The sequence below is a fragment of the Abrus precatorius genome, unplaced genomic scaffold (assembly GCF_003935025.1).
Source record: "Abrus precatorius isolate BTA unplaced genomic scaffold, Abrus_2018 Scaffold2, whole genome shotgun sequence".
NCBI lineage: Eukaryota > Viridiplantae > Streptophyta > Magnoliopsida > Fabales > Fabaceae > Abrus > Abrus precatorius.
Window position 1 is genome coordinate 20,611,975 of NW_020874362.1, and position 144,179 is coordinate 20,756,153.

General features: G+C 32.1%; 7 protein-coding genes and 1 non-coding gene across 13 annotated transcripts in view; 5 read left to right on the forward strand and 3 right to left on the reverse strand.

The window, feature by feature from the left end:
- Positions 1-2,859, forward strand: part of LOC113858289 (1,4-dihydroxy-2-naphthoyl-CoA synthase, peroxisomal) — a 4,026-nt gene extending 1,167 nt beyond the window's left edge. Inside the window, exons 3-9 of one of the 2 annotated variants that reach the window (XM_027490852.1) lie at positions 77-178; positions 416-454; positions 1,400-1,498; positions 1,666-1,713; positions 1,846-1,941; positions 2,159-2,281; positions 2,632-2,859. In XM_027490852.1, coding sequence (XP_027346653.1) covers positions 77-178; positions 416-454; positions 1,400-1,498; positions 1,666-1,713; positions 1,846-1,941; positions 2,159-2,281; positions 2,632-2,748 — 624 coding nt within the window. In that variant the 3' untranslated portion in view covers positions 2,749-2,859. The remainder of the gene's footprint in view (positions 1-76; positions 179-415; positions 455-1,399; positions 1,499-1,665; positions 1,714-1,845; positions 1,942-2,158; positions 2,282-2,631) is intronic. The other variant, XM_027490853.1, reaches the window with a different exon arrangement.
- Positions 2,860-22,855: 19,996 nt separating this feature from the next.
- LOC113859597 lies at positions 22,856-23,813 on the reverse strand. Its single transcript, XM_027492327.1, has 3 exons — positions 23,608-23,813; positions 23,400-23,541; positions 22,856-23,023 (listed from the first exon to the last, which is right to left on the reverse strand). The coding sequence occupies exons 1-3, from the start codon at positions 23,811-23,813 to the stop codon at positions 22,856-22,858; spliced, it is 516 nt and encodes a 171-aa protein (XP_027348128.1).
- Positions 23,814-37,354: 13,541 nt separating this feature from the next.
- Positions 37,355-41,500, forward strand: LOC113860109 (ADP-ribosylation factor 2). 2 transcript variants are annotated; one of them, XM_027492760.1, is made up of 7 exons: positions 37,355-37,456; positions 38,017-38,186; positions 39,139-39,209; positions 39,299-39,418; positions 40,196-40,314; positions 40,400-40,481; positions 40,942-41,500. In XM_027492760.1, exons 2-7 carry the CDS (start codon positions 38,039-38,041, stop codon positions 40,945-40,947), a joined length of 546 nt encoding a protein of 181 aa, XP_027348561.1. In that variant the 5' UTR covers positions 37,355-37,456; positions 38,017-38,038; the 3' UTR covers positions 40,948-41,500. The 2 variants fall into 2 exon arrangements, with proteins under 2 accessions (XP_027348561.1, XP_027348562.1); XM_027492761.1 differs by lacking the exon at positions 37,355-37,456 and adding an exon at positions 37,547-37,739 and having other exon boundaries at positions 40,942-41,239.
- A 25,323-nt stretch (positions 41,501-66,823) lies between these two features.
- LOC113860485 lies at positions 66,824-66,930 on the forward strand. Its single transcript, XR_003503936.1, has one exon. It is a non-coding gene; the product is annotated as a small nucleolar RNA R71 (small nucleolar RNA).
- A 28,475-nt stretch (positions 66,931-95,405) lies between these two features.
- On the forward strand, positions 95,406-103,191 carry LOC113857367 (pantothenate kinase 1). 3 transcript variants are annotated; one of them, XM_027489158.1, is made up of 11 exons: positions 95,605-95,819; positions 97,704-97,913; positions 98,521-98,567; positions 98,953-99,069; positions 100,539-100,658; positions 100,759-100,853; positions 100,936-101,029; positions 101,187-101,318; positions 101,831-101,943; positions 102,299-102,567; positions 102,615-102,632. In XM_027489158.1, exons 1-10 carry the CDS (start codon positions 95,735-95,737, stop codon positions 102,522-102,524), a joined length of 1,239 nt encoding a protein of 412 aa, XP_027344959.1. In that variant the 5' UTR covers positions 95,605-95,734; the 3' UTR covers positions 102,525-102,567; positions 102,615-102,632. The 3 variants fall into 3 exon arrangements, with proteins under 3 accessions (XP_027344958.1, XP_027344959.1, XP_027344960.1); XM_027489157.1 differs by having other exon boundaries at positions 95,406-95,819; positions 102,299-103,191; XM_027489159.1 differs by having other exon boundaries at positions 97,704-97,757; positions 102,299-102,782.
- Positions 103,133-106,499, reverse strand: LOC113857368. 2 transcript variants are annotated; one of them, XM_027489161.1, is made up of 6 exons: positions 106,367-106,499; positions 105,744-105,883; positions 105,503-105,664; positions 104,945-105,067; positions 104,586-104,729; positions 103,133-103,717 (listed from the first exon to the last, which is right to left on the reverse strand). In XM_027489161.1, the coding sequence occupies exons 2-6, from the start codon at positions 105,867-105,869 to the stop codon at positions 103,268-103,270; spliced, it is 1,005 nt and encodes a 334-aa protein (XP_027344962.1). In that variant the 5' UTR covers positions 105,870-105,883; positions 106,367-106,499; the 3' UTR covers positions 103,133-103,267. The 2 variants fall into 2 exon arrangements, with proteins under 2 accessions (XP_027344962.1, XP_027344961.1); XM_027489160.1 differs by having other exon boundaries at positions 103,259-103,717; positions 105,744-105,875; positions 106,367-106,471.
- A 7,941-nt stretch (positions 106,500-114,440) lies between these two features.
- On the reverse strand, positions 114,441-117,284 carry LOC113857897 (probable nucleoredoxin 1). Its single transcript, XM_027490172.1, has 4 exons — positions 117,153-117,284; positions 116,091-116,570; positions 115,491-115,970; positions 114,441-115,339 (listed from the first exon to the last, which is right to left on the reverse strand). The coding sequence occupies exons 1-4, from the start codon at positions 117,240-117,242 to the stop codon at positions 114,683-114,685; spliced, it is 1,707 nt and encodes a 568-aa protein (XP_027345973.1). The 5' UTR covers positions 117,243-117,284; the 3' UTR covers positions 114,441-114,682.
- Positions 117,285-128,269: 10,985 nt separating this feature from the next.
- LOC113859598 (peroxidase 44-like) overlaps positions 128,270-144,179 on the forward strand; it is a 30,575-nt gene continuing 14,665 nt past the window's right edge. Inside the window, exons 1-4 of the mRNA XM_027492328.1 lie at positions 128,270-128,454; positions 129,349-129,371; positions 129,458-129,570; positions 129,631-129,750. Coding sequence (XP_027348129.1) covers positions 128,270-128,454; positions 129,349-129,371; positions 129,458-129,570; positions 129,631-129,750 — 441 coding nt within the window. The remainder of the gene's footprint in view (positions 128,455-129,348; positions 129,372-129,457; positions 129,571-129,630; positions 129,751-144,179) is intronic.

Sequence of the window (144,179 nt, forward strand, 5' to 3'; positions counted from 1 at the left end):
ACCTTTATTCAACTGAACCTGATGAGGACGTGAAAATCAGTGTGGAATTGATGTTGATTACATATTGTTGTCGTAGGGGACTAAGGCATTTTGTAGTGGTGGTGACCAGGCTTTGAGAAACGAAGATGGTTATTCAGATCATGGCAATAATAGTAACCTTAATGTGTTGGACTTGCAGGTATATTGATTGATTCCATGTTTTTCTTATTGGATGAATGGAATTGGTTCCCATTACTTGAATTAACCCTGGGTGTTTTGAGGCATTCATCTCAATGGAGCATAAATCTTTCAAGTTTTCCATTGATTGTGTTGTTTCCATGATTTGTAATGAGACAAATGTCATTGCTTTTTATGGAAAAAATACATTTGTCCCTTTCTTACTCTATCTTTTCTTCTTCCTTTTCTCCTATTGCAGGTGCAGATACGCCGCCTTCCTAAACCAGTGATTGCAATGGTAGTTGATGTACCTTTTGGAATCATTATTATTATGGTATTATTTACTAAAAATGAGGGACAAGACAGCATTAGAAAAATATTCTAGAATGGATGGAGCCATGGAGCCTAACTCATTCACAAAAGTTAACTTAAGGAGGAGTGCCCGAGTCCTATAAGGAGCATTCTAGTCATATCCTTAGTAAATGTGGAATATCTTAACACACTCTTGTGATCTTAGGGCTAGACATTTGGTAGATGAAGTTTGTAGGACTAAACATTTGTAAGTAATCTAACACTAAAGCTAGATAGATTTTGATACCATATTAGAAATGAATTGGACCTAACTTTCTCCAAGAATTTAGTTCAAAGGTGGAAGATTGTTCAAGTTTTATACGAACTATTTTGACCATATTCCTCAATGTAATATATCACAACAGAATGTATTTTGTTTGATTTTTGTAGTAGTTTACGTATTGGACAAAATATAACTCAAGGTAACTATTCGTTACCCATTAAACTGGCAAAATTTTGTCCACAACACAAAGAAAAAAGACCAATGACCCTTGCCCTTTCATTTTCCCAACTCAGATTGCAAGCAAAACAAATAATGCACAACACAAGCGGTATTACAGTATGTTTTTGAAAGTATTAACTGTTGGATAACGCAACTTTTAGTCCTGTGATTTGTCATATTAAAACAAATAACTCAATTCCTTCGTGCATAGTCTTTGATATTTTAAAGTTTAAACTCATGGTTAATATAACATGCATTTCAGTTTTCTGGTAAATTTGATCTTTACTAACACCCCTCCCCCCCCCCCCCCCCCCACCCCCACCCTCCGCTGATTCAACGTCTACAACTGTGGGCCTGAAAATTCCAGTTGATGAATAATGTTATCATTTGTTTTTTTAGGTCCTTTATTATTCTTGTTATATACAAACTATTTTTCTTACGTTAAAACAGGTAGCAGGTTATGCTGTTGGAGGAGGACATGTACTACATATGGTCTGTGATCTAACCATTGCAGCAGATAATGCCATTTTTGGCCAAACTGGTCCTAAGGTTCTTGAACTCTTTTCCTTTTCATGTAAGAGACATATATTAATCAAACATATAAAAAGATATTCTTAATATTATAAGTAGGTAAACTGGCAAAGTTATATAGCTTTCCCCTTTCACAATACCTCATCATGAATTTGTAATTTCTTCTGTCCTTGTACCTTTGGAAGGTAGGAAGCTTTGATGCTGGTTATGGAAGTTCGATCATGTCCCGTTTAGTAAGAATCAAATATGCATTATTTTGCTGATAATTCACCCTCACTAGTATGCTATTCTGCGTGGTGGATTTTGTTTGCTGCTCATTCTGATATTTTCAATCCCATAGATAAAAACTGCTTTTATATATACAGGTAGGTCCAAAAAAGGCACGTGAAATGTGGTTCCTCGCAAGGTTCTATGATGCTGTTGAAGCAGAGAAAATGGGCCTTGTCAACACTGTTGTACCAGTAAGTTCTTTCCCTAACTGAAGAATTCTTGGACACTAATTCTAATTTCCTTTTTTGTCAAAAAGTATGTGAAAATGTTACAAATGTAATTAAACTGTCGTGGATCTTCGACAAATCGTTTAAGAAATAGGGAGCTACTAAAAGCAATAGCAGACGGACACATGCTCCAACATCCACCTAGTACTTACAGTGAATGCTATGTTTTGGTTTGGTCTAGCTTGAAAATTTAGAGAAAGAAACAATCAAATGGTGTCGGGAGATACTGAGGAACAGTCCAACGGCAATTCGGGTGCTCAAATCAGCTCTTAATGCGGTGGATGACGGCCATTCTGGACTTCAGGTGTATATATCACGATTCTTGATTTCATCTCTCACTATCTCACTATTCTATGATTTTCTAATGTGTAGCCAAGACTATACAATAAGAAATAAATAGTAAATTTTTATTGAAAAGTATAACTTTTAATATTATCAATGCATTGGATCTTGTGATTTATAATAACTTATTATATATAGATATAAGAACACATTAAAAAAATTGTATATAATTTATAAACGAGAAAATTGATTATTCGAAGTGTTCCCAAGGTTTTGCAATGATCTATATTATCAAGCCTACTTGTTATATTTTGTCACCCGTATCTTGGTGCATATGCTTGCATACTTAACTTGCATTTATCTTAATTATAGGAAATTGGTGGAAATGCAACACTGATATTCTATGGTACAGAAGAAGCTAATGAGGGGAAGACTGCATATCTGCAGCATAGACGCCCAGATTTTTCTAAGTTCCAGCGGCGGCCTTAAATTCAAATGTACACGTCAATTGTTGTTATCATTTTGGGGCGTTGACCTCTGGTCTTTCCAATATAAAGAAAAATTGATTGGGCACATGTTCACCCTTAATTTATTCATTTTAAATGTATTTTAGTTGTTAGTAAACATGTATCTTATTTCTAAATTGATGATCCTCTTAAATAAATAAGACCATATATTTGTACTTATTTTTTTCAATACTTAATTTTTTTAATAATTCATCTTCTGATATTCAATTTTGTAAAAATTAAACTAAAATAATTGATGTAAAATTTAGCCTAAATATTATCACTCGTTCTTTCTTGGGGAGAGATTGAAAGAAAGACTAAAATTGAAGAACTTCTCCCTCCTGTAACCAGAAAGACTAAATATCGTGTTACTAATACGTTATCAGTTTTTAATATTTTATTATTTAAAAGTAATATTTAAAAAAATTCCTGAAAAATGTTTATATTATTTTAAAATTAATAATTAATATTTTTTCTACTGTTTAGCATGTGAGGTGATAAAGCCCTAAACCTAATTTATTCTTGTGAATAGCATCTAAGGGTGCACGGAAAAGATTTATAATTGTAAATGAATTGAATATGTTGAAGGATTGATAATAGGGTAGAGCATTAATTGCCTCCTTTTCCTTGTGTGAGATCATGCTCAGCAACCTAGCTGGAACTTTCCTCCTCTAAACCATCACCCAAGAAAAGAATGTTCTGATCTTATATTCGAATTCTAAAACCAGCCAAAGTCATTTCTACCCTTAGATTTGCTCCTTTTTCCAAATTGTGGAATTCTTGAAATGAAATGATACAGATGGAGGTACTATGTACTATTGGGCCAAGTGACACCAACAACTCAATTGGTGAGGGTGGACCAAGTAATGAACTAAAATTCATAAGGAAAAGCTCGAGACAAACCTCAAGGCCAGCTAGCTGGAATGAATTCATCCACTAGGAATATAGTTCCTTAATTATCTTCTCTGTTATTAGCAATTATGTTTTGCTTATGTTCATGAGAGGAGATTTGGAATCTTTTTATGTTAGGATATGTGTTGTTCTTTTTGTTTTTGTGGGTGTCTTTAGAGAGTGAGAATTGCTTATATCAATTATAAGAATTCATTTGAAAGGATATGAAAAATTTGGCCTATTATTAAACTTTTTCTCTGGAGGACTGGTACCTCGAATACCATATTTCTTTTCTTCATCTTCTATCATCTGATGCTTTCAATGACTTCTTAAGCCTCTGTGGATCTTTTGATTGAACAAGTGATTCGTCTCACCGAGCGCATCAATGGCCTTTCCAATGACGTCTCCGCACTCCAAACCAAACCATTTCCCACCGCACATTCCTCATTGTCCAGAGCCACTCCCAAGATTCACTTAGACTGCCCGCGATTTGATAGTTCTAACACTTTGGATTGGATTTTTGCAGTGACACGTTTCTTTGAGTACCATCAAATACCCGAAGTTGAACGGTTACAAATCCTTTCCTTCTACCTGGATGGCCCTGCCCTCAACTGGTTCTAGTGGATGGAACGCAATAACATGCTTCGTACTTGGTCAAAATTTCTCCATTCTCTCGAGGTGCGATTTGCCCCTTCTCGTTTTCAAAACATGAAAGGTCGTTTGTGCAAGCTCTTACAAACAAGTTCGGTCCTCCAATATCTCACTGAATTTGAGATCCTCGCCACTCGTATCACAGATGTCCCTCCTTCGTTCATGCTTAAGTGTTTTATTTCTGGGTTGTGCCCCTGACATTCAACAGGAGGTTCTCGCCTTTCAACCAGTCACCTTTTCGGAGGCGGCAGAATTGGCGAAACTTTATAAGGACAAATTTGGTTCTGCTGTGTTTCTTCATGACCCCACTACCCCTCGACTCTGCGTCCATCCTCGGCGACATTGCGCCCACCATTATTACCCACACCGTCCTCCCCAGCCATTCCCTATAAGCGTCTCTCCACCTCAGAAATGCAGGCCCGTCGTGACAAAGGACTTTACTATAATTGCGACAAGAAATATAGCCCTGACCATCGTTGTAAATCTCATTTTTTTCCTTCTGGTGCATGATGACGATGAACATCCACCCTTGGAGACGTCACTAGAGGATTCTCCTACGTTGGAAAACTCGAATTCTGCATGGTTAAGCCTAAATGCCCTTTCTGGTCATTTTAACTCGAAAATGTTCCGAGTCGCGGGACAAATCTTGGAGAAGCCGATCCATGTGCTCTTAGATAGTGGGAGCTCCCACAATTTTCTTCAATCTAAAAAGGCTGTTGAAATGGGCCTTCCTGCAAGCCCAACCAAACCCCTTTCAATAACCGTGGGCAATATGCATGCCCTGATGTGTTCTAAGGTATTCACTAAGGTCCCTCTTGTCATTAAGAGTAGACCCTTTTTGATAGATTTTTATCTGATTGATCTATGTGGGCCTGAGGCTGTTTTGAGGGTGCACTAGTTACAAAGTTTAGGCCAGTCCTAACAGATTATGAGAAGCTCACTATGCAATTTATGTGGGATGGTAAAATAGTGAAGCTTCTAGGGGATACATAACCTGAGCCCATGGCCATTTCGATCCACCAACTACGTCGTTTATCACACTGGGAACAGATCTCGAAGTGCTACCATCTTTCTCTGGTTCCTCTGCTTACCCTTACCCAACTCTTCTCCATCTCTGATTCTACCCACCCAAATGTGTCTGCCTTACTCCACCACTACCAAGCACTTTCCAAGGAACCCACTTTTTTGCTTCCACTAGAGCGCCCAACAGACCATACAATCCCTCTTTTCCCAAATTCAGCTTCGGTGAAGGTTTGTCCCCACAGCTATCCATATTCTCAAAAGAAGGAGATTGGACTCAGGTAGCCCGTATGCTCGCCACGGGGGAAATTCGTCCGAGCACCAGTGCCTTTTCTTCCCCTATTCTCTTGGTGAAGAAAAAGGACCACACATAGCGCTTTTGTGTCGATTATTGAGCGCTTAATGCGATAACGTCTCAGACAACTTTTCAATTCTGGCAATTGATGAATTGCTCGACAAATTGGGTGCTGCTGTTTGGTTCTCCAAGTTGGATCTTCTACAGGGCTATCATCAGATTCGCATGACCCCGAATGATATGCACAAGACTGCTTTTCGCACTCACGATGGCCATTATGAGTTTCGCGTGCTTCCTTTCAGACTGTCCAATGCCCCAACAACATTTCAAGCCACCATGAATGATTTATTCCAGTCCCATTTATGGAAATTTGTTATCGTCTACTTCGACGATATCCTTATCTATAGTACTTCCTGGCTGATCATTTATTCCACTTGGAAACCATTTTTAAATTGCTTCTGACTAACGACTTCTATTTCAAATTGCCCAAATGCTGTTATGCTATGCAATAGGTTGAATATTTGTGACACATAGTCAATGCAGGTTCAATCGGTCCCAACCGTTCCAAAATTAAAGCTATGACTTCTTGGCCATACTTCTGTCAAGGCCCTGAAGGGTTTTCTTGGCCTCACGAGGTTCTACCGCAAATTTATCAGTGGTTACGCTTCCTTGGCGTCTCCCCTCACAGATTTGTTGCGCAATGATGCATTTCAGTGGTCTCCACAGGCTCAAGAGGCATTTGATCAGCTTAAACATGCCATGTCTACTGCTCTGGTGTTGGCTTTACCGGATTTTACGAAACCATTTATGGTTCAATATGATGGCTCTAATACTCTCATGGGGGCGGTTTTATCCCAGGACCAAAAAAGCTTGTGGCATTTTCAGTAAGAAATTCTATCCCCGTATAATGCAAGCTTCCACCTATTTGCGAGAGCTCCATGCCGTTACAGCAACTATCAAAAAGTGGAGGCAATACCTCTTGGGCAATTACTTCATCATACAAATAGATCGTAAACCCCTAAAGGATCTCTTAACTCAAACTGTGCAGACTCCGGAACAACAGTTTTACATGAGTAAGCTCCTTGAGTACAATTATACGATCCAATATTGCCCTGGTCACACCAACACCGCGGCAGATGCCCTGTCACACCTTCCTGAGGAATAGAGTACCTCTCAGTTCTATGTCATTAGAGTTCCTCATTTCCAATTCTTGGAGGAATTACACACAGCTCTTCACTCTAATCATCATTTTGACTCCATGAAACAGGACATTGGTGTTGCGTCTGCAGGTGACTACAAATTGCAGGATGGCCTTATCTTCTTCAAGAGGAGAATTTGGTTGCCCTCATCTTCCCCTTTCTGCGAGATTTTGATAACAGAATTTCATTCAACTCCTTTGGGTGGTCATTTGGGATTGGTCAAGACCCTCAACTGATTGCAGGAAAAAATTTTCTAGACAGCGATGTTTAAGGATGTTAGGTTTTTTATCCGCAAATGTGTTGCATGTTAGCAGATTAAATGCATTCCTCAAAAACCTGCAAGGCTCCTCCAACCTATTTCCCTACCCACTCGTGTCTGGGAAGACTTGGCCATGGATTTCATCACCGACCTCCCTCCATCCCGCGGGTATAGAGCTATTTTGGTGGTCGTCGATCGTTTTTAAGGCTGCCCATTTTGGCCTCTGCCCATCAGTATTCTGCTTACCAGGTGGCCCTTTTGTTTATAATTTGGTGGCTAAACTCCATGGAATGCCTAAGAGTATTATCTCCGATCGTGATCCCCTATTTTTGAGCAAATTTTGGTAGGAATTGTTCAAGGCCTACAACCCTCAGCTGCTTATGTCTTTTGCTTATCATCCAGAAATAGATGGGCAATCTGAAGTGCTCAATCGCTCCCTCGAGCAATACTTACTGGCCTTTTGCCACCATTAAACTTCTCAATGGAGTCACTACATTCCACGGGCAGAATGGTATTACAATACTTCTGTCCATTTAGCTACAAGCTACACCCTTTTTGAGATTATGTACGGTCGTGCTTCTTCTTCATTACCGGGATATTTACTAGAGAAATCCCTGGTGGAGGCAGTCAAGGAAATGCTCAGTTCCCGCGATGCTCTGTTAGCTAAGCTACGCAGAAACTTACACAAGTCCCACGAGCGCATGAAGAAGTTGGCGGATGCCCATTGTCGTGACGTTTAGTTTGACGTAGGAACTTGGGTGTATGTCAAACTCCGCCCATATCACCAAACTTCTGTGGTTGGTTGCACTCCCCACAAGTTAGCCAAGCATTACTTTGGCCCTTCCCAGATTCTCCGTCACATTGAGGCGGTGACATATCAGTTGGCTTTACTAGCAACCTCCTGCATCCACCCTGTTTTCCACTGTACTATTTTGAAACCACATGTTGGGGTTCCACCTAAGGAGACAAGCACTCTTCCTACAGAAAATCATAACAATGGACCCTTGTTGGTACCATTAGTCATTTTGAATCATCGTGAAGATACTTCTATTGATATCACCGACAGTTCAAGTTTTGGTGCAGTTGATAGGGCATTCTCCTGAAGAGGCAACCTGGGAGTCCTGGACGGATATCAAACAGGCCATTAACCTTGAGGACAAGGTTTTTCTCCAAGGGACAAAGGATGATACAGATGGAGGCACTATTGGGCCAAGTGACACCAACCCAATTGGTGAGGGTGGGCCAAGTAATGAACCAAAACCCATAAGGAAGAGCTCGAGACAAACCTCAAGGCCAGCTGGCTGGAATGAATTCATCCACTAGGAATATAGTTCCTTAATTACCTTTTTCTGTTATTAGCAATTATGTTTTGATTATGTTCATGAGAGGAGATTTGGAATCTTTTTTTGGTAGGATATGTGTTGTTCTTTCCATTTTTGTGGGTGTCCGTTAGAGAATGAGAATTGCTTATATCAATTGTAAGAACCCATTTGAAAGGATATGAAAATTTTGGCCTATTACTAAACTTCTTTAGAGGACTGTACCTCGAATACCAGATTTCTTTTCTTCATCTTCTATCATGAAAGGAATTCAACATCTTCCTCCCACATTTGACCACCTATTTTCTCTACTTTTCTTTCTCTTTCACAAGGAATCGTTAGAATTTTCTCTGCCGTCATCACCAATCTCAGGGAGGACCCATTCCTTCTTGTTCCAAACACTGAAAATCAGCCACCTCCTCTCCCTTGTGCTCTTCTTTCCCTTTCTCTCTTTGTGATTCCATCTCTACCTCTGTTCAATCCTTCTAAAACCCAATTCTGCAAAGCTTGACTCCCCCGCATTCCTCCTTTAAGCACCTTCATCTCTTTTTCCACCCTTTCAACAGCCCCTCCCAACCCAAAATCGATCAGAAGCACCAAATTCGGTAGCGCTTCATTGGATGTTGATTAGTTTGGTCATATGAATAGGAAAACACTAGTATATTTGAAGTTAAATTAGGAAATTTTTAGATTAGTTATTAAATTTTTAAAATATTATAATTTTTTTAGGGACCTTTTTTATAAAAATTAATTTTAAATAATAAAAAAATATCATGCGGGATGTGCTAATTTTATTATACAACTCATCACTTAAACAATTAATAACGAGAATTAATTTTAAATATTTTTAAAATATTAGATACTAAATCTTAATAATATTTTAAAAATTAATTTTAAAAAATTTTATTTTTATAGAAACTAAAAATATAATTAAATTTTAATTAATTATAATTTTTAGAAAAACATAAGATACCAAATTAATTTGACAAAAAACTTATATTATAATTTAATTTAATTTTTAAATTATTTGATTATTAATTGATAAATAATTTTATTCATATTATACTTTTTATTTTTTCTTACTTTTAAGAAAATGAATAATGCATAACTATCTTGATTTACATTATACGTCCTATAGTTTCTCAATTTATACAAATTTTTTTTAGCAAAATTATAAAAAAATATTTATTTTATTTAAGATATAAAATTACACTTTTACTCAAAATTTTAGAGAATTCTAGAGAATTAACTTTATTATATCATGGATTTTATAATTTTTATTATCATATAATTATCTTGTTATATATATATATATATATTTTTTATTTTTTTTTTTATTAAATAATTTTTTTTACTCATGAATAATTTATTTAGGCATAGTCATTTTTTCAATCATAATAAAGAAGTCTTTGTAATGTGTGAATTATTCTTATTATTTTATTAATTATAGTTATATTTTTTTATCTATTAAATTTTATATTTATCAATATGTATGAATTTCTATTATAAATAATTTTTTTATTTAAATATATAAACTTGTAGTCTCTTAAAAATTTATGATTAATTTATCTAACTTATGTTCATATTGAAATTTCTTTTTTTAATAATTTTGAGTCTTTTGTTGTCTATATAATATATATTTTAAATTTTGTTAGAATTATGGTTAAATTATACATTTAAATTCTCTAATACATCAAATTATAAGAGCATACGTTGATGCTAACTAGGCTAGTTTCATAAGAAATAAAAAGTCAAGTTTTGGTTATTGTACTTTTGTACAAGAAAACTCAGCGAGTTGAAAAAGTAAAACAAAATATAATGGTTAAAAATATTTTAAACTTTTTAAAAATATTTATTAATTCATATTAACAAATATTAACTGATTATTGCTAATTATTACTAATATTAACAAATTTTATTAAAAATAATACAAATAAGATAATATTTTTACTTATTTTTATCTAATTAAAATTTGTTATATTAGAAAATTGTTGTTTGCAATCTAAACACTAGCAAGTGCACTAGAATTGCAGCAAGTAATGAGTAAATTTAAGATCCGAGTATCGTCTCCACAGAGAATTAGGAACTCAATTATCACTTCACAGAAAAATAACCATTTGAGCCATACGAATTTGGGAAGAGAGTTGTATCATATAAAAACAATAATCAGAGCAATCAAAAGTAAAGAACTTGCAAAAAAACAGAGTATAAGATTTGTGATGAAATGAAATAGTAATGAAGGATAGTTAGGAATTTACTTCACAAGAATATCAATATCAATCCAATTAAATCCTCTGAACATTCAAGCAATTGAATAATTGACAATCAGTTTCACATATACCTAGCCAAAGGTTAATTCCTTAACTCATTGATCTTAACAATCCACTAAACCTCCCTAATCCCTTAGGTGAGATTCAATTTCAGGTTGCATTAAGAATTAGAACTATAAGATTGCAGAATTAGGTCTCCTTATCCCTAAGAAATCCCTAAACTCTGGTTGCCAATTCAGATAGGATCAAACAATCCAATTCCCATTGGTAAAGATTCCTCTTGATTAATCAAATGAATTTCCATTCAAAGATTGCATGAAAAGCAGAATTAACAACTCAATTAATCCAAGAACTTAAAGTTCAGAAGATAAAGTCGAATCAATACATCAATTCGAGTTCCATAAACCCCTAACTATGGGAAATTAAGCACACATTGCAACAAAAACAGAGAAAGAAGAAGAAGAAGATGAAGAAGAATACAGAGCAGCCATGGCCACGAGCTCTAATTCGATCCCTCTTCTTGGACCTTCAAGCTTCGACCCCAATCTTCTCTCCACTCTCTCTCAACGAGAATCTAACTAACAAAACAGAAAATGAGCAAAAGACCCCTAGTTTCGCGCTTCAATCATGTATTTATAGAAACCCCAGTTCTGCGCGTTGTCACTTTTCTTCACAAGAGTAACCACGCAGAAGCTTTATGTAGTGCGCGTGTTCACTTTCAAGAGCAAGAGTAACCACGCGCAACTTGCAGAGTTGAAGGCTTCTCTGGAACATTCACTTTAATTCATAAGAGTGGCAACGCAGGAGGTCGAGGGCTGCGCGTGATCACTTTCGTGAGTAATAGTAACCACGCGCAAGCTGTCCTGATACAAGTGTCTCTGGAACGCTCACTTTCGTTGGCGAAAGTGACAACGCGCAGCTCATCAGGAATGAAGTCTCTCTGGAACGTTCACTTTCGTTGGCGAAAGTGATAACGCACACTGACAACGTTCACTCTTGTAAATAAAAGTGATTACGCACAGGCTCCTCTTCTCATTTAGGCTCTGGAATGATCACTTTCACTAACAATAGTGATCACGCCCAGCCTGCATCCCATAATTCTTGTATTTTGGAGTCCAACATTGCCATTCTTCCTCTTCCTTTCCATTGATAATCCATTTCCATGACTTTTGCTCAGATTATTCCTTCAAAAACAAGATAAATTCCTTAAGAACTAAGCATAAATTCTACAAATGCGAAAATAACTACAAATTGAAATAAAACTTTCAATCATTCTCTTTTTCTGAGTTTTTCTGCTTTCTTCATATATTTTCCTTATTAAATGAGCTAGAATTATGCTAAAATATCAGTAAAAATATGGATTCATCACCACCCCAAACTTGAATTTTTGCTTGTCCTCAAGCAAATCAAACTAAACCAAGGGTAAGTTCCTCAATTTTCAAATTCAGTTCATAAACTGCTTATTTCAGATTTTTCTAATTTCTAATTCTGTGTTTTCTACAAAATTTTCAATCAAGTTGTTCATCCAAATACTCATCATGATATTCCTACTGCATAATCATCATTAAGTAACAATTGCTACCTAAGTTCATATTTTTCATCAAAATTCATGTGAGTACAATTAATCAATATGATCACAGCTCACTTGGAAGTGTTTCTCTCATCACTCAACAGTGTTTAGGTGCTGTTTTCACTCTAAATCATCAATTTCACTGCACTCTACCATATGCTTGCCCAATTTCTCCATCTCCTCTGCTTAGTACAATTAATCACACATCTAGAGGACTTTTTCAGGTTATAACAAGGCTAAGGTTAAGGTAGGTATCAAAGAAAATGGAAAACAATACATGCAATTTCAAAAGATCAGAGGTGTTTTGAGTGATTTGTTTTAAAACTATCCTGGATCTGCATTATTCCTCCTTAATTCTCTCACTTATGCAGTAAACAAAATTTTTCTTGCAGCAGAATTTTCATCTTTTTTTTTTTTTTTAATAATCTTTTTCTGCAGCACTTTGCTGCACTTTTTTCTTTTGAACTCACATTTTTGTTCTTTTCACAGCTTTGCTTCATAAATTTTTCATTTTACTGCAGCACTTTTGTTCTTTCTTTCTGGCTTGTTGAACTCAAACTTAGATAGCATGCTATTTCCCACCCCAAACTTAGTTTTAAAACTCATTCTTGATTAAACTCATTATGCCTCTGATCTTTTGAATGGTAAAAATTGGTTTTTCAGCAAGGCTTATAATGAGGTAATTTCAAGAAAAGGGATATTAAGCTCAAAAGGGTGAACTAAGACATTCAATCATAAAGGAAGGCATTTAGGCTGACTAGGATATCAATCATGGCCTCTATCATGTGGGTGAAAACTGTAACATGCATATTCAATTTAAGAACAAGGGCAAGTTCTAGAGAATGCAGCCAAATATGATTAATCACACAAGAAAAAGAATTAGACAACTCAAATCTCACTAGGTATTTATAAGTGATCATGTGGATTAATGAAAACACAATGCACTTTTCAGAAATATATGCACCTAGTGGCAACTGCCTCATTTTTGAAAATACAAGTGTGATCTCATTTTGAGAATGGGAAAAATAACTTAAAAAGAACAATTTCAAACCGAATTCACAGAATTATCAATTAGCTTCATTTGATTCACAACCAGCAGTTTAATATCTTATTCTAATATTTTGGTGTTTTCCAGAAATAATTTCAGTGTAATGTGAAGCTAACACATGAACAAGAGGTAAGAATAAAACCCCCCTTTCATGGCAGCTTGTGCAAGTGTCATCATCCATTTTGTGTGAGTGCTGTGTGAAAGTGACAACTTCTGCATAAAACACCAAACATTTATCAATTAGTAAGTAAAAAGGCAATTAATTGGAAAGCTAGTAGATATTCAAAACAGAAATGTGAAAATTAAACCAAAATGTACCAAATTGTAATTACATCCCCAAAGGTCTGATATTTAATTACACCTATCTACACAAATTATAAATGACAGAAATTTAAAAGTTCTAAGCTATTCATCTGCTTCATCTTCATCTGAGGTGTCGTCTTCTTCTAATTCTTCATCTTCCTCTTCTTTTTCTGCCTCCTCCTCCACTTCAGCTAGTTGTGGGAAATGAGTTTTGTAAATTGGCAGGTCTTTGAAAACTGAAGAGCGTAAGTACTGAGTATTTTCTACCAAATCTGGTGTATGGTACATCTCATCCTTGGTCATTCCCATCTTCTGACCAAGGTTCAGAAAAACACACTCTAGCAGCATGATTCTAGCTTTAACATTGCTATGAAGTTCAGTCTGCCTCTTAGCCAGCTGATTTTGCTTTTCAACCATGAAGGATAATGTGTCCTTCATCTTCATTGGCTTGTCTTTCTTGAATTGAGAGAAGATGGGGGCTGCTGAGGTGCAGGAGGTGGTGGTATAGATCTCTTTCACCATGGATAAAGAGATAGGGGGAACAGATCTGATCCTCTCTTGATAGTCTCAAAACTCTATCCCTGCATCCTCACAAAGTAAAGTTATTAATAAAGGAAAGGCTAGTGAATCTCTCTTTGTTTTCAAAATATTTAGGATACATTCACTGATGACCTCTCCCACATCAATGTACATGTCATTGATAATGGCAAAAAGAAGTTCTGCCCTTTTCACAGCCAATGTTGAACTGTGTTTGACTGGCATAAAGGAGTTCAGAATGAAAGTGCTCCACACTTTGGCAAATGGCAGCAGCTATTTGGTAACAATGCATTTTTTAGCTCCCAAGAGGTGGGTATTTGCATAGAATTCCTAGGTTATTTCCCTCCATCCTTGGCCAGCTACTAAACAGAAGAATTCCTAGCTCCTCTTTTAAATTTCTTCTGTGAATTATGGATAATTGTCCCCAACTATCTGAAAGGCCCTGTCTGGGACAATTTTCCTTCTCAGGATATTGGCTCATCTGTTCTGGCCTTCTTTGTTGTTGGAATATTTCTAGTTGATCCAGCTTGGATGTTTCTGCTGGATCTCCTTCTTAGAGTGTTGCTAGCAGATCCAGCCTGGTTCTTCCTGGAGGAGCCAACTGGTGTATTCATAGAGGTTCTGGCCATTTTTCAGTTTCTGCAAAGATAATAAAAGAAATGTGCAAGTTTACTCCTAGCAGAATACAATTGCCTAAGTATAAAGTTTTGTATTGAAGAATTTTCAATCAAACAATTTACAGAAACTTCCTTCTTCTAAAAACATAACATGCATTCTGCTATCATGATGAGTTAACATATTATACACAAGCACATTTGCACATTATTAAGCATTGACAACCAGAACATGTTAACTACTAATATATAAGTTCCAAATGCACACTTTCAGAATATCTCATGTTAATGCAGAGGGATCATTTCAGGCTATCAATCACTTTTTAACAAAATTTGTAATTTAAGTAGAAAACTATTTTATCAGAACAGGACATATCAGTATGCAGACAGAACAACACAGATGCACAAAATTGAACAACCATATTCACAAAGTTTTAAATTGATATCCCTAATTTTGTAAGTTTTGAGTGCACACTTTTTCAGAAAAATAGGGTAATGGAGAGGGATATTTACAGATTGTTAATCAAAATTTAACACAGTTATATACTCCAATCATCAATTCAACCTTTTCAAAGAACTTGGTTTATGTCAACTCAGGTTCTGCAGAGATTTGGTTTATATAATGTGCAATGAAATTTCAACTATCCAAAAAAAAAAATACATGACATGAAACACTTATTCAGAGTATTGTTCATTTTATTGTTGAATCAATTAATATCAGATAGTTCCCCAAATACCCCATTCGACATTTTTTTATTGCATCCCTAAAAGGAAACTTCATTATGTATTTACTATCAAAGCATCTCAAAGTAACGCAGAGAGCTAGAGAAAATTCATCAATTAAATTCAAGCATTCACTTTCAACAATTATTATTTCAAACTTTTTCACTGAAGTCTTTTTAGGTCAAGGTAGTTTCTACAGCAAATTTATTCATGTAAATGGCACAATGCAGATTCGCATCCTCTAAAAAAAATAATATAGATTACAGTAAAAATCTAATCTCATTATTTTGCAGTTACAATGTTGAATAAAATAACTCAGAACATTCCCAGTTGCCCTCTTTGACATCTTCCCCACAACATTAAAACACATCCCAAAACCCAATCAGAGATTTCAGAAATAAAGATAAATGTACCTGGGATGGAGATGCAGAATATGTAAACTCGAGTAGGGTGAGAAGAATGTCTTTCTGGGTCGCAATGCAGATAGTGAGGGTTAGAAAGTGAGCAGAGAGAAAAAGGATTTTTAGGTTGAAGAGTGTGTGCGTGTTCACTTTCAACTATATTTATAGCCACGCATGAGCACGTGACTACTCTTAGTAAACAAAGTGAACGTTACAGCATTAAAGATGTTCAGCGTGGTCACTATTTTTAATTAGAGTGAACGTTCCAAAGAGTTGGATTTTTCAAGGGGGCGCGTTATCACTATTGCTGGGCAAAGTGATAACGCACAACTATGTTGCAACTTTTATTGATAAAAATAACGCACAGAGGTCCAGATTATACTTACCTGTGTGAGGCTGCTTTTTCCAGGGAAAGTGAGCACTCTTGTGATGATGTTCCCCCATCTGCCTCTACGTGATCACTCTCATCAGTGAAAGTGATAGTTCCAGAGGAGTATGTCACCATAATGCTTCTGCGTGATCACTTTTATCAGTAAAAGTGATCGCTCCAGAAGATTACTTCAAAATTCATTCTCTATGAAACTCATTCCCTACAACATAATGACTCTTTTCATTAGTCCATTTCCTCTAAAACCTTAATTAACTCAATTGTCACTCTCTAATCCATCAAATACACACTCTAAACATTGAATCTCAATTCAAGTATCTCAAATGTACCTCAGAAGACAGATTTAGCAGAATTTTATTGCAGAAATTACAGAAATTTAACTAACATGAACAATGAAAATTCTAAAACAAAATAGGAAGCTTAAAATGGGTTAGAAAGTGGATGTTCCAGCAATTATAATAGTCCTTGCAGACCCTTTTAGCTTATGCTTAACCACATTTTTAGGCTCAAAGTGGAAGTTCCAGCAAACTACCAGTTTCACTGTCAAAGCAATTGCAAAGCAACCAGAACTCAGATCATGAAGAAAAATAAAACTAAAAACCAAAAATTAACAAAATTTAAAGGGAAAGAAGTGTGAGTTGCCTCTCACAAAGCGCTCTTTTAACGTCACTAGCTTGACATTATTGATCTTTGATTCTAAGAGATGATTTTGCAGATAATGGCTCTTGCTCTATACTTACACATTTCCCCTTTTTCTTATCAACTTGCAGCTTTTCATTTAATTCAGAACATGGTTGAAATAATAGTGGAGAAACTTCTAGCAACTTGATATACTTATTAATTTTCTTTCCCTCCTTTTCATTGTCTTTATATGTTACTGCAGCAAGTATTTCTCTTGTAACAGAATCATCCTTCTGTTTTTCCTGCTTGAAATTCTGCACTCCTTGAAGAAATCAAAACTTCTTGTGTTTAGCTTCATCTATTAGCTCAGGTGCATCTTCAAACAACCGTTTTTTTGTTCCTTTCTCAGGTTGTGTCTTGCTGCTGTCCTTTGGTTCTTTTTTTTTCTCCTCTTCTTGATGTAATTCTTCTTGTAGTTGGTTCACTGCATTATTAACACAGGGAAGAGAGTCTAGTTGCAGAATGCATTCTTTCACTACCTCATCTTGCTCTTCATGAACACTACAATCTACTGCAATTATTGTGCTTTCCAAGACTGCAATTTCATCATTTTTCTCCAAGGGTGGTAGTATCACAGCATCTATTATATCAATCTTCATGCAGCTCATATCATCACTTGGATGTTTAATGGCTTCAAATACATTGAAAATGACTTTTTCCTCTTGTTGCTTATCTTGAATCTTATTTTCTTCATATTTTTCTAATGCTCTCTCTTTTTCAGCAGCCTTTGGACTTGAAATTTCTACCTCACTCCTTGTGAAAGCAGCTTGGCATTGCTCTATTGAGTCCATTATGGTATTGCTAGGTAATCTCTCATCATTCCTTTTTAACAATTGTTCTGAAATTTGTCCTATTTGTATCTCCATCTTCTCCATGGATGCTTCTTGATTCTTGAAACTTGACTGAGAAAATTTCATGAATTGGAATAAAGTTTCTTCAAGTTCATTCATTCTTTTTGAAGAAGTTTGTGAAGGTTGCAGTCCTCCTTGAGGTTGAGAATATGACACTTGAGAATAACGCTGTGAAGAATGAGGATTAAAGAATGGTGTTGTTGCAACTAACATTTATTGATTCCAATCATAATATGTCTGACTTATGTTAGCTTGATATTGATATTCATGAGGAAAGGTATATTCAGATCTTTGAGAATTTCCTCCAAAATTGATTTCTTCTTGAAATTCTGGTGCAGCCACATCATATGTTTCATTCAAATCATTTTCACTGTAAAAATCACACACCAAGGGGTTAGTTTGGGCAACTCTAGCTTGAAAATTATTAATCAAAGCATTAAGAGTATCTGGTTCATAAGCTTCTGTTCTTGCAACTTGGCTTTGATAAAAATTCTGATACATGATGGTTGCCATCAAACAATAGAGCAACTTATTTTTCTGGTTTTTCCTTGCATACAATAAGAAAGAAAACAAAAGTCTAATTAAATTTGTAACTAGGAAAAATGAAATATGAAATTATGCAAAAAATTAAAAAACATAACATGCAACAAATATAGAAATTTATGCAGAAAAATAAAAAAAAACAAGATTATGCAGAAAAATGCAAAAGAAAACAGAAAAGCTACAAAACAAAATATGTAAAAAACACAGAAATTTATGCAGAACAAAAATTAAAATTATGCAGAAGAATGAAAAATAAAATTATGCAGAAAATACAGTGTTAATTCTATCAGAATCAGAAATTCATGAATGCAGAAAACATAGAAATTATACAAAATGAAGTTTACAATTATGCAGAAACATGAAAAACGAGATTATGCAGAAAATGCAAAAACTTTATGCAAAAGACAGCAGAACTTATGCAGAAATCTGCACAAGATGCAGAGAAATTATGCAGAAAAACTTGAAAGCAGAACAACAACAAAAATAAATGCTCAATCTAGTTACTTTTCTACTACTAATGATATTGAAATTCAAAATTCCTCGGCAACGGCGCCAAAAACTTGTTGTTTGCAATCTAAACACTAGCAAGTGCACTAGGATTGCAGCAAGTAATGAGTAAATTTAAGATCCGAGTATCGTCTCCACAGGGAATTAGGAACTCAATTATCACTTCACAGAAAAATAACCATTTGAGCCATATGAATTTGGGAAGAGAGTTGTATCATATAAAAGCAATAATCAGAGCAATCAAAAGTAAAGAACTTGCAGAAAAACAGATTATAAGATTTGTGATGAAATGAAATAGCAATGAAGGATAGTTAGGAATTTACTTCACAAGAATATCAATATCAATCCAATTAAATCTTCTGAACATTCAAGCAATTGAATAATTGACAATCAGTTTCACATATACCTAGCCAAAGGTTAATTCCTTAACTCATTGACCCTAACAATCCACTAAACCTCCCTAATCCCTTAGGTGAGATTCAATTTCAGGTTGCATTAAGAATTAGAACTATAAGATTGCAGAATTAGGTCTCCTTATCCCTAAGAAATCCCTAAACTCTGGTTGCCAATTCAGATAGGAGCAAACAATCCAATTCCCATTGGTAAAGATTCCTCTTGATTAATCAAATGAATTTCCATTCAAAGATTGCATGAAAAGCAGAATTAACAACTCAATTAATCTAAGAACTTAAAGTTCAGAAGATAAAGTCGAATCAATACATCAATTCGAGTTCCATAAACCCCTAACTATGGGAAATTAAGCACACATTGCAACAAAAACAGAGAAAGAAGAAGAAGAAGATGAAGAAGAATGCAGAGCAGCCATGGCCACGAGCTCTAATTCGATCCCTCTTCTTGGAGCTTCAAGCTTCGACCCCAATCTTCTCTCCACTCTCTCTCAACGAGAATCTAACTAACAAAACAGAAAATGAGCAAAAGACCCCTAGTTTCGCGCTTCAATCATGTATTTATAGAAACCCCAGTTCTGCGCGTTGTCACTTTTCTTCACAAGAGTAACCACGCAGAAGCTTTATGTAGTGCGCGTGTTCACTTTCAAGAGCAAGAGTAACCACGCGCAACTTGCAGAGTTGAAGGCTTCTCTGGAACATTCACTTTAATTCATAAGAGTGGCAACGCAGGAGTTCGAGGGCTGCGCGTGATCACTTTCGTGAGTAATAGTAACCACACGCAAGCTGTCCTGATACAAGTGTCTCTGGAACGCTCACTTTCGTTGGCGAAAGTGACAACGCGCAGCTCATCAGGAATGAAGTCTCTCTGGAACGTTCACTTTCGTTGGCGAAAGTGATAACGCACACTGACAACGTTCATTCTTGTAAATAAAAGTGATTACGCACAGGCTCCTCTTCTCATTTAGGCTCTGGAATGATCACTTTCACTAACAATAGTGATCACGCCCAGCCTGCATCCCATAATTCTTGTATTTTGGAGTCCAACATTGCCATTCTTCCTCTTCCTTTCCATTGATAATCCATTTCCATGACTTTTGCTCAGATTATTCCTTCAAAAACAAGATAAATTCCTTAAGAACTAAGCATAAATTCTACAAATGCGAAAATAACTACAAATTGAAATAAAACTTTCAATCATTCTCTTTTTCTGAGTTTTTCTGCTTTCTTCATATATTTTCCTTATTAAATAAGCTAGAATTATGCTAAAATATCAGTAAAAATATGGATTCATCAAAAATATTATTTTAAAAAATTTAAATTAATTCATATTAAAATAGTGTTTATGTTAAATTGTATTTCAATAACAATAATCAGTTAATATTTAATTCATATCTTCATGTATTGTAATATTTTATCTTTTCTTTCCTATATGATTTTGTTATATTCTACTAATTATGTATAATTATCATAAGTATAAGATTAGATAAAATTTTGATTGATAGATATATGATAAAGGAGTTTGTGAATTTTTTAAATTCGTATTTAATGGTTTTAAGGAAGAAAAGTGACTTTGTTACTCTTGTAAAAAATGCAACAACAGTCTTTATTAGTCTCGACAAATTATATATAAGCATTTGACTATAATTAGGATAAACAAGGACTATGTTCTTCTAAAGCATCGTGAAGAAATGATCCGTGAATCCGATGAAGACAATGATAACGATGATAAGTAAGATTGCAATAAGAGAATTCATATGTTACACAATCTCAAAAATTTAATCAATATTGAAAGCATCATAGAAAATAAAGAAATAAGTTATACAACCAATCCAAATATCAGTTAAATGAATGAAGATCTGATAAGTTTTGTAAACTATTAGCAAATGTTGAAGAGATTTATATTATAGTTATGAAAACTTTTCTAAGATATCATTTATAGTTCAAACAGTTAAATATCAAGTGTATGTTTGGTAAGAGTAGAAAATTAATTTATGCTTTACCTTTTTTTTTTTTTTTACAAAAGCATTTTTGCAAGGTAATAAAAAGTTCTTGAAGTTTATTCTGAGGCTCAAAAAATTATCTGTGAGTTATTACTTGATTACATAAAAATATAAACTTGTCCTTGTAATTGCATATTCTTTTAGAGTGATTACTTGTAACACCTTAAATTTAATTTTAAAATAATAAATTTCATAAAATGGGAATAATAAATTTTTTATTTAAATAGACTTTACCAATACATAGTTTTGACAAAGTATTTCAAAATAATAAGAGTTTACACATTTTGAGCGAGTAACTACTACAGGACTAATCTAAATACATCATATTTTCAAAATAAAATCTAAGCCCTATAACAGTATCATTCATTTCTTTACTGAGCTCGATGCTGATCGTCTTGGTTACTTGAAAAATAAATGTAAGGGTGAGTATTCTACACTATCTAACGCACACAAACATAGAGACTCACCTCGCACACTTCATGTGTTTTCTAACATATTCTACTCAATTATAAACAATCACAAATTAACACTTTCAATAATTCCAAATCAATTCACAACTGGTGTGCTCACTGCACCAACATTTCACACATGCACGTGCGCTCACTGCATGTAGCCACGCTCGCTGTGACACTGTGATTATAGTTTCACACCATGGATGGTCGCTGGATACCCCCGCCTCATGGATACCACGTGTGCGGTCATGAGTCACTCGGCAAAGGTGTTGGTTAGAGGTCTAGTCAGGAGGAGAGTGCATGGCCTATGGTGCACTCACGTTCACTGTTGGTGTCACCACCACTTTCTCTTCCCTAAGGTATTTCTACCGTTTCCATCTTCCACACCTCTAGTGTATCGCTGAACCATTCATAGTATATTTACAACCGCATTTAACATGCCTTTTTCACATACATTTTCAGCCACAAATAGCATTCATATTCGCATATGGCACACAAAGCCACATTATCTCACACACACAGCACACAGACCCACATTCATTCACATTACATGGCACAGATGCCCATATTTATTCGCGTTACATTTAACGCACAACAATTCCATACACACAACATTTTCAACATTCATTGCACTATACTTTATTCAATCTTTCCACCACAATCTCATTACAATCAATCAATTCCATTAAACACTCACATTCAAAACCATCTACATTACAATACATAACCAAACAACATATTTAAAGACACGAGAGATAGGGTAGAGTCTCCCCTTACCTCGGATTGAAGACCCACACATGGAATCAACCAAGGAAGTGCTCCCCACACAAATTTCATCCTAAATAAATGTAAGAATCCCATGAGAACCAAGGGAAGCTGAGAAAACTGAGAATGAGAAACCAAAACCCTAACCATTAAAACGTACCTTCAAGCGTTCCTAACATGATTTCAATCTTCAATGCAACTCCCGGATGGTTTTAGAGGTGATTTAGTCAGTGAAATAATGTTTTGGGTTGAGAGAATCAAAGAGATTTTGAAGAGAGGAATGAGAAATAAATTTCCCTAACCCCTTCAAATACCTCTCTTGTCGCAACATTCTCGTTACAACGAGACGCTCTCGTTGCAGCGAAAGATGTCTCGCTACAACGACGCCTCTTGTCACAACAGCAAAAATCGCAGAGGAAACTGCACTTTGATTTCTGCAGAATCTCGATACAGCGAGACTGTATCCAGAAATGCACCTTCCACTGTCGCCTTTTCGCTACAGTGAGAATAGCATAGTTTCATGCTCTTCGCCCAGGGCCTTCTCACTACAGCGAAAACACCCTGCAACACCCATAATTAGCCAAATTTCCAATCAACCAGACCAACCACAGTCAAATATTCTCAACCTATATACTTTATACTCACATATTTATCCATGTGCATTTATACACATTGTCACCACATGATTCAAACACACATACATCCTCATCAAACTCATCACAAACACAAGTGCACATCCTAACATCCATTAATATATATATATATATATATATAATCAATATTACAAAATTCGATACATTAAAATGCTCCTCTCCTTTAGAGAATTTTATCCTTGAAATTCAACCAAACACACAAATTACGCAAACAATTCTAGACACAGTTCTCTCATTCTACTCTCCATTTCTCGTGTGACATCATCACTTGAGCTTCATATCACCTTCATCAATGAGATCTTTTTGCCTCTCAACTGTTTAACATAGTGATCCACAATTCTCACTGGATACACATCATAAGACAAATCTTTTCTTACTTGAACTGAGTCAAGATCAATCACATGGGAAAGATCTGGAACATACTTCCTGAGTTGTGACACATGGAACATCAAATGTATATTCGAGAGATTCGGAGGCAACGTTATCTAGTACACGACAGGACCAATTCTACTCAGCACTTCGAATGGCCCAATAAACTTTGGAGATAGCTTTCGAGATTTCAGAGCTCTCCCAACTCCAGTCACAAGTAAGACCTTAAAAAACACATGGTCACCCACCTGGAACTCCAAAGGCTTCCTCCTCCTATCATAGTAACTTTTCTGCCTATCTTGTGCAGCCTTCATCTTCTCCTTGATCATCTTAATTTGCTCATTCTGCCTCTAGATCATATCCGGTGCACATAGAGTAGCCTCTCCATTCTCATACCAGCACAAATGAGTCTTACACTTCCGTCCATAAAAGGCCTCAAATGGTGTCATCCCAATGCTAGCATGATAACTATTATTGTAAGTGAATTCTACAAATGACAGACACTCTTCCCAAGTCCCTTGCTGCTCAATCACACAGGCTCTCAAAAGATCCTCTAGGGATTGAATAATCTTTTTCGTCTGACCGTCGGTCTGTGGCTAATAAGCCAAACTAAGCCTCAACTTAGTTCCCAACGCCCTCTGCAGGCTCTCCCAAAACCTCGAGGTAAACCTCGGGTCTTTATTAGATACCATGCTAGTCGGCACCCCATGCAGCCTGACTATATCCCTCACATATAAATCCGCAAGTCTCTCCAACTTATACTTCATGTTGATCGGGAGAAAGTGTACAGCTTTAGTCAACCAATCTACTATCACCCAAATGGCATCATGGTTGTTCCTAGTCCTCGGCAACCCAGAAATAAAGTCCATGGAAATATTGTCTCATTTCCATTCAAGAAACTCCAACGGTTGCAACAACTCAGGTGGATGTTGGTGCTCTACCTTCGCTTTCTGGTAGGTTAGGCATCTAGCCACATATTCAGCCACGTCCCTCTTCATCTCATTTCACCAAAAACTCTTCTGGAGATTCTGATACATTTTGGTTGCACCGGGGTGAAAATTCATCTAACTTTTATGCGCTTCCTCAAGTATCATTTGCTTCAACTCATCCACTTAGGGAACATACACTCGATTCTGAAACTTAATCACCTTGTTCTCATCGCAGTGGAACTCCAAGTCTTTTCCCTCACCTTTCTGCCTCATCATGTCTTGCAGGAATGCATCTCCTTGCTGAACATCTCGGACGTACACCAAGAAGTCATTGTGAATCGTTGTCGCTTCGAGATATAAACTCTTTGGCCTTACCTCCATAGCCAAGTTCATGTCCCGAAATTCCTCAATTAGTTCCATCTCTTTCACCACCATTTCTACCACGTGCAATGACTTCCTGCTCAACGCATTAGCCACCACGTTTGCCTTGCCAGGGTGGTAAGACAATGTGAAGTTCTTATCTTTGAGAAATTCTATCCACCTTCTCTGCTGCATGTTCAGCTCCCTTTGATCAAATAAGTACTTCAAACTCTTGTGGTCGCTGAACACCTTAAACCTTGCTCCATATAAGTAGTTCCTCCACACCTTAAGAGAAAAACCACCACGGCTAACTCCAAATCATGCGGCGGATAGTTGACTTCATGCAGGCGTAATTGTCTTGAGACATAAGCAACCACTCGCCCATCTTGCATCAGAACACACCAAAGTCCATGCCCGGACGCATCACAGTACACATCAAACTTCTGCTCCGGGTCAGGCAAAATCAACACAGGTGCTAAAGTTAACTTTATTTTCAGCTCTAGGAAACTAGCTTCGCACCCTTTTGTCCATTTAAACTCCTTCCCCTTACAGGTCAACTTTGTCAAGGGTAAAGCTATCTTAGAAAATCCTTCAATGAACTTTCTACAATAGCCTGCTAGTGTCAGAAAACTGCGAACCTCTGTCACATTTGCAGGATCCACTATGATTCCTTCCTTTAACACCACATGCCCTAGAAACTGGATCTCTGATAGCCAGAACTCACACTTAGAGAATTTTGCATACAACTGCCTTTTTCTCAAAATTTGCGAAACAATCCTCAAGTGCTTGGCATTTTCTTCCTAAGTCTTTGAATAAATCAGGATATCGTCAATGAATACTACCACAAACTTATCCAAAAACTCATGGAAGATCCTGTTCATGTAGTCCATGAATATCGCAGGCGTATTAATCACCCCAGTCCCCAAATGGCATCACCAAATACTCATAGTGACCATACCACGTCCTGAACGCTGTCTTAGGTATATCCTTATCCTTCACCCTGATCTGGTGGTACCCCTACCTCAGGTCAATCTTAGAGAAAACTGCAGCTCCTCTCAACTGGTCCATCAAGTCGTTAATCCTTGGGAGCAAACACTTGTTCTTTATCATTATCTTGTTTAGCTGCCGGTAATCTATACACATCCTCATGCTCCCATCCTTCTTCTTCACCAAGAGCACTAGTGCTTCCCACAGTGACACACTCAGTCTTACAAACCGTTTTTGTAACAATTCTTCTACTTGCTTCTTGACCTCTATCAATTCCACTGATGACATCCTGTATAGCGCTACAGAAATCAGGCTTGCCTCTAGAATGAGGTCAATAGCAAACTCTATTTTCCTCTCAAGAAGTAACTCGGAAACATCTTTAGGGAAAACTTCTAAGAAATCTCTCACCATTGGGATGTACTCCAGCTCCACTACGCTTTCGGCCTCCATTGAAAACATCACCATAAAGGCCTTAGCGTTTATCATGTTCTCCCATGCACCTTGACTCATAAGCCTTGGAACCTCTGTCATTGTCGCACTGAAGATCAAGGTACATGATTGGCAACCAACTAATCCATCCCCAAAATCACATCTAGTGGGAAAGAGACAAACAGATTAAGTCCACCTCGAATTCCTTACTATGCACCATTATAGAGCATCCTAAACACACCCATGATGTCACAACTGGCTTACCCGTAAAGGTAGTCACCACAACGTTGCACGGTAGTTCTGTCACATACAGTCCAAGACTCTTCACACAGTCCACAAAAATAAGAGAGTGCGTAGCACCTGAGTCAAACAATACATCAAGTAACCTGCCCTTAATAACACATTTACCTCTTATCAGATCCTTAGACTCTGAAGCCTCTGCTCCACTCATGGCCCTCCCGAGAATGCTCAGCTTTGGCCTCGTGCTTCCTCTCGACTCAGGCTTCTAAGCTGTACTAGCACTGCCACTCCTCTTAGCAGCCCAACACATGTTGGCAGTGTGCCTTGACTTCCCACAGTTGCTACAAGTTATCTGGGGCTCTGGGCAGTCATTCACTATGTGTGGTCCTCCACACCTGAAACATTTCATCAGCCCTCTGAAAGAGTTTGATCCTGAGTCATTTTCATTGCTCTTCTCTTATGATGAAGTCCCTTTGGACTGTGAATTATTCGAGCCTGAACATGACCCCTTGGAGAATCTAGGAGGTCTTCTATCTTGCCTCACTGGACCGGTCCCATTAGTGTCCACTGTCTTGCCCTTGGAATTGGCTTCAAAGATTCTGCTCTTGCTCATTAGAGTGGGTAAGTCTGTCAGTTGGAACACGCTGATTGCAGCTCAAATATCTGGCCTCAGTTCGTACTCAAACTGAGCACACAAGTCCTCATCTCCGTCCTCATATTGGTAGTGAGGCCAGCACTTCATCAACTCTTGGAACTTAGCTACATACTCCCATATAGTTATATTCCCTTACTTCAGTTCAAGGAATTTTCTGGCCTTCTCTTTCTTTTGATCTTGAAGAAAGTAATTCCCTAAGAAAATTGCCTTAAAAGCCTCTCATTGGATATAACCACATTCTTGTGGTAAGGTCTGACTGGCAAACCTCCACCAGTCTTTTGTTTCTCTACATAACAAATATGTGGCATAGGCAACCTTCTCTACATCTGCCAACCACCTCTGAGCTCTCTCAGGGTTGAATCCGCCCTCAAACTTTGGAGGATCATGCCTAGTGAAGCCAGACAACCCTCGGTACTCAGTCGGCTCTCCACCTTGGTTGTGCACCAAGGCCTCTAGAATTTGAGTCATATGCTCCATGAGGTCATTGGTGCCTGTAACTCCTCTACCTCTACCAGCCATTCTAATATAAGCTAACAAGTAATTCAATAAACCACATTGAACGTTAAATCAATAACATTTATAAATCAGGTAATCAAAACATATCAACATATAGCTTGGACGCTTCAGCCTGATACCCGAGTCCAGTTTGGATAAACTGCTCTGATACCAAAATTGTAACACCTTAAATTTAATTTCAAAATAATAAATTTCATAAAATGGAAATAATAAAATTTTCATTTAAATAGACTTTCCCAACACATAGTTTTGACAAAGTATTTTAAAATAATAAGGGTTGACAAATTTTGAGTAAGTAACTGCTACAAGACTAACCTAAATACATCATATTTTCAAAATAAAATCTAAGCACTATAGCAATATTATCCATTCTTTCACTGAGCTCGGTGCTGATCATCTTGGTTACTTGAAAAATAAATGTAAGGGTGAGTACTCTACACTATCCAACGCACACAAACATAGAGACTCACCTTGCACACTTCATGTGTTTTCTAACATATTCTACTCAATTATAAACAATCACAAATTAACACTTTCAATAATTCCAAATCAATTCAACACTGGTGTGCTCACTGCACCAACAACATTTCACACACCACGTGCGTTCAATGCACATAGCCATGCTCGTTGTGCCACTGTGATCACAGTTTCACACCATAGATAGTCGCCGATTATCCCCGCCTTATGGATACCACATGTGCGGTCATGAGTCGCTTGACAAAGGTGTTGGTTAGAGGTCTAGTCAAGAGAAGAGTCATGGCTTGTGGTGCAACCACGCTCACTATTGGTGTCACCACCAGTCTCTCTTCGCTAAGGTATTTCTACCGTTTCCATCTTCCACACCTCTAGTGTATTGCTAAGCCATTCAGAGCATATTTACAACCGCATTTAACATGCCCCTTTCAAACATATTTTCAGCCACGAATAGCATTCATATTCGCATATGGCACACAGACCCACATTATCTCACACACACGGCACAAAAGCCCACATTCATTTACATTACACGACAGAGATGCCCACATTTATTTGCGATATATTTAAAGCACAATAATTCCATACACACAACATTTTCAACATTCATTACACTATATTCTATCCAATCTTTCCACCACAATCTCACTACAATCAATCAATTCTATTAAATACTCACATTCAAAACCATCCACACTACAATATATAGCCAAATAACATATTTAAAGACATGAGAGATAGGGTAGAGTCTCCCTTACCTTAGATTGAAGACCCACACATGGAATCAATCAAGGAAGTGCTCCCCACATGAATTTCGTCTTAAATAAATGTAAGAATTCCATGAGAACTAAGAAAAATCGAGAAAATAGAAAATGGGGATGAGAAACCAAAACCCTAACTATTAAAACTTACCTTCAAGAGTTCCTAGCACAATTTCAATCTTCAATCTAACTCCTGGACGGCTTTGGAGGCAATTTAGTCGGTGAAATAAATTTTTTGGTCAAGAGAATTGAAGAGATTTTAACGATAGGAATGGGAAATGAATTTCTAAAACCCTAACCCCCTTCAAATACCCCTCTGGTTATGCCACTCTCGCTACAGCTAGACGCTCTCGCTGTAACAATGCCCATTATTGCTTTAGTGAAAATCTCAAAGGAAACTGCACTCTGGTTTCTGCAGAATTTCGCTACAGCGAGACTATGTCCAAAATTGCACCCTCCACTGTCGCCTTCTCGCTACAGCGAGAACAACACTGTTTCATACTCTTCGTTCATGGCCTTCTTATTACAGTAAGAACACTTTGTAGCACCCATACTTAGCCAAATTTCCAATCAATCAAACTAGCCACAGTCAAATATTCCAACCTATATACTTTATACTTGCATATTTATGCATATGCATTTATACACATCGTCACCACATGATTCAAACACACACACATCCTCATCAAACTCATCATGCACTCAAGTGCGCATTCTAACATTCATTCACATACACACACACACACACACATATATATATATATATATATATATATATAATCAATATTACAAAATTGAGAGTGTTACATTACTCAAATATATGTCTTGTCTAACTTATGGTGACTCTTAATATGAAGATCGTAATAAAATGATGCCTTAAAAGGTCTTGTGCTATTTTCTTTTTGTACCAAGGTTACAATAGTTATATATGTCTTCAAATATAGCTAAAAAAATGAGGTGGCATAAGGAAAGACCATTTGACAATGGGCAGGCCTGGCCTTGAGGGTAGTTTAGAAATGGAACTGCCCAGGGCCGAGGCTTGAAAGGGGCCCAAAGTAAAAACTGTGTTTTGCATTCATGTGGAAACAAAATTTTAACTTTTAATTGCAGTTTGTAGTTAGAAAAAAAATAGAAAAATAAAAAAGACCCTTCAATTTATTGCATCTCAGTTGCCCATAAATGTAGTCAACTCCTTGACTTCTCTAAACTCAAAATTTCATTTAATTCCTAAATTCTACTCTTCTTAGCATTAAAGCTCATGGAAAATTTTAGTTTTCTTCAAATATTTTAATCGCTTATAGATTTTTTTTTACAGTCCCAAAGACTATAGCATTAGCTGAAAAATAATTTTTAAAGTTGAAGTTGATCAAAACCTACCTAAAGTCATAAATGTCACAAGAATGGTTCAATGATCTCGTAATTTTATCGATCAAGAAGGAATTTTTGAAAAACATTAATGTTAATGTTATCATTAATGATTTTACATCTCAAAATACTCAGAGAACCCATTTTTTATGAATTTTTTTTGTTTTTATAGTTAATTATAACATAGGAGTTTTTTTTTTTGTGTTTTTATAGTTAATTATAACATAGGAGTTGTTTGAATGAAAGAACATTTTTTTTGTAATTTTATTAGAAAAAATTGTATTCACTTAAAAAAGTCGTATTATTTTAATAGAATTATTGGCATATGCTTTTATTTTATTTTGTTACATTTTATAATTTTTTGAAATGGGCCTAATTTCCTATTTTTCCTAGGGCCCTAAAAAGGTCAAGAACGGGCCTGACAATAGGTAAATGAAACATCTAGTTGATTCCTTGGCTTTGAAGAGTTTTGACTTTTAGTATCATTTTATAGTATATCCACACAATATTAGGCAAGCAACAATTTTAACCCATATAAAAATATGAGCACCATATAGTATGTGGCTAGTTATTTTAATTCCTTGTAACTTACCACTTTGGCGCATATGAAATATCCTTATTTAATAATTTCATTACTTATTTCAGGTCCCAAAGCCTCGGGGAAATGATATTGACGTTATTTATTGTCATTAGTTGATGAATTAAAAATTATGGGAAAAAGATGTAGAGATATAAATGATGTATCAACAAAAAAAAAAATTATTTAGATTAAGTGCATCTATTTTGTAGACTATTAATAATTTTCTTGCATATGAAAAGCTCTCAAGATGTAGTACTAATAGGAAATTTACTTATCCAGGTTGCCACTTAGATACACGTTGCTTAAGACTAATAAATAGACTAAAACTCACTATGTATTACTTAGAGACATTAATTAGAGATGAGATTGATCATATTGAAGATATTTCAAATGTTGTTAAAGATGATAGAGTTTGTTCAAAGATGTTTACGAGATTGAAAAATGATACAGAAACACCATTGTATAGTGGATGCATAAAGTTCACTAGATTGAGTGTTGTGTTAAAGCTTTATTTATAACTTAAAAGCCTTCAATGGATGGAGTGACAAGAGTTTTATAGACTTGCTAAATTTATTAAATAAGATGCTACTAGAGAATAATGTGCTTCCTAAAAGAACATATGATGCTAAACAAATATTTGCTTCCATTGAATTGATCCATGAAAAGATACATACTTGTTTTAGCGAATGCATTTTGTTTTAAAATGAATATGCATCATTAAGAGAATATTCAAAGTAAAATGTGTCACACTACCTTAAGAAAGAATCTACACTAGTGAAGGTGGTATGATATTTTCCAGTAATATTGAGATTAATGCGCATGTTTTGCACTACAGAAAATGCAAAGTAGTTGACATGACATGCTAAAGGCAGGATTAAAGATGAAAAGCTTAGGCATTCACCAGATTTCCTTGCTGAAAAAAAATTTGATGATGGATATGAAGAATTTGAAATAAATACAAAAAATATATGTGTTGTTAATGAATCCTTATGGGGTGCAAAAAATAGCACCATAGTAGATGACTTGTAATTTTAATAATTTATAATTTATCTTCATGGTTTTGCATGAAGCAAAATATATGATATTCTTTTTGTTGATCTTTAGAAACAACCTAAAAATGACATTGATATGCACTTGTCTCCTTTAATTAAAGATTCAAAATTCTTGTGAAAAATTGACATATAAGTATATCATGGGTTCAAAGAAGAATTTTTCACATTAAAGGTAATGTTATATGGTACAATTAATTATTTTCTTGCATATGACAATTTATCTTGATATAGCATAAAAAGACAATGTCTATGTTCAATATGTTGTGAAAAAATAGATTATGTTACACTCAAACATTGTCATAAGAATGTTTTCATGAGATATCATAGGTGGTTACCACGTAGTCATTCTTTTAAAAATATGAAAAAGACTTTTAATGTGCATGTTCAATATGTTGTAAAAGAGTAGATTATGTTAGACTCAAACATTGTTACAATAATGTTTTCATGAAGCATTATAGGTGGTTTTCACATAGTCATCCTTTTAAAAATATGAAAAAGACTTTTAATAGAAGTTGTGATGAACAACAATGTCCTTATTTGAAAAAAGAAGTTCATATCTTTAAAGAGATTAAGCATATAAAGAGATTAAGCACATCACAACAAATTTTGGTAAATCATTTATCAAAGAACTTCCAACTGCAGGTTAGAAGATGTCAATTTTCTTTGAGTATTATACCGAACATCACTACACATCAAATATTTCATTGATATCATGCAAGTTAAGAAAAAAATGTTAGTAAAATATCGTTGGTACATTATTGAACATCACAGGAAAAAAAAGATGATATCAATGTAAGACTAGACTTGGCAAAAATGAGAATACAATTTGATTTAACACTAATGAAAAAGAAAAAAAATGCATATTTTTATCACTTACAATATGTACTCTTTCTGGTAGTGAGAAACGAGCTTTTTGTGAGGTGCTTTATTCAATTAAGGTTCCTAAGGGGTACTTATCAAACATAAAAAGTCTCATATCATTGAAGAACCTAAAATTAAAATGTTTGAAGTCTCATGATTGTCATATCTTAAAGGAGAATTTGATTCTAGTGACTATTCGTTCTATTCTACCAAAGAAAGTTTGTGTGGCAATCACTAAGCTTAGTTTTTTTTTCAAGGTAATTTGTAGCAAAGTGATTGATTTTGCAAGATTACAAGCTTTGTAAAACCAAATATTTGAAATCCTTTGTGAGCTTGAGATGCATTTTCTACCATTTTTCTCTAATATCGTGGTTCATTTAACCATTCACTTAGTTGATGAGACAAAATTGTGGGTCTACATATATGAGATAGATGTATCCTGTTGAACAATATATAAAGATTTTGAAAGGATATGTAAAGAATAGAAGCTGCCTAGAATGGTGTATTGCTGAAAGATATCTAGTCGAAAAAGTTGTTAAATTTTGCAATGAATATTTGTCAAATCTAAAATCAATAGGTCTCCCAAATTTGCATCACACAAGAAGGATATTAGGGGAAGGTAGCACTGGTTGTCCACTAATAGAGGTTCCCTTACTACAATAGAATCAAGCGCACTTGTATGTTTTATAAAATAATATTGAAATTGAGCCTTATATAATTATGAACAAAGACAAACTAAAGTATAAATATCGTAAAAGAGGTGAGAATTGATTTACAAAAGAACATAACTAAAGATTCATTTCATGGATACAAGAACATGTATCTGAAGAATTGATAGAAAATAAAAATTCAATTTCAGAAAGAGTTGATGGTTATCAAAATGTCTTTGTGTTAATGCATTTTCTTACACTTTTTACTTAATTAATAACTTCACCTTTTACACAAAACAGCACGCTAACCAAAGTACAATGTAAAATAGTGGAATGACTCTTCTTGCTCAATCATTGCATATCTCCAATGCAAAGGATAGAAACCTCATTTATGCAAATATGTCATACATTGAGGGTAATTGAACACATAAAAATTGTATTACACAAAGTTTTGAGTCGCTATGTTTGAATGCAAGTAGGTTAATAACAACAATGATGTTCGGATTAATGATTTAGGTTTTATTAGAGTTAATCTTAAGATAGTGGGTTATCAAAATGACTCATTTATCCTTGCATTATAGACTCAACAAGTTTTATATATCCCTAGCCCTATTGATAAGTTATGGTCAATTATCTTGCTATAAAAGAAAAATAATATTTTCACCGAAGGTGAAAGCATGTTAGAAGAAATTGATGTTGAGGATAATACTTTCATAGGCGTAGAACACATGTCAAATAGTAATTTACTACTTGATGATGAGACTTTTATGCAAGATGGATTATAAAAAAGTATTTGGTTAAACCCGTCCTTTCATATTATATAGAGTCATAGAAAAGATAGTAAAGTTTCTTAAAAAAAAAAAAGTATACTTAATTATTAATATTTTTTCAATTCAAAACAATCTTTAAGTGGAGGCAAAATTTTTCTTCTATATATTTTGTGGTGTAGTGATATTTTAAAATTTCAAAGAATTTTACAATTTAAAGAAATCAAATAAAGACATACCATTTTCTATCATATACACAAAAATAAATAAATAGATAATTACTTGAAATTAAAGTGATTTAAGAAAGCTTTCTTTAAATAATTAAGGTTAATCATTTAAATCACCATATCTAAATGCAAAGTCAATAAATAGCATAAAATAAAAAATCATAAACATTAAGAAAGAAAAATTAATAAAATAAAGAGAGATAAAATTAATAATGTGATATTGTAGAGACTTTTGAAAGTAATCGTCTTCACCTGTTATTTTAATTTTTTATTTAAAAGAATAACCTAATAAAATTGTTATAAAATTAAAAAAAATTGTATTAAATATTGAAATGAGATAATTTATTGTAAATAATTTTAATTTATTTTAAAATTACATTATTTGCTTAAGATTTCTTATTCAATCACATTATAATAAAAAAAATTTAGTGCATCATATACGTGAGAGATTAAAAAGTTACAAAATTAAATGACAATTATGCAAAAAAAAAATATTTTATTAAAAATTTTGATAGTCACTTGAGTATTATCTTTATCTTTATATATATATAAAAGTATATGAATTTTGATATATTTCTAATTTGCAGTTTTGATATTTTTGAAGGTGCAACGTTTAAGACAATTTTGAATTTTAATATTAATAGTTTATTATTCGTAAAATGTTTAAGGAAATTTTAAATTTTAATATTAACAATTTATTATTCTTGCAATGTTTAAGGTAGTTTTAAATTTTAATATTAATGTTTATTTTAAATTTTATTATTAAAAACTGATGACTGATGAAATTAATATGAGTTTATATATTTGAAAAGTCATGCATATTACATTTTAAATTGTAACATGAATAATTAAATAATTTTAATGTTGTACAGTTAAATGCATTCCGGTCGTTACTCCTCTTTCTATATATGTTTACAGAGAAAAAATTAGGCTTCCTTAATAAAAAACTCTAGGCGTTGGATTGTTTTTCTTTTCTGCTGGTGAGGAAATTTATTTAGGTTAGGGGCAATCGCAGAGGACTAGTTCCCTAGCCCGCTGATAAGAATAAAAAAGGGATCGGCGCAGTGGATAGGCCACTCTCACTGGAAGAGCTTAGCTTATTCCAAAGCATGGGCATACTGACCTAGCCATTCTGGGATTCATTGTGGAAGCTTTACTGTGTATGCATTTTGGAATGGTCTCTACCGCTTTTCGCTCCTTACAGTTTCTAGCGAAAGGTTTCCATTCCTCCGCCAATTCCTAGCTCAGTTCGAACCAGTTAAACATCTCCATTCGAGGGCGAATACCAACCAAATCCCTTTTTTGCTCCTGCGCCAGCCAGCTAATCATCATCTTTCTCTCCTAATAAAGTCAATCAGAGAAATTAGATTATCTCATGGAGGAGGAACTTCAAGCTTATAGATAGTGGCCTAGGCGCTAAGAAGTGGCCAATATGCTTTTCACATCGTAGTTGGACAGCTCATCGAAGGGAGGAGTGGAAGCTGCTCTACTAATGCTTTGGCCAAGAGATGACTTATATCTACATATAAACTCATTTAAAGTGAGAAAGAGATATATTTTATTTGGTATATATAACAGTAAATACAGTTTGTTTGTTTGAAATAATATTCTTTCAAAATGACACCTTTTATATCAATATTTTTTGAAATACGTATGAGAAAGTGGATTGGAGGATAATAGTTTGAATTATTTATTTGTGGTTTCTTCTGAATTTAAAAATAAAAATCAAGTCAATAACATAAACATAATTTTGTTCAATAAAAAGATGAAACTGTTAGATTTTTTTAGTTGAAGTGCATAAAAGTTTTTTATTATTTAATTTAATTCTTTCATCTTCTCTTATTATTTCAGAATTCAAGGATTCATTGTATTGTTAGAAAAGATGTTGTATCAGGTTATGAAAAAATTACTGCATGAAGACAATGTATATATCATAAATTTTTTTATGATAATTACTCTTAAAAAGAAGTTACGAATCACTAAACACAAACGGAAGTTAAATTTGATGGCAACCACCAAAGTTTCGGAAGTCAAATGTCATAAAATTTCTTTTAACTGTTTTGATTTTGTCCATTCTAAAAAATTTTAAGTGGACTAGATGAATTATATATAATTGGTGAGCTCTATTTTTTCTAATTTTGGAAAAAAATCTTCAGACAATTTTAAATTTTAATATTAATATTTATTTTAAATTTTATTATTAGAAACTGATAACTAATAGAATTAATATAAATTTATATTTTAAAAAGTCATACATATTACATCTTAAAATGGAACATGGATAATCAAATGATTTTAATGTTGTAAATATAGTTAAATTGTTATATTAGACAACTAATTTTATTAAATAAATAAATATTAAATACGATAAAAAATAAATATTTAAAAAAAATAAATTATAAAGTTTTATAACATCTACTTTTAAACTTATTTTAAGCAATTAAAAGTAATATTTTATGAAAAATAATTAAGTAAAAATATAATAATATTTTTAATATATATATATATATATTTTTGCTTTTGATTACTTAAAATGTATTCTACCGGCTAATATTAACAACATTAAAATTTATAATTATAAATTTAAATAATATTTTAAATAAAATTTAAAAATTCATTATAAAATATGAAAATAATATTTATTAAACATCAGTATTTTAATTAAAAGCTAATGTATCAATTAAATAATTAAAAATTATGTGAAATAACTTTCGTATATATTTAAAGACAACAAATACGTTAGGGTCTTGTTGACTAATATTTTGAGATATCAATTAAAATTAATAAATAATAAATTTATTTATAAATTATTATGTATTTAAAATTATAAAAAAATATATTTACTAAAATTTTAATTTTAATTTTTAAACCAGTGCATTTTGTTCTGAAAATGTACGGTATTTCGAATTTATTTAAAAGGGGCTATTGGTTTTGGAAGGTTCGGAACAAATGCAGTGGGTGGTGCAATGGTTATTTGATCCAAAACGCGCAAATAATTCGGGTACCCCCGCTGTTGTCGCTTCGATATAAAACCATTCCATTTCGCGTTTTTGTTAAAGCATTCTTTACCTCTTCTCTCTCTCTCTCTCTCTACGCTTTCTGATTCGAGATCCTTCAAGGTAATTTCAATTTCTCATTTCTCCTTTTCTCTTCTGTTCCATCAACTATACAAACCTGTTCCATCTCCTGTTATTTCATTTCCCTTTTCGATACCTTGCTTTCGATATTTTTTGTTGCATGCTAGTATTTAGAGTTTTTCGCAGTTGAATTTGGGGATTGTGTTCGTTTATTCCCGTAGATGCTTTGGGCTTGCTATTGCTGTTTGAATCGTTTGATCTGAGGGTTTCGAGATCCAGATTTTCAGATCGTTCCCCTTTTCGCAATCCGCGTCGTGTTAATTTGGTGATTTTCTTTTTGCGCGATCCGTTTTCGTTTTCGTTGGCTGATTGACGGATCAAAATTCGTGTCGCTGTTTTTGTCGCTTGGCATGAGATCTGGCTGCATAGTGTGACTTTGATTTGATTCTCCGTTGACGCATTAATTTAGATTGACTTGGTTTGCTCGAAGAAATTGAAATTCTTTTGATTAATTATTTTTGGCTGAATGAATTGATTTGTGGAGATTTTGCTAAGAAAACAAGTGCAGCTCTGTTGATATTCCGTGGAATTTGTGAATTCAGGGATCCACTAGCTGAAGGAGAAATGGGGTTGACATTCACCAAGCTTTTCAGTCGGCTTTTTGCCAAGAAGGAAATGCGAATTCTGATGGTTGGTCTTGATGCTGCTGGTAAGACCACCATCCTGTACAAGCTCAAACTTGGAGAGATTGTTACCACAATTCCTACAATTGGTAATTTTCTGGACTTTGATTTTTCTTATGTTTATAATATATTATGCGGATGCGTGTGTATTTCTTCACCTATAGAATGTTAATGTGCATACATTTTCACCATTGATCCTAGGAAACAGAATAAAGTTATAGAACTTTGTTAGTTAAATAACTGATTTCAGCGGTTGTTACACCAATGAGCTTTGAAGATGAATCATACATTATTGAATATGTAAAGAAATCTTGAAAAATTGAAGACAGAACTATCAGATGATAAAGGAGAGATGTTGTTACACTATGTAATGCTTGGTTGAATCCTGGTAATCTGTTATAACAATTATTCCTTACTACATTCATGTTACTCTGATATGAACCCAGAATACAAAATAGAGAAACAAGGAAAGGTATTTATTGATTGAAAATGAACAGAGCAAGGAAGATAGGTTTCTCCTCCAAGGGTCTCTCCTTCACAAAGGGTTTATTTTTTCTACAACAGAACTAATACTGGATTCACAATTGTTACAGAACATAATGCCACTCCCTTTGACCCTTCCTCCTGTTTAGTGGCAGATCCACTTACAGTTGAGGGGAGGCAAATGACCCCCCTCAACTTTCATAAATCTTTTTAATTTTAATAAATTATTATTAATAATATATATTTTTTATATTTTGCACCCCCTAATTTTATGTTTTTGCACCCTTTATATTTTTGCATCCCCTGACCTTAGGGTCTTGGATCCGCCATCTCCTGCCCTTCCATCCTCTCTAACTAATTGTTCAAACTAACTATTGATACTAATTTAAGTACTAGTAACTAAATGACATTCTAAAGACAAGCTTTTTTCTGCAAAAAACTGAGACAGATAGCAAGATTCATGTATTTCTTAAGTTTTGTTGTTTTATTGGTTGGAATCTGGATGCTGTTGCTGACAATTTTATGTTTTCTTATTTTTGTTTCTCTCAATTATTTTAGGGTTCAATGTGGAGACTGTGGAATACAAGAATATTAGCTTCACTGTTTGGGATGTTGGTGGTCAGGATAAGGTGTGAAATTTGATCCTTATGCATTCTTGATAAAAATTTCTAGAGTTATATGTCTTGGTGATCAGTGGGTTAATGTGTTTTCTTTGTAGATTCGTCCCTTGTGGAGGCACTACTTCCAGAACACACAGGGTCTTATCTTTGTTGTAGACAGCAATGACAGGGACAGAGTTGTTGAGGCCAGAGATGAGTTGCACAGGATGTTAAATGAGGTACTAGTCAATTTAGATTGGCTTGTAGGGTCATGATATCTGATATCTTTGTTTTCATGTCTGTCAATGCTAGACATTCATCTGACATTTGGAGGGAATTTCTTTCACTTTGTATAGGTGAGGTTTACCTGTACAAGTGAAAGAAATTCTCTCTAAATGGGATAAGTCTTGGTTATTGTTGTTGTTGTTGTATAGATTAAGTCTAGGATCAGAGATAGGACTGTAAACAAGTGAAGATATAGAGTTTAAATATCTTATTAAATCTAAAAAAGGATTTTCTATTTTATAAATACGTAGAATTGGCATTGGAATTTTGTAAGGAATGAACTGTTTGAACCGAGCAGTCAGCAAATTACTGTATTGGCTATTGATTTGACTATAATGCTGCTGCTCATACTATGCTGTTAATGATGATGCAATAGTCTTCCCAATGATGTTCAGCTGCCCATAATGGGGGTTTTCTATTGATGAAGAGGAATTCATAACAGAATTTCTGTTTATAGTTACTTAATCATTTGACCTACATTTGGTGGCATTGTAATGTCCGTATAACATTGTCTGTATAATTGTTTGGTGGTATATTGTGTAAGTTAAATGGTAATCGTTAGTTCATACTATGCAAGCTCCTTGCAATAAAACTTATTTGTCGGCCTTTTTTCTTCTCGTTAACGCTACTGATAATGACATCATGACCTGAATAATAGAGGCCTGTACTGTTGCTTTGTTACTTATATGAAATGGCAATTTTTTAAATGGTATGTTTAATTATCTTTTCAGGATGAGCTGAGAGATGCAGTATTGCTTGTATTTGCTAACAAACAAGATCTTCCCAATGCAATGAATGCTGCCGAAATTACTGACAAACTGGGTCTCCACTCTCTCAGACAGCGCCACTGGTAAATATTTTGATCATGCAACCTTCATGTCCAGGACTGATAGCTATCCTGTTGAGATTTAACATGTCTTTTGTGTTTCTATCAGGTACATTCAGAGCACTTGTGCAACCTCTGGGGAGGGTCTTTATGAGGGTTTGGACTGGCTTTCCAACAACATAGCCAACAAGGTAGCTATTGATTTCTTTCTTGCGTTCTTTTTTGGGCCATTTTTGGTGATATGCTGACATTTTAGTTCATCGGAGGTGGTATCAAAATTTTAGTATGCATTAATACAAGGTTCTTGGATTTATATATTTATCCTGGTTAATGTTAACTCTAGATCTGGTTTTCCTTTCTAATTCTATGCCATCATAATCTTATATTACCTATTCATTATCCTTCCTAGCTTTATCAATTAAGAAAAGAAAATGTGACACCAACCCTTACGGTTGATTTTAAACATTCATAAGTTGTAAAATTTTATTTAGAAAATAATTATATTGAAAATACTGAAGTGTTTAGTATATACTTGCCACTTTTGGGTACTTAAATTCAGCTCCAAGGATTGATGTTAACACAACCGATTAAGGTGAATGTTTTCTGAAATTGTACTAATTTTTCTTTTCTTATGGTTATGTATCATTTCAGGCTTAATCCTTTTTCGGAGTCTTCATATGGATTGGTAATTCTGGATGCAGGGGTGAATATTATCTAGTTTGTTTTTGGTCCTCTTTTGCGACAAATTGGATTTGTATTCCATGTTTTGTGGTTTAGGACAATCTTGATGGCTAAATTTATAGTAGGATTTTATTTCATGGGATGTCTAATACTTTTGAGCTTTTTATTTGGCTTTGGATTCAATGTTTATAACTCTAATGGATACCAATTCAATGCGCCATCATCCCATTGGGTTTTTATTGTTTTATTTTTATCTTATTATAAGTATTGTAGTGATTGATACAAAAAATAAAGAAAAAAAAACTAGAAAACTTTCTCTCTAAAATTAACATTTAAAAATTCGTAGTTTATTCTTGAACACGAGCTGGATGATGCTGCCATGTTTACATCTTTCATTGACATAGTGGTCCTTGCCAAGTATCATATTTTCAGACGACCCCGTACAGTACTTATCCCTTTGTAGTTCCACTAGCGGATATTGCATCCTTGTCTTAGAATAGAAACACAGTACTATTTTCCGATTATCACCCCAAGCAGAATTTCTAGCGTGGCGCAGGCCGTTTTTGAGATTTAATGGGTGTAATACCTATCTCACTCATTCGTTTTCTTAGTTTTTGTCTCTCAGTGTCAGTGTTGGTTCAGCAGAGTGCTTTTGTCGTTAGTGTTCTTTTCGATTTTTACGCATTTCACCGCTCCATTAGAAATTCTCTCTGTTTATATATATATAATTTAAAAATATAGTTATTAAAATATGTTTAAATAATAAAGTTATTTATTAATATATTTTTAATTTTTTTATATTAAATTAATATATTATGTTATAATTTTATTTATAATTATAAGAAATAAAAATTATATTTTATTAAAAATTAAAAATATTTATACACGATTATATTTTTTAAATAATAAATTTATTTAATAATAAATTATCATATTTGTTACATTTAAATAAGTTAAAAATTAAAAATAAAAATATTTATATACGATTATACTTTTTAAATAATAAATTTATTTAATAATAAATTATCATATTTATTATATTTAAATAAGTTAAAGAGTGGTTAAATCTTTGAACAGGAATAAAACACAATTAAAATTGAATAAAATAAAATTAAAAAATAAAATAATAATATTATATTAATATATTTTTTATATTCTTAATTTTATTATTATTACTATTTAATTATTATATTAATATATTATATTTAATTATTTTTATTTATAATAAATAAAAATTCTTTAAATATGAATTATATTTTATATGAAACTAAAATTTTATAAAAAAATAATAGAAAAATAAAATAAAAATTTTATATACAATATATATGTATAATAGGACTATATAATAAATATTATAAATAATATAATTTTAAATAAATTATATATAATAAAATATATTTTTTGTAACTTAATATGTATTTTATTTTTATTATTATAAATTTTTTGAGTAAAGTATTTATACAAAAATTTTACATATTAAATACACAGCAACATACCTAAATATAAATATGTCAAATTTTAAATAATTATTTTTCAAGAATTTGATATAGACGTAAATAAATTGTTTCTTAAAAAATATAGTTATTAATATACAATCAAAATTCAATAATTAATAAATATTTACAAAAAAAGTATAAATAAAAAAATAAATTATTAATTAATTTATCAATTTATAATATATATATATTAATATATTGTATCAGTAATATTTTTTATATTATATTAATTTTATAGTGTAGTTAATTTTATGTATATTTGTTAATTTAAAATAAAAATTTATAAAATTAAATATTTTATAATTATTTTTAATTTAATAGTTATTATTATTGTCAATATATATATATATATATATATATATATATATTAAGTTTTATTACATATTTTTTGATTAAGATAAAAGTTTAGAAATATAAGTTATTTTAATTTAAATATAAATTCTATTAATTCTTACTATGCTCATATGTTATTTTTCTGCATCCTTGAATTTTATATTATAAATATTTTTTATCTATAATTTTACAATACCTATTTATTTACTTTTTTAAATATAATAATTTTCTTTTAGCTGATTCAACAAATTATGTGAGTATTATTTTTTGTTATCAATTTTATATGTTTACTCTGATTTTATTTATTAAATATAAAATGTCTTTGCACAAACAAAATATAATTATCATTAAAAAATAATTAAAATCTTTAATATTTTAATTATAGTTATTAGCATACATTTGAAATTCAATAATTCATAAATATTTACATAAATAAAAAATTAAATTATTAGATAATTTATCAATTTAAATTTTATATATAAGTATATATTTTAATTTATTATATCAGTAATATTTTTTACATTATATTAATGCTATAGTGTTATTAATTTTACGTGTATTTGTTAATTTAAAATAACAAAATAATGAAATAAATAAAATTAAATATTTTATAATTATTTTATTTTTATTTTTATTTAATAATTATTATTAGTGTCATTATATATATATATATATATATATATATATATATATATATAGACACATATTACATTGAATTTAAATTTATTTATTTTTTAAAATATAATAATTTTCTTTCAGTTGATTCAACAAATTGTGTGAATGTTCTTTTTTGTAATCAATTTTATGTGTTTACTCTGATTTTATTTATTAAATATAAGATGTCTTTAAATAAAAAAAATATGATCTAAAAAAACTAAAATCTTTAATAATTTAATAATTTTTAAAAATAAATTAAAAAATATAAATAAAAATTTATTTAATATGAAACATTTATAATTAGTGCTCAAATAATATTTTAAAAATTATTACAATTATTTAATAATTATCAATAATACAGATGAAAAGTAAAAAAATATGTAAACTAATTTGATAATAAAATATTTATATTTTTATTAATATTAAGATTTTTTTTTGTAACAAGCTTTGTTAATAAGCTTCAGGCCAGACTGAAAATAAAGTCTTTAACATGTAATAGACTAGACTCAGACTTAATAATTATGTTACAGGCTAGACTTATTTAAAGTAAAGTCTAGTCTAACCTGTTTCCATCCCTAGGTGAGGCCTTAATAAGAACATCGACTGACATTGATCAAGTTGGTTTTCATATTACGTCTTAGTTTCCAACGGGCGTCCTTATTTCGTTAAGAAATTAGAACATTTTGGAAAACGAATTATTGCCTATGTAAATCAATAGGATTATTATGCGAGTTTTATTCTAAACTATACCTTGATAATGTGTGTGAATTTTGACGATCTAACTGTTAAATCATCTTTAAAATTGTCCACAATTCACTTAACATAATTTACTACACAACTTTAACTTTTTTAAATCCTATCTGTAGTTATTTGACTTTAAACCCTAATATGTAAAAAAAAAAGAGGAGAGTTTGATTTAGTGTTAGAGGTATGTTAGTTATTTTTTTAGAGAATAATTAATAAATATTATACTATTTTTTAGTAAAAAAAATATATATTTGTTTATTATTTTTATTAAATTATTTTATTTAATATTAATTAAAAATTATATTTTGAATATAATAAAATATTTTATCAAATTAGGATGAGTCAAAATTTAAATTTGTAAATATTCATAATTATTATTAAATTTACAATTTATTTTTTACATCTATGAATTTTGTAATACTAAGTATCATATTTCTGTGATTTTTATGATAACGGTATTGTATTTATTTTTTTAACACATTAAATCTTATTTGAATAAATAATTTTGAGCATTTATATAATAGATAACTTAACAAATTTAATTAACTTGCTTTTCATTATTAAATTTGTATTTCTATCTTGAATTTAGAATATTTATTGAACATATGATTTTTTATAATAATTTTATAAAAATAAATAAATAAACACCTTTTTTAGAATAATTAATAAATATTATATTATTTTTTATTAAAATATATGTATTTATTTATCATTTTTATTAAATTATTTTATTTAAAATTAATTAAAAATTATTTTTAAATATAAAATTGTATTTTTAAAAATAAAAAATTGTATCAATTCAAAATCAAATAAGGTTGTTTAACTTGAAAAATATATTTTATTAAATTAAGATGAGTCAAAATTTAAATTTATAAGTATTTATTAATTTTTGCTAAGTTTTGAAATTACTTTTTTGTATCCATTATTTTTATGATGATAGAGTTGTATTTATTTTTTTTAAATACACTAAAATTTATTTAAATAAATCATTTTTAACATTTTGATAACATATCACTTAACAAATTTAACTAACGCTTTTCATTATAACTTTATGTCTCTATTATTATTTTAAAAATATTTATTAAACATGTTATGTTCTTAAAATAAATTTATAAAAATAAAAATAATAATATAAAAATATGAAAAAATTTACAATTAATACTAAATTAAAATTATAAAATAATATGTTAAAAAATTATTAACAAAATTATATGAATAAAAAATATTACTATAATTTAATAATTATTAACAATACAAACAAAAAATCGATAAACATGTAACCTAATTTGATAATAAATTAATATATTTTATTTAATGTTATTTAATAACAATAATTTATTCTAATATTTAATATTATATAAATAATTTCATCTATTTTTAAGTAATTTTATTTATTTATAAGTTTATAATAAAAAATATGTTTTATAAAAATTTTATTAAATTATAATAAATTTTTCAACAGTAGTTAGCCCATAGATTAGTCCTAGATTTAATTTTATAAGCTTTTTTTTACTATAAACTTCTACATTACGAGCTTTTTAGTTTTATGAACTTTTTGACCTTAATCTACATTAATTAAAGCTAATTATCTTATATCGTTTTGATGAATATGTATATTAAATTTTATATAATTTTTTATATTTTAAAAATATGTTACTAATTAAAATAAAGTAATTTGATAAATTATTTATCAATTTTATTTTTATAAAATTTTATAATATTAATATCTTTTAGGCTTAATTATGTTTTTGGTCCCTATAAATATTGGATATTTTGTGATAAGTCATTATAAAATTTTTTGTTAAGATTTAATCATAAAATATTAAAAAGTTAGGATTTAGTCCATGCCGTCAATTCTCCTTTGTTAAATGCTGAGCTGATAGACGGAAAGACAATTCAACTGTGACACATTACATGTCATGTCATTGATTTTATAATATATTTTTTTTAAAATAAATATTTGTAAAAAAATTCTTAAACATATTTTATATATTTGCAAAAAAAAATTCTTCTTCTTTCCCAACCCCTCTCCTTAGTAGCAACAATAGCCCTACTTCTCTCCACTTCAACCCCCAACCTCAACCTCAACCTTAACCTTTTTCACTCCAACTCCAACCTCCATTCTTCCAACTCCACCCTTTTTCCCTCTCTCACTTTCACTTCCACTTCCACTTCCACTTCCACCCCCTCCCCTTCCCTTTTCCTACACCCCACCTTACCCACCCCTTTTCGGCACCTGTTTACGACTCCCACCCTTTTCCTACCTCCATCCCGCATCCCTTCCATCTCCCTCTTCACTATCCATCCCAACTCTAACTCTTATACCCTTCCCATCTTCCTTTGCACTATCTACCCCAACTCCAACCTCCACACCTTTCTCGCTACCCACACTCCTCCTATTACCAAGCCCCAACTTCTACCCATATATTAATTTAATCTCAACCCTGACTCCAACTTTCATACCTCTCCCATCTCCTTCTCTATTACTCACATCTCTCTTGCTGTAACACCTTATTTTTTCTTTTTTTCAAATACATGATATTTTCATAAAAAAATCAATAAAATAAAATGAATTCCTTTGAACATTCTTGTAAGTAAGAAAGAAGTGTAAAAATAATATAAACCATAGTGTAAAAATTTATTTGTTTCATAAGTACTATGGAAAACAAATATTCTAAACTTTCATCTGCAACAAAGAAAATATTAGTTTTACAACTGTTACAAAAGAATGTTATAGAAATGAAAATATTCAATACATAACTTAAAATAACTAAGTCTTATAGCAGTTTTCATCCATCTATGCATTGTGAGTTTGGTACTACTCGTCCTGGTTTCTTGAAAATATTGTATAAGAATGAGTCTCTATCCTGCCACTTATACATAACACATATTCATTGTAACACACATCTTATTACAATTAAAGAAACATCATGGTATTGCATATCACAATATCATATAAATCAAATTCTCATCTCAACACATAAACACATTATATTCCATAGATTCACAATTTCTCTTTTTTTTTATCCGCGCTTACCACACCTTATGGCCACAGTTATTCGATGTGTCTATCTCGAGGTCTTACATATATATATGTAAATAGTCGCCGGATGGTCCAATGCAATACAGATCCAACGCATGCAATAGACAGCCCCTTAGCAAAGGTAATGGTCATGAGTCAACTTAGAAAACTAGTATGCGACCATATGGTGCATTCGTATACAATATTCCGTGCACAACCCCAAATGTCACTCATCACCCTATATTTCTCCAAGATATCCTATATCATCTCCATCTTCCACCTCACAGTGTATCTTTGTAACTATTTATATCATATCTATTTTCGTCTCATTCTTTTTTTTGAGTATATTCACATGTTCACATATGTCATTTCTCATATTCACACATATTTTTCATTATATTTCCACATACCATTCATTATATATATATCAAACCATGACATATTCACAATACACATCATTTTTTACATAAACCACAATATATTCAAACATGAAACACCCATCTCTTTATATATTTCATATCACAAAATCATATCAACCATCCTCAATATACCTTGTCATGCACTATTTGAATATAATAACACATTTTCACCATATATTCATCATAGAATCACATAAACAACTAATTATTCTTACTTTTCACCAGTTATTTTTCACAAAACAAGGATTATTCTACATATAATCATATATATTACAAGATCTATGAGAATACCAGTAATAAACATAACAAAATGATAAAGTAAAACTCCTTACCTTAAGATAAGGATTTCTCAAAGATTTAACCGAAGATTTTGCTTTAAAATCAAAGTTTATCCTAAAAATATAAGATACCTATAAGAAATTTGAGATGAAGAGAAATGAGGGGTGAATCTAAATTCAAACTTAAAGAATTTTACTTTGAATCGCTTAGAATGAACATAAGATCCCAAATCTGAAGAGAAATCCAAGTTTATGAGATTTAGGATGAGAGAAAATAGTAGTATATGACTTCGGGTCTCTCTAGAACTTTTGAGAAGTGTGAAGAACAAAGATTTCATGCAAGGCCCCCTATTTATAGGCAAAATTTCAAAAAAATAAATAAATTAGGTACTATTCACACTATCTTACTGTTCATAGTTGGAATCACTGTTCATTACTAGAATTATTGTTCACACCATAATCATTGTTCATTGTTGGAATTACTGTTTATGATCGCCTTACTGTTCACTTCTTCTTTTTTTTTTTTTTCAAACTCCATCTAAATTCATTCTAATCACACTTAATATCACATAATTCTTTAATTAATACTTAAAAATACTGGGTGTTACAACTCTCCCCTCTTTTAAGAAATTTCATTCCTGAAATTTACTAAGTTACAAAAAGATCAGGATACAACTCTCTCATCTTACTTTCAGTCTCCCATGTAGAATCACCCTCATCACTTGCGTTCCACATTTCCTTTATTAATGAAATATCCTTACCTCTTAATTGCTTAATACGATAATCAACAATCTTCACTGGTTGTACATCATATGACAAATTTTCTCTTACTTGAACAGGGTCTAGTTCAATCACATGAGTAGAATCTAGAATATATTTTCTAAGCTGAGATACGTGAAATACAGGATGCAGGTTTGAGAGATTTAGAGGCAAAGCTATCTGATAAGTTACGGGACCAACTTTACTCAATACTTCAAATGACACAATAAACTTAAGAGATAACTTCTTAGATTTTATAGGTCTCCCAACTCCAGTGACAGATGAAACTTTCAAAAACACATGGTCACCTACTTGAAACTCTAAGGTTTCCTTCTTCTATCATAATAACTCTTTTGCCTATCCTTTACAATCTTCATCTTTTCTTTAATCATATTGATTTTCTCATGTTATTTCTGAATCATGTCTGGTGCATAAAGAATCGTCTCTCCAGTTTCATACCAACATAAAGACGTTCTACATCTCCTTCCATATAGAGCCTCATATGGTGTCATTCCAATACTTGCATGGTAACAATTATTGTATGTGAACTTTACTAAATATAAACATTCATCCCAGACTCCCCGTTGTTCAATCACACAAGCTCTTAGCAAATCTTTCAAGGATTGAATAGTCTTCTCAGTCTGACCATCAGTCTGCAGATGATAAGCTGAACTAAGTTTTAACTTACTTCCCAAAGCCTTTTGCAAACTCTCCCAAAATTTTGGGAATGAACCTTGGATCTTTATCTGACACAATACTTATTAGCACTCCATGAAGTCTAACTATTTCTTTTACATACATGTCTGCCAATTTCTCCAACTTATACTTCATATTGATCAGAAGAAAATAAGTAGCTTTAGTTAAACAATCAACTATCACCCATATTACATTATGATTACCTTTGGTTCTTGGAAAACTAGAGACAAAATTCATAGAAATGCTATCCCACTTTCATTCAGGGATTTCCAATGGTTGCAACATTCCAGTTGAACGTTGGTATTCCACCTTTGCTTTCTAGCACATTAAGCACTTTGTCACATATTCAGCCACATCCTTCTTCATTCCATTCCACCAAAAATTCTTACTAAGATCTTGATACATTTTTGTTACACCTAGGTGGAAACTCATTTTACTCTTGTGTGTCTCCTCTAATATCATCTGCTTTAACTCATCATTTTGAGAAATACATACCCGATCTTTGAATTTAATTAACTCATTTGCATCACAATGGAATTCTAAATCTTTTCCTTCACCCTTCTGCCTCATCATTTATTGTAAACATAGATCTTCTTGTTGGGCGGCTTGGACTTGGATCAAGAAGTCATTATTGATTATCAAGGTTCCAAGATATAAACTTCTAGGTCGTATCTCTGTTGCTAAGTTCATATCTCGAAATTTCTTAATCAACTTCATTTCTTTCACCATCAATTTTCCATATGCAAAGACTTTCTACTCAAAGCATCTGCGACTACATTTGCCTTTCCAGGATGGTAAGACAATGTAAAATCATAATCTTTGAGGAATTTCATCCACCACCTTTGCCGCATATTTAGCTCTTTCTGATCAAACAAGTACTTCAAACTCTTGTGATCACTAAACACTTCAAACCTCATCCCAAAGAGATAATATCTCCATATCTTAAGAGCAAAGACCATTGCGGCTAACTCCATATCATAAGTAGGATAATTAACTTCATGAGGACGCAACTGCCTCGGAGCATAAGCAACTAGTCTTCCATCTTATATCAAGACACAACTAAGCCCTTGCGCAGACGCATCACAATACACATCAAACTTCTGTTCTGTGTTAGGCAAACCTAAGATAGGGGCAGATGTTAACTTTTCTTTCAGCTTTTGGAAACTAGTTTCACACTCTTCACTCCACACAAACTCCTTTCCTTTTCTTGTTAACTTCGTCAAAAGAAAAGCTATTTTAGAAAATCTTTTAATGAGTTTCCTATAATAACCAGCTAGTCTCAGAAAATTGTGAATTTCTATTGGATTAGTAGGCCTTGGCCATTAAGCCATTGCCTCCACCTTTACTGGATCTACCATAGTGCCATCTTTCAATACCACATGCCCCAAAAATTGAATTTGTGTTAGCCAGAATTCACACTTAGAGAATTTTGCATACAACTGTCTTTCTCTTAGTATCTGCAAAACAATTCTCAAGTGTTTTGCATGTTCTTCATGAGTCTTGGAATAAATCAAAATATTATCTATAAATACTACAACAAATTTATCCAAAAACTCATGAAAAATTTTATTCATGTAGTCCATGAATACTGCAAGAGCATTAGTCACACCAAATGACATACTAGATACTCATAGTGGCCATAACAGGTTCTAAATGTTGTCTTGGGGATATCCTCATTCTTAACTCTGATCTGATGATAACCAGATTGCAAATCAATCTTCGAAAATACGGAAGCTCCTCGTAACTGATCCATTAAGTCGTCAATTCGAGGAAGAGCATACTTGTTCTTTATTGTTACCTTATTCAATTGCCTATAATCGACATACATCATCATGCTCTAATCTTTCTTTTTCAACAAAAGAACAGGTGCTCCCCAAGGTGACACACTTGGCCTTACAAACCCACACCCCTCCTGTTACCAAGCCCTAACCCCTACACACATCTTAGTCCCAATCCCAACTCCAACTCTCTTACCCTTCTCATCTCCTTCTCCATGACCCACCCCAACTCTAACCTCCATACCTCTCTCGTTACCCATACCCCTCTCGTTACTAAGCCCCAACTCCTACCCACGTCTTAATCTCAAACTCAACTCCAACTCTTATACTCTTCCCATCTCCCTCACCACTACCCACCCCAACTCTAACTTCTACACCCATCCCGCTACTCACACTCCTCTAGTCACCCAACCTTAACCCCAACTCCAACTTGAACTCTCACACCCCTCTCGCTACCCAACCCCTCCCCACATCCTAATCCTAACCTTAGAGAAAAAAACATATACTTTTTTTGTATGCAAAATTTTAAAACTCTAATTTTTCTATTTTTCTCAAGTAAATAATCTCAGATCTGGATAAAATCTTAATCTTGTACACATGCAGAGGCTCTGAATAAATATAAAAGTGCAATATATTGATAATAAGTATTGTGAGAGGGTGGGAATTGGAGTTGGAGTTTGGTGGGGTGATGGGGTGAGATAGCAATTTAGGGGAGGGGAAAGATTATGGTTTAAGGGAAAGAATGGTGGGAATGGAAATGTGCGGAAGGAGAAGGGAAAAGGGAGAGAGTGGAGGTGGGAACGGAGGTGTGGGGAGGGGGAGTGAGAAGAGGAGGGGTAGACAATGGAAAGGAGAAAGGAAGAAGATGGGTTTATTTGCAATTTATGTAAAATGTGTTCAGGGATTAATTTATAAATATTAATTTTAATTAATAAAAAAATTTAAAATGACATGACAAGCCACGTGGTAGTACTGAGTTGACTTTTCGTTTGTCAGCTTAGCATTTAATAGAAAAGAATTAACGATAAAGACTAAATCATAACTTCTTAACATATCAGAGACTAAATTCTAAAAAAAATATTATAAAAACTTATCACAAAATACTCAATATTTATAGAGATAAAAAATATAATTAAGTCTATATTTTATAAAAATCTTCAAAATAACAGTTGAGTTAATTAATATCATATTTATATAGAATTATTAATTAATGATAGTGTCTTAGTTTTACATATGATGACAATAAATCTTGACTCTCTCTCCATATGAAACTAATTTCAATTTTAATAAGTTATTTTTAATTTATTTGAATAGATATTTTTGCTATAATTTATTAAAATAAACTTTATTAAGCTGATTTTAACTTTTAGTCATTTAAATTTTTTTATGTCTTAAATGTTTTTCTCTTAATTTAAATAACCATAAAAGACTATATCTCCGCTCCCCATGAAATATCAGCATGCATGACGACCTTTTACCTCCCACGATCACGTTTCCATCTTCAAATCACCCATTGAAATGCAAGTCCTTCACCTTCATGTCATACCAACAACACCTTCAAGTTATTTGCTATATCATTTAATAACGAAGACAATCCTCTCACATTGCATTGCCCCGTCTAAATTTTAGGCTGTCCTTGGATGAATTAATTAAAAATTTTAAGAAATTTTGATATTTTAAAATTTTGTTTAAATAGAATAATTATTATTTTTATTTCAAATATTTTTGTTTGAATAGAGTAAATGAATTACTTATATTCTTTTTTTAAAAAAATTATCACTATATTTAACAAATTTTTAATTAAAAATATGAAATTTAAATTATTAAATCAACCATAACTAAATAAAAACATGGATGGAACACAATAAATACAGAAAAATTCTAAATTATCACTCCTTTGTTAGGATATAAAATTCTAAAATTTTAATTTATTAAAAATCTTTACTAAAATTTTTAGAATTCTAAATTCTTTAAAAATATACAATCTATTAATAAAAAACTAACTTCAAAATCCTAATAAACATTTTTATATTAATGGATTTAGCTTTCTGATTAAACTGAAAAGCTGTAAAAAGAAAAATGTACAGGTATACACTTCATTAGAAATACAATACTTTATAAACCAAACGGTCCAAACCTATTTTAAATTATTTTCCTATTTTATAGTGGACGCACCCTATTAGTTTGAAGGCGGAAAATCCTTATTTTAAAGTATTTGCATTGATCAATAAAAGCACTTCAATCCTCTAGTTAACAGCACGTTTGAATTCACGTCATATTTATTCAAACATAAATTCATTTCAATGCTATAACCACTTTTCCTCCAAATTGTTTGCTCAAACTATCATGGTTTGAGAATCTTGAGATGTCTCTAAACATTATATCAACAATCTCAAAACAATGCTTATGAACCATTGGAGTTTCATCCGTTATTACCAATTTAGCTCTAATTATCAGTTCAGCTAAAGTGCTGTCTTGCCCATATATTGCAAGTTGAATCTTCATTAATATTGATGGAAATAGCAAATTTATAATGACTAGTCCTCTTCTCCTGGAATCAATAAAGCAACTATTTCACTGTTAATATCCTAATTTTGTAAAAATTTCAAACATACACTAGTTAATTTCACATATTCTTAACTGTTCATTTTGATTATAATGCTAGCATATATTGAATTGGCTTAAATATTTTATGATTGTTTTTGCAAGGTTTTTATTTTTACCTTTTAATTATTTTTGTTTTAGTTCTATTTTTTTTAAATTCAACAATTATAGCCCCTAATAATGATGCGATTGATTAACAAGTCACTATCAATTTTTTGTTATATCAAGTCAGTGAAGAGGATCAGAACTTAAAAAATTCAAAGATTAAAAAAAAACACTAAAGAACTAAAATTAAAATTTTGAAAAAAAATGTAGAAAATAAACATATTTAAGTTTATTGAAATAATAACCTTAGTATTAATTTTACTTTCTTCATTCTGTACCTGAATTCTTTATAAGATTAAAATACATATTCTGTTTGTTTTCGCGAATAATATTTTTCTAGGAATAATATTTCTAAATTCTATCATGCCCATGCTTGATATCTTATCAAGGTCGGCTCTTGCATAAAATGGATGAAATCCTCGCTTTAGATAAAAAAATTATAGATATTGATAATATTTTAAAAAATATATTTAAAAGGTTAGAAATTACTTGATAAATTGGTTTAAATAACTTATTGTTTTTTCTTTGAAAAAAAAAGTCAAAATAGGATGATGGGCCATATTAGACCAAAGTCTCTCCACCAATTCTTAAAACATTTATCACATTCAAAAGTTAAGAAAATGCTATTCCTTGAAAAATTCCTTATTTATTGGTGTCTCATTTTAGTATTTAATTATTTCTTAAATATACCTTTCAATAAGGGTATTATTTTAACATACCAAAGCATGGAATTATGAGAAGCATGTTCTGGGTCGGCCCAAGAAAGACTCATATCAAAAGCCTGCAAAAAAGGTTAGTAGACGATGATTAAAATCTAAAAGTTTATTTATACATCTTTTCTTACAATAATAAGGTTCAATGTAGAATTACTTGATGTGCCAAAAGGTTAATTAATTAATCTGTGCAACGTGACCACGACACTTGATGCATAGAAAAATGTTCATAGTAATAAAGAACATTATTTCTAGTGAATAGAAAATAAAACAATGCTTATTCTTCAGCCCGATTTGATCATCATGGTATCAGAGCCTGGTTAACCATGTGCTTGGGATAAGATTTGAACTCAAGACCACTTGATGAAGCAGGACCTGATACCACGAACGACACCACTAGACCGAAGAATTTAGCTTAGCCGTTACACGATTCATTTGCATTTTATAGTAAACACTGCACACTATTCAGAACTGTGTATACAAAAAAAATAAAATAATAAATTTGAACTTCAAGAGTCAAAGAATAGCATATATTATGACTATTCAATACTAATTTAACATTTTCAGGACATCGATTAATGAAATTAAAATTAACTTTTTTATTAAAATGTGTTTACTTTAGGACATCAATTTTGATAAAAAAAAATTATAATTTAGTTAACAAAGTCTTCCTATTTTTAAAATGATACAAAATTGATATCTTTTCCCGTTGGTTTGATATGTTTACATCAACAAAAGCATGGATATGGTTTTGGCATGTGAGAGGACCTATAATGTAGTGAGTTTTGTCCGTTAGTGCATGTGTCATGTAATGAATATAAAGACTCAGGTTGGAATTGTGTAGAGCAGAATTTTGGAGATCATAGGCAGATCTCAAAGGAAATGGACTCAAACTTTGGCTCCTTGGGGATATTGTCTCCTTTAGACATGCTCTAACCCAGGAATGAGGGATAATCTTCACACTTGGGTTACAAATTTCTCATAAAGGGAATTGGCCTTTTTCTTGGGCTTGTTGTGTTGCTGCTCCTTTACCCAATTTTGGATTCTTTTACTGCACCGAGTCGTGAGCAAGGGTGGATTCAATAAAATTTAGAAAAAAGAGTTGTCTTTTATGTGATAGAAAGTGTCAAAGAAAACAATAATTTTCTTCCTTGCTTTCTAATATAATGGATATTCTGGGTTGGACATGTTCAAAGGATTCAACACATTAAAAAATGTCCTTCCCTGTTTGCAGTTAGAAATAAAATTTAGAAAATAATAAGCATATAAAAGAGACAGCAAATTAGGCTCTAATTTGGTCTCTCTAATGCTTAGAATTTTGACAAGTCTTAGACTGAGAATAATGGGCATGCTTAGGCTGTTGGAGTATCAATTAAGATAATTGATATACAAAAACTATTTTTTTTTTCAAAATTCTCTTATTTTAAAAACTTAGAATATATTTGTTTTCATTTTTAAAAAGAGATTTTTTAAAAATAAAAAATACACACATAATTTTTTATTTCAAAAAAGAAAAAATTATTTTTAAAAATAAAAATAAGCATACTCGTAATATTTTTAACAACTTGTTAATATTCTCATAATACTTTAAAATAGGAATAAAAATTTTATAAAACATCAAAATATCATATTTTATTTTAAAATAACATGTAAAAACATTATAGTCTATGTATGGTAAATAACTTAATTGATTAATTATCTGTATTGTAAAGCATATGTGTGTATGCACACATGAGTAAAAGTTATGATATTACAATTTTTAACAATGATTTGAGACCATTACCATTTGTATTACCAATTTTTTGAGTTTGGTTGATCAGTTTTTTTTTATTACATGATTTTAAGATTACTTGTGATACAATAAAAAAAAAAATCACACAACTACCTCCTTAACTTGTTTAATGAAGCAAAATTACAAGCTATAGTGATGCACCTACTTGCAATTGTTTATGGACTAAGAGATCCGCAACCATATCAATTGATTTGGACTCTGCCCCTGTTACATAAAACATGAAAGGGATACTAACTAGCAAGTGCACTAGGTAGTTGTAGCAAGTAATAAATTTTGAAAATCAATATGAGCCCCAAGTATCGTCCATAAGGATCTGATTTTCAATTATCACTTCACAATTTAACAATTAGTTGAACAAAACATTTCAATTGAAAGGTTTGTAACATGTAAAAGTAAGAAATAAGAATAATAAAAGGTAATAAACTTACTGTAAAAAAAGAGTACGAATTTTGTATTAAGAATGCTATATGAAAAATAGTTAGGAATCACTTCACCAGAATTTCAATTGCAATGTAATCATGTTCTAAACTCTTGAGAATTTTAATTTATTGATAATCAATTTTACTTCTTTAACCAAAGGATAATTTCTTGCCTCATTGATCCTAATACCTAATTAAACCTCCCTAATCCCTTAGGTGAAATTTAATCAAATACTGCATTAAGCTCTGAAAATTATAGGATTACTAAATCATGATACTTATTCCTAAGATCTCAATAACCTAGGCATATGGTTCAGATTTGATAAATAAACTCAATTTTCATTGATGAAAATTCTTCTAAATTCAATTGAATGAAGAATTAGTTCACAACTGCATTAAGAACATAATCATATACTCAATTCAATTAAAAGCAAGATCCAATCCACAATTACATCACAACATCAAATCTGGATCCATAGATCCCTAACAAAAAAGGTTTAGAACAACACTACAATGAAAGAAGGAGAAATAAGAGAAGAAGAAGACAAAAAGCAGAAGAACATCTTCAAAGACCCAATCTTCACACTGATTCCTCTAGCAATGAAGCTTAAAAGTCGCTCTCAATCTCTCTCTCTGACTTCCCTTGGAAGTTAAAACAGTTACAAAGTGAAAAATAACAAAAATGAACCAAAATCCCATTTTCTGAACCTCTAACTTCTATTTATAATTTTTTCCCGCCTTTTTCCTTTCCACATATTAATCTCTGAGAATTCTAACATAAAAGGTCTTCTAGAAGCTTCTATAACTAAATTAGGAACTCAAATCGTCCAAAGTTGACACTTAGAAATGGTATTTAAAATTTTGTTACTTCTGCGTAGACACTTTAATTGGTTGAAGTGTCTACACGCAAGTGTTCTACATGGGAAGATTCTCACGCGTAGCTACTTTTAGCGCTTGAAGTGGCTACGTGCTAACTGCGTAGCTACTCTGAACACTTGAAGTGGCTACGTGCACTGTGCATAAGTGAATTGGCCTTAGAGGCGTAGCTACTCTAAACGCTTGAAGTGGCTACGCACTAACTGCGTAGCTACTCTGAACACTTGAAGTTGCTACTCTCTTGGTCTTCATGAATTTTCTTCTTCAAAGTGTTAACTCTATATATTCAAAGTTTCTGCACAAGGATTAAGTCATTTTAAGTCAAATTGTTCAGAATTGGACTAAAAATTTAAAAATCAAAACTATTTACACAATTATGAATATTGATGCAATTTTTATGATATTTCCAAGTTTACTTAACACTTTACTACTTATTTATTAATAAAACTATACTAAAAATTATGGTAAAATGTGGATTTATCACTACTCCAAACTTAGAATTTTGCTTGTCTTCAAGCAAATCAAATCACATAAAGGGAAAAGATTCATCCACTAATTGAAATCAATCAACAAAACTGACTTTTTTCAAAAATTTTCTATTTTCCAGTTCTGTGTTTTCTGATTTCTCATTCTCAATCAAGTTATTAATCCATTCAATCATCATGACAATCACATTGCATTAGTTACATAACCAACAAAAACTTGTCATCTGAGTTCAAAATAATTCAGCAAAGTTTCATGTGAGCAAAATTGAAAAACATGATTCATAGCTCACAATTAGTGTTTCCCTCATCACTCAGCAATATTTAGGCTTAATATTTGCTATCAAAATCATCATTTTTACCACAATCTACCATAGGCTTGCAAATACTCTCAATCTCCTCTGCAAATATACAGCAAGTCACATATCAAGAGGACTTTTTTTAAGTGAAAATGAGGTTAAAGGACAGGTAGGTGTTCAATCAATTTGGGGAAACAATGTGATTACTTCCAAACAGAAAAGATACAATTCAAGTAGATGAATGTTCAAAACTTAAATTGAGGTTACCTCATCTTTCTCATTCATCCAATTTTTGCACAGAATTTTCAACTTTATACAGCATTTAAAGAATTATCATTGCATCAATTATGCGGAGAATTTTTTTTCAATTCTTTTCTATTTTTCACATTTGTTATTTCTTCTTTTCAACACTTTGTTTTTCATTTTTCTTCTTCAAATACTCAGAGCTTTGTTGTTATCCACTCCAAACTTAGAACTTTACTTGTCCTCAAGCAATGCAAAACAAGATGTCACCCCAAACTTAGTTTTAAGAATTCATCTTTGATTAAACTCAAACTGCTTCTTTCTAATTTAGATAGGACTCATGATTTTTCAGCAACGCTTATATTGAGGTTTTTCAAAGAAAAAGCTAAAGGCACAATGGGGCGAACTAGGATTTTCTCAAACATAAAGGGAGGTTCATTTAGGCTTGCTAAGCATGATCAAAGAAGGGTTTCATACTAGATGTGAGATCTACAAATAACATATTCAGTCAAGAAATAAAACAAGTTCTAGAAGTGTAGCAACAAATGAGATTCATTTCACACAACAAGAATTGTCATTCATGAGGCTCAAATCTCACCAAGGGAGTTTAAAGTGAACATGTCAAACAATCAAGCTTACAATCAACTTTTTCAGAACTATATGCACAAAGTAGCAAGACTACCTCATTTTGAAAATTACAAGTGTGACAATCATGTGAGAATGGGAAAAACAACTTGAAAAAATAAAAATCAGAATTCATAAAATTGCAATCAAATACAGTGTATTCATAGAAGTCAGTTCATGATCTAATATAATATTTTTGTGTTTTTTTGGGAATTTTTCAGTGTATGTGAAGCTAAACTCATGAATAAGAGGTACAAAATTCACCCCCCTTTCATAGCAGCTTGTGCAACTGTAAAATCCAAGTGCTTTGGTGTTGTGTAATGGTGACATATTCTGCATAAAACACCAAAATTTCTACTAATAACGCAGAAAAATAGAATAGTTAAAATACAGAAATATAAAACTAAATGAAATTCGTACTCCATTACTACTGAAAAAGTACTTAAAATAAGTTCTAAACAACTGAAAATTAACTACTAATCTTGCAGAAATAAAAGTTCCTAAATGCTAAAAATTACATAATCTGAAAATTAAAAGAAAAATAGTGAAAACTAAATTCCTAATCTACGCTTCTGCATCCTCTTCTTCTTCATCTTCTTCTTCACTCTCATTATTTTCTTCCATTTCAACTTTTGGGGAAGTGTTGAAGAATGTGTTGAAGAGAGGTAGATTGTTGAATGTGGTGGCTCTAAGGCATTGGACATTTTCTACTTCTGACTCTAATAGTTGCTCTTTTGTCATGCCCATCTTTTTACCAATGTTCAACATTATATTTTCCATCAAAAGAATTCTAGCCTTGTTGCTCTCATGTAAGGCATTATGCCTCTTAGTCAAAGAATCTTGTCTGTCCAGAATTTTCTACAATTAAGCCTTGAGTTTGAGAGGAGAATCCTTCTTAAACATTGTAGGAATTGGTGAGGCAGCAGTGACTGGTGTGGTGGCATATATTTCCTTTATCATGGTTGCTGTAATAGGAGGATTGGCCTTACTCTTCTCATAATATTCCCTAAAATTTATTCTAGCATCTTCACAAAGTAGAGTAATCAGCCCTAGAAATCCCAATGAGTCCTTTTTTGTTTTCAAAATTATTTTCATGCAGCTGTTGATCACTTCTCTCACATTGATGTAGAAATCACTCACTATGACAAAAAATGAGTTCAGCTCTCTTGACAGCAATGGTAGAGCTATGGATCACTGACATAAATGAGCTGAGTATGAAAATACTCCATACTTTTGCAAAAGGTAGCAGATTTCTGGTCAAAATATTCTTTGGAGTAGAGATGTTTTTAGCTTCATCTCTTGCACTCAACTCCCATGTAGTTCCAAGTCTGCCAATTTTATGGAGGATTTCAGTGTAATCCTTATCCATAAATTTCCCAAAATCTGAAAAAATCTGCTGTCCTTCTTCTTTTCCAACAGTAATCTTCAGGACTTTGTTAATATTTTTAGTAGGAAAGTCCACTACAGTACCTCTAACAGTAGTGTGATTTGGAGGTAGATGGTTTCCGTTGGTCCTTAAGGCATTAGCATAGAATTCTTGTGTAATATCCTTGGACCATTTTCCAGCTAAGGTAGTAAAAATCTCCTATCCTCTTTTCTGAATTTGTTCAGAAAATTCAGGGCGCTCTCCTTCAGCTAGATCAAAATTCCTATCTTGAACTATATTCCTCCTCAAGATATTGGCCTTAAAGTAGTTCTCATGTGCAATGCTGTTGAATCTATAGTCATGATCAGGTATAGTCCTTGAAGAAGGACCAACTGAGAATCTTCCCCTCTTAGATCTTGGAGTTCCTCTAGGTGTGCTTGCCATGTCTTTTGCTGGAATTACAAATTAATATAAAAGATATGAATTTCAAAACTTGATAAAATTGTAACAAGTATTACAACAATCTCAATAATTTTTTTAATTTGAAACACAGAGAATATTGTGTCCAAGGGCTGTATACAATTTAAACAACTACAAATCATCAATAATTCATTACAATTGCAGCAATGTATAGGTGCAAAATGGATGTTCATGCTCAGCTCAACCCCTATTTTTCATGTGCAACATGTGCAGAATCAACATTTATTGATAAAAATATGGAATTCAGAATCAATCAGTGTAGTGCATTAGATGAAAAATTTTAGAACAATCAGCTCAGATTTTCACTGCTAAAAATCACATTAGTACTTATGAAATTCATTCTTAAAATCTTTTTTCTACACAATTGATTAATAAAAAATTATTTCAAAATATTCCAGCAATTTCAGATATTAAAATGCAGAAATTTCACAAGAATTTGCTTTAGAAATCATGTCTCATAGTCAAACACAAGTGCAACAACATGTTCACACGAAAATCCTTTATTCAACATTAATCTTCCATTAAAAATTACAATTTGAGCATGGAATCAACCCTATTAACTTTCAATTTCATATTCGAATCAATACTTTCACAGAAATTACCCCCAATTTCAAATTCCCAAATTTTTCCCAATTCACCCTCTGAAGAACCCTAATCAGAAATTTCAAAATTAGAGGAAGAATTACTTGGAATTGAAGTGCAGAAATGATGTAATCCTACTTGCAGATGATGAAGAAATAGATAATCAATAAAAACATAATTAATACTGAGTAGGGAAATCAAATTTTAGAGCTGGGTTTCAAGGTTAGGGTTTGGATGCCTCTGCGTTACAATTCAAGAGAAATCAACTTAACACAAGAGATGTTCTTTGTGAATGCCTCTCCATGATAAACTTTCAACCTTTGGCCATTGACCTTGAATTTTCTCCTTGTCTTCTAATCCTCAATTAAAATTGCTCCAAAGGGAGATGCTTCTTTGATTAGAAAAGGTCCAGACCACCTTGATTTAAGCTTCCCTAAAAATAATTTCATTCTTGAATTAAACAATAAAATTTGTTGTCCAGGTCTGAGTTCTCTTTTCAGAATGAATTTATCATGGATCCTCTTAGTTCTTTCTTTGTACAGTTTGGCATTTTCATAGGCCTGTTGCCTAGATTCTTCCAGCTCATGAAGTTGTAAAATTCTCTTCTCTCCAGCACTAGCCAAGTCAAAATTCAACCATTTAGTGGCCCAATATGTTTTATGTTCCAGCTCCAAAGGTAAATGACATACCTTTCCAAAGACTAATTGGTAAGGTGACATACCAATTGGAGTCTTAAAGGCAGTTCTATATGCCCATAAAGAGTCATCTAATTTCTTTGACCAATCATTTCTTGAATTATTCACCACTTTTTCCAGAATTTGTTTAATTTCTCTATTTGACACTTTAACCTGTCCACTTGTTTGTGGATGATATGGAGTAGCAACCTTGAGTTTTACATTATACTTTGCCAAAACTGATTCAAGATGCTTGTTGCAAAAATGAGCACCTCCATCACTTATTAAAAATTTGGGCACTCCAAATCTAGCAAAGATATTCCTTTTTATAAAAGAAATTACCACCTTGGCTTCATTTGTCCTTGTTAGAATGGCTTCCACCCACTTAGAAACATAATTAACTACTACAAGAATATATTCTTGAGAGAAAGATGTGGGAAAAGGTCCCATGAAATCAATCCCTCATATATCAAATAACTTCATTTCCAAAATATTTGTCAATGGTAGCTCATGTTTCCTAGAGAAGTTGCCTGTCCTTTGGCACTTGTCACAGTTCTCAACATAATTTTTGGCATCTTTAAAGAGTGTAGGCCAGAAAAATCCTGCTTGCAAGACTTTTGCAGTAGTTCTTGAACTCCCATGGTGGCATATATAGTCTGAATTATGACAATGCCTTAATATCTCAGCTTGTTCATTTTGTGGGATACATCTTCTAAGTAGACCATCCACCCTAATTTTGAACAGATAAGGGTCTTCCCACACATAAAATTTGTTGTAATGTAAAAATTTCTTTCTTTTTTGCCAAGTAAATTTCTTTGGAATGAGTTAAGTGGCCTTAAAGTTTGCAATATCAGTAAACTAAGGTACATCTTTCACAGCAAGTAGTCTTTCATCTAAAAATTCTTCATTAATGTCCAAAGAATTAGAGGTTAAATTGTCCAATGGAAGTCTGGACAGATGATCAACTACCTCATTTTCCTTTCCTTTTTTATCTCTAATTTCCAATTCAAACTCCTGCAGCAGCAAAATCTATTTCAATAATCTTGGCTTGGTATCCTGTTTGGATAATAAATATTTAAGTGCAGAATGGTCTGTATAGACTATGACTTTGGATCCCATCAAATATGATCTAAATTTATCAAAAGCAAACATAATAGCAAGGAGTTCCTTTTCAGTAGTTGTGTAATTTACTTGTGCAGAATTTAAGACTTTGCTGGAATAATAAATGACATGCAATTTTCTATCCTTTTTCTGTCCTAGAACAGCACCTATTGTACTATCACTTGCATCACACATTAATTCAAAAGGTAAATTCTAATCAGGTTTTGCAAGAATAGGTGCAGAGATAAGTTTCTCTTTCAAAAAAAAAAATGCATCCAAACAAGAATCATCAAATACAAAGTCAATATCTTTAACAAGTAAATCACTAAAAGGTTTTGCAATTTTTAAAAAATCCTTAATAAACCTCTTATAAAAGTCTGCATGACCCAAGAAACTCCTAATTCCCTTAACATTAATTGGTGGAGGTAGTTTACTAATAACTTCTATTTTTGCTTGATCCACCTCCATTCCTTTTTCTGAAATTCTATGGCCAAGGACAATTTTCTCTTGGACCATGAAATGACACTTTTTCCAATTTAAAACAAGGTTAGTATCTTGCAATCTCTGCAAAACAATGGACAAATTAGCTAAACAATTATCAAAAGAATTGCCAAAAGTAGAGAAATCATTCATAAATACTTCAATAATTTTCTCTACTAAATCAGAAAAAATGGACAACATACACCTTTGAAAAGTAGCGGGAGTGTTGCATAATCCAAATGACATTCTTTTATATACAAAAACTCCAAATAGACATATAAATGCAGTCTTCTCTTGATCCATAGGGTCCACCACTATTTGATTGTAGCTGGAATATCCGGCAAAAAAATAATAAAATGCATGTCCAGCTAGCCTTTCCAACATTTGATCAGCAAATGACAATGGAAAGTGATCTTTTCTAGTTGTATCATTTAATTTTCTATAGTTGATACACATGCGCCAGCCTGTGACAGTCATAGTAGGAATTAATTCATTCTTTTCATTAGGCACAATAGTCATCCCTTCTTTTTGAGGGACAACTTGCACTGGACTAACCCATTGGCTGTCTAAAATTGGATAAATAATCTCTGCATCCAGCAGCTTCATTACTTCTTTTCTCGCTACTTCTTTCATGGCTGGATTTAGTCTTCTTTGTCGCTATACTACCGGTTTAAAATGCTCCTCAAATAGAATTCTATGCTTGCAAAAAGCTAGATAGATCCCCTGTAAATTTGAAATATGCCAACCAATTGCAGACTTATGGGTTTTTAAAATTCTCAACAATTTCTCTTCTTCTTCTCCCTTGAGATCATTGCTAATAATCACCGGATTTTCATGTTCTTGGTCTAAGAAAGAGTATCTTAAGTGAGAAGGTAACTGTTTCAGCTCTAGTTTCTCAGTCTTCTCTTCTTTCATTTTATTTTTCATTTCTTCCTTTGTTGGATTTTCCAAAAAAGGAACAATTGGCAAGGTGTCTAGCTGCTGCCATATTCTCTCAAGTGTTCTTTTTTTACAACAGCAGAATGATTCCCTGCAATTGTTGTTTCCTTTAATAATGAAATTTCATCAGCATTATCAATAAAATGAGGGAAAGTAATAGAATCTAGAATATCAACCCTCATACAAGTAACATCATCATTGGGATGTTTAAATGCCTCAAATACATTAAAAATAACCTTTTCATCTTGCACTCTCAACATAAGCTCTCCCTTTTGAACATCAATTAAAGCTCTCCCTGTAGCTAAGAATAGTCTGCCAAAATTAAAGGAATGTCAGCATCCACTTCCATGTCCAAAATTACAAAATCTGCAGGAAAAATAAATTTGTCAATCTTAACTAGCAAATCCTCTACAACACCATAAGGATATGTGTAAGATATATCCGCAAGTTGAAATTTATGCTAGTAGGCTTGGCTTCTTCTATTCCAAGTCTCTTCATGATAGCAAGAGGCATGAGATTAATGCTGGCTCCAAGATCACATAAAGCTTTCCCCACGGTACAATTTCCAATAAAACATGGAATGCTAAAAGAACTTGGATCTTTAATTTTTGAGGGATCTTCCTTTGTAAAATAGCACTGCATTCTTTAGTCAAAGGGACTATTTTATCATTCTCAAGCTTTCTTTTTTTAGATAACATCTCCTTCATGAATTTAGCATAGGAAGGCATTTGCTCAAGTGCTTCAGCAAAAGGAATATTTATTTGAAGTTTCTTGAAGACATCTAGAAACCTCTCATATTATTTTTCTTGTTTTGGATTGGGCATTCTTTGAGGGTAAGGAAGTCTCTTGTATTTCTCCTCATCAATAGGTTGATTAGCTTCCTCAAGTATTCACCTCTGTCTTCCTTATAACCCTTGGAGAACTCTTTTTTTTTTTTTAATTTTCTCTTTTCAGCAAGGTAAAATTTCCTTCATCCAGATCAATTTTTAATTTCTCCTCTGTAGTAGAATTATTTCCTCTTTTTTTGGCACGTTTGGGACTCCCCACAACAGCTCCACTCCTAGTCATTACAGCTTGACATTGCTCTTTTGGATTAACAACTGTATTACTAAGAAATCTCCCTTCTTCTTTGCTGGATAATTGTTTAGCTAGCTGTCCAATTTGAGTTTCAAGCTTTTTCATGAAAGATTCTTGATTCTTGAAGCTTGTTTAGGTCACTTTCATAAATTACAGCATGGTTTCCTCCATCTCATTCAACCTTTCAGTCATAGGCTTAGAGAATTTTTTATTCCTTTGAGGTTGAGTGGCTGAATTCCCTTGAAAATAGGATTATTGTGCTGCTGGACCTGCACCAGAAAAAGGTAAAGTAGAATTAGAATTCTTTGCAGTAGAATATTGAGTTTTTCAATTAGAGTACTGTTGATTTTTGCTATTAGGATACTGAAAACCATGTGGTAATGAAGGTTGTTGTCTCTGAAAATTTTCCATAAAATTAATTTGCTCTTGAGGTTCATTTGTAGATGCATCACATGCACCATTGGCATGATTTCCTCCACAAAAATCACAAGTAAGTTGAATGTTCTGGATTGGAGCAGCTTGTAAGTTACTTATTTGTTGAGTTAGTGCAGTAATTTGTTTTGAAAATATTTGACTTTGCAATTGGTTTTGTGCAAGAAAAGTCTCAGGAATTTTAGCTTCATATCTTCCACTCCTTGTAGAGTGTCTAGAATTAGATTTTTGATACATAGATGAAGCCATCATCTCTATAATCCATTGAGCTTCTTCCAATGATTTAGTATTCAATGATCCTTCTGCAACTGCCTCAATCATGGTTCTAGTGGCTGGACTTATTTCATTATAGAAAGTTTCTAGCTGCATCGATTCCGATATGCAATGGTGTAGACATTTCCTCAATAATTCTTTATACCTCTCCCAAGCTTCATATAAAGATTTCCCTTCTTGCTGCATAAATGACGTAATTTCTCCTCTTAGTTTGACAGCTTTAGATGGTGGAAAATACTTGGTAAGAAATTTATTGACAAGGTCTGCCCAAGTGGTGATGCTTCCTTGTGGTTGAGCTTGCAACTAGCATTTTGCTTTATCTCTTAATGAAAATGAAAACAATCTCAATCTAATTGCATCCTCGCTAACTCCATTCATCCTTATTGTGTCACAAAGCTGCAAAAGTTAGAGATATGTAAGTTAGGATTATCCAAAATTGAACTAGAAAATTGATCTTGCTGAACTAAATGAAGTAAAGCTGGTTTTATTTCAAAATGGTTGGCTTGTATCGTAGATTTGACTATAGAGGAGTTATATCCATACATGTTAGGCACTGCATAATCTCCTAAAGTTTTCATCATGTTCTGTTCAGCCATTATCTTCTCTTGAGGTGTTTGTGGTGTAGGAGAAGGAATTTGAAGTTATTCCGATTTAGGAGTAGAAAGTGTAGATTCCAATTCTTGCCCTTTGCTTGCTGAATTTCCTGCTCTTAATTCCTTTCTCAGCCTCCTCAATTTTATTTTTTACTGAAAAATCTTTCCAACCTAACTTGTTTCACCCAAAAGGGACATCAGATCATTGAGTTTCAAGAAAAACGACAACACTCCTTGTTTTTGCTTTTTCTGTGTTATAGCGACAAAAGAGACTAAGTTTCTTTTTTCTACTCTTTGAACCTTGCATATAATTATTTCTTTATGATCCTCAAAGAATTAGCTTTCAAACACAAATGGTTTCACTCAAAACGGACATCAGATTCACAAGTTATGGTGAAAATAGTGAGATCTCTTCCTTGCTCTGCGTTTCTGTGTTTCAGCAGCAAAGGATGCTACTTTTCTTGCTTCTTTGGTCTCCAAATTTGACATGCAAACATTCCTCTGTGTTACTTGCAAAAATACCTTTCCAATGGTATATTATAAGTCTTAATCCAATATTGTTTACCCCTTAATTGCCTAGAGTATGTGAGTACCTTCATTTTTACATTTTTCTGTAGAAACAATGTAAAAAACCAATTTTTATGCACTCTATACTGATATTTTTAATCTAAAATTTTGATTTTCATAAACTACATGAAGATAGCTTTCCAACACACTATCTCAAGCTTGATTCAGAGTCCGTTTCACCACTCAACACTTAATTTCATAAGTTTGATCCAAGCTAAATTTTGCTAGTCCAACAACCACGTCGTTGAATTTCTAGGGAAATTTCACGAAGAGAAACTGACATGTAAACCTTCCATCTTGTTCCTTATTATCTTAGCTTTCCAACACACTTTGTGGCTTATTGATCGAACTCTAATTGATGCGCAAAATGGTGAGACATATTCAAAGTTCAAAGCTTCATAGAGAAAGTCTACGTTTTTCACCTTGCATAGTTTTTTTTTTTTTTTTTTTTTTTTTGCATATTTTGCTTGCTAAACCTTGTTTCTAACTTGACCTTATTCCTGAATGAGAAATGAATCGGTACCCCACGTACTTCATTCAGATTCTAAATGCCTAAGTTACAGGCTTCATTGCAAAAATCACTTGGAAAGGATGATTGTCAACCCCATTGAGAAAAATGCGATTACAACCTAAACAAGGCTGGAAATGGAGTGTTTTTCCTCACCAAGCTGAGTTACTCTCTAAGGTGAGGGGGAAACTTTCATATGACTGGAGTTAGGAATTGAGGGAATGGATAAGAATACACTTGATGAAATTATCAATCTTGTGTGTGGTTGAAAGCTCTTGAGAATTCCTCACTTTTTTGAGTTTATAGACATGTATTTGATATTAAGATTGATATGTTTGCTTGTGTTACTATAGTGCACATATATGTGGAAAATTGTGTGATTGAATACTAAGTTAAGCAAAATTTTATGTAAGTTTTAGACTCCTAAACTTGATAAATACCAAGGAGAATGAAAATTGTACTTTACAGCATAACATTAAGTACACCAAAACTAGTTAAATGAACTAAGATATAAATTAACATATGTATTCTATCACCTAGAAAAATCAAACTACAATATGCTGGAGAGAAACACCTAAGCACTTGATTTTTGATAATTTAGAAAAGGATATAACCTTTTAATCAGATTCTTGCTTAGGCAATCTAATCAACCACCGAGTCTCATAACTTTAAGTCATGCTAAGCTTAATTACACTAATTTATAATTTTAGTTTAAACAGGAAAATCGATAATAAGCAAGAAATTGGATAAGTTTAACAGATGTTCCAATAATGGATGAAAAGGGAAAGAGAAAACAAAGCCTCGATTTAGGCATCAGCCTTTTAGAAAATTTAATTGAATGTGGTATAGAATAGGAACAAAATGACTTAGGTTATGTTTGATAAAATACTAGTCACTTTAACTATACTCATGGATTTAGAAAATATTAATAATAATAATAAAATCTAAAGTCCTTGTATATAGTAAAGTGTTTGATAAAAAAATTGAATGAACTGCCATAAGGGAACTTAGATAAACCTAATGTAGGACGCTTATGAGAATAAAATCCATCTTTACTGTAGATGTTTGAAGCATTGTAGTTTTGAATATGTTATTATTTGTATATGCATAAGTCTTACACACGTTGTGACATTTGAATATGAATGTGATGATTGCATGATTTTAAAGTCTAGTTTGGTACATGTGAATTGATGATCCATAGCTGATTGAAAGCATGTAGAAATGCATTGGTAGGTGGATCGAGGCCCCTATTGTGATTATGAGACCCTAAAGGGGTGTGTATACGTTAATGAGAACACTTCGAGAGAATTGACATGTAAGTATAACCACACTATTGAGTCTAGCCACTTGCTTGTCTTGGACCTAGAATTCGTAATGAAACCTTAATGATTGAATCAAGGAAAGCAAATGTTTGTGAAAATCTAACATATTTTCAATCATGAGTAGTAAACTAACTAGGTGGATAAAATTGAAAATTCAAAGAAATAGACAAGGCTAGTGAGCTAAGGATCCTTAGTGGATGTATTTGAAAGCATTGGTATAAATATATGTCAATCTTTTGTGGAAATTGTCTAAATAGTTGAACATGGAATGTTAATCCTGGATTTAAACCAATGCTTGAGTGCGTGATGTGCAATAATGAGATATTAGTCCTGATTTGAATTGGCACCTGTGTGCGTGATATGGAAATGAACTATTCAGATGGCAATGGGTATAGATACCTTTCCCCTGTGAAGGAATTCACGAGGTTATTTTATAACTACTGTTGGTGAAAGATAGGGAGGACCTCAACGTCTAGGAAATTTAATGGAGTTGGGTGACTTACCAATAGCCCTATGAGTGTCCTAGGCCCCAGGCCCCGGAACTCAGGTTGGGAGTCTCCACACAATGCTCCTTTATCATGACCTTCTCTTGAGGGTTATCATGTTGGTCAACCTAGATCAGTCGGTGGAGGTTCAAGTCCCCACCATACATGCGAAATGTTGGCTGGCTAGTGAATCTCCCAACAACTTCCGATGATAGGAATTCAAGAGTCATATGAGCATAACAAAGGATTTTAAACTAAACCAAAAGTTAACATATGCATAAGTCCCATGCATCATGGTCTGGCATTGAATTAGAAATGTATGAGGTGGCTGCTTATGAATGAATGAATGAATGAATGAAGTTATTTATATTATATTGGTTAAGTTGATTTTTGAAAATCAAGTTTTTATATAAGTTTATACTTTCTCTTAATTATTTCTTTCTTTCCTTTCTAACTGCTTTTACGAGTATTTGAAAAGTCTCACCCTTCTCTTTTAATCTTGTTTTAGAAATCTTCGATGTTATGTCTAACGACACAGGTATACTCAAGGATTATAAGAAGATTTTGTTAGCAAGATTGCTACATCCAAAAACACAGTTGTGTTAGTCGGATCATAGTTGCACAGGGAGATTCTTATGCATGTATGGAATTCTATAGGTTAACTAGGGTTATTAAAGTCAATTGGTGAGTAATTCATTGATGTTGGACTTTTACTAAATTGGTATGATACTAGTTAAGGATTTAACATTTACCTTGTGAATTAATATGGTATGGGATGTAACGCCCCAAATTTTGTAATATTAATTATTATTGATATATGTATATGTGTTTATATGCACGTGTAAATGTGAAAGATGTAATTTTCATTTGAATGCGTAATGATGATGTTTGTGGGTATAATTTATATGGATATGTGTGTGTATATATATAATTGGATTGGAATGATTGGGCTGAAAACAGGCTAAGTGTGGATGTTGTTGTAGGGCATTCTCGCTATAGCTAGAGGCCTTTAGACATGAGGCATGAAATTGTGCCTTTCTCGCTGTAGCGAGAAGGCACTGGGAGAGAAGGATGAAACTGTCGCCTTGTTGCTGTAGCAAAAGGGTCTCGCTATAGCGAGATTTTGTAGAAATTAGAGTGCAGTTTTGTCTGAGTTTTTTGCTGTAGCGAGGGAGGGAGTCGTTGTAGCGAGAGTGTCGCGACTAGAGAGCATTTAAAGGGGGTTATGGTTCAAGAAAGGTTATTTCTCACTTTCTCTTTGAAATATCTTCAATTCTCTCGACCCAAAACCTTATCCAACTGATTAAATTGCCTCCAAAGCTGTTCGGGAGCTTAATTGAAGGTTGGATTCGTGTTAGGAACGCTTAGAGGTGAGTTTTAATGGTTAGGGTTTTCATTTTTCATCCCCTTTCTCTGTTTCTCAGTTTCCTTGAATTCTCATGAAGTTCTTCCATGTATTTAGGTTGAAATTCATGTGAGGAGCACTTCCGTGGTCAAATTTGAGTGTGGGTCTTCAATCCAAGGTAAAGGGGGACTTTACCCTATCTCTTTGGATTTGGTTGTCATGTATTTTGATAAATATTGCAATGTGGTTGAGATAGAGGGTAGGAAATATGTATTTGATGGAATTTGTTGTGTGTTGTGAGGTGTGATAGCATGTGGAAACCCATGATGGGTGATTGTGTGGTGTGAGTATGCTAATACTTAATGAATGAGAAATGTAAATGTGAACTATGTTGAAAATATTGTGAGTAAGTAAGGCAATATGTGTGCCGTGCAATGTGAATAAGTGTAGGTCGAGAGCCTTGTACAATGGTGAATATTGTGTGTGTGGTTGAAATGAATTATGTTGTAAATGCATGTGGGCACGTGTGCCGTGTATTGAGAACAATTATTTCAAACAAATGTGGGCCTAAGAGCCGTGTAAAATAAATGATTGTGGGCTTTGTGTCATGAATTGTGACTAAATGCTGAAATGTGTGTGGATAGGGTGTGTTAACGCTGTTATATTGTGCTGTAAATGGTTCAGCAATACACTAGGGGTGTGGAAGATGGGGATAGTAGAAATATCTTAGGGAAGAGAGAGTGGTGGTGACACCAACAGTGAGTGTGGGTGTACCACGAGCCACACACTCTCTTCCTGACTAGACCTCTGACCACTACCTTTGCTGAGCGACATGTGATTGCTCACGTGGTATCCGTAAGGCGGGGGTAACCGGCGACTATCTATAGTGAAAATTTGTGATTACAATACAACAGTCACAGGTATATTGTTTGATAATTACGTGTATGTAAATTGTTTGGTGCCATGAGTGCATCGAAGTTAAATTAAAAATGAATTGAGTAGTAATGCTGTCTGTGAATATATTTATATGAATTGTATTAGATATGATGTAAAATATGCGCAAGGTGAGACTTTGTGTTTGTTTATGTAATGGTAGTGTAGAGTACTCACCCTTACATTTATTTTTTAGGTAATCAAGACAATCAGTACCGATCTCAGTGAAGGGGTGGATGAAACTGCTATAGGACTTAGGATATCATTTTGAAATTAATGTATTTGAATTAATCTTGTAGCAGTGATTTGATATGAATTTTGTAACCCCTTTCCTTAAATTTGAAACATTTTAATGAGAATTTTGTTTGAATGAAAAAGTTTATTCTCCCTACTTTTGTGAAATTCATTATTTTGGAAAGTAAAATTAAGGTGTTACATGGGATGCATTAGATCCTTGGAGTACAAGGTGTCAAGTAGTATGGGACACCTTATGTCTTGTCTGAATTTTAAGTCAATCTCTAGAACTAGCAAGGAGGAAAGTCTAAGAAGTTGCTTGTAATTAAAAGTTTGTTTGCTTGATTAGAATATATATGTGACAGACTGTATGAGAATGATTCACTAAGAATAAGAATCAATTTAAAAGAAAAAAAAATTGGCATTTTCGTCATTAAAAAAAGGTCGTTACAATAACAAAAATAAAAAAACAAAAAAAAGAAGAATTTTTTGTCATCAATATAATAAGATTATACTGCTAGATTTAGATTTATTTTCATAATAAATGTTTGAAAGTAACAATACGTTTTATAATTACGAGTTCCTATTTCATACTGTAACGTAATGTTATGTATCTGTTAAGATTGATTTAGATAAAGGAGCAAGAACTAGTGACTCAAATAGAAAACACATACTCAACTTTCAATTCCCATAGGAAGGAAAATGCAGCGAGTTGATTTCCATTCTTAATAATAGTTAAAGAGAAATCAAAATACAAGTACGTGATTTAAAGAAGGATAATGCTATGGGAAAACAATATGAAACATTTAGTGAAGATTGTACTTGAGGGAAATTGATTTTGAGTAGATCTATCTAAATAATGACGAGAAAAGACCAAATAGAAACGAAAGCTTGCTCTTTTTAAATTTTCTGTAATGATTCTTATGCTCTCAACTTCTTCCTACTCCCAAAATGTGTAGGGGTGTTTGTGAAAATGGTAGAATGTTGTGTTTGCCAAATTCTTTTTCATGACCTAATGCCTCCTCTCAACAAATGCCAAAAGCTAGTGGATACAGTCCAAAGAGAAATCTTGAGCCCAATTCAAGGCCCTCTCCTTGCAATATCTTTCCATCCCAATGCGTATATTTCCTATCAAAGAAAGGAAAAAAAAGTGTCTTTTTGTATAGATGTTTGAAAACCTAGAGTGTAAAATTTAAAATCACATAAAAATAAGTCCTCCTTTTTTATCCAAAGAAGATATGCCCAAATCAATAAAGTTAGAGCCAAAAAAATCAATTTCTTATGCACAGATCTATTCCCATCTCCCTTTTATACATTTTTCTTTTTCTTTACAATTAGTTAGAAAATATCAAACGTGTTAAAAGTTGTCAAAATTAAAATATAAAAACAAAAATTTGTTCTTAATTCCATACTTAATTGTTTATTGAATTATTAGAATATTTTTATAAAAAGAAAATATATTTCTAATATTTTAAGGTGTATTTTATTTTAGCCTATAAGAACTATTATTTATTATAACTTTACTTTTATGATATTTTGTATATTTTTTTAAGTCTTTTTTATACATAAAATAATACCTCTTATTTAAATTTAAGATGTATATATATATAATAATAAAAAATTTACTAAGATAACTAGATATTTGTTTGTATTTAAATTGGCTGAATTATTTATTTTAAAAGTGAAAAATAATAGGACAAAATTGAATGTTTACAAATATTAATAAAATAGTTGAACTTAAAACTATTATCGATGAAGTTTGAAGTATAGCGAAGTCTAGATATAGTTGATGTTGAAAGTTCTAAATAAAAAAAATTATCATTACATCAAATTTTTTATTTTGTTCATCCATTTCTAACTTTAAAACAAAAACTTAATTTTGTAATTCCTTATAAGAAGGAAGAGATGAAGACATTCCATTATATGAACGGGAAGGATATCCAAAGAGTTAAGATGGATAAGAACCCAATCCCAAACCCGAGACATGACCATAACACTATGTACTTCTTAAAACACGAGCTAATGAATCTTGAGTAGACATTTTTTAGAATAAAGATGTGCTTGATTCATATTCTTGATTTTATTTTCTACAAAGCACTATTATAATAGTTAAACTCAGAATATACAAACAATCAAATGTTAATGTTAACATGCTTTTATTATGTTTTAAAAGGTAAAAGCAACCTATCTCAATACCAAATTTAAAAGTGTTTTCAAGTAACACAAATAACTTATACATATATATCATGCATAAAGTATGATATAGTTGAGTAAAACATTACATTAGGGATGACAATGGGTAAAGTATCCGATGGGCACCCACAATAGGTAGGGTATTTATCCACTATATAAGTACGAATATGGATATGGGTAAACACCCACAAATATTAATAGGGATGGGTGAAAGTATAGGTATCTAAATACTCACCCCGCTCCATACCCGTATATATATATATATGCTTGAACTTTGTTCTACAACTATGTATTGAATTTTTGTATCATTATACTACTTATTTGAAGTTATATAAGATTAATATAAAAATATATTTAATAATAAATTAAACCAAAAAATTTATTTTTGTTTATATTTTTAATAGAAAAATTTATTTACCATTTTATATCATTTAATTAGGCTAACACAGTTTAATTATTACATAGTTGATATGAGATTGACTTTTTAAAAAAAAATATTATTTATATATGACACATATAAAATATTTTTCAAACAAATATTTTTGTTAATAAAATCATATTAATATTTAAATCATAAACTGAATGATAAATAATAAACATATGTAAATATTTAATAATTTTACAATTACCTACTATTACCGTAAGCTTATTATTTATTGATAATATTTAAATTTTCTTTACTATATTTTAATTTAAAATAATATTTTCTTATGCAACATATGCATTACAAGCACAACTATAATATATTGAATCTAAAAAATATAATTCTTACCATTTATTTACGTTCAAAGAAGATTTTGAAAAAATATAAAATATAAAAAATATTATTAATTCTTATTTGTTAATTTTTTTCGAATAAAAAAGTATAATTTTTTTTATATACACATATATTTCTTTATTATAAAATTTTATTGTGACCATTTATCTTTTATTCAAATTCTTTCTTTTAAAATTTTTATACATTATAAATATTTAATTTATTAAAATAATTTTTCAAAAATTTATATTTTTGACAAAATACTTTCGTACAGTACATGAGTTAAAAATATTAGTATTAAAATATATATATATATATATATTAATTATATTATATTTTAATTAAATCTATTTTTTCTTACAATTTTAAATTCAAAAGTTAAAAAAAATATTTTATGTATCCATTTGTCGTTGTAGTTTAGTACTTGAACTTCTCTACCCTAACTCTACTCTCATTCTCAATGTTTGTCTCATCAAAATCTAGCAACTATGAAAAGTTATTCATTAGAGTTAGTTGTCAATGCTGCCACAAGAGGTCACCAAATGATTCCACACAAAGGATCACTCATTCTGCAGATCTATTTCGTTGTTACTTTGATGTTGCCGATCAATCGAATCACATTTAGCACTTGTGATATTTTAATATTTGTTTTCTCAAATAAGGGCGGGTAATGGGTACTGTGACACCTTAAATTTAATTTCAATAAATAAGAAATTTCACAAATTTTTGAAATAATAAAATTTCCATTTTTTTAATTCAAGTTTCATCAACCATTTCAAATAGAAAAGGGGGTTACAAATTATATCAAATAGTTACTACAGGACTTATTCAAATAAAACAATTTTCTAAAATAATATCCTAAGTCTTATAGCAGATCCATCCACCCCTTCACTGAGTCTGGTGCTGATCATCTTAATTACCTGAAAAATGAATGTAAGGGTGAGTACCCTACACTACCGAACCACAATCAAGTATAGAGTCTCACCTCTAACTCATTTCCAATACATTCATACAGATGTAAGTACAAGCAGCATTATCACACCCACAAGCACAATATACAAACTCATGCATATGCACAATAGCCTTACTCACTATAGCACTGTGATCATAGATTTACACCATGAATGGTCGCCGGTTACCCCCAAGGTATTTCTACTGTCCTCATCTCCCACATCCTGAGTGTATCGTTGAACCATTCACAGCACATTACAATGGCGCTAATACGCCCAATAACACATATTTCATTCACACATGCAGTAATCATGCTTACACACGGCACACAGCCCACATTCCATTTCACAGCACACGGCACATAGCCTATAATTATTGTTTATATTACATAGCCCTTGGGCCCCTATTTCTACAATATTCATTCAAATACACAGCACAAGTGCCCATATCCATTCACAACACTCGGCGTACATGCCATCATTCTATCGCACAACATTTACATACAATCCATCAATTTTGGGTCAACACACATAATGTTCATACATCACGGCACATGATCCACATTACATTTCTCAACAATTTCTTACCCACTAACTCAGCCACAACACAATATTCAGAAAAACAACAACAATTCATGCACAAAAGAGTAGGATAGGGTCCCCCTTACCTTAGATTGAAGACACACACACTAAATCCACCAAGAAGTGCTTCCCCTCATGAATTTTGTCCTAAACACATGGAGAAACTCCATGAGAACCCAGGGGAAACACGAAAATAGAGAAAGAGAATGAAAAACTGAAACCCTAACCATTAAAACTCACCTCCAAGCGTTCCCCACACGGATTTAACCTTCAATCAAGCTCACAAACAGCTTTGGAGGCAATAAATCGGTGGAATGAGGCTTTGGAAACGAGAGGATCAAAGGGATTTCGAAGGGAGAGGGAGAAATAACTCTCCTCGAACCCTAACCCCTTTAAATCCCTTTCTGGTCGCGACACTCTTGTTACGGCGAGATATTCTCACTGCAGCGAGGTCCCCTCGCTGTAGCGACGCGCTCTCTCGCTACATTGAAACAACTAGAGTAAACTACACTCTAGTTTCTGCAGAATCTCGCTACAGAGAGACTGCACCCCAAACTGTCGCTCTATCACTACAGCGAGACGTCTCTAGTTACAGCGAGAAGGCGACAGTTCTGGTCCTTCCTCCCAGGGGCTTCTTGCTACAGCGAGAACAGCCCAGTATCACGCGCTGCACTTAGCCTATTTCAGCTTAACCAATCATGCATACACTCATCTTCATATATATATATATATATATATATATATATATATATACACATATTCACAACATATATCTAAAAATACACACATGAATATACATTTAGATTTATATAATTATCAATAATTATTACTACAAAATTTAGGGCATTACAACTCTCCCCTCCGTTAAGGAATTTTGTCCCCGAAATTCAACTAACCTGCACACACAAACTACAAAAACAACCGTAAATACAACTCTCTCATTCTACTCTCCGTCTCCCATGTGGCATCTCCCTCATCACTCGAGTTCCATATCACCTTCACCAATAATATCTCTTTACCCCTCAACTATTTAACACGGTGGTCAGCAATTCTCATCGGGTACACATCATACGACAAGTCTTCTCTTACTTGAATTGGGTCAAGATCAATCACATGGGAAGGATCCAACACATATTACCTAAGCTGTGACACATGAAACACCGGATGTAGATTCGAGAGATTCAGAGGCAACGCAATCCGGTATGCAGCAAGACCAATTCTACTCAGCATGTTGAACGACCCAATAAACTTAGGAGACAACTTTCGAGACTTCAGAGCTTTCCCCACTCTAGTTACAGGTGAGACCTTCAGAAATACGTGGTCACCCACCTGAAACTCCAACGACTTTCGCCTTTTATCATAATAGCTCTTTTGCTTGTCTTGCGCAGCTTTGATTTTCTCTTTGATCATCCTGATTTGCTCATTTTGTCTTTGGATCATATCCGATGCACACAGAGTCGTCTCTCCGGTTTCATACCAACATAACAGAGTTCTACACCTCTGCCCATACAAAGCCTCAAACGGTGTCATTCCAATACTAGCATGGTAACTGTTGTTGTACATGAATTTCACTAGCAGCAAGCACTCTTCCCAAGCTCCCTGCTGCTCGAGCACACAAGCCCACAACAAGTCCTCTAGGGATTGGATAGTCTGTTCAGTCTGACCATCAGTCTATGAGTGATAAGTCGAGATCAGTCTCAACTTAGTCCCTAACGCCCATTGTAGGCTCTTCCAAAACCTCAAGGTAAACCTCGGATCTCTATATGACACCACACTAGTCGGCACTCCATGCAGCCTGACTATCTTCTGCACATACAATTTTGCAAGTCGCTCAAATTTATACTTCATGTTGATCAGGAGAAAGTGTACAGCCTTGGTCAATCGATCCACTATCACCCAGATGGCGTCATGGTTGTTCTTTGTCTTAGGCAACCCAGAAATAAAATCTATGGATATACTATCCCATTTCCATTCAGGGATCTCTAGCGGCTGTAACAACCCAGGTGGACACTGGTGCTCTACCTTCGCCTTCTGGCAGGTTAGGCATTTAGCCACATATTTAGCCACGTCCCTCTTCATTCCATTCCACCAAAAACTCTTTCGAAGATTCTGATACATTTTTGTTCCACCGAGGTGAAAACTCATCCTGCTCTTATGCGCTTCCTCAACCACCATCTGTCTCAACTCATCCATTTGAGGAATACACACTCGGTTCTGGGACTTAATCACTCCATTCTCATCACGGTGGAATTCCAAGTCCTTCCCCTCACCTTTCTGTCTCATCATGTCTTGCAGAAAGGCATCTCCTTGCTGAGCATCTCAGACGTACACCAGAAAGTCGTTGTGAATCGTCGTCGCTCTGAGATATAAACTCCTCATCCTCACTTTCATGGCCAAATTCATATCTCGAAATTCCTCAATTAACTTCATCTCTTTCACCATCATTGCTACCACGTGCAATGATTTCCGGCTCTCAACGCATCGGCTACCACATTTTCCTTGCCAGGGTGGTAAGACAATGTGAAGTCGTAGTCCTTAAGGAATTCCATCCATCTCCTCTGCCGCATATTCAGCTCCTTCTGATCAAACAGATACTTCAAACACTTGTGGTTACTGAACACCTCAAACCTCGCTCCATACAGGTAGTGTCTCCATATCTTAAGAGCAAAAACCACCGCGACTAACTCCAGATCGTGTGTCAGATAGTTGACTTCATGCAAGCCTAACTGCCTAGAGACATAGGCTACCACTCGACCGTCTTGCATCAAAACACAACCAAGTCCTTGCCCGGATGCATCACAATACACATCAAACTTCCGCTTCGGGTCAGGTAGAGCCAACACACTGACTGCAGCCCGGATGTCTGGCCTCAATCCATGCTCAAACTGAGCACACAGATCCTCCTCTCCATCATTATGCTGATAGTGAGGCCATTATTTCATCAACTCTTGGAACTTAGCTGCATACTCCCCCATGGTCATGTTTTCTTGCTTCAGCTCAAGGAGATCCCTAGCTTTTTGCTTCCTTAGGTCCCGGGAAAAGTAGTTCCCTAGGAAGATGGTCTAGAATGTCTCCCACTGGATGTAGTCATCCTCCTGTGGCAGAGTCTAACCGGCAAACCTCTACCAGTCCTCAGCCTCCCCACACAGCAAATAGGTGGCATAAGCAACCTTGTTCTCCTCACGGCACCCCATTGCATTGAAGATCTTATCCACGTTAGCCACCCACCTTTGGGCTCCTTCGGGGTTGAATCCACCCTCAAATTTGGGAGGATCATGCCTAGTGAAGGCAGACAACTCTCGGTACTCAGCCGACTCTCCACCTTGATTGTGCACCATGGCTTCCAAAATCTAAGTCATGCGTTCCATGAGGTCATTGGTGCCTCTAACTCCTCTACCTCTACCAGACATATCTAAGCTACATAATTTAACAGTCACAGCCCAGCACATCAAATCAATAATACATTTGTAATTCAGGCAAACAACAATCAATACTTATCTTGGACACTTCAGCCCGATACCCCAGTCCGGTTTGGATGAACTGCTCTGATACCAAAATTGTAACACCTTAAATTTAAATTCAATAAATAAGAAATTTCACAAAGTTTTGAAATAATAAAATTTCCATTTTTTTAATTCAAGTTTCATCAACCATTTCAAATAGAAAAGGGGGTTACAAATTATATCAAATAGTTACTACAGGACTTATTCAAATAAAACAATTTTCTAAAATAATATCCTAAGTCTTATAGCAGATCCATCCACCCCTTCACTGAGTCTGGTGCTGATCGTCTTAATTACCTGAAAAATGAATGTAAGGGTGAGTACCCTACACTACCGAACCACAATCAAGTATAGAGTCTCACCTCTAACTCATTTCCAATACATTCATACAGATGTAAGTACAAGCAGCATTATCACACCCACAAGCACAATACACGTGATCATAGATTTACACCATGAATGGTCGCCAGTTACCCCCACCTCACGGATACCATGTGGGAAGTCACGGCTCGCTCAGCAAAGATAGTAGTCAAAGGCCTAGTCTGGAAGAGAGTGTGTGGCCCGTGGTGCACCTGTTCTGCAGTCGGTGTCACCACCACTCCCTCTTCCCCAAGGTATTTCTACCGTCCTTATCTCCCACATCCCCAATGTATCGCTGAACCATTCACAAGACATTACAATGGTGCTAATACGCCCAATCACACCTATTCCATTCACGATGTAGTAATCATGCTTACACACGGCACACAGCCCACATTCCATTTCATAGCACACGGCACATAGCCTATAATTATCGTTTATCTTACACGGCCCTTGGGCCTACATTTCCACAATATTCATTCAAATACACGACACAAGTGCCCATACCCATTCACAACACTCGGCATACATGCCATCATTCTATCACACAACATTTACATACAATCCATCAATTTCGGGTCAACACACATAATGTTCATACATCACGGCACTTGACCCACATTATATTTCTCAACAATTTCTTACCCATTAACTCAGCCACAACACAATATTCAGCAAAACAACAACAATTCATGCACAAAAGAGTAGGATAGGGTCCCTCTTTCCTTGGATTGAAAACCCACACGCTAAATCCACCAAGAAGTGCTTCCCCTCATGAATTTTGTCCATTTTGTCCTAAACACATGGAAAAACTCCATGAGAACCCAAGAGAAACACGAAAACAGAGAAAGGGAATGAAAAATCGAAACCCTAACCATCAAAACTCACCTCCAAGCGTTCCCCACACGGATTTAACCTTCAATCAAGCTCCCGAACAGCTTTGGAGGCAATAAATCGATGGAATGGGGCTTTGGAAATGAGAGGATCAAAGGAATTTTGAAGGAAGAGGGAGAAATAACTCTCCCCGAACCCTAACCCCTTTAAATCTTTTTCTGGTCGCGACACTCTCGTTACGGCGAGGTCCCCTCGCTGTAGCGACGCACCCTCTTGCTACAGTGAAAAAGTTAGAGAAAACTACACTTTGGTTTCTGCAGAATCTCGCTACAGCGAGACTGCACCTAGAAATGCACCCCAAACTGTCGCTCTGTCGCTATAGTGAGACGTCTCTCGTTACAGCGAGAAGGCGACAGTTCTGGTCCTTCCTCCCAGGGCCCTCGCGCTACAGCGAAAATCCTCTCGCTGCAGCGATAACAGCCCAGTATCACGCCCTGCACTTAGGAACTTAGCCTATTTCAGCTCAACCAGTCATACATACACCCATCTATATATATATATACATTTTCACAACATATATCTAAAAATACACACATGAATATACATTTAAATTTATATAATTATCAATAATTAATATTATAAAATTCGAGGCGTTACAGGTACAAAATAGGTATGCGGGTACCCAGAGAGTACGGGTATGGAGATTAATCTTCATACCCATGCGGGTATGGGGCTGGGTACAAGTATTTTTTTTTTAAATGCGGGTATGGGGATGGGTGCTATAGTACCGTACCCATTCCTTTCCCATTGTCATCCCTACATAACACATGCTAATTTAGTTGGCCTCTTCATTAACAAAATCTCCATTTGCGTATTTATGTGTGATAACCCATATTTCTCCCCTGTTAACTTTTTTTACCAAACTCTAATTCCTACAAAATTGAAGAAAAATATAAATCTTATGTCAAAAGCAAAAGTATACTTTCATTATTTATAATTTATGGTTACCATCTTTTCTTTTCTTTTTCATGCAATGCTCTTGGATCCATTAGTGAGAGGAATTGTCTATTTCTTTCTATTATCTCTATTACCTTTGTTTTTGAACTTAGATGTTAATCAACAAAAGAAGCTCAATAGTCTCTATTTACTAATTTTGGGTCTATCTCAATCAATTGATCTCTATTACTTGTACTATTACCCTTTTGTTACCATAATTCTTGCCTATACTTTCTCCACTTTGAGTTAAGTGATTTGAAGACATAACTCTTGTGAGGTTAGAGTCAACTCCAAACTAGAAGATAAAAATTAATTTATGTTCATATTATAATTGAAATTAAGGTGTAAAGAAAAGCATAATGTTTGGTTAAGAATGTGTGAGGTAAGTAATTTTAACCTGAATAGTGTTTTTGAATACATAATCTTTGCAATCTTTAGAAACTTTTTTCAACTAGTAGAATTGATTGGGAATAGCTTAATGTTCCTTGTAATAGGACCTAATAATCTATTAAACAATTTCGCACTATCTCCAATTGGTTGTCCTTCATCATTCCAATTTAATACAATTCTTTCAGTGGAAGGAAAAGACCAAATATCATTGATGGTGAGTTGTTTGGTTTTTCTTGTGCCATTTTTATTTGTGAATCAAAATTTAGCATATAGATTTAAAAATATTAAATTTAAGTACATTATAATAGTGTAACAATTTTACCAACTATGTCAACAAGTCAAGCTTTTTTACGCAATGTTGGTTGTGAAGGTCGTACTTGAGACTCTATTTCCCCTTCCACTTCATTGTCATACTATAACTCTATTGAATGTTGAATACTAGATTGTGGTGTATATATAGATGAAGACCGAGTATGCAATCGTGATATGGGTAAGGTTGAATATGTAAATCAAGTGCAAATGAAGGCTACATATGCAACTAAGGTGCAGTTAGAGGTTGAGTATGAAACTATTGTGCTAAATTACTCCTTTTGCTAGAAAATGGCTTCTTGTGGATTCTTATAAAGCAACAAAACTTGAAAGATTTATTGATGTAAATCCTAAGTCTTTAGTTATAATTCCCCGATGATTAGTTGTATTAGTCTACATATATTTGAATAAAGTAATTGAGAATAGACTATGATTGTTAATCTCAATAATTTCTACTAATTTTCCATAATAAGGCACACCACCAAATTGCATTTGATTATCACTACTACTTGCATAGCTTCTTGTCCCAAACGCTCCACTATTTTGTGTTTTAAGCCCTTGGTCTCGTTCTAAGATACGAAACTTTAATCCATTAATTGTTTGCACTAGCATTTTGCACAATTAATTTCAAAATAGGATTCATTTGATGCATATTTTATTTAGAAATGAAAAAAATGAAGAAAAATTAAAAATACAATCTGATCAAATGACAAGGATATAAATAAAATTATTGGGTGAGAAGATCATTTAATAAACTCCCTATGAACCCCCTATCTATCTTAAATGATGACTGTGTGCGACTTCTTAATTGTTATTGCAATATGTTTCTAAATTTCCTACATAAAACATATAGGTAATTGTATATTGGTACTTTAAAAGAATATGGTATATAACAAATAATTAAATAAGATTACTTATTGAAGAAATGAGTCATCTTCTCTACAATTAGTCAATACATGATGATGTGCTTGTAATTCTTTCTTTGAGAAAAAAGTGAAGTAATTAAAGCCACCAATTGAATCTTTTATCAATGGAAACAAAGTGTTTGCACTAGATGGTGCAACATTAAGCTGATCATCAACATGACCAATCAATTGAAGATAGTCTCAATTCCTTCTAAATACTCAGAGCAAAAAGTCAAAATATCTTCATCTATATATCCTTTAGCTATTGAGCCTTTGGATTGTATAAGACTTTAATCCTCCAATATTTCGTTGCTTGATATCAATACATTTACTAATATTACTTGAGTATAACCATCTGCAATAATAATTTTTTTTCAATATCTTTAAAAACAACTCCTTATTTGTATTTGTCAATGTGAATAAAGTAGGTAAATATTTGCCATCTTCATTAGACTAAAGATCATATCTAATGCCTCACTTTTGTGATTCTCTCTGTACATTCAAATGGTCTATTAGTTTTTTAGAATCATTAAACAAAGTAAATATCATCTCGTCAAAAAAAAATTTCTCAATGTACATGATATCAAGATTGTGATGCAAAAAATTATTCACTCAATAATGAAGTTAAAAAAAAATATTATTCTCTTACATAATTGTGAAGGTTCAACTTGTGTACCCAACTTTATGCACTTTTTCTTTCCTTTCTTTTAACTTTTGATTCTTTTTCAAATACAACTTTAATATTCTCAACTTGTTGCCATATAGTTGCATCGATTATTGTCACAAGAGGGTTTCTATTTTCTACATTTCCATCAAATCAACCTCAAGTTAATCTAAATGTGCCTTTCATTCAAAAATTAATGATGGCCTATGAAATACCACTTTTGATTATGAGGAAATCATCTAGGAATTTAGTCAAAATTGTAAGAAAGATATGCTAATCCAGTATATGTATTACATCCATATAAGGTTCCAAGACCAGGAAAATCACTAATAGTCCATAACATAGTTATGTGCATTTTAAGCACTTTATTGTTATATGAATCAAAAGTTATAACACCAATATTCTATAATTCTTTCAATTTTTCTATTAATTGTTGAAGATATATATCAATATCATTTCCCCGTGCTTACTTACCAAAAATGATCATTGAAAGAATAAATGAACTATGTTTCATGCACATCCAAGGAGGAAGGTTGTACGGTATGTGTATAACTGGCCAAATACTATATCTTTTGCTCAAATTGGCAAAAGGATTAAAGCCATTCATAGCCAACTCAAGGCATACATTTAGAGAGTATGAAGAAAATTGAGGATACATTAAGTCAAATTTCTTCCATACTTTAGAGTCTCTTGAATGTCTTAATATGCCCTCAATAGTACTTTCCAATCCATGCCATTGCATCTACTCATCATTTTCTGAAGACATAAACAACCTCTATAAACATGGCTGTAAAGGAAAATATCTCAAAAATTTGTAGACACCTTTTTTTGTTTATTAATAGTACTAATAGTTGCACCCTTAACTTTTGACTTTCATCTAAATTGTTTGCATGTCTTACAAGTATCTCTATTTGCATAATCTCTAAAGTATAACATACAATCCCTTGGACACGCATGAATTTTGGTGTAATTAAGGACAAGTTTAGTAATAGTTTTTTTTGCTTCATAGAATAAAGATGAAATATTACATTTTCAAAAACATCGGCCAACACTCTAGGATTATTAACATTGCTTTTCATTTACTTTATAAAGACATTTGATATGATACAACTTAACCAAGAATAGAAGTTTTAAATATGTATCACATCCTTCAAACAAAATTTGTTGTCCATCTCTAATTAATTCTAAAATTTTTGTATTGTTATTATGCAAGACTTATTTGATTCTGGACACATATCATTGTTTCCCTACGTATCATTGTCACTTAGATGATTTCTAAATGCATCATTGACCATGTCGCATATAGGATCACTTGCAATAACTCTATCTTCAATCTCTTAAGACATTAAAGGTGTTTCAATTGTAGTATATGTATAACTTATTTCTCAGTGTCTTAACTAAATTGTATACCCTTTTAGAAAAGTTTTACAATCAAATGATCATATACTTCTTCTCAAGCTTTCCATCTATTAAACTTACACATAGGACATGAGCATATGCAAAATTTTAAAAATTATTCATTCCTTCAACATATTGTGTTGTATTCTGAGGCATTTTAATCCATGACATCCATTATTTCTAAAAAAAATATATAATGACTAAATTGAGTTTCAATAATACTAACTATAAGCACCCATAAATAAGAGAATCAATTTATAAGAAAATATTCCTAAATAGATCAATTATGAATTTATCAATATATATATAGGTTAATGAGAATTATATGAGTTATTATTTTGTACATTATCAAACTTCATCAAGAACATAATATGTGAAATAAAGGTAATTATACAAAGGTTGTTGAGAATCTTTTTTAACTAAACACACATTGATTGTTAATTTGATCCAATATATTCCTAGTAGAGAAGTTGCATAAATGAGAGACATGATTTTTCATTTTTAACACAGGAAACTAAACCAAATCTTTGATATAAAGCCAAAAAGATATGAATTTAATGCATTAGAAGTAATGAAGAAATGAGGAATACATATGCAAGTTACTTTGTTTAATTAACTTAATCAATCTTCTCTATAATTAAAAAAAATGTAGTTATTTTTTTACAGGAAGGTGTTCAGGTGACAAAATTTATTGAGAATAAAGTATTTGTGAAGATGATTAATATCACAAGTCAACTTCAAAATAGATCTTGAAAAGTTTATAACTTTGTAATGTAGCTAGTGTAAACTCACTAAGATGAAAAAAAATTTAACTTTAAAATGAAGTTGTTGTAAATAAAAAGTTAACGTACAATTTTGATTCTCAAGGCACCAAAGAAGGGAAATTAGCCTGCAAAAAGTAAATTGTGACAATGAGTAAGCTTAGAAATACTTTCAAATCCTCTAAAACAAATTTGCAGTAGGTTATTATGCATCTTATTAGAACTTCTTATTTACAAACTTCAATAATTATCATAAAAAAAAAACTAGAAAGTAAATTGTGACACTTCTAAATAATTTTGTTCCTTATATATGTTTTATTCATTATTTAGTAAATGTAAATTTAACATAAAAACTAGAACACACATTCCTTAAATAATTACCATCAAAATAAAACAAAAGAAGCTACAATGAATTTTTAACACTATGATAACTAAGATGATGCAAATAAAATAAGTTTATATTTTAACTCATCCATTTTGTAAAAGACCACAACAGATATAAAATATAAAAAAATTTACTTCTTTCATGTTACAGATGCCCTCCTCTCATTAAGGTCACAACACCAATATTTTTCATATGTTCTCACAGTAATTTAATGAATTAGAACTAGTAGGTACCTCTTTCATAACTCACTCACACCTAATAACACCCAAATATTAATAAAAATCATGTGTGTATATATATACACAAAAAAAAAAAACATCAAATGCTTCTTAAAATCAAGTTTTCATCACCCGTTTTGGTTCTTATTCTCTCTCACTCTGCAATGAGGACTCCAAATGCTCAAACACCATTAACCTTAAACATAAAACACAAATCATACTCAGTTGGAAGATGTCGAGAGGATCAAATCAAAACTCCCCTTCTAGCTTTGCACGATAGAAAGGCCACAAAATTGATACAAAGAAGAGTTAAGACAAAGGATAATATTTTCTCAGATGATAGGGTTAAGGTATAGGGTTGGGAGAGAAAATAATGTTTGCGTATAAGGTAAATAAGAAAATAGAGAAAAAAATATTTTGATAAATTACCTGGGATTTTTCTGAAGTATCATTAATTAACCATAATTATTATAATAAACCATAGAGAATATTTAAATATAACTTCGGTAATATCAATTGCGAGTAATGTTAAAATTTAACAATTGTTATATAAGCCATGGGAAGAAAAGCATGAGAAAAAAATAATTTTTCTTATAGTAAATAAAGGGAAAAAACACACAAGGTATCATACATACATACATACATATATATATATATATATATATATATGTGTGTGTGTGTGTGTGTGTGTGTGTGTGTGTGTATGTAGATGAAAATAAACCTTAAAACAACTCCAAAATTGCTCATTTTTTATGTTTTAAGAACACTTATAAAAAATCTCTAAAGGAATTTTGTTCCAAGTTAAGAAACTACCAAAAAGAGATGAATACTCCCTTATACCTCTTAAGGTCTTGTACAAAAATGAGGGTGACAAGAAAAGAATAAAAGCTCTAAGAATGTTATTTTCTTTGTTCTAAAATGACATCCAACAAGCTTTAAAATGCCTCCCTTCTAACTCTTTAAGGATGTCTAAATAATCTTAAAGGAGTTTCTTCTCTCACTCAACACACACACACACACACAAAGCTTTCTTTAGGTAAAAAACTTGTGAAAAAGTTAAAATAAAGAAGAAAATGAAAGAAGAAAAACAAAAATAGTGAAGAAAAATAGGTGATTCTTTTTTACCAAAAAGAGAAGGAGAAGAAAAGAATATAAATGTTAGAAGAGTGATGTGCATTCATGGCCAAATAAAGAGAGAGAAAAAAAAAAGAATGAGGTTGTAGAGTTGCATGACCAATTAGAAAGGAAATAGAGGAATTTTGGATTTTTTGTAAGTTATGCAAAAATAGGATAAATCTAAGTGGGAGTTAAAGTACACTCATGTAAACTTATAAAATCTAATGACTTAAATTAAATCTTTATAAGAAAAATTAATATGCAAATTTAAAGAGAATCTAGTAAAATGTGATAGCCTGACATGGTGTCAAGGGTTGTGGCTAAAGATCACAAAAGTAACAACTACTTATATCAAAAATTCTCTACTAGTAGTCCCAATCTCAGCTTAGGTAGTGATAAATATCTATAAAATAATATTATTAAATATCTTTGGGGTCTTAAAACATAGTTACTTATGTTCTAGAGATACTTTTATTAATAGAATCTCATATCACATTAATATATGGAAGTGATGAAATAAATCTCAAAAAATAAAATTTTTGTTTAGATTTTATATAAACATTTTTGAATTCTAAAATTTTTTCAACTATTAAATAAATTAAACATACACTAATAGTTCATAATCTGTCAAATTGAATAATTTTGTAGCAAATATCAAGGAGACCTGTTTAACAATCCTAAAACAGACGAAACCCTTTCAAAATAATTTTAAATAGTCACTACACATTCCAATCTTCATCAATATGAACACTTTCCTTTCCTTTCTCAAAGTAATTGCTTAGGTACTACCAAGTTTATACTGATTAGGGGTCAACAGACAAGAGAAAGAGAAAGAAAAATGATGTTACACCTTTTGTGTTTCCTTTGATTAATGACACACCCTCTGGTCCTACATGTTTTATACAAGATACGATAATTAGCATTCATGCATTAAGGGGTTCACATAATCCTTAAACACTTAAGGTAAAAGGCACATATGGTCAACATGATGTTACCATCCTTATAAATAATGAAAGTACACATAATTTCATCAAGCAGTCTATTGTTAATTATTTGAAGATATCTATAATGCCAACCTCCCAGTTTAATGTGGTAGTGGATAATAGAACTTTCCTTTGTTGCACAAATAAATGCATAATCATACCCATTAGTACATAGGGTCTTCTTTTTATTATTGATTTTTTTTTTCATAAACATGGATGACGTTGAGATGATTTTAGGTGTATAGTGACTATAGAACTTGGGTCCTATTTTATTTGACTATAAGGCATGTAAATGGCATTCACATGGTAGCATCAATGTGTTCAATTGTGAGGACTAACACCTCTATTTGTGGAATCAAATTCCCATCCATACCTCCATTACATGATCTCATAAGACAATGTAACTTTTTTCACCATCCTTGTAGCTCCTACCCCAACAACACCTCTTCTGCACCTAAAAAAATTCTGTCATATCTTCTATAAACCAACCTCATTGTCGCCTCCTCACCATGTTTCTTGTCATATTTACCTATTACCAAACATGACACCCATTAATGTTAAATCATATTAATACCTTTATTTTTAAAAGTAGGAGATTGGATGATTAGTGTAATAAATGCTTCAAACAAGTCTTATATGTGACAACCAAAGTCCATTCTCATCGTTAGTAACACTCGCTAAAAAGAAAGATGACACCTAGCATCTTTGTGTCAACTATTATGCCCTAAACTCAATGACTATTAAATATTGTTTTCTAATACTTACCATTGATGAGATATTAGATGAGTTGCACGATGCTCGTATTCTCTCCAAGATGGACCTTCGTGTGAGCTACTATTAAGTTCTTGTGCACCCCGAAGACATCCATAAGATAGCTTTGCACATACCACATAAGCATTAAAATTTTATAGTTATGTTATCCAATCACTTTAATGCCTATGCCCCTACAATATTTTATGCATTGATGAACTCTATTTTTTAAGACTTTCTTAACCATTCTATCACTATATTTTTTGACAACATACTATAATACTCCTTTAGAAGGTCATCATTTGGCCACTTAACTCGCGTGTTCAACAAATTGTATGAGCACATTCTCTTTGCTAAGAGAAATAAGTGTGTTTTTGGCCAAACAATCTATAGAATATATAGCCACATTATGTATGCTTGAAGGGTTTCCGTTTATTCAATCAAGTTAGAAGTCATTTTAGATTGACATTAGCTCAGATTTTAAGCAATTGTGGGGATTTTTTGGTCTTACTAGTTATTATAGACATTTTGTACCTAATTGTACTACCATTGCTCAACCATTGTTTCAATCACTTACACAAAAGCACTTTAAGTGGACTCTTGCAATGTAATGTGCATTTAGACTCACTTAAATCCATAATGACAAACCCACCGGTGGTAGCACTTCACAAATTTCAAAATTGAGTAAACTCACAAAGTAGTTCCTTAAATAGTAATTGTCATGCATATTAGTTCCTTACCTTTCCAAATTGCTTTGTTAATCATTGGCATAACAAGTTGTTAGGTAATTAGGTTTTTCACGTAAACTAACGACTGAAAATCGTTAACTTTTGTTTTAGTGAAATGTAAGATATTAAATCGATGTTGTTCTACTCAAGGTTAGGGACTATTTTGACTTGTTTTTGTCACTATTGCTACTGCTTTCTTTGACCCCTCACTCACGACACTTTTAGCCACAATTGCCACTTCAAGGAAGCATAAGTCTTCTATGTACTTTAATAATGACTAATTTGTAAAATTTTAAATTATCTTTGCACATGAAAGATTAAAATTAGATTTTTCAATATAAATGATAAAAAAACAAAAATCACAATCTCACAAACATCTCAAGGCAATGAATATTCATATATTCTTTATAAAAAGTTGTAAAAGGCAATGCTAGTAGCTTCTTTATAATTCCAAACACATAAAGCTCTTTGCATCCTCCATCAACACCACAATGTCATTATTAGAAGCTAGAGAACTTATAGTTCATTCATTTATATTTTGATATCTTAGTCTCACATTGGATGAGTGATAAACTTTTTTGGTAAAATTTTAGATTGGATGCTTATCAAGAGGTATAGGCTTATGAGGGTGTCTAAATATTTGAATCCATATTATTGTTATATATTAGCATGCAATCACAAAAAAAAGAAATAGAAGTATTTTATCAAAAATATATTGGATATTATTTTTAAATAATTATTCCAAGAGTCTGATGATCTTTTAAGATTAAGGACTCTTACATGATAAACATAGATTCACAACCTTATAAATCTATCATAATTAATAACTTAATCATTTATGAAAAGAGGAAGAAGTTGATGAAAAAAGTAGGAAGAACATAATAGAGAAAAAGATAGAGTAAGAGAGAAAAGAGAGCTAATAATTTGTTACTTAATTATAAATCTTTACTAAATTAAAATATCTCTCAAAATATTATCTCAACAAATTTTAACAAAATAAAATAAAATAAAATAATTAAAATAAATTTAACCCTCATAAAAATTTTAAAATATATAAAAATATCTAACATTTTTTTACATTGTACTCATTATTCAACATGGACGTATAATTCTCTTTTCAAAATTATAGTCATGCTTGCCTAAAATGCATATGTTTACTAATAATATGTTACTCCACTTCTTTATTGTTACTTCTATGTACCACCTAAGAAATAATATGATGTGTTTGCTTTATGATCACACATGTTGACGTCGTGTGATTAATGTCATTAGTTTCACTTTTATCTAACACACTTAACTTCTTAATTTATTGTCTCCACAATTCTCTCTAATTGGTTATCAAATTTTCATTATTAGTTACACTTGCTAAGTCTCTAACTTTATATATTTTTTCTTATGCAAAACTATTTTTTTTTTCAATCTTTGTCATAATTACCTCAATATTTGAGCTTCTAGGGAGATTTAAATTATTACTTTCGAATATATTTTATCAATATTTAATTCACTATTATAGCCTTCCAAAACTAAAAGTGAGACCCCAAAATTGCCATTTTTATCTCTTTCTACTTTCTATTTTCTTAACCCTAGTTTCAGTCAATCACATCTTCTTGTGATTCATTTTGTGTGTTCAATTCTATTAAACTATAATCCTAAGGCTTACCACATGTGTTGAACAAGTTGCTTGATCAATATCTACCATGGAACCAGTAACATTACCATAATCCTTTGTTATATATTTTATTTTTTGATTATATAATAAGCTTCTTTGTTACTACATCTTTTCTTATAACGACCAAAATAATCATATGGTAAACATAATATATGCAACCTATCATAATCAATCTTGTAATATATCTCATATAATTTAAACATTTCTAGTAGTGACTTTGTTAGTCTACCTCAACATCAAGTCATAATATTTCCTCTATTTTGCTGTAAATGTTGTATAATCCAACATAACAATCTTTCTTATCTTATTATCAATAAAATGCAATACATCAAGGTTATAATACTCAACGAGAAGCCTAGAGAATCAAACTCACACTATAATTTTCTATATGATTTTTGGAGACTAGGTGAAAGTTAATGTTTCACTCTTGCATCATAAGATAATGATCATAGATGAGCCTCTTTGCTAAAAAATTTAGTAATGAAAAAGTCTTGGCATAACTTGCATGTGTTTTAACTTAACTTTCAAGGCTTTAAAACCTATTTCTTTACAACCCTCCTCCCTCCTTCCCCCAACAATTTGACATTGATACAATTTTTTATGGTCAACAAAATCCAATTCTCCCCTTTGTAGAGAGAATAATGGAAGGACATTCATAACCTCCTAATATGTTTGCAACTATATAGATTCTATTGCATTCTTTTTCCATTATTTTCTTTTTTCTCCTCTTCACTTTTCTTTTTCTCTTTTAATTTTAGCATTTAATTATCACTTCCAATTTCATTTTTATCAAATTCACTATGATTCTTTTTTCCTATAATAATATCTTTGTATATTTCGTCTCTCATCCTCCATTATTAAAGGTTCATCTAGAATATTGCTATATGCATAGAATCTTTAGCACTTCGATATTTTTATACTTTTATTTCTTTAATTATTTGACATCACATACATTCTTCTTACTCTTTAATATTATCTTTTGAAAGAAGCTTACTCTTATTATACTTTCATTGTATAAATAGAAATTTATTTAAATAGTATTAAGACCTTTGTTTACAAGTAGACGTGTAATGAGATTGAATTGACTAATTAAGACACAAATTTAAATTATACAAAAAATAATATTTAAGCTTGATTTATTTATTTAAACAAGTTAAATTTAAAATTTGAGTTTAATTTAATTAAAAAATTGAAATTTGAATTTGTTTAATTTTTTTACAAGTATTAAATAGTTTTTAATATAAATTTAATATTTAATAAATATTTTTATAATAAAAATAAAGTAAAATAGTAATAAAATATAATTTTATCAAAAGTTAAAAATATTTTTTATCATAAAAATAACATATTTTTAAAAAAATTATGATTACTTGTATAAAATATAATTTTTAAAAATTAAAATTAAATAAATAATACACATACAATGATAATAATAATAAAAATATACGTTTAAGTAAATATTACAATTAAAATAATAATTATTCATAAAGTATTAATGTCTAAGTTGGCGACATTTAAGTTTGACTTATTTAAATAATTATGTTTAATTTTAAGTTAGAATTTATTTGATTAAGTAAATATTTTATTTAATAAAATTCAAAATTAAAATTATAAATTAAGTTTGAATAATTTTTTACTAATTAATTTATGTATCTGATAGTACTTTTTTTTCTTATTTGTTAAAAAATATTATTTATCTCTTTACATTAAAATTAGAAAAGTGTGATAAATATAATTTTTAATAAAGAATATTATTTTTAAATTCTTAAACTCAATTCTAAAAATTAAAGTTATTATTTTTCAAATATAAATAAAAAATAATTTGTGATAAGTATTTAAATAAATGATAAATTTTTTATTAATTTTAATTTTTAGAATTAGTATTTAGCATGAGAATGATTTTTTTTTTAAATATTATTATATTTGAGTATAATAAATATTTATTATTGTAATTAATTGATTGAGACTGAAATTTAAAAATAAATTTTCTAACCTGTGTAACTTTACACAAAATAAACCACAATAAATGTATTACTTAATTAATAAAAGGAGTGTAAAAAATATTTTTTTAAAAAATTATAATAAAATAATTAATACAAATTAATTAAATAATATACTTATTATAGTTTATTATGTGAAAAGTTGGCACAGGTTAAAAACCCACTTAAAAAACTAGAAAAATAAGAAGATAAAAGTAATGAACAGAAACAGAAGGCTATATCTGTATGCGTTGGGAATTACAATTCTTCTACTTACCACGTAAATATTGAACCCCAAATCACGAATGTGGTTTGCGTGATAAATGCGAAAGTTGAAAACAGCGCATCTACCTAACCCATTTCAACCTTCGTCTCCCTCTGTAATAAATCGACTTTAATGGACCCTCGTTCTCACTCACTACCCCACTAATTGTCATTAATTACTTAATCAATTAATTACTTCGTTTCTCTTTCCAGACAAAGAACGATTGTGTAAATTGTTTATCTCGCATGGTTTCAGATGAAGGAGGAGTTTGGCTCAACGACGTATATTTATAGCAAATACGGCTTCGCACAATAGAGATTGAAATAACACAAACAATGGATCCCAGAGAGGTTCGAACTGAAGCAATTTCGGATGCTGATCAATCAACTCATGCATATCATCTGGCTTTGGATATTGGGGGTAAGTTTCCTATTTTTCACTTGTAGCTTGTGATTTTTTTTTTCACTTATGGTTTCCGGAATTTTCTTTTTACGTTTTTCATATAAATTTGATGTCTTTGGTTTGTTCAATTTTGTGGGGGTACTCGTTTTGGTGAAAATTCTCAATCTTGATTGAGAGTTCCTCTATTCTCATTTTGGGTAGCTGGTATTAGTGCTTGTAACATTTGTCTTGGTTTGGTATCTGTGTTTATGGTTGTTACTTGAACCCTCTTTTTGCGTTGGTTTCGTGTTTTCCTTTGCCAGTTCAGCTTAATGTCCAAATTCAATTGCATGAGTTAAGTTTCTGAAGCTTGAAATTAGGTTGGTTCTGAATTAGAACTTTCAACATTGGAAGTCGCTGAAATTCAGTTAGGGGTGAGAATATTTGTTCTTCTGACGGGGGTGTCACAAATACTCACATAAAATTCAAGTTACATGGGTGAATTAAAAAATAAAAAAAAAAGCTTCACTGCTTCAGGCTTAATTTATGATTCCAAATTGCCTAAAAACTCAAATGGAAAATCCTGTTGGATTATGGTGGTCTGGTGAATGTTTGAATGGAAATTACTAACATGAACAAAAATAAGTGTGACGAGATGAAGTTGTTGAATTGGATGAGTAGGGATATGAGAAAGGACAAGATTATGAATGAATTTAACTGGGAGGGGAAAATTGGAGTAGCAGCCATTTGATCTGAGAACATGACAGAAATATGCCTGTGTCATTTGAGAAGAAAACCAATTGAGGCTCTGCTGGACAACATGTATCGAATGAAAGATAGTTTGATCAAAAGGGTTAGAGAAGAGCTGTGAAAACATTAAGAGAAATCCGTTAAAGAATACCCTCTGCTAATTTTTATTCACTGAGAATTTGTAGGTTTTTGATAAAGCCCAGTGGTGATGATTAATCTATATGTAGCCAAAGGCTTGATTGTTGTGTATGTTCTATTGTAATTGCTTTGAAGTTTAATGTTTATTTTATTCATTTTCATAGTGTGTTCAACTTGCATGCCTGCTTCTCATTTTTCTGGACTATTATGATGTAAACACTGAAAATTTCAACTTGATTTGATATCTTTATCTCTCTCGCACACGCAAACCCTCATCTTTTTTTCATTACTATTAATTTATGGCAAATGCTAATCTTTCCTAAGGGAATTAGTTTTGGAAATAAAAATAAAACGTTTTTATTAATTAAGAAAGCATTTATTGTATTGAAAACACAGAAGGTCATTCAATGCTGGCATTCAATGACACACCCAAACCCTCATCTTGTTTTGTTACTATTATTTTTTTGCAAATGCTAATCTGTTCTAAAGGCATTGTTATGGAAATAAAAGTAAAAAGTTTATATTAAAAAAGAAAGCATTTATTATATTGAAAACACAGGAAGTCATTCAATGCTTGCATTTTTGGGTAATTTAAAGCATTTAATAAGATATATTTAATGTTTCTGAATTTATTAAGCATAATTATTATGCATTGAAAACTGTTTGCCTGCACTTTAATGAGTACGAGATTCTACGGTTTCTTGGTCGTTGGTATTTTGCTTGGGAGTTCTGCTCATCATTCCGATGTATGTGTGAATTTCTCAACTTGATTGATGTCATGTCATTGGCTATGGATTATCTTTTGATATTGTCATCATTTTTCTTGAGCTAACTTGCATATTGAAAATGTAAATGACACTGGTCTTGTTAACATCATTGCATTATTTAGAAAATTTGAAAGTATGATTATTACTTTGCTGTCCAACTATCATTAATTTTGTCAGACTTCTGCCCAATTTTGGTGAATTGTGAAGGGAAGTTCTGCTTCCACATCAACTATCTCTTGCCTAAAGTAATATTGTTCACTGTTGACAGGATCTCTTGCCAAGCTAGTTTACTTCACAAAAGATGATGATCATTTCATTGATGGTGAGGAGGGTATATCTCATAAAAAGGCTATCGAGAAATCCAATGGAAATAACCAATATCATGTTCTTAATGGGAGGCTCAATTTTAAGAAGTTTGAAACGAGCAAGATAAATGATTGTTTAGAATTCATCAAGACCATGAAACTTCATTTTGGAGGTGTGTACATAATTGTGTTCCTTTGTTTTTGCAACTCTTAATGCTTATAGTGTTTTTTTCAGTTTAACTGAATTTTCTGAGGCATGTAATTTTCTTCATGGTTAGCACAACATTTATTTCTTTATGAGACTGGATCAAGTTGCATTCTGAGCTGAACTTAACCAACCATTTTGCCTCTTTTAATCACTGTTGTATTGAATTGATCCCATATTGTATAGATTCCCAATCTGGCTGAACATAATTTCTTATCCCTGTTTTTGCTAAATTCTTTTATTCCTTCCTGATTTTTAAATTTTGCTGTACTTGCTCTGTATATGATTGGTCATGGAAGTCTCTAGTGTTTGTTAGTGACACTTGGTTATAAATAAGCTTAACTTGCAAATTTGTAGCCTTTGACCTTGAATTAAGCTTGATTTTAGTTTGCTAATTAGGTGATGAATTAACTTCATAGAATCCAAAGCGAAAGTAGCAGAATTTCAAACTGATGGATATCCTTAAGAACGTATATGCTTAAATAATTCTTACAAGACTTGTCATCATATATTTCATGATATCCATTCCATTTCTGAGGTCGTTCTGAAATTTTTGTTTCTAATAATGAATTCAGGCAATCAGTTGCACGAAAATCCTGGAAGTCTTCCGATAGCTGTTAAGGTAATCAAACTAAAAAGTTTGAGCTTGTCCTATTATGGAGAATTTGTTCTTATTGGTGTATTTGATTTTACAGACAAGTATTTTGAGAAAAATTTCTATAGATTCTATCTAAGCTAGTAACCAATTCAAGTTTTCCCCTGCTGTTATTTGAAGCAGTTTCTATTCCATACCTTCTGTTTTGCCACAGTTGATGGATATATAATTAATTCCTAGAAGCTGATTTAAAATTGAAAGATATTAATAGTTCCTGAAGGTAAACACATGCACAGGCACATGAACCTTACGGATATATTTCAAATGAAAAAGTATTTCACTTGATACAAGATAATATTTACTTAAAGGCACTTTATGTACTTCTTAAGAATGAAAAACTATTGGTGAGAAGGCCACAGGTGGTGGTGCATACAAATATGCAGACCTCTTCAAGGAAACACTAGGAGTCATTCTTGACAAGGAAGATGAAATGGATTGTCTTGTGGCCGGAGCAAATTTTCTTCTGGAGGTAGGATCCTAAAGCAGATACTAATTCTGCCATATTGTTGTTTCAAAGCAAACATTCTGTTATTTTTAAATCTCAAATAAAAATTATTGTGAGATTCAGATGCATTTTTCCTCCATGCATTCAATAAATAGTTTCTGATGTGCTAAAAGATTAGCATACGCATATGTGAAATTTTATAGTTCATACATTATGGTTAGGGACTTGGGGTGTTGTAAGTTTTAGCCATGATCTAATTTAGGCATGTGGTCAAAAGATGCTTTTTTTTATGTACATTAAGGTTTGCTAAATGATTTTTTGTCTTAAAAAGTTTCATTTCTTCTCTGTCACTTTTGGAACAATTGTGTTGGAAGATATTTTGTTTGAGAATTAATGAAAGTGGGCATGTAATGATCATTCAATTAATGCGTTCATGTGTTCAATCTGAAGGTATATGTTTGAGTCAGAAGACTTGCTTTTCATAAAGCAGCTCTAATGTTTACTCAATCTATTGAAAGCATATGCGTATTTTGATATTCAATGACTGTCTTAAATTGTAGTTTTTCCTTTTCATAAAATTACAAATATTTATCTTCAAGAAGTATGTGATCTGTATTATCAACGCTTATAGTTTGACTGACCTCATAACTCTGTAATTTCACAGCACTTAATGTTAAGTGTTTTATATTTAGCACTTATTGTCATTGGCTAAATGTGAAGCTAATTAGGCATATGGCTGTAGTTTGAAAAATGCTTTGTTTTGATTGTCATTTGGGTAGAATGTAGCACATCAAATCTAAGTAAATCACCTTTAGATTTTCAGCTATTCTGTCAGCTGTCTTTGTAAAGTGAGCTACACTGTCACTCATACATTTATTGAGATTTTGATTTTTTTTATTGGCTATGAGCTTACTGTCCATAGTGCTAATTGGATTGTTTTGTAAAATTTGGAGCCATTTGTACAAACAACAGGGATTATTTGTTATTGACACATAGAATCAGCCTTTGTTGTGTTTTAAAACTTTTTATTGTGGTGAAAAAAAAGTGTGGGTAAAATAACCGTTTGCTTTGAATGTCTATTCCCCTCCAAAATATTAAGCCAAAATTTTCAGTTGAGGACTGTTGTGTCATTTAAACTCATCTCGGCATCCTGCTTCCATTTAGTTTAATATTTATCAAAATTATATTTTAATATATAATTTTTTATCTAAAGTTAAATTTATCCTCTTCTTCTTGTTACTGCTGACATATGGGAAGCCTTAATTTGTTTAAAGTTTAGGCATGTGGCATTCCGCATTTCAATATACCTTTCACTATCATGTAAGAAAATACTACAAGAACTCCATTCTGTTGTTGTTTTGGTTTGTGGAGGGGCTTTTCTTATAAACTGTTCTTTCAGTTTGCTGTAAACTAGTTGTTGAGTCTTCATTTTCATGCACCTTGAGAATTTCTAAACAGAGGATTTCATCTATATCTTGATCTTCTTTCAATAGGTGGTCCACCAGGAAGCATTTACTTATATGGGGGATCAAAAGCAATTTGTGCAGATTGACCAGAATGATCTGTATCCCTATCTTCTTGTTAATATTGGGTCTGGCGTTGGCATGATCAAGGTAGTTATCATAAAAGTTGCTTTACTTGCAATATTTTTCCAATTTCACAATATCTAATCTTTGTTCAGCACCTCAAATAATCTTATATACTTTTATATAGGTGGAAGGAGAGGGAAAGTTTGAGCGAGTTAGTGGAACAAGTATAGGTGGAGGAACTTTCTGGGGTTTAGGAAAGCTTTTAACCAATTGCAAGAGGTTGGTTCTTTCTTTTTGGCAAATTCACTATTAATATCTATACAAACACATAGGATTACCATTAATGTACCTTCTGAATCAGTTTTGATGAGTTGCTGGAATTAAGTTATCGGGGAAACAACAGGGCAGTAGATATGCTTGTTGGAGATATTTATGGCGGAATGGACTATACAAAGGTATGACTGGTGAAGGTTTATGTCCATTTTCCTGTGAAAAATGATTCAATAATCATTCTTCTGTTATCATTCTGTGAAGTGATATTGTAAAAGTGGAGAATAATAGTATTATCTACCGGTTATTTGCTGGAATATACTTTTCTTTGATTGATAACAGATAGGTCTTTCATCCACTACAATAGCCTCTAGTTTTGGAAAGGCAATTTCTGATAATAAGGAGCGTGAAGATTACAAACCTGAAGATATTGCTCGATCACTGCTAAGAATGATCTCAAATAATATTGGGCAGGTCAGTTATGCACTGTCGGATTTTAGTTTGAAAAACATAATTTACTTTGATATACACGGAGAGCATGGTTAGATATTAGAATTAGGAGTCTTATTATATTAGGGAGTTTTATTGGACAGGCTTGTGTACTTGATCTGTATTAGTAATATACGTATGTGTCAGTTCTTGTATTATATTTTATAACAATTCAGGAATAATCCGTGTTCAAGTTGGTAGAAGAGCAGTTTATAGCCTGTCTCTTCCGACAATTAGCTACTATAATATCGGCATAATGCTAATTCTCAAAGCAACTGTGGATACAGTGGAATTTTCATTTATAAGTGTTGTTCATGGATGTCACATTGATAAAGTTTTCACCACCTCAACGGATCATAACCCATGCACTTCTGTGTGCTTTAATGCCTTTGTTTTGACGGCTCCCATCTCTAAACATAAGGTCATGTAGTATTTATCTCACGTTAATTAGTAAAACTGATTTGGCATAATTTGTTTCTTTTGTTGTTTGCTTTCAGATCTCTTACTTAAATGCCCTTCGCTTTGGGCTAAAGAGGATTTTTTTTGCTGGATTTTTTATTCGGAGGCACCCATTCACAATGGACACATTATCTGTTGCTGTTAATTTCTGGTGAGAGGGACATGGACCTGTTGTTACTTATCACAAAACTAATGAAATTGCTGCCATCTTAGTCTAAAATCCATCTCTTAAAATAATTGTATAAGTTTTGAGTGCTGCTGCCCCAAAGAAATACCATTCACAAACATTGTATTCAGAATGATCAAATGGAAGATCATTTCCAGCATTTCACCTAGGAACATAAGCATGTCAACAGAAGCAAGTATTTATCGGTGTTGGTTCAATTTTCTGCACATTCAGTGTGGGTTTGCATTTGCATGATGCTATAATTATGATAGGATTTCTTAGCTTGCTTCTAACATAACTATTAGAAAAACGGACGTATTTAATCCGTTTATTTTTTCAGGTCTAAAGGTGAGGCTAAGGCAATGTTTTTGAAGCATGAAGGGTTTCTTGGAGCTGTTGGTGCCTTCATGAGTTCGGATAAACATGGCCTAAAGGAATTATTGGTCAATCAAATGGTTCAAAGAAGTCCCGGCAAGTTATCCTTTGCTGAGGATAAAATACATGATACCCCAGATGGGGAGTTCAATGGAGATGAAAGTATAGAGTGCAGTGTCTATGCAGCGTAGATGAAGAAATTCTTCGTTGCATTCATGACTTGTAGTTGTAACTGTTATAATTTGGTTCTGTAAAATCGTCTAAAATATTAATTATAACAGATGATTGACCTAGAATTAAAGGAAAAGAGAAAATTAGAATGACAACTCAAGTAAGTTGCCGTTGTTTCGCACTTTCAGCAGATGCATTGTGTTGTATAACAGCAAATGATTTGTAGGAATACCTCAGCTGTAGCCTTGTTACTCATTTAGTGATAACCCTTTTTGTGTTTCTTGGATTTTTTTTTTTTTTTTTATTATTGTTATTTTGGATAATGTTATGATATCCTTAAATGAGGATATGATTCTTAGCATTCACTAATCCAGAGTATTTACAGTTAAAAGTATTTTTTCTTTTCTACTTTCTGGAATCTTATAGTCATGACTAGTCAATCATCCCATGACAACGGCCTCATATTTCAAATATACTGGACCATCTAACATCAAGAAGATTAATCCCCACCCCCTAAATAAAAAAGAAAAAGAAAAGAAAAGAACTGTAATGTCCTGTCCTGTTACGCTATTGGGTAAGTCAACGAAGGTTAACAAAAAGATCATCCAGTTGGAATCCAATGCAATGAGCTGAAATTGGTGACTCTTCTAACATTATGTAATAAAATGCATACATCAGAATCCTTTATAAAGTAAACTGAATTACTATGTAGCAATCTAGACAGATTGCTTAAAAATATAAAAATAAAACATAAGAAAATCCCTTAGCCAGTGAGTAATCTTTTTTGACTCAGCTTGGCATTTTTTCTACGTAAAAGCCATCTTTCTTTAATGTCACGTGTGTTAGCAAACAGGTCCACATTTCTACCAGGTTTTCCCTGAAGCTCCTCTCCCTTAGACATTTCAACCTCGTATCCTCCTCTTATTCTAGCAGTTTCTGCAAGCAGATCAGTGATAAGCATCTCAGTTGTTCGGGTGGTAATTCCCCTCAAATACCATGATATGGGAGGGGGCGGCACAATGGCTGGTTGAAGTATTTGTTGCAGGCTAACTTTAGATCCAATTCTTCCTTTGCCTCTTGTACATGCATTGTAATCCTCTTTTGTCATGGGTTTAAAAGGAAGGCACATTGCTTCATCAACAAATAAAGGCTCTACCTTCCAGCAGCCCTCAAATTTTTTCATGAATCCAGTCTTGGTTTGCTTGAACTTCATCTGACAAAATTATATAGCAGTATGTAAGACATACATCAACATTTGTTGGATGAAAAGCAGGAGCTTGTCAGTGTTCATTCACACTCTCTTAAGTCATTGTCTAGCAACCTTTTGTCCATAAAATTTGAGGCACATTTTCTTCAATTTTAGATAGTCGAACAAAATTCTAGTAACATTATGCTATTAGGATGGTACATTTTCAGAAACAGTGTGTCTGCTACCAAAAGTCAAATTTCAAGTGAATCAACCAAACACCAAAGCAAAATAAATAAATACCTAACTAAATAAATAAAAATTCCACTTAAATAAGGGAGACTTGGAGTAAAGATAATATTTAACAATGGTGAGCATGAAACACAAATACCTCTGATTTAAAGTGTCCCGATGTTAGACACGTTTTTTATATTGATACTTCCTCAATTCATTAAATGTATAATTTAAAAATTATATTTTGTCTTGTCGAACACTTTAGCGACACCACCATACAGCTTGAACACTTAAGTTGATACCTTCGTATGGATTAACACCCACCAATATTCAAGAATGAAGAAACCCAGTACTTGTAAAACGATGTCTCAATATTCTTGAGACTCACTATTATAGGAAAAGGAAAATATATAAGAATATCCAAATATTGATTATGAATTTTAATCTTTTCTTATGGTACTCATATCTCATTTGAGTATCTCTCTTTCTCTCTCTATAAACTGATAGATAGACAGACAGACAAATAGATAAGAAAGATTGATTCGTGGTGTTCCGGTATGTGTTGAAGTCTGTTTCATAGATGGCAAGTTTCGGTGTACTCATAATTATGCATAACAAACATGGAATCCACCAATTATCTATAAGAGGAATAGAGACTTACAGAGTGGTCATTTCTATTTTGATCTACCATAACATTAATTGAAATAGTCCCGGACCACCAAAGAAATTTCCAAATGGCTGCTTGCTCAAGATCAACCACTTGCCTATGACCCTCATCAACCAAAACGTTTCTGGATAGTACTTCCTGACCAAGAAAGACATCACCAAGTTGATATGCAGGCCTTTGGGAGGCTGCTAAAACAATGCAGCTGACAAATTATACAAGCTAGAAGTTCAATATATATATATATACTCAAGAAGAAACACAATGTTCAATCAATGTTTTTAAAGTATTTTTTTGAGGAAGGTTGTAACCAAACACACTTTAAGCATAATTATGAATGAATTTAAGTCACCTACTTTGATATTTTTGAAAACTCTCCTATTGTCAGGATCTGTCACTATATTATATACTGCATCAGGAGGCAGCCCAACATCAACTTCTACATTGAGGTTGCAAAGAGAGCCTTTGGGAACAGTCACCTGCCAAAAAGAACATTATATTACATAAATATACTGCAACAGACATAGCTATTTCCTTAATAATTTCAAATATTTAGATTCATTAAGTGTGACAAACTGGATTTTTACATCCTCTAGGACCCATCTGGCCTAAAAGTGCTACCCATTCCTTGTTTGGTCAAGCAGTTTTTCTGCCACTCATTAAGTATACTCTAGATTTCATCTGCATACAAAACATTCATCTTGAAGGCATATAAAAGTTAACTATATAGTATTCTAAAATCTTAATAGAATTGAATAAACCTCAATTTACAAAAACTTTAGAGGTATCTTAGTAAGTTTTAGATCCAGAAGTTAGAAACAGTCTCCAAGGCAAGCTAGTCTACCTACAATCTGAAGCAACTAAACCAACCTTTTCCAAAGAAAACCGAACGTTCCCATTTAACTGCTCCTCACCTTTATTACCGGCGGCTTGTCAACCCAAGAAGGATTTTCTCTCCATGCTTGCACTTGCTCGTTCAGTTCATCTTCAGAGGCATTAAAAGAGATTTTCCCGTTTCTCTGTACCGATCTGACCAAATTCATTCCATCCTGTTTTGCCAATCTACTAAGCCGTGACTGTAGTCAGAAAACAATTATGTTGTTAAGTTCAAAACAGGTTCCTAGTAAATTTTAAGCCACAAGATAGCTGATTAACCTTAACAACACTTTGGAGCTGCCCAAAAAATTTAGATATTGGAGGATCTAGTCTCCTTGGGAACCCATCTTTCTCATTCTTCCTGACATTTAAGCCGAACTTTGTCACCTCTAACTCATCCATCATAAGAACCTGGAATTCTTCTAAAACGGTTAGGCTAATTCATATTATAAATACAATACTATTTTCCCGAGTCCATTTGAAGTCAATTCTGAAACACAATGTTCTACCATAAAGTTCCCAAATTGATTGAGGTAATACTAATGACCTTCACAGAATCTAGCTTTCAATCAGCAATAAGTTGGCTCAGGAATTTTCAATATAAGAAAGACAGGACAAATGTTCAAGTAATAAAAGGAATCATAAATCAAATGTTATCAAAAGTATTAAAATTGATGAAGACAAATTGCCACAAGCAAACTAAGCACAAAATGCACCACGCATCAAATTCTACAGGAAATCAAAACATTGAACTCAACCCAAATTTAGAACAAGCATGACTCATCAGAAAAAACAAGGAAAAAGCAAAGTAATAGGGAGCAGAAGGGAATTCCAATAGCTCCAAAAACTGAATATTGAATGAATAAAGCTGATTTTGCAGAAGAGATTCAAAGTGAACTTACAGGGTAAAATATCTACAATCACCCCGCGGTATATTCCTATAAGCCAAACCCAGATCTTAGCATGAAACGGTGGAAATGGAAAAGATGATTTATTCAATTACATATCATTGTTTTTTATTATATATTTTTGAAAAGTATGAACGATGGAGAAAGAGGATAAGAAGAGGAACACGTGCAACTATTGTTCAAGTTCATTAGTTAGCCCGTCAAACAGGAGTTCAAACATTGACTTTTGGACGGTGGGTTTACATTCGACCCGCACTTTATTTCTTAATACATTTTTAAAACGTTTTTGGTATTCAATAATTTTAAATTTAATTAAAATATATTGACAGTTTGACTACGAATTAATATAATTATTAGTTTAAAAAGTATATTATATATTCTAATTAATACATAGTATATTTTTTTATTTAACAATGCTTTAAAATTAAGTTCATAAATTTTTAAAAGTTATTAAAAAATAAGTGTTATTCTTTTTTAATGGAGCATTAATTGAATTTTTTTATTTTTAATCTGTTATTTATTTTTATTTTTGAAATATATTTTCATTAAAAAAATTTCTTTATCGAGCAATATCCCTTTTATCTGCTGATTTTTTTCACACTCTTTTATAACAAGGATTTTTAATTTGATATTTTAATTATCAAAATTTTTTTATCCTTTTAAAGTAACAAACTCAATAAAAATTTATAATTTTAGAAGTTCTAAATACCAAAAGCTTGAAAAAACTAACATAAGATTCGTGAAAAGAACATTTGATAATCGATTTTTTTAAAAGGAAATTCATTTTAAAAAAATTACAGAACTTTTAATGATGAAGCATTTAATTAAGGCTAATAGTATATCAAGTGGTATATTTTATTTATATTAATTTTAAAAAATAATCAATTATTGAATGCTTTTTAAATAATTCACAAAAAACAAATAATAATTTAAAAAAACTAAACTATACTTAAGTTATAAAATGATCAGGATCTTTCTAACTCCAACAGAAAAATGAAGTAGATAATTTCATCATTAAAATTTATTAAAATATTTATATAATAAAGTTTTATATTAAAATAATTTAATTGTAATGGGTGAGATTTCATGGGATGAAAATATCACTCCTTTTAAAATATGTTGGTTTTGTAACTCTTGTCATCCACGAACTCAAAAGTAAATGAAAGGTTTGGTGTCGATACGATGCTGTGTTGATGCGTTGGAGGCTTTTATTCCTCACAATTCAGAGTAACCTTAGCGGGCTACACGGTTCTGTGCACAGGCCGGCCTGGCAAGCTGAATAAATTTATTTTTGCTGTTTTTCTTTATTATTATTATTTTTCTTAACAGACCATTTTTTTATTATTTTTATAACAACATATCATTTTTTTTTGTTATTTTTAGTGTTTATAATAGGTTATTTTAAGCTGTTAATAACAATTTAATAGGCCACTTATTTTTTTTTTGTTATTTTTGTAACAATCATTTTTTTATTTTATACATATAATAAGTTTAATATATATATATATATATATAAATGGTCAGAAGGATTTGGTCAGAAGGGAGAGCTACCTGAGCCCACAGATTAAACTAGTTAAAGTCTTATTTAGTATTGAGTTTATTTAAATCAAACTAATATGCTTCGAAGTAATTTTGAGCCTTATTTTTTAAAATCAAAACTTGTTTATTTAACAAATTTTTTGGACCAAGCCCTTCTGACCAACCTGTTTTGTCAGCTCTAATATGTTTACTAACTACTAAAATTTTGTTTGAAAATTTGGAGAGTAAGAAAAAATGTTTAAAAGGCGAAGAAGCAAGAGAAAAGAAAAAATAGTTTATACAAGACTCTCCAAAATTAAAAAAACTTAAAAATATAAAAAATTATAAAAGTTTTGGAACCTTTATAAATTTTCTCTCTCTCATCTTAAATCTTTCAAAAAAATATAATAATTACATAAGCTTTATTTGTCTTTTTTTCCTTCCAAAAACTAATTCTCAAAAAAAGTTTAAATGATGCAAACAATAATGGCTTACAATTAACACATAGAGACATATAATCTTGATGATATTTTTCTTCTTGATTATGTCAATACACTTCTTTCTCTAGTACTTAACGAACATAAAAATTTATACTTTGTCAATAGGTTGATTAATTCTCATAATAAGCTTCACGATATCAAAGCATGTAACATGTAAGACATGTGCAAACTGTGCAAGGTCTAAAATAAAAATAAATCATTAGTGAAGGTCTAAGTTTCTTGGTAGTTATGTTATAGCCTACAAGTTAACTAGGAGTTGTTTGTTTAAAAATTAGAACATTAATTTTTTTTTTAATGAACATGTTTGAGAATTTGGTGAGTCAAAGACATTTATAGTTTTATGAATATAATTTTCTTTTGGTTATTTCTAAGAAGGAAGATCTTTAATGGTCTCAAATGGAGTAACATAATAAAAAAAAAATAGAATTATGTCCACGTGATATTCACTAACATAACATATATTGTTTTATATCTACATTCCTAAGTTCACAAAGTTAAAATTTGTAAATTTTCAAAATAGCCAAACCCAAAATATAATTATAAAAAAATAATTCAAAAAAATAATGTGACTAACTTGAATCAACCCTATTTCGAACTAAATCGTTGTTCACTTAAATTGCAGGGACAACTCCCATTATTCACTTCGAAGAGTACTGAAAGAGAATACAGTAGCAGGAAACATTGAGAAAGATGAATGACAAAAAAGAAATTTATTTAGATAATGAGAATGAATAATGGTGAAAATGGTGGTAGTAAGTACATAGAACTGAGAAAGATTTGATGGATGCATGTAGACGAGGAAGAAAATTTTTTGTTGGGAATTTAATATTACAAATCAATTAACAAAATATTGATCTACAGATCAACTTGAAAAGTGATTATATGTATAATCACTTTTTAAGGATGTTGTCCACTTTATCATAAAGTGATTTCATGTGTTAACCACTCTTTAAAACAAAGATTATAGAAATTAGTTATATCTTAACTGTCTTACAAGTGAGTTTCAAAGAAGAGTTTTCTATTAAACGCTTCTCAAAAAGTATAATCTAGTATAGTGTATTTAACATTTTACTCTTAATATTTCTTAAACTATTTAATTGATCCTTATACCTAATAAGTATTTTTTTAACAAATATTCTTATCCATTACTAATATAATATTATAATGCATGCAACATTTAATTTTTATAATTTATTAAGAGTTTATTTCAAAATCAATAAATCCATGAAACTTAATGATTTGAGTTATAAAAAGAAGTGACAAATTAAATTTACATAACCTATAATAATCTATGGTATGCTGATAATTAGAACATTATCAATTAATGCTTTCTTAATTTACAATAAAACTTTTTATATCATCATTTAGTTATAAATTATTGTATTAATAATAATAATAATTTATTTATGAAATAATTAATATAAAAATTACATTTACAATATATTCTAAATTAGTTGAGAGTGTAGAATTTTTTACACTAACAGTAAATTAAAATTAAACTTTTAATATATTTGATACAAATATATAATAACCTTATAAGCATTTAATATATGAGACCATTTGTAACATCTTGTTTTGTATTTTTTTTTTCAAATCCAATATCTTTAACATAACTTCTATGTATAATACCAAATGATAATTAAATATATAATAATAAAAATCAGTAAAAAAATCAATGAAACTCTTGATTAAAATATGTATAATATTATTAATTATGTACAAATATAATAATAACATTTTGGTAACATCAATTACAATTTTTTTTTATCTCATTTACTTATTATTTTATTCTTCAAGAAAATATTACTAAATCACTTTTAAATATTTAAAAATCATACGAATATACAGGTTTACAATATTCGTGTTAAGTTAGTAAAAAGAATATTAATAGTCTACATTATTTTTCATTAAACTCTAGAAAAATCATGTTAAATATTTACTGTTGTTTGAATAATTTTATTATAAGTTAATAATAATTTAATTTAGTATATTTATTTGTGACATCTTCTTTATGTTTTTTCTTTAAATTTAGTACATTTAATTTGATATTTTCTAAATAATAATGGACATTATGCTAAAAAATTAATGAAATTCTTAACTAGATAAGAACCCATTGTTTTGTGCAGGAATAGTAATAATAAATTTATAATGATATTAATTATGATTTTTCTGTTTCAAATCAATCTCATTTGTTTATTATTTAATGCTTCAATAATATTTTATTAAATAAGTTTTTGCATGTTTAAAAATTATATGAATAAAACAATCAATGTTAAATAAAAATTTAGTAGTTTATTTGTTTAAAATACATTAGGTAATTTAGACTAATAACCTTCTTAATTATATACTCTTTAATTTATTACTAACCAATCAATATAAGACTTTATTATCTTAACAATCTAAGTTAAGTTCATCTAACATACTTGAATTTTAACTATTTTTTTAGTTGAGTACTTCAAGTTTGTACTTTTACTTTTGAGTTTTTTTTTTTCGGTTGTTTGAGCTTGTGCTCTTTTTTCATTAATTTTTTAATGTTAAGATTTTTTTTTGGGTTGACCCACCTTCTCTTAAAAAAGAAACAAAAATTTGAACTTTTTTTAGGTGAGCTCTAATATGTAATAGGATTTATTCAATTTAAGATTCGGGAAAGAGTGAATTTTTAAGCTTAAATGATTTATTTGTCCAAATATTTTATGTAATTTAAGCACATAATACTTTTTTACTTACCTTTTAATTAGTTGTTAATTTATTTTAAAATTTTTTATATCACAAGTCTAGGTGTTTTTGGGCTTGACTGTTTTGGACCTTGACTTTGATACGGTTTTAGGAATTTTAAATGTGGATCACATCTAAGATTAAGAAAGAGTGTGTTTTAAGATTAAGAGAGTTATTGTTTTTTTTTTAAATAGTTTTATGATTTAAAAAAATTCAATATAAATTTATATTATGTTTTATTTTTTAAAACAGCAATCAAACAACATACTATAAGTTTTTTGTTTTTTACACTGCCTTAAGTAATTTATACTCATGTCTTTCTTGCTTATATGTCTTTAATTTGTTGTGAACTCATTAATGTAGAACTTTATTATCTTAAAACTTCTCTCAAGTTCAGCTAGCTTTCAACCTGATTGTGACATTTTATTTTATTCTTTTAACTAGGGCTTATACCATAATATTGGATCTTTACCTCAACTCTTGTTTTCTTTTTTTGTATTGTCTATGCTTGTGCTTCTTCTTTTTTTTTTTTTTATTTTAATTCAACAGGTCGAATTAATTTATATATTTTTTAGCTTGGCCTTCTTTTTCCTTTTTATATTAGTTTTAGGCCTTTAATTATTTTTTTTGAATTGAGTACTAGTATCATATTTAAATTTAAATGTAAACCTAATCCAAGCTTATGGAAGAATGAACTTTAAGCTTGACCAATTTATTTATCTAAAATGCCTTAAGCAATTTAGACTCTTGACTTTCTTACTTGTATATTTTTTAATTTGTTGTTATCCTACTAAAGTGAAATTTTATTATGATTATATGATTTTATAATTTGTCAGAAGATTTTCATATAGTTAAAAGAATTAAATTAATTTTTTTAAAAATAAAATTGACTAGTTTAAACCAGCTTTCATCGTCAAATTTTTTGAACATTTTTCATGAACTTTTAAACTTGTTTAATTTGACTCTCCAAATGGTCTTTCAACGTTGATGTTTAAACTTGAAAATGAACACTAATAAAGACAAACTTGGCAAAATAGAAAAAAGTTGGAATTGATTATTTTAGAGATCTTTCACAAGTACTTCTCACTGTTGTGAAGCTACTACCATACTGAGCTACATATGTAACCCCTTGACAAAAGTTTCGGAGAAAAAGAAAATACCCTTTAAAAGGAATACAAAAGATTAGAATGGTGGAATATACCTTATAAGCAGAGTCGAAGTAGGAATTTTAATGGCTTTAGCACTGTTTGAGGAAGGACTAAATTATAGAAATGAAATGATTTGCTATTGAAATGCAAGATGGAAGATAGGGTAACAGAAGGCCCCCATAACTAATGCAAGAAGATCCATCAATGGGAGCATTTGTCATTAAGCAAAGTCATTTGTTGAGTTGTAAAAAATAAAATAAAATTCAACCGGCGAGTTCTAACTCTAGTCCACGTGAGACAGAACTAAAAAGTCTGACAAATCAAAATTTATATAGACTAAAACAGTCACAAAGTTAGGGTTTTATAGGTTCAACAAATTTATTTATTCTTACAAAATTTAAATACGAGAAAATTTGATATGATTGTGATAATTATTAGAGTATAAAAATATTTATTTCATATAATATTTTTTATTATAAACCTGTAGTAAACCAATAAAATTACTTAAAAAAATAAGGAAGGATAAAATTTGTAAATATTAAATATTTATAATAATTGTTGTCATTAAATAATATTAATGAAAATATAATTATTTATTATTAAATTACTTTACATATATATTTTTTAATTTTTATATGTATTATTGATAATTATTAAATAATTGTACCAATATTTTTATATAATTTTATAAATAATTTTAAAAATATTATTTAAATATTAGCTATAAAATTTATGTTATAAAATTTTTATATTATTATTTTCTTATATTAAAAATATTAAAAAATTTAGTTTTTTTTTGTAAAAATCATATTTTATTTTTGTTGAGATATCTTATGTTCAATAAATAAAATCACGATAAATACATAAAGTTGACAATAAAAAATAACACTGACCAAAAAAATAAATAAATATGATAAAACTATAGACATAGAACGGACATAGAAAATAAATACAATAAAAATTTATAAATTTAACTCTTGACTTATTTTTATATAATAAAATTTATTTTTAAATTAAAATAACTTGTGTTTTTAAATTTTTATCTTAACAAAAAATTTATGATAAAACTTAATATAAATTTTTTTCACTTAATATAAATTTTTAAACTCAATATAAAATATATAATATAGTGACAATAATAATAATAATAATTAAATTTTAAAAAATAGAATAATTATAAAATATTTAATTTTTTTGTTTCATTAATTTATTATTTTAAACAAATAAATATACATAAAATTATGTAATATAGAAAATATTACTTATACGATAAATTAAAATACATATAAATTGATAAATTAAATAATAATTTAATTTTTAATTTATATTTGTATTTATTGATTTATACAACTATATATTTTTTATACAATTTTTTTTAATAAACAATCTATTTATATCTATATATTTATGTAAAATTCATTAAAAATAATAATTTAGAATTTTATATATTTATATTTATATTAAAGATAATCATACCATGTATAAATCTAAACTATAATGAATTCATAATTATTAAAAGTCATTAAAAAATATCAAAACATACTAGAATTGATTAAATTTACTAATTGATTAAAAATTTCATTAAAAATACTATTTTATTAGTTAATTATTATATATTTAAAAATATTTATTAATTAAAATCATAAATTATTAACGTGTCATATTAAATTTAATTAAAAAATTAAACAAATGTAAAAATTAAATAATTATATTTGATATTATTTTTTATGATAAAATTTTAATATATTGAATAAATACTTTTTTATTTTTTAAATTTTTTTTATATTTAAAATATAATTTTTAATTTATTTAAATAAAATAATTTAATAAATATTATAAATAAATGATATAATAATCATTAATTATTTTCTAAAATAGGTGAACTAATCCATTCCTAATCTTGATCCTAGTCTACCATGTTTTTTATATTGGAGCTTAAAGTTAAAATAAAATCACTAATTATAAGAAAAAGAAAATGGAGATATACAGTGGGCTTTGAAAAAATAGAGCTACCCAGTGGACTAAGTCAAGTGAAATTTAAAACTTTAGTAGCCTGTTTTGACAGCTCTAGTCATCTATGGCATTGAAAAGTCTAGGATTATTTCTCCACATCAGGGAGGATCCCATATATGAACAATATCTCAATTTGGGCTAGTGTCTGCTATAAATCTGTACAAGCTTTGTAGTAAAGTCACCCGTTAATGCATTTATAAGATATGGTTGAAATATTAAAGCGGGATGGCAAAGAGTATAGCCACAATTTTTGGCCGAGTAATAAAGAAGGAACAAAGACTAAACCATATATTAAAGATTTATTCAAATTATTTTACATAACTCATAACCACAAGACATACTAGAAAAGGCCTTTAACTGCCATCACACGCAAGAAAACTACACACAATTAATCACCAAAATATAACAAGCAGATTTCAGGCTTTAGTGCAAACTTCTCCATCACAAACCCATCCATCTTTGGACTTGACTTCTTCCTTGTCATCATCTTTGCTACCTTTGTCCTCCAATGCACATTTTGGATGGAGATCAAAGTCACACTCTTCACAGTAGTAAGACCATAAACGTCCCTCTTCATCACAACCATCACAGTTATAAATCCTGCGGCGCGTCAACACAAGTTCATGCTTGTGTGTTTCATCCGTCAACTTCTCAGGCCACCCCTTCCTAGTCTCTTCATTTTCTGCCTCTATTTGTTTTAATCTCTCCGGAGTGAAAGGATAAGCATCAGCCCCATAAAGTGCAACGAGATGTCGCGCTTCTGTTGTGACAGTCTGGCCACTTGATCCAATGGCCACAAGCATGGGGATGCCAGATACCTTGAATTTGCGACTCAGGTTTTTCTTCCTTGAGTCACCAAAGGGAAGTGCCAACCATGGCATTCCTGCAAAGAATTCATCAAAGGAGGCTTGGTCTCTGTCACTTGAGATGAAAATGACTTCAAATGCATTGTCCTTTGCCTTAATCTTATGATATGCATCAATAAGTTTTGGAAGGAAGAGACGGCATGGAGGACACCAGTGGGCTGAGAAGTAGAGGAGGATGATCTTCCCCTCTAATTCAGTCACTGGAATCTGAAATGGGAATTAGTACAAACTTGTTAATATCACGATAAAGAGTGAGAAGGAAAGGAGAGAAAAATATATGATAGAATGCTGCTACAAATAAAGGTAAAAGGGAAAGAGAGAATGCACTTAACATAATTTCTGTTATACAAAGTTATACCTTCACCCCATCTTTCGCAATGACAAAATCTAGATCTCCAGATACCAAAATTGATTCAAGGGTTTGAGCTGCCTCCTTGGCCTTGATTATTTCATCGAGCTCGACAAACTTTTCAGGAGTGAATGGGTATGCAGCAACCCCATGATCCTCAATAGCCTCTGCAACATTAGAATGAAGGGTTTTCCCATCTGGTCCAATAATAACCAAAGTGGGGAGGGTTGAAAGCTCAAAGTACCGAATCAGCTTTTCACAGGTTTTATCCTTGAAAGGCAAGGATAACCAAGGCATACTTTTTAATCCTTCCTTGAATGAATTTTCATCATCATCAAGGGGTATCAACACAATCTCAAAGTTCTCCCCCTTGGCCTTCAGCTTATTACAAACCTCCACAAGTTGTGGAGTAAAGTCAATGCATGATCTGTGAGAAGACAAATAGAAATACAGACCAACTGTCTTGCCTTCAAGCTCAGCCACAGGTATCTGTGTGTACATGAAAGTAAAAGTCAAATTTGGAAATGAAAATGTTTCAAGGTAAAAAAACAAGACATTAACCAAAGGAAACTACTATCTCATACAAACAGAGTGAAGTCACTGGCTTACTTTGTTTCCATCAGATGATATAACAAAGTCACGGGATGCAGACACCAATACAGATCTCAAGGACTGATTCATCCTAGCTTTCTCCTCTTGATCTCTTAACTCTTGGATCCTTGCCGATGTAAAAGGGTATCCTTCAACTCCATACTCGCGGATAATGTCAAATCCATCTTCAGTAACAACTTTCCCAGTTTCATCAAGTAATGCAAGATGGGGAATCCCCCTCACTTGAAACAATTCATCAAGGCGACTACGAGTCTCTGAGTCAGAAAATGGGATTGCAAGCCATGGCATCTTGGAAAAGTAACCTTTAAAGGATTCATCATCCTCATCAGCTGTGACAAAAACAACCTCAAAATCACCTTTGGAAGCCACTCCATTGTACACCTCCACCAAAGTCGGTGTGAATCTTCGACACGGACCACACCATGATGCCGAAAAATATAAACCAAGTTTCTTTCCCTTCAAGCTGTCAATTTTAACCTGTGAATTCAAGATATAAGAAATGAAACCACAAGTTTCCACCAGTATGAGCAAAACAAGTCACCACTTCAAAAAAATGAAATTAGCTGCAACATTCAGAAGAACACTACATCATCCAACCATAGGCAAACTAGGGTCACACTTAGCTCATCCAATCATAGGCAAATAACAACAATCACCATTCCATTTATCATATTTCGAATGATCAAGAATGGAGCGACCAATTACAATTCCATTCAACAAAGTCCTCTCTTTTTCCCATTACTTCTGCATTAAAAACTTCCAAGGGCCAACGCCCAAATCATAAGAATTACAATTTTCGCATCCACAGAAACAGGAAATGCAGAGTTAACATCAGATACAAAATCTAGAAAAAGGAGTAAAAAATTGTTACATATGCGACTAAGTCACTAACCAAAAATCAAGTATCAAAACCATGAAAAACCCGTTCCCTCAAAATAGAAAAACATGGAAGAGCGGAAAAAAGAAAAGATTCTTTTGAACCTCTAAGAAATGGGTTCCCTATACCAAACCATAAATAAAAGCAGAAAAAAAATGAAAAAGAGAACGGGAAATTGGTACCTGATCGCCGTTGTTACGAAGAAGAAAGTCCCTCTCCGGAGAAGAGAGAAGGGAATGAACATCGTGTGTGACATCCACAGATTCTGCCATCTTAGTCACTAACAACTTGGCACTCACAACACAACACAAATAGCGTGGACTACAACCCCACTCGCAAAGACTATTTATAGACAAAAAACCCAAAACAGCAAGCTAGGAAAATTTGCTACCTTTCTCGATTTTTCTTGGTGCCTAAGAAAATCATATTGGTTTAACTTTTTCTTTTTTTCAACTTTCACGCAAAAGAATATATATATTTTTAACGTGTGTTATTTTTTACGGTCAATTTTTATTAAAAATAATAAAAATCACATAATTTAATATAAAAACTTAAATTTATCTTTAAATATACTATAAAATTTATCGATTTTGTTTTAAACATTATTTTTATAAATTTAAATTAAATTTTAATTTATTTTATCTAACTTGATAAAATTTGTCGTTTGATGAATCAAAATGAGTTAAATAATAATTGTCAACTTAAAAAATAAATAAAATTCCTACTGAGAATAAGTCTAAATAATTACTCAGATTAATTAATGAATTTTGCTATATGAATTTTTATAATTAATTTTGGAATTAAAATAATACTTTTTAATTTGTCAAAAAAAATTAAGAAAAACGTTTTAATAGAATAGTATATTTAATTTAATTAAAACATGAATAATAAATTCTAAGATACATATGTAGGTAGATATTCATAGATGCAGGTATAAATATTAAAGCTGTTACCTTCTTAATAAGAACACTGTTTTGAATGTGGGTATGAATGCATATACTTTAGTATTTCATTTAATCCCATTTATTACCAAGTCTACTAATAGCATATGTTTTAATACACTACAAAATCATATAAAATAAAAAACTATCAAATAATGTAAATTCCAACTCTGTAGATAATCTGCTACAGTCCAATTGCTAATCCATAGTAACGTCAAAAAGCTGTGTCAGGGACTCAGTGGGAAAGCAATGGTCGGCCGAGCAGCGAAGAAGCATTAATGGCAACAAAAAAGAACAAAAGAAGTAAGCATGACGTGTCATTGTTTCATTGGCAAAATGCCAGACTAATAAAAAATAAAAAATAAAACATATAAAAGGTAATAAATTATAAAACGACTTGCCATGACTTCACAAGGCAACTAATCTTTGGACCACTTGACAAGGAAAATAGCAAGACATTTCCCTTCTTCTTTTCGTGTCCGTGTTCTGAGTGAATAACTTGATCAACAAGGATAATGCTCGCTTTTAATCCATGTCTATTATGGCATGTACTAGAAGAAATCCAATGTGAAACACAACTACAAAGAGACTGTGAAATAGAAGTGATCAAATTATTATGGATTGAATGCAAAAATTCATAACCTTTGCGTGCTTCGCCCTTCCCAACGTTACGAAAGGTTCCTTGTCCTACCTAGATAAAGAACGATTTATTAGAGAATATAACATCGTAAGGATAAGCATTGAGTAAAGCACTTAGAGAAAGTAAGTTGAATATAAAAGAAGGAATAAAAAATAAATTATGAAGAATTAAATTTGGCAACAACTGAATAGAACCAATGCCGTTAGGTGCAGTAAGGTGCAAAAACACATGTTGAAAGAAACAAATATGATCAGTACATTTTGAATCAAGAATCTATGAGTAAGGAAAATACAAGAAGGGACTAAGTATTGGCTAACAGTGTTGTGACCTTGAATAAGACTTTTCTTACCAAGTTGAAAAATGTGAGGGTCATTCTGAATTTACCTTGAATAATTTTTTTATCTTAAAATTTTCTTTGTTAACGAGTAAAAGTATAATAGAATTGTGGTACATAATACATTTGTATAATTTTTTTTAAATCATATATTTATATAAAAATAACAATAATTTTATTATATCTCATACATTATATATATATATATATATATATATATATATATATATATTACTAATTTATACTAATTAATGATAAGCGACTCCTTTTATATCATTAATAATTTTTTGATAAAATTTTAACAAATTATAATTATAGACTAAATATGAATTACCTAGTTAAAAATGAAGTTTGATAGTCTCAAGGTCTCTCAAAGAAACTTCAAACTCCCTTCTTTTTTGCCAAGGGTTTCCTATTCTTGCAAGTTCTTATGGCTATGCTTGAGAAAGCCTATTTAGAGAAAAGGATCCAATGACAAGAGCCCTTTGATAACTTTTAAAACAAGTATTTATAAAAAATGAAAAATAAATAACTTTTTTTATAAGATAAAAATAACTTATACTTCTCAACTTTTAAAAGATAAATGATATATTTTTTTAAAAAATAAATAAACATAAGTTGATTTAACTTATATATATATTTTATTTTACAACTTACTTCTTGTCTTCTGTAGGTGCTTATTGATAAATTTATCCAAAATAAGTCTAAGAAAGTGAAAATGGATGAAAGGCTTAGGATTGACGAATCTAAAGATTGCATGGATTACAAGCATTTGGGTAAGAAATGTGTGAATCTATTAATATTTGAATCTTCTAAAAACTGTTTCTTTTTATTAGAATAAAGTAGTAGAATAAGAAAGTTAGAATTTTATTCTAAAAGACCAAAAGATTATCCATTCTGTTATGGAAGATCTCAAAACTTATCGAGATTTTGACGAAATTTCTAAGCATATTAACTCAAAATAATCTTGTATCTAAAGACAAAAATATCTTTGAAAGATTATGAAGGACAGTGCAATCCTTAAACATATGCTTTAATTATAAAATCACTAGGTAAAAGAGTGAGTTTTAAATATATGTTATACAAATAAAAAAGTTTATGGGTCAAAATAGGGAAATTAGAGTATTAAATCTTAATAATTTTTTTTTTGAGGAACTTTGATTAATTTTGAACCATTATCTTTTGATCGTACTTTAGAGGTCTTTATTTAGACTAGAGAATTAATCTATTAAAACAAATCATGGATTGAGTTAGAATACATTACCTCTCTTTAAGACCTTTATAATAATTTTCTTTGGCGGATAGGTTCTTGAGAAGTATAACGAGAATGAGATTAGGATAAAATTAAACTTATTTTTATCGAATTAGTTAGCTTCCTTTTTTGAATGGTATCTTTAATTTAAAATTTGATAATCATGTTGAGTTGTGAACTAATTCAGAAGAAATCATAAAGGTATCTTTGACACATGTTATCCTAGTTGTGATTTGGCCTTAAATCAATAATTCATATTATTAGATATTTTTTTTGGCAAATTTTCTTTGGTCTACTTTAATCAAACTAAATTGTTGGTCATTTTTCTTTAGTTTGAGTCTTAGTAAGTGGTTTAAAATAATTTAGAATAATTTGATTGACTTCAAACATATTATATATATATATATATATATGTATATATATATATATATATATATTTATTTATTGGTGTAGCCATTTATATGTTGTGAAATAACAAAAACTCTTAAATTTTTAAGAATAAATTTGAGGACTATAACTCCTTATCTACCCATATTATGAGTTATATGAACTATATTATTTTTAATTTTGTTTCTATAAAAATAGTATTTTGCTCATATCAGCATGGTCTAAAATATAATTACTTGGATTTCTCTTTGAAGGTGGATGGTTTTGTGTGTAACAAGGCAACATGTGAGAGGCTTGTTTTTAGATGCTTAGGGAAAGTTTAATTACTTTGTTGAAGGAGGATGCCTTGGCATTGAGATTCCCAGGATGATTCTATAATTCTTTGTTTTGTCTTGAGCCTTAGATAAGCACTTCCACTCTCTTATTCATTTTTTACATCGATTCACTTTAAAATCAAGGTAGAAAATGCATATTTTCTAAATTAGTTATTAATCATTTATTATATCGACTATATTTACATCGGTCAGAGAATAATGTAAAAAGATATTTTTAACGTTTTAAACCCCTTTTTTTCATTAGTGGCACTAACTAAAAAAGAAAATCCAATGTAATTCCCATGCTTATAGGTAAGAATATGAAAAAGTTTGGATTAACAAACAAAGCCAAAAGCCCAAAGGATTATTTTAACAATCATGCATATGTTAATTGTGTTGTTACAACTGCTCAAATTATTTTTTTAAAAAAATATTTTAAAAATTATGAAAACTATTAGCTATTTTCATAATTTTTTCTATAAACTATGAAAAATACACCTTGCATTGATATAAAGAAAATCATATATAATTTTTCAAGCGAACGCTCACAACTCACATAACGGTTAGTTCTATCTTCTTTATTTTATTTTTTTATTTTATTGATTGCAGTTAAATTAAAAATTTTCATGCACACTTTGAAAACCCCTAACACCATAACCAAGTTGCAGGAACACTTATGATCATTCTTGAATTTTAAATGTCAAGTATAAATAATATATTATTGACTAAAAATATGGTGAAAAAGTAGACATGTAAGCACAACTAAATGGTGTAAATTATATAGGAGAAGCAACTTTAGTTTATTGATATAAAAAGCATTAGGTTTACGTACTACACTATATACACACACACACGTAGCAATTGAGATTTGCTATTAAGCTATTCACTGTAACATCTATAAAATAGGCAACAACTTCTTAAATTAGTTAGTGACAAATAGCATACAATGAATGGTAGGGATGGGGACAGAGAAACCCAGCTCATGAAGGAGTTGTTGTAACCATAGAAGTTTAGTGATTGTGAATGCAATGGTGCAATATTTAGTCTTTGTTGAAGAACAAGCAATTGTAGATTGCTTTTTGTATGACCAAGAAATTGCATTTTGGCCAAGATAAACTATATAGGCTCCAGTGGACTTTCTATCACCAATCTTACCACCCCAGTCGACATTGCAAAACGTTGTGAGATCTAACTTGAAAAATTTGGTCAAATGCAACTTGTGGTCAATAAGACTTTAAATAATGCAAAACACGCTTGAGAGCTTGCATGTGTTGGGATAGTTTGTTGATAAAGAAGACGACATCTAGTCTTGTGAGGGAGAGATAATAGAGAGAACCTACTGAGCTGCAATACAATGAGGCATCATAAGTGGCGGAGAGAACCTACTAGGTTGTGATACATTGAGGCATCTTAGGTGGCAGAATCAAGTTGTTCCATGGTGGAGAATGAGGTGGAGATAGGAGTGGAGATTGATTTGGCATCTACCACATTGGCCAGATGGAGAAGGTTATGAATAAAATGATGTTGAATGAGGAACATACCAGAGTGTGTGGATAAGAGTTCCACGCCAATGAAGTGACTAAGAGCTCTAAGATCTTTGAGAGAGAATTTCTTAACAAGAGAGCATTTGAATTAGTTAAGGAAGGAGATGGAGTTCCTAGTTGGTTAACAAGTCATCAACATATATGAGAAAGTAAGTCATTGTAGCACCATCTTTGAAGATAAAAAGAGAGTTATTAGTTTTGGAGTGTTTGAGCAAGAAATCTTCAAGGGCATGAAACCATGCACGAGGGGCTTTTTTAAGCCCATGCAAAGCCTTATGAGGCTTGCAGACATCACTACTAGAAAAGTGCTTAATACAGACAGATTTTACAGATGGATTTTAATCCGTCTGTATTACAGACGGCTTTACAGACGGATTTGTGAAATTTTTTCTTTTTTCTGAAACATCCGTCTGTATTACAGACAGATTAAAATCCATCTGTAAAATCCATCTGTCATACAGACGGATTTTAATCCGTCTGTAAAATCCATCTGTATTTAGCCCGTCTTTTGGCGCCAAACGTTATAGACAGCAATTACAGACAGATTTTTCTGTCTATAATTTGAAAATAGGAGGAAATATTATAGCAGAAAATTACAGACAGATTTTCCCGTCTGTAAATATGGCGGTTTTAACCGACTTTTCAGGTGGCAAATTACAGACGGATTTTTCCGTCTGTAAATGGGATTGACGCATTTACAGACGGAAAAATCCGTCTGTAATTTGCCACCTGAAACGCACCGTTTCATTAAACCCATTACAGACAGATTTTCTCGTATGTAATGACTGAAACCCATAAAAACCGCGTCTCCTCTTCCCCTCCCCCATTATCAGAACCCTCTCTCTCTCGCTCCCCCCCTCTCTCTCTCTAGGAGCTCAATATTTTGGCCATTGCGAGTGATTGGAACAACCATTTGAAAGTTTTTTTGCATCATTATATTCCTGGTACGATACTCTAACTTTTAATCGGTTTAGTTTTTTAATTTTTTATGTTTTTTAGAGACTTAAAATTTCTAAGATGGAGTTGTAGGATTGGAGATTGTATGACTAGGGGGAAGGGTATAGAGGTCCTTCTCCGAACCTAATTATTGTGTGCTGTGGGATTGTTTGTGTTTGTGGAGTTTGTAGAATATGCATGTTGTGGAGTTACAAGGAGATGTGCTCTAGAACGGTTTAGGATTGTGATGTGTTTATGTTTGATGTATCGAATAATTTATTGTTATATAATTTATTAGTTCATTTTAGGTGAAATTTTCATTTTTGTAAAAAAATGGTAAACAAAAGTAAGGAAATTAACATGTATTAGGGGAGATTCTGCCAAAATTTATATTAAAAATTTCTGTAATGTATTTTAGAAGGTTGATACCACATTGTATACTTGTATTAGGTTTATATAGTTCTTGAGGAAGATGTATCTCAGAAATTTTCAGTGGATGTATGATAGGTTGCACCCAAGTCGGGGGGGAATAAAACCTGAATTCTTTGAGGGTATAGAGGAATTTATACGTGTCTGTTGTAATTCGCAGCAATTCATCACCAATCAGGTCGTTAGGTGTCCATGTTCTAAGTGCAAGTGTAGAAAATTTTTGGATATTGATTCAATTAGATATCATTTGTATAAGTTTGGATTTAAACATGATTATTGGATATGGACTGAGCATGGGGAAGAAGTTAATTTAGAAAATCAAGTAGGTAATTCAAATATATTACAATCAGGTGGTCATGTAGGTAATGTAAGTTGGGAAGAAAGCAATAGTCGCTATCAAGAAATGGTTTATGATGCTGTTGGTCCTCAATTTGGAATTTTTCATGATTTTGAAGCTGAACAAGAACCAAATAGAGAGGCTGCAAAGTTTTATAATGTTTTAGAAGCAGCAAACAAGCCTTTATGGGATGGGTGTGTGCATTCAGAGTTATATTTGTCTCTAAACATATATATGGTTTGATTCAGATATGGCAGGTAAAGGTAAGAAGGGTGTTACTCAGCAAACTGATCGTGGCAACACTTCTTCACCTACCGCTCTGACTTCGACATCCACACCAACAATAGTGCAGACCTCCCAGGTTAGGGGACAGGAGCAATTTATCATGGTGCCCAATCCTGGGTATATTGCTCCTCCCCCTCTAGTACAGCGAGTTTCACACTCTGCACCCCCTACTACACAGGCCACACAGTCTACACAGGGCACAGGAGATGGATCCACTGCTGTCCCATCTGTAAGCAGGCAGCAGTCATCACAGACCCAGACATCATCGAGATCGTTAGAAACTTTGAGATGAGATGGGTCCACTTGGTAAGTAATTCAATCAAATATGCCTAACATTGCGTATTTTATGTGAATGTTAGTAGTTATGTTTTATTTTAAAATCATATATCAGTTGGATACCACCACAGAAAGGTCTCCATTAGGTCACAGATACGATTAAGAAGATGTTTGATGCGCCTTATAGAAGTTTTGCAAAGGTGCCAAATGATAAAAAGATGGAATGGTTCAAAGATTGGAAGGTAATAATAGTGTATTAATTTTAACTAAGTGTAATTACATATGACTGTTTTTACCTCTTCTAATGAAATTGTGTTTTTGTAGAGCAACTTCTCCATTTCCCCCCAGGACGAAAAGATGATTTTCAAGGCCTGGAAGAGTCGCACTGCAAAGCGACTAAGACAGATGTACACTGAGGCTCGCTAGGACCCTTCTATTGCTGATTGGATAGCACCCAACTTTCTTCATGCCTTGCAGGAGTATTGGGGTACGGATGAGTTTAAAAATCTCTCTGTAAAGAATAAGACAAATAGGGCATCTAATAAAGGGGGGTCACTGCATACTGGTGGGTCTACGACTTTGGCTGGCACTAAGGCGAACTTGGTATGTGATTTTAAAATTCAATTTAATCTATCTATAATTTCATATTTGAGATTGTGATTTATTTCCAATTGCAAGAGAAGTCGTTGAAGAGGCCACCTACTAATGGAGAGTTGTTTAAGGAGACACACACTCGCAGGCAGGACAAAAACCTGTGGGTTGATACACGATCTCAGGCCACATATGTAAGTCATAGTTATTGATAATATATGTTATTTTTAGCGACTTATTAAATAGTTCTCCAAACTAATATCTAATTATCTGAACTGAACTGTAGGATGACTATATTCAAAGGCTTGAGGAAGCATCTTCTCAGAATCCAGAGTCAGTAGATGAGGATGCTATGTGGTCACAGACAGTGGGTGGCCTTTATAAAGGTCGCATTTATGGCATGGGGGCCCGCTTTGCAGACTCCATGTCCCCTGCATCTGTCACTGGAGATGCTCCTTCTCTTGCACCTGAGGATGTGGAGGACATGGTCTGCACTCAGGTCCATGCCCTCAATGAAGAACTCCAGAAGCAGAATAAGGAGATGTGGAAGAGCAAAGAAAGTGCATGGAAGAAGAAGTGGGCAAAGAAAATGGAGAAGAAGATAGAGAAGAAGGTGGCGTCGAGAATGCAAAGGGAGGTCCAGCAGCAAATGACGCAACAACATATGCAAATGCAGCAGATGCATGCTTATTTTGAGCTCATGAGAGCAAGCAGCTCAACACCTCTTCCTCCTCCTCCCCCAGCTCCAACACCACCGATTTTCACCTCCATGCATCATTCCTCTACTGACTCCTCTTCTACTGATGATGATGCTCCTTCAGATTATGACCATACAGATTATTCCTGATGAAGACTTGTATTTTATTTTTAAATGTATTTATTTAGATGCTTTTTTGTCTTCTTTTGTAATAAATTTAAATTTTATATTTTATAAATCATTTTGGAATGTTTAGATGCCGAATCTATAGTTTCTATTTTGTTTATAAATTGTGATAATCAAGAACAACAAGAAATAACTATCTATATAAACAAAAAAATATCAATAATAGTAAAATATATCACCGACGGATTACAGACGGATTTTCCTGTCTCCCGTCTGTAAGTTACAGACGAATTTTCAAATTCGTCTGTAATTCTTTACCGACGAGGATATTACAGACGATTTATGTCCGTATGTAAATCCGTCTGTAATGAAAAAAATCATCTGTAATGCTCTAAAAATCTGTCTGTATAAATAGACTTTTTAGTAGTGCATGGTGAGGTAGATTGGGATGCACAAAGCCAATAGGTTGAGACAAGTAGATGTCCTCGAAGATAGAGCCATGGAGAAAGACATTGTTGACGTCCACTTGGTGGAGAGAACATCCTTGTGAGATGGCAAGGCAGAGAGCAAGTTTGATAGTCTATGGTTTAACAACTGGACTGAATGTGTCTTTGAATTCTATTCCTGGATGTTGGTGGAATCCATTTGGCGACTAACCTGCCCTTATGTCAAGCAATTGACCTATTAGTGTTGCGCTTCAAACAAGATGTTAGATTATTTTAATAATCTTGTTATAGTGGCCTATGTAACTTATAACATGACTCTAATTAACAATTTAATGTGATGGTGGTTAAATATAAAATATAGAGTCATTGAGGGTATAATTGTAAATACAATTATAAGGAAACCCTCCCCTCTCCCTTCATATAAATTAAAGAGCGGTTACCAAATGAAGGTTACGACATTCCCTATTTTCTCACTTTTCACGGTTTCTAAGTGAGCTCACGGTAAACGCATAAAAGAACTTTCTCTTAACCATCTGAGAGGAACTGAAAGAGGAAGGAAGAGTTAGGGAAAATACCAAGGAATCAACGACATCAAAGAGAGAGGTAACATCAAAGAACAATGAATTCAGGTTAGTGCTCTCTAAATCCTTAATTGTGTGAGAACTATATATTGTGTTGTGAGAGCAACGTAATTCAAGATCTCAAAGGGAAAAGGTAATTTCATAATAGTCATTGCATAATAGAAATTACATAATGGATTAAAGAAAATTCTAACAGTTAGTATTAGAGTTAAGTTGTGAATTTCGTTGATTCTCCATAAAAGATCAGTTCTCCATTAAAGTTTTCTCCAAATTATATGAACCCTAGGTATTTTATATGATGGATTGACATTATTTTGATGTTGAATAATTGCTTTGGATTCAATAATTGAAAACCCTAAGGTTTTAAAAGTTAGAAACATTGGATTTGAATCTATAATATGAGCAGGGCCATATATCAGTGAGCAGGGCCATGCATCGGGGAGCAGGGCCACGTATCAGGAACAAGCATGGCCGTTCATAGGAATTTTACGGCAGAATAAGGAATATAATTCATAAAATATATAGATAATTTTATAATTACATTAAAGTGAATTTTACTCACCAAAGTGATTAAATTCTCAAGTTAATTAATTCTAAATTACATTATCATAATGAGAACTTCACAATTTAGTGCTTAATTTTAAGGGTAGCTTGTTAGTCACCAAAGTGGCCTAGCTTTAAAAGTTCTTTAAGCATTTAATTGTGTGTTATAAATTGTTCAAAATTGTTTGATGCTATATGGTAACATAAAGGGTGAACAATTTAGCTCATTAATTATAACGCTAGGAGATCACCTAAAGGTAAATCATTGCATATGATTAATGACATTAAGGAGACATGTAAGCACTTTATAATATGTTTGTATATCCAAAGATGACTTGCATATTGATTTGAGTGACTGGTTGTCAATTAAAGTTGTTTATTAGCATTATTATAGATAAATTGTGTATTTAGGCGTTACCCAAAGGTAAACTTAGATGCATAATTGATGACAATTGACTGTCCGAATCTATTAAGTTTATTCAAAGTATAAATGTTTAAGCATGTGTTAAATATTTCAGTCCCTATGAATGCGTATGGCATGAGCAATGGCGTAGTCAAGTTCAATGGGCTTAATTATGATGATTGGGCTGAACAAGTTCGATTCTAGCTAGGTGTTATGGACTTAGACCTAGCAATCATTATGGAACAAGAGCCTGCAGCCATCACAGAGCTTAAGCTTGCTGAAGATGTGAAACCATCAATGCCAAAGATTGAAAATGCTAGGGAATTTATGGCAAAGGTAAAAGAGTATGCACAATCGGACATTATTGACAAGTCCATTACATGCACCCTGTTGACTGAGCTAACTATTAAGAAGTTTGATTGGTCACAGGCCTATTCATGACCATGTGACTGACATGATCAATCAAGCGAAAAAGTTAAAATCAATGGACATGGAGGTAAAGGAATTCTTTCTAGTACAATTCATTTTAAACTCACTCCCTCCTGAGTTTGGTCAGTTCCAGGTGAATAACAACACCATTAAGGATAAATGGAACATATAGGAAATTAAGGCCATGCTGGTTCAGGAGGAAGGGAGGCTGAAGAAGGTGAAAGAACACTCTATCCATCTCACATTTCACGAAGAGGCTAGTAGTAGCAAGGCTAAGCCAGGTAAGAAGGACAACAAGGACAAGAAGGATAAGGCCTTATTAAAGGTTCGTGAAGGCCGAATCTAAAAGGGCCAGAGGTGCTTCTTCTGCAAGAAGACTGGTTACTTCAAGAAAGATTGTCTGAAGAGAAAGGTTTGGTTCAAAAAGAAAGGTATATATTATGTTTCAGTATGCTTTGAATCAAATCTTATTAAGGTACCTAAAAATACCTAGTGGTGAATCTCTGTTTCATGTTGAGAGTGTTATTAGTAGTAATTTGAATGTGCGTAATGAATGCTCTGCCTTCTTATGGCATCAAATGTTAGGTCACATATCCAAAGAAAGGATGATGAGGTTAATGAAAAGTGAAATTTTACCTCAATTGGATTTTGTTGACTGGGATATATGTGTGGATTGTATTAAAGGAAAACAAACTAAACACGCATCAAAGAATCCAGCCACAAGAAGTGGTCAACTCTTAGAGTTGATACACACTGATATTTGTGGTCCGTTTGACATCCCATCTTGGGGTGGTGAAAGATATTTCATTACCTTCATTGATGATTACTCACGTTATTGTTATCTATATGTGTTGCATGAAAAATCTCAATCAGTGGATGTCTTACAGGTATTCATTGATGAGGTGGAAAGGTAACTGGATAGAAAAGTAAAGGTTGTGAGGTCAGATAGAGGTGGTGAATATTATGGAAAATATGATGAAAGTGGACAATGTCCAGGTCCATTTGCAAAACTTCTGGAAAGTCGAGGCATATATGCACAATATACTATGCCTAGTACACCACAACAAAATGGTGTGGCTGAAAGGCGAAATCGTACTATCATGAAAATGGTTAGGAGTATGTTGAGTTACAGTTTTGTACCTATGTCTTTGTGGATGTACGCATTAAAGATTGTTGCGTATCTGCTTAATAGAGTTCCTAGTAAGGCAATTCCAAAGACTCCTTATGAATTATGGACAGGAAAAAAACCCAGTTTAAGACATCTTCATGTCTGGGGTTATCCAGTAGAAGTAAGAGTGTATAATCCACATGAAAAGAAGCTTAATGCTAGAACCATAAGTGGTTATTTCATCGGCTATCCTGAAAAATCAAAGGGGTACAGATTCTATTATCCTAACCATAGTATGAGAATAGTTGAGTCTGGAAATACAAGGTTCATTGAAAATGGTCAGTTTAGTGGGAGTGGCGAAACACGAAAGGTGAAAATTAAAGAGACATGTGCAGAAACTCCTATAATTGGTGTCTCTTCTCCAGTTGTTGTTCCTCTTGTTGTATCACATTCACACAACATAAGGAGACAACAAGTTAATGTTCCAAACCAACAAGAACAACATATAGAGGATGAACCAGTTGAAAATGCGCAAGTCACAAGTGAGAAAGGGGAAGGTGAACCACAAGAGATAGCATTAATGAGGTTTATAAGGCAGAAAAAATCGGCTATTTCTAATGACTATATGGTTTACTTACTTGAGCATGAATGTGACTTGAGTATTGATGAGGATCCAGTCTCATTTAAGCAAGCCATGGAATGTTACAATTCTGAAAAGTGGTTGAATGCCATGAAAGAAGAGTTAAAATCAATGAGTGACAACAAGATATGGGATCTAGTCGAGTTGCCTGAAGGTTCAAAATGAGTCGGTTACAAGTGGGTCTTTAAGACCAAATGTGACTCAAAAGGCAACGTTGAGAGATACAAGGCTAGACTTGTTGCTAAAGGATACACTCAAAAGGATGACATAGACTATAACGAGACCTTTTCTCCAGTTTCAAAGAAAGACTCTTTAAGAATTGTTATGGTTTTGGTGGCTCATTATGACTTAGAGCTCCACCAAATGGATGTAAAGACCGCCTTTCTAAATGGTGACTTGGAAGAGGAAGTTTATATAGATCAGGCAGATGGCTTCTTGACCGCAGGTAAAGAAAGTATGACATGTAAGTAAAAGAAATCAATATATGGGTTGAAACAGGCTTCCAGACAATGGTATCTTAAGTTCAATGATACCATCACATCATACGGTTTTGTAGAGAACACTGTTGACTGGTGTATCTATATGAAGGTCAGTGGGAGTAAGTTCATCATTTTAGTCCAGTATGTTGATGACATTCTTCTTGCTACTAATGATGTTAGGCTGTTGCATGATGTGAAGGAATTTCTCTCTAAGAACTTTGAGATGAAAGATATGGGTGAGGCTTCCTATGTGATTGGAATAGAAATATTCCATAATAAATCACAAGAATTACTAGGATTGTCTTAGAAAGGCTACATCAACAAAGTACTAGAGAGATTCAAAATGGAAAAAGTGCTTATCAGGAGTAGTTTCAATTCAAAAGGGAGACAAGTTTAGTGAAATACAATGTCCCAAGAATGAGTTGGAGCATAAAGCAATGGAATCTATTTCCTATGCATCAGTGGTTGAGAGTTTAATGTATGCTCAAACATGCACTCGACCTGATATCAGTTTTGCTGTTGGAATATTAGGCCGATATCAAAGTAAACCCAAAATGGACCACTGGAAGGCTGCAAAGAAAATCCTTAGGTATTTACAAGGCACCAAGAACTACATGCTTACTTATAAGAGATCTAGTTGATCAATTGGATTTTTATAACATTATTTCCTCTAATTCCTAGCTCATTAATCCTCTTTTGTGCCTAATTGGTTGAATTAGATCATTTTAAGATGTTTGAATTTTATTTGGGCTTTATTTTTTTTTTCCAGTATTTGGCAAATTCTGATACTGTTTTGGTTTCTGGACCATATCTTGAGTTGTAGAACTCCTTTCATTGTGATTCTTGATTTGTAGGAAGGCTAAGAGAAAGGTGCACAATTCCTATGAGAGGTTAGAAACCAATTTTGATGATAAGAAGCTGAAACTGGGCCTGGAAAAAGTTAGAATGCTGCAGTCACGGATCCTGAGCAAAGTACCGTATTTGGGCCATATCTCAGTCCACAGACATCCGATTAAGCCCATTTCAGTGGCGTTTTGAAGCTAACATCTAAGGATACAATTTTCCTTGAGGCCACGAACCAAAAAGAGGCCGTTTTCATAGCCAAAAAAATGGAACAAAGTGATGAACAGAATTTTGAATTTTGAATTTAATTTTTTTTTGCTCTTCTCTTCTCTTCTCTTCTCTTCTCTCTCTCTCTCTCTCTCTCTCCCCTTTTTACGACTTGTTTCCCTCCATCCATGAAGGCTTAGATTTCTATCTAGTCCAAGGATTGAAAAAAGGCTGAGACACTCTTGAGGATCGGTTTCGCAATTTATTCAACAACAAATTCGGTTTCATCTCTTCCTTCTTTCTTCTTTTGCTAATTATGATTTCGAATTGAAGTTCTTCATTTGGATTGATAATTGTGCAGCTGTTTGATTACATATTATTCGGTTGATGTATGTAATTAATTCTTGAAGGAGTGTGAATTAGATTTTCAGGTTTGAGATCTAAGATTAAAGGCATTGGTGAATTAAATTAACACAAATCGATTAGGTTCTAGAGGTTTCTATACTTTGAGCGAATTGTTTGTTAATCGAATGCATGAGGGTTCTCATGTGAATGCTTAATTTGAATTGAGGTTTCATTCGAATTTAATGTTAATCACTAATTTGTTGGTTGATGCATCTTCTTAGAATCCGGTGATAGAGTGGTCGTAATTTTTATAAATTCTTGGATTAGAGTTTTTAATTATTTTTAACTTTTGATTCTAATTAGTTATTCTATAAATCAAACCCCCTCTAAAAATTTTATAATCGTATAACGTTATCAGCGTTGAGAGACGACTCAGATTGCACCTCTTACTACATAATTTTTATGCAATTTGATTTTTATTAATTTGTCCGAGAGAGACACTCGCGATCACTAGTCAACTGGAAGTGGTTGGCTACTCGGATTCAGACTATACTGGATGTGTAGACTCAAGGAAATCGACCCTTGGCTACATCTTCTTGTTGGCTGGAGGTGCGATTTCATGGAAAAACGGAAAGGAGTCCATTATTGCTACATCTACCATGGAAGCGAAATTTGTGGCATGCTTTGAGGCCACTATTCATGCTTTGTGGCTGCGGAACTTTGTCTTAGGGCTTGGTATTGTTGATAATATAGAAAAGCTGCTGAGAATGTACTGTGATAATTTTGCAGCCGTCTTCTTTTCTAAGAATGATAAGTATTCAAAGGGAGCAAAGCATATGGACTTAAAATACTTATCAGTGAAAGAAGAAGTGCAAAAACAGAAAGTGTCTATTGAGCACATTAGTACTGATTTAATGATAGCGAATTCGCTAACTAAGGGATTGCCCCCTAAAACGTTTTCTGGCCATGTTGGTAGAATGGGCATTATAGACAAGTCCTTGTTAGCATAATTGTGTGATTCACATATATGTGTATAGATTATTTTGCTCATATTATTGTAGACATTTTGGGAATTCAATAAAAGTATTGTTTCTACTTGTTTACTTGTTATCTGAATTGTGTTAATGTACATGTATGGTTTGAGTTTGATAACAGGTTGAGTGTTAAAAACACATCAGAGTTACAGTTTGTAGTATGACTGATTAAAGCTATTTTGATTTGGGTTGGTTCTGTGATACTTGAAAGGAATCATGTCGTCAAATGACTTGTGACCACCATGATCCGATCAACTTAAATCATTAAAAGATGATGACTTGATATTATCAATGATATGCGCACTTACAGTTCATTGAATCTTCAAGTCGTCACATAGGTCAAGTGGGAGATTGTTAGATTATTTTAATAATCTTATTATAGTGGCCTATGTAACTTATAACATGACTCTAATTAATGATTTAATGTGATGGTAGTTAAATATAAAATATAGAGTCATTGAGGGTACAATTGTAAATACAATTATAAGGAAACCCTTCCCTCTCTTTTCATATAAATTAAAGAGCGGTTACCAAATGAGGGTTATGGCATTCCCTATTTTCTCACTTTTCACAGTTTCTAAGTGAGCTCACGGTAAATGCATAAAGGAACTTTCTCTCAACCATCTGAGAGGAACTGAAAGAGGAAGGAAGAGTTGGAGAAAATACCAAGGAATCAATGACATCAAAGAGAGAGGTAACATCAAAGAACAATGAATTCAGGTAAGTGCTCTCTAAATCCTTAATTGTGTGAGAACTATATATTGTGTTGTGAGAGCAACGTAATTCAAGATCTCAAAGGGAAAAGGTAATTTCATAATAGTCATTACATAACAAAAATTACATAATGGATTAAAGAAAATTCTAGCACAAGATACCCATTTGTTTCCAATTACATTGTAGTGAGGCTGAGAGGGAACAAATGTCCAAGTACCATTCTTCATGAGTGCAGAGAATTCATTAGACATGACTTGCCTCCATTCTTCATGCTTTAGTGCTTGAAAGACACATGTTGACTCATTGAATGAAAGGAAGAGGATATTTGGATGCTGCAAAAGATTGTTTTGGTTTAAAAATTCCATGTTTCCCACAGGTTAACATCTGACGAGTAGGAAAGGTGACTTTCTAGTGCACTTGGGGGGCAATTATATTGGCGATGGAACTGGAGGCAACGTGGGTATACCATGAGAGGTAAGGTTAAGTAGTTGGGCTGGCATGTGAGAGGGGGACCTACTAGAAGATGGAGAAGCCAAAAAGGATGATGATGGTACAGATATAAGGACATTAGTTTTGGATGAGTTGGTTGGATAGAAGGGAGATGTGGTGATGGAGTATTGGATGTGTTGGAATGGGAGGGATCTGTAGAGGGAGAGAAGGGAAAATATCTTTTAAAAATTGGACATGTCTCGAGTGGTAAAGACATTAAGATTAAAAATTGTAACATATATAAACACTCTGAGATAAGCTATAACCAAGGAATACGTAGGCTTAGAGTGTGGTTCAAGTTTAATGGAGGTGTATGATTTAAGTCATGGGTAGCATAAATAACCAAATGTTCTAAGTTTAGTATAGTTGGGACTTTGTTTACGGAGAATTCAAAATAAGGATTTCATGTTAAGGCCAGGAGTGGGGCGACAGTTTATTAAGTAGGCTGCAATTTGGATAGTGAACGACTAAAAGGTTGAAGGTAACGACTGATAAGTTTGTAATTAGGCTCTCCTTTACAGCCCATATATTGATGTTTGACCTTTATTTTATTTGAGTTTTATATTGATTTATTTGTATATTGTGTAGTTTAGCATAAAAAGGCTACAACTGGATTTAAGACGTGTTTTGGGCCCAAATTGGTTGCAAAATAGAGCTTCGCAGCAGTCAGCAGGCTTAGACTTTATCATTAAGCACAAGGGTGCTTTGAACATATGCACGACTATGCATATTGATCAGTGCGCCTATGTATGAAGTTTAAGCACAGCCGTACTCACTTACGAGAAGCCTAACTGTGAAATAATTTTAGAGTTTTCAAAACCCTATTTAAAGGAACCTTGGGGAAAGTAATTGGGCATCTGATTTTACACCGTTGACATTTTGTCTTTTACTCTTTGATACATCTTTCATCTCGTCTCTCTTGCAGAGGATCTTTGGCATACTCTTGGCGGGACTTGGAGCTTTGAGCGACCGTATTTGAAGACTGAGAACTCAACTCATTCTAGTTTGTTTTTCTCTATGGCTTTGTTTACGATTATTTTAGTTCTTTCCTTTAACATGACTAAGTCCATAGTTAGGGCTATGAGAACTATTGTTCATAAATTTATGAGATTTTGAAGTTTGAATCTATATTTGGTTTCCGTTCGTGATTAGCTTTTATCCTATTACACATAATTAAATAGTCCTAATTAATTATATCGTCAGGTGACTGTACCTTGATTAGTTAATAGATCTATAGGATAAAATGAGACAAAGGATTAGGTGGACCAAACCAATCTTTCTCTTCCAATTGTTATTAAATTAACAAGTTCATAAGTGTTTTATGCTTCCTTGAATTAATATTTTGCATGACCATTGAGGATATTAGTATATAGAAAAGAATATTAATATTACGACCATTGGGTATTAATAGTAATTGTATGAATGATTGGTAATCACATGGAAATCAAACTTAGGATTGAATAGAAAAATAACATTAAAGATTGAATAAGAAAACTCATATACCCTAGGTTCCTTTCCAATAAGTTCAACCAAGACGTGCATTGTATTCCTTACTCTTAGTTCTATAATTGATTTTATACATTCTTGTTTTAATTAATCTGATATCTTTGAAGCTTAAACAATTGAAGTAGAAATTCTTAGTAGTTGGAAAACAATCTTTATGCGACGATAATTCGAAAACTTAATTTAAGAATCCTTTATTACTTTTCAACAAGTACACTTGCCTACCAAACAATGATGCTTAGTGCATTAAATATCTAGTTGTTTCAAGCAAGTGGCGATGTTTTCATTCTGAAAAGACCATTATGTTCTAGGATGTAAGGGGGTGTTGTTAAGTAAGTGATTCCATTTGCTTGGAGAAAGTTCTTAAGTTTTAAAAATTCACCACCATTGTTAGAGTAAAGGTTTTTAATTTTGTTGTTAAACTAATTTTTCATGAGGTTTTTAAAAACTAGAAATATGAAGGAGACATCATACGCATTTTTTCATTGGATACAACCATACGTATTTGGAGATATAGTCAATGAAAATAACATAGTAACAAAAAGTATCAATTGAATTATTCGAAGCAGGGCTCCAAACATTAGAGTACACAATTTGCAAAAAAATACAAGCTTGTCAAAGAAGATTTGTTAAAAACTAATTTATGATTCTTGGCAAGACAATTGGAGCATTTATTAGAAGAACCATGAAATGTGAAGTTGTTGGACTTTAGAACGTGTAGAAGGGTGCGAGAGGATGGATGACCAGGTCAATGAAGCTAAAGTTGTAAGGAAGGGGTGGATTGAATTATAAATGACTGAGGGGTATGTGAAGATAACTTATATACATTGCCTTCATTCAATCCTCGTAATAGAATCACCGTTGTGCTTATATCCTTCACCTCAAAATGCAAAGAAAAAAAAATTCAATAGACAATTGGTTAGATTGACATAATTAAGAGACATAAACCAAATTTTGTGTAACGGGACACAAAGAACATTAGATAAATGTAAAGGTTTCTGAATAGATAAAATAGCAGTAGAACCTTTATGGGATATAGGGAGAGTAGTAACATCCTCAAATCCTTATTTGGAGATAAGTAAATATTTATAGCACAAAAGAAAAGTAAAAGAATTATTTTGTGTTTTATAAATTTAAAAATTAAATAAAAACTGAACTTACATTTCGTTTAAGAAATTTTATAGGATTTAACAGTGCTTAAAACTTCCTAAAGGAATAATTTTAAGATTTTAAAGTGATGAATAAAATTTTGATTTACATCTAACATTTATTTGGTTAATATCGCATATATATAAGTTTAAAAATACCCTTAAGAACATTTTAAAATTATTCATTAAAATAAAATTTCTCAAATTATTATAAAGTTTAAAATCTGACATTTAAAATTGTTTATAGAACTTGGTCAACCATAAAATGTAATTAGAGTAAAATTTCTCAAATTATTCTAGTTCCTATAAAGCAGTCTTCCTTCCAATATCATTGGACTATGATCTTAGAATGGATCAATCATCTTTATTCCTTCCTCATTCGCCTTCCTGAAAATAGTTAGTAAGGGTGAATATTTCCTATCACAAGACAAATGTTACACACACTATCCCTAAAATAGGTCACTGTGGTACATGCATATAGACATGGAATACCCTCTTTCACTGTTAGAGGGGACTGTTAACGTGGATAGTCTATCCATCAAGAGTAAAATTTATAGTTAGGAGCTGAGCATGCCAACAGACTATAAAGTAAAGCATCAAACTATTTAAATACATTGAACACCATCTATTTCCTGAAAGGTTCAGTCCAGCATTATGTAGAATGCATAAAAATGGCACTTTAATATGTTCTCCTCATTACAAAAATTCTAAAGGCAGGTATGCCACTCCTGTAATGAGTCCAATTCATAATAAGTAAAAATTACTAGTCAATTTAATCATCCAAACAAAACAATTTCAATACACATAGTTATATGTATATACTCATCACATCCTTACTTATGGGACCTGCAATTACCATCACACTTCAATAGTTTCCTGCAACATCCATATATAGTAGCTACTTCATTTTAGCAAGGTACAACATAACATGTATGTTTGTTAATAACCAACCATATCAAAATTAAGCCTGTAGATATTGCAGGTCACACAAAGGTTTATCAAAGTATCAAAGCATTCACATGTGATCATCAAAAGAATTATCTAAAGCATTCATCCATACAAACCAATAAGTATATATACATCAAAATAGATCCCTACTACATAGTCTTTCAAAAAGTAACAATATAACTCGTTCTACGAGTAATTTCAAAATCCATGACAGTACACAATCATAAGTAAAACTCTATCAAAAGAGAGTCCTCACTAGGATCAGACTCTATTCCACTAGAAAATAGACTGTTCGTTCACCATTTGAGGTCAAAGGGGAGAAGGTTACTCATCATCACTATCTACCGATCCGACCATGGGAGCTGGAAAGCGAGACTGAGGTGGTGGTGGTGATGGTCGTCATACAGAAGGTCCAACTTCATCTGGAGGTGGAGGAGGGGAACTAGTACGGTGAGATGGTATAGGTCAGATGGAAGATTCGATGACAGAGATGTCCTTCCACTCAAGCTCAAGTACGGATTCTGATTGGTTAGCAGGTGAGGTTTCAAGATGTAGGAAGAACATAAAAGGATAAATGAGTCTCAGCCTCTCGTAGTGGCATGTAAATCTCAGCAAGGAGGCTATCGTTCCAATAGGGCTTCCAACCCTCGTCATTTATGGGTCCCATGCCCATGGTCACTAGTTCTTGGAATATGTGACGATGTGTCTGGGATAGTAGAGTCACATTTCCTTGTCATTGTCTAATATCTATATCTTTGCCTGATCTATGCTATGCATGAAACAAACAAAATAAGAAAGGAAAACAAAAGAAAGAAGGAACAAGCAAAATGGTGAGTCCCAAAGAATAAGAATAATTTACACAATACTTACAATAGAACACAAAAGGCCAATTAAAGGAGAACTTCATTTCATCAAAGAAACAACAACAAATTAAAACACTATCAGAATATATCATATGCTCATAAGAATTTCAATAAAGCTATAAGAAGTGATGCATGCCACTTGTAGTTTATACTTCCTCAAATTACCATCTTTCCTCTAGTCAAGGCAGTCAGAGGTCCTCATTCCTTGCTATCATAAGCACATTAACTTCGTCGATTCAATATTCAAACTTCAGGAATGAGCCTACCACGATCCTCGATAATTGGGATTAGTAAAGGTTTGTCAGCGACGTGACCCAGTCGTGATGAGTTACTCCATGCCATTAGGTCTTTCACTACCCGCAAGGTTATTCCATAAGCCTAACACATGCATTTATCAGTTGTGCCACACTGTTGCCTTGACCCTCCTTTGTCCTCACATTGATGATGCAGTGAACGAAAAATAAATATATTACTATCATTTCAAACCATACATGCTAACTTATAATGGTCATCAATCACGCGCCACTTAGAAGTAACAATCAGAACCAAACAAAATAGCACATGAAATGATATATCAAATTTTAAATATGTAGTTTCTAAAATGTTGCACACCTATAGTTGCTATAAAATATATCCCTAAAGTAAGAATAGGTTCTCCATATGAGTTATCCTATAATTTTGGACCAACTAAATCTATTTGGCTTGTTAGTCAATATGTCTATTTCTATATTCTTAATCAAGTAATGAACACCTAAGCTTATAGTAAAAAATGTAACGTCTTGAACTTTGTAAGGATATTATATATATATATATATATATATATATATATATATTGATTTATTCATGTGAATGTATGTGTGTTGAATTATGTGGCTGGTTTGGTTGATTTGGAGATTTGGCTAGGTGTGAAGTGTAGGGGTGTTCTCGCTGTAGCGAGAGGACTCTGGGAGGAAGGCTTGAGATTGTCGCCTTCTCGCTGTAACGAGAGAGTGACAATGAGAGATGTATTTCTAGGTATAGTCTCGCTATAGTGAGATTCTGCAAAAATCAGGGTGTAATTTTCTCTGAGATTTTTGCTGTAGAGACAAGAGGTGTTTCTGCAGCGAAAGTGTGTTGTTGTAACGAGCGTGTCATGATTTGAGGGGTATTTGAAGGGTTTAGGGTTCGAAAAATTCATTTCCCATCCCTCCCTTTGAAATCCTCTCGATTCTCTCTACTTCCAACCCATTCCTACTAATTAAATTGTCTCCAAAGGTGTTTAGAAGCTAGATTAAAGGTTGAAATCAAGTTTGGAAAGGTTAGAGGTAAGTTTATGAATTAGGGTTTTCAGTTTCTCGCCCCTCTTTCTTGTATTCTCAGTTTCTCATGTGGAATTCCATGTTTTAGGGATGAAAATCTATGTAGGGAGCTATTCTGTCGTGGATTTCATAAAGGGTCTTCATTTCAAGGTAAGAAGGAGTTAATCCCAAACCCTAACCTCTCTTGGGTAGCTTAAAATGGGAAACTGTTAACTATTTTGATAACTATCTAAAGGTAACTTGTAATAAAGGCTTTAAATAAAATGGTCTTTGAGGAACATTATGATTCTACTAAGTAAATGTTGTTAAGAGTAGTTGGGACATGATATTTGATGTTTTGGAATAAGGGATTATGCTAGACCTTAGGATAGACAACTTTATTATTATCGAGAAAATGTGTAAGTTAAGTTGTGCGATTAGGCTGAATCTGAAGGTGTCTGACTTCTAACACATTATATTGATCTAAGTGATGTATGAACTGTTTGAGGATTTTCTGTGTTGAGTTTTTGTTAATGATTGTGGTATGTTGATATTGGTTGAACTAGGTTGTAATGAAAAGTGTTAGAGTATTACAAATGAATGAGTTGGTTGATGATATTTCCATGATGAATAATATAATTATTATATATGTTGTTTAATAGTTGAAGTATGCCAAATGAGTGAATCTATGATTTGATGCAAGTGTTTGACTGTTCTTAAATAAAGAAAGGATTTTCAGTGTGATGTGATCTCAGTGCCACAGTGAGCGTGGCTACGTGCAGTAAGTGCATGTGTGAGTGAATTGAATAGAATGCTGGAAAAAGTGATTATAATATGAGAGTTAGAATAAATAATGGATGTGATTGCAATACAGGTATTATGGTACAACCCAAAGGGTGTACTCATAATATATGTATCGTAATACACCAAGTTATTTGGTCAAGACTCACGTATTATAACACGTTGCCCTATAAAAGGGTGTGGAAAAGAATGAGAAATGTTAGTGGTGAGTTTAGATAGCTCCAAAGATACATTGGAAGTATAGAGTTCAGAGAAGATTTGGGAAATCTTGGAGAAATGAGGGTGATGAATGCTAAGTGTGAATAAGTACACAATGATTTGCTGAAAGTAAAAGCATTTATAGGCAATACACTTATTTCGTGACGAGACTCCTGACTATACCTTTGCTAGAAGGGGCTGGGTCGGCACACGTGTATCCGTGTTGCTGCGGCTAACTGACGGCTATCTAAACTGTCAAGTTCTCAAGGGATCCCAGGGGCATTGAATATGAAAGTGAAATTAATGTCAAAATGTGATGTGTATGAAGTAGTGTATAGGTTGTACGATTATAATATATGCATTGTAACAGGTCGATTGATGTTATGGTGATATATGTGTTGTAATATATCGATGGTTGCGATTAGGAACATGTATTATGACATATTGATTGACGTGGAATAATACATGTATTATGACGTACAAATTAGTAGAAAGATGCATGTTATGAAAGTTTATAAATATGATTGACTGGTTGTCTTAAGTCTGTTGTGACAGTGAATTATATGATTTGAGTGAGAGTACCAATTTTATCTATGTTAGGAAAATATTCTCAATATTATATATATGATTACTTTGCTTAAGTTAAACAAGAGATTTAGTGGGGTGAGAGATACTCACCCTTACTAATATTTTTAGGTAATGAAAGTGAAGAGATAAAGATGTTTGGTCCGTTCTATGATCATAATCTAAGGGTATTGGAAGGAAGACTGCTCTGTAAGGACTAAAGCCATTGAGAAATCGTATTGTTTTATTTAATTATAATCTGTGTTGACCAAAGTTTGTAAATGACTTTAACGTCAGATTTTAGAATTTAAATGCTTGAGCAAGTTTTGATTGTAAAGAATATTTTGGAAATGTTCTTAGCGGAAATTTGAAATTTACATGTATTCAAAATGAACTAAATGATTTGCTAGAAGTAAAGTTAAGTTTTATTTGATTATTTCAAAGTTTCAAAGTTTTACCCTTGGAAGCTTGACTTTGTTTTTTTTTCAATCTTATGAAACTTTTGTAAGAAAAAAATATAAAATTATATCTTTATTCTATTATTAAATCCATAAATAGAAATAAATTTATTTGCTATTCGCCATAAAAATTTGTTTATTTAAATAAAGAAAATGAAGGTGTTACAAAAAAATATGAATTATAATAATCAGGTTCCCTTTTTATTCTTATACCAAACTCTCTATTTGAATTATAGTTCTTGAAATCTATCTATTTTGTAAATTTTTTTTATAAAGATTTAGCTACCACTAATAACCTTAACATGTTCCACGTTAACTTTTAAAGAATTGTAAAAATTCATTCAATACACACAATCAATCCGCACCTAAAAATCATAATAGTCCAAAACTTGAATTTTATATCCAAGCCTACTAGATACACAGTGTAGGTTGCAACCAAACAAAGAATTTGTACTCATTATAAACATTTCAATAATTTATTTTTACCTTATAATCATGGACCTGAAGAGGAAGGAAAATATAGAAGTTAAAAAAAAAAAAATTTAGTTTATTACCTCCAATTAAAAGAAAAAGTTATATAAATTTCAGCTGAAACAATTGCATCATTACGTATAAAAATGGAGAGTTTTACATTCTGTAAGGTTGTTACGTAAACAAAGAAAGGGAAAAATATACTAGGATGATGCATGCATACGTTCAATCTGAATATAAACAATCATGATTTTAGTCAATATACACAAATCTCGATCTAAAAAGAACATCATGGACAGGCATGTAACAAGGATAGCATAATAGTATTTTAACATGTCATGTGGTAAATTAAAATTCATAAAAATTTAGAGGCAGAATGAAAAGGAATAGGATAATTCAAAAAGCACATTTTGGTAACTAAATTGCCTGTATTTATCAGTCCAATTACTAAAGAATGCTTGCACAGAGTACAACAATTTCAGGCATACTATAAAAGCCAATTAAATCCATTAGACCAGCAAACCGACAAAGTCCCTTTATTTCAAACAATCCATATTTTAAACCCATCATTTCATATACAAATAAAATAGGCTATATGACATTCATGCAGGAGAACATAAACAACTTCTTTCTCAGAATTTGTCTAATCGTGCATTTAGCATTTTTTTTTTTTTGGAGGATATGTCAACTTATCTTGTATGGAATTAATTACTATTTGGTTTCAATAAAAATTAATAATATAAAAGGAAACATTACTCATAGCAAAAGGGACACCGAAACACAATATTTGGCATTTTAAATATACTTAACGAAATTTCGTAACGTTTCTTAAAATCTTACTCGGGTCGTATAGGTACCAGGGTAGAATTCCATTCCCTAATTATTAGAAGAATCATTATGATGCAGTTCAACAACAACTTAAAAACAAAGCCATTTGTTATAGGCATTCACACTTCTCATTTCCATCAAAATATAAGGACATAGAATCAACAATTTAGTAACTCTGTTATTGTTCCAGCACAATGTGAAAAAAAAAAATATTCGAGGAATCCATGTCTAATTCTGGAAACTGCACTTCAAATAAAGATTGCAAAAGAAGCAAAGTCAGAAGAAATATTTATTTTTCTGAGTTCATGTAGTAATATATCAAAATAACTAAGTTTTCTAAAGATTTTGTAGTATAGAGTCAAACCTAGGTTAATTCACGAAGACACATTCTCAGTCAAATTCAATTTTAAGTTTTGTTTTAAAAAATGAAAATAAGGTTTTTGGAGTTTTGAAAATTGCAATTAATCAAATTAAATTACGAATAGAATTAAAGTGAGTAAAAAAAATGAATTAAGAAATATCAATCCACAGAATATCAATTGCGTGTAACTCTGACTATCACAGTATCTAAAGATTTAAATCCACATTTGAACAATCACCGATTCAATTATTAATTCAATCGAATAACCTAATTAAATAAAGTTATGAATTAAATCAAATAATTATTTAACCATAAGAGATAAAATCCTCACACATGAAGTGTGTCACTCAAAATGCACAACATGAAGCATGATCATCCATAAGCTTGCCAATTGCCTACTCCACTAGAATCCACACATACACACAAAAATCAAGAGGAC

Excerpts from the sequence above, each read along its gene's own strand:
- LOC113859597 (XM_027492327.1), bottom strand. The coding sequence starts at position 23,813 with ATGATCAAGGAGAAGATGAAGGCTGCACAAGATAGGCAGAAAAGTTAC. Across the intron at positions 23,542-23,607 it reads AGTAGAATTGGTCCTGTCGT|GAAGTATGTTCCAGATCTTT; the intron begins GTACTAGATAAC and ends GTCACAACTCAG. Across the intron at positions 23,024-23,399 it reads AAAAGATCTCATTGATGAAG|GGTGTTTTCGCTGTAGTGAG; the intron begins GTGATATGAAGC and ends TGGGTGTTGCAG.
- LOC113857367 (XM_027489157.1), top strand. The coding sequence starts at position 95,735 with ATGGATCCCAGAGAGGTTCGAACTGAAGCAATTTCGGATGCTGATCAA. Across the intron at positions 99,070-100,538 it reads GAGCAAATTTTCTTCTGGAG|GTGGTCCACCAGGAAGCATT; the intron begins GTAGGATCCTAA and ends TTCTTTCAATAG. Across the intron at positions 100,854-100,935 it reads CTTTTAACCAATTGCAAGAG|TTTTGATGAGTTGCTGGAAT; the intron begins GTTGGTTCTTTC and ends CTTCTGAATCAG.
- LOC113857897 (XM_027490172.1), bottom strand. The coding sequence starts at position 117,242 with ATGGCAGAATCTGTGGATGTCACACACGATGTTCATTCCCTTCTCTCT. Across the intron at positions 116,571-117,152 it reads TTCGTAACAACGGCGATCAG|GTTAAAATTGACAGCTTGAA; the intron begins GTACCAATTTCC and ends TTGAATTCACAG. Across the intron at positions 115,340-115,490 it reads TTGCGAAAGATGGGGTGAAG|ATTCCAGTGACTGAATTAGA; the intron begins GTATAACTTTGT and ends TTCCCATTTCAG.
- LOC113860109 (XM_027492760.1), top strand. The coding sequence starts at position 38,039 with ATGGGGTTGACATTCACCAAGCTTTTCAGTCGGCTTTTTGCCAAGAAG. Across the intron at positions 38,187-39,138 it reads TACCACAATTCCTACAATTG|GGTTCAATGTGGAGACTGTG; the intron begins GTAATTTTCTGG and ends CAATTATTTTAG. Across the intron at positions 39,210-39,298 it reads ATGTTGGTGGTCAGGATAAG|ATTCGTCCCTTGTGGAGGCA; the intron begins GTGTGAAATTTG and ends TTTTCTTTGTAG.
- LOC113857368 (XM_027489161.1), bottom strand. The coding sequence starts at position 105,869 with ATGATGGATGAGTTAGAGGTGACAAAGTTCGGCTTAAATGTCAGGAAG. Across the intron at positions 104,730-104,944 it reads GAGTTTTCAAAAATATCAAA|GAAGTACTATCCAGAAACGT; the intron begins GTAGGTGACTTA and ends TTTCTTGGTCAG. Across the intron at positions 103,718-104,585 it reads AAAATAGAAATGACCACTCT|ATGAAGTTCAAGCAAACCAA; the intron begins GTAAGTCTCTAT and ends TAATTTTGTCAG.